This window comes from Bombina bombina, chromosome 3 (assembly GCF_027579735.1).
Source record: "Bombina bombina isolate aBomBom1 chromosome 3, aBomBom1.pri, whole genome shotgun sequence".
In the NCBI taxonomy this organism is placed as follows: Eukaryota; Metazoa; Chordata; class Amphibia; order Anura; family Bombinatoridae; genus Bombina; species Bombina bombina.
The window spans coordinates 355,922,917-356,067,095 of NC_069501.1; positions in this window are offsets into that span (position 1 = coordinate 355,922,917).

A 144,179-nucleotide genomic window follows, 5' to 3' on the forward strand; every position below is an offset into this window, starting at 1 on the left:
TCGATTTAACAAATACTATTCAGAAGTTCAATAGTTCATGTGGTAGGAAATTTAGTAAATTGATACATAATATATATAAATATATACATTTTAATGTTTCTATTTTGAATATTGCAGAATTTGAATATTACATTTAAAGAAAGCATTAGAAATATTATTACAAATATATACAGGTAGCCTTCAGTTTATGCCGGGGTTAGGTTCCAGAAGGAATGGTTGTAAATTGAAACCGTTGTAAATTGAAACCCAGTTTATAATGTAAGTCAATCGGAAGAGAGGAAGATAGGTTCCAGGCCCCTCTCAAAATTGTCATAAGTAACACCTAATACATTATTTTTAAAGCTTTGAAATGAAGACTTTAAATAGTAAACAGCATTATAAACCTAATAAAATAATCACACAACACAGAATATATAATTAAACTAAGTTAAATGAACAAAAACATTTGCTAAACAACATTATAAACCTAATAATATAATCACATAACACAAACTTCACTTGCATTTTTCTGCAAACAGTTCTTTCTATGCATTCCAATCTGGACTGATTTATAGACAGGAAGATCTTGATCCTTTGAAATCTGCTCGATAGCTCAGGTCTGGTTAAACTGATTAATTTCAGCTCCCCCTACTGGCTATTTTAATAAATGCACTGCTTCTCAATGATTTTCAATAGCAGTCACATGACTGGAAAAAAAGGTTGTAATTCTGAAACGGTGTAAATTGAACCGCTGTAAAACGGGGGCCACCTGTAAATTATTATTTTTTTAATTAGAATATTGCATAATTCAAATATTACATTTAAAGAAAGCATTAGAAATTCTATTATAAATTCAAATTTTTGGAATTCGATTATTGCATAATTTGAATACTTGAAACAAATGTTAGAATGTTCTGCAAACATTAGAAATTTGAAACGAACTAACAAATGTGTTAACATTTGTTTCATTTTTCGAATGTTGCGAAACATTTGCCCATTCCTGCTAGTAATTAAGTATTTGGTAGAAAACCCATTGGCGAACATCAGCTAGAACAGAAATTAGCTCAGCATTAACACATTATATTGTTCGTGCTTATTTAAAAGTAGTGACTGTTTCTTTAATTACTTATCTTTATATACTAAATATGAGCCTACATTTACTTGTAAAGATTCCATGCACACACCTATGCTTAGCTTTTGTTTTTATAAAAATGTTTCTCATAGAGACAAGCTCACCAAATGATGATTACTGATTGTGAACGGAACCATTTGCTAATATTACAGTTTAGTATAATTTCAATTTAATGGTAATTAGTTGGTAAATATACCCAGATGTGTGTTTGCTGTTGCATCGATACAGAAACAGATATAAATTATAATAATAATATTGATGGGGTTCTTGTTTAAAAATATTTTATCTTTATCTAACCCAGGTTCTCTCAGATTTTATTGCAACAGTCAGTGTGGCAAGTTTTGATGATTTGATTAGGAAGCAAGGGCATATCCTTTTGAAACATAAAATCTTTACCACTCTCTTGGAAATGCCTGACGTTATTCCCAAAAATAACACAGATCAAACAAAAAATACTTGTATATGAAATTGGGGATTACTCACTTCAAATTAAGGGGTATGAGCCCATCTAGGAAACAGATTATTGCCAAAGGAATAATAATTTGTAATAATTTGTTTACTAGATGGATTTAAAGGGACATGAAACCCAAAATTTGTCTTTCTTGATTCAGATAGAGAATACAATTTTAAATAACTTTCCAGTTTACTTCTATTATCTAGTTTGCTTCATTCTCGTGGTATCTTTTGCTGAATAAGCAGCAATGCACTACTTGGAGCTAGACAAATGCATTGGGTGAGCCAATAACATGAGGCATATATGTGCAGCCACCAATCATCAGCTCCTGATCCTACCTAGGTATCCTTTTTCAACAAAGGATGCCAAGAGAACAAATTCGATAATATAAGTGCATTCATAAATTGTTTAAAATCACATGCTCTATCTGAATATAAAAAATGGGTTTCATGTCCCTTTAAGGACACTCTAGGCTCTGAAGGGGACACTAGATGTAAAAGAAAGCCTCTTTTTCAAAAGTTGGAATCACATGATCAGGTGGCTGTCAGTTACCTACCATAACATCATTGATCATCTGAAAAACATTGAATTTTCACAACCACATGACCTGTGTTTTTAGTTGTTTCGACCACACTGTAATAATTGTGTTCTTTTATAACATGTTTGTTACACTGTGGCCACAATATTACGTTCAGAACAGTGATAACTTATATTGCCAATTAATAAATAAAACTAGAAAGTCACGGCTACAACACTTTCTTTCCTAAAAAAAATATTAAAAACATGCCAAAAGCAAAATACAGTAATTTTAAAATCACAGCAATAATACTTATTATAGCATTAAATACATATAAATACAACACTCTATATACATGTACAATATACCCACAAGCCCCTATAAGTGTAATTGTGATGTTCTAGTTTCACTATTGTATTGTAACAGAAGCCGTTGAGTTTCAGTTGCCACATGTAAATTATGTTGCTGTAGAATACTGTGTAAAGGGATGTATAGCAAAACCCCTCTTGGCTAGACTGCCTTCAAACACTGATTTTAGCCCTTTTTTATTTTGTTTTGTTTTACAAAGTTGTCAGAAAAGCTTCTTCATCTTCTTTTATTATGTCTTTATCATTTTGCTTTAGTTATGTATTCAAATCAAATTAAATAAAATGAAAAGAGCTAACAGAGCACTTATCTGCCCCCAGTTTGTGACAAGTGTCCCCTTATATGGAAGGGCAGACTCCATTATTTCAAATTAATGATCACTTATTCCTCTAACACAAACGGGGGGGGGGGGGTTATGGGGGTTCTGTTTGAGCCTCCCTCCACCATAGGCTACACAGCACATTTAAGTGTTCACTATAGCCACTTTAAAAAGGGTGATGATCTGCATCTCATTTGAAGGGGCAGATTGCCCTCTTTCAAGTGATGGGTCTCTTGAGCTTGAAAAATGCAGATGATTACCAAAATAAGTATCAATAACCTAAAAAAAAACAGGTACAGCACTTAAAAGAATAGTCTAGTCAAAATGAAACTTCATGATTCAGATAGAGCATGCAATTTTAAGCAACTTTCTAATTTACTCCTGTTATCAAATTTTCTTTGTTCTCTTGGTATCTTTATTTGAATGTAAGCTTAGGAACCGGCCCATTTTTGGTTCAGCATCTGGGTAGCGCTTGCTGATTGGTAGCTACATTTAGACACTAATCAGAAAGCGCTACCCAGGTTCTGAACCAAAAATAGGCCGACTCTTATGCTTACATTTCTGATTTTTCAAATAAAATATGATAGTAGGAGTAAATTATAACTTTGTTTAAAATTGCATGCTCTATCTGAATCACGAAAGTTTAATTTTGACTAGACTATTCCTTTAAAGCGCACTTTAATCTGAGGGAGGAAGGAGTCCATATCTGTTTGTGCTTGAGGGTCATCATGTGCATCCAATAGGTTAAGGAAGAAAACTAGGAGGTATGGGAGACCATTTACCCCTTATTTGAAACCAACATTTTCCCTCTTTCAGCTGTGTCCATCAAACTGCCAGATGATCATAAATTTTCAGTACTGAGTTTATTTTTTTGGGGGGAGTGTGGGGGATCTGGTGATTCTAAAGAATCCCACCTCTATTGGTGGACAATGACATACCGCCAAAATTCAAAGATGTGATGTTGCTGCTGCTTGTGGCCACAATGTATACACAATGGTCTTTACCTGATGTTTTTTTTTGTTACAGATGGAGAGTGAAGAAGTCAGAGACTCTGTGCAATGCACATGGAATATATGTGCAAGCCCTGCACACCAACCCTCCCAGGCCCAGGCTCAGAGCTAAATCCAGATTGGCAGTTCACTGCAGATCCTGAACTGAACACTACATTGACTTGTGGCTATGCACATATGCTGCCAATGATTTGCCCAGTGGCTGTGTTCATCTGGGGACTAATAATGCATTGCTGCACTAGAGAGAACTGTAACTATGTGTTTAACACCTGTATATAGTTAAGAATAATGCAATAAGAATTGACTAGATGGAAGTCAATTCTTTTTTTTTCTCTCTCCACATATTCACTCACATTGGCCACACCTCCATTAGTCAACTATATTGTTTGATTTACACTCATTAACTTAACATATTCTACTTCCAGTTCTTCTTTACTCTAACACTCACACATCTTTCCTTCATATTTTATCACTACTATTTTTCATTCATTCACATTTTTAGCCCTATTCTTTTTTCACATCACACTTCACAATCACATTACTTTCCCCAACATCCCATTTTCAATCTTTAATTTAAAGATTTATATCAGTGAATAATCTGAACATTCAAATGCTATAGAGTTTACATAAATTAAAACTATTATACTATACTTCAGCATACATTATTGAAATTTTTGAAGTATTTGAATGTCCAGGAATACATTAAATACAAGTTTTCTTAGGAAGCTATCTATGACAATAATGTCATGCTTTTATGAGTTTTTTGCAGTGATTATTTATAGCATTTTAATACAGTACAGCTTGTTACATTTTTGTATAATTCTAACCATTTTCGTTGCTATTTAGTAAGTATCCATAATGATGGACTTACTAATATCACATGTATCAATTTGATGAATCAGTTGTATTGTTTGAGCAATTCATTTGTATTGGTCTACATAGTAATGAAGTATTCTATTGGTGACTTTGCGCTATGTATTCTGCTATTCATCCTATTAGCACAATGAAAAAGAAGGCAAGAAAAAAAGGAATGCACACACCATGTCACAGTGAACTAGATAAAGTCTAAACATCCAGGTCCTTTTCCTTCAGGAACCCCACAACAGATCCAAGCAAAAACTGTTACCTTTCAGTCAGAGGATGAAGCTGCAAATGCCATCTTTTTTCGTTAGTTCTGAGGAGTCACAATGTAATGAGTAAGCCCGAGTGTAAAATCGAAAAACCTTTATTGTATCATATTAAAAACTATATAGACACATCGATCTTGTATCCATACATTCTGATGTGTTTCGTACGGAGCAGCCGGTGTTTTATCAAAGATGCTATAATGTACTCAACATAGCTCTATTTAAACACAATGGTTAGTGGGAGTGACTCAGCTCACAGATGTCAATGGTTAATCACATTGTGAAGCTTCCGGAGAATCGCTAACTACATTAGTTTTATAAACAAGTATATATGTGCATCAGATGTTAAAATATGTCATTATATTGTATACATGTATAATGTATGTATAATTGTCTTTTAGACAATACTAATATTGGCACCCAACGATGCTTTCCTTCTGATTTAAAATTTGGCCTGGAAATTACATGACAGCTATACTGACCAATACAGAATTTTTAGAGGACTGGTCTTGTCATCTGTTGCTAGGTAGGGTTTAGACATCTGCATGTCGCTATTACACAGATAGTATCCATGTTCAAAATCATATCTAAGTTTACATTACCTATTTCCATCTATGTTTATCAATAAACCGACCTCTCAAATAAATTTGCCTATAAGGACAGAACATAGAGCGTCAATTGGCATATTCCAAGACAAGTCAGAAGATGGTCCATTCAATGTTGTTGATAGAATAATCCCTATCATATATATCAGCTGTGACTTTTCTTATGTCAATCATAGATTTGTTTAGCCCCTGGTGTGGAAGGGTATTCACCCTCTATGTCCCTCAGATGTTCCCTAACCCTATCCCTTGCCATCCTATTGGTACACCTTGTGTTGTGTACTGCAAATTTAATGCCCGGCATGTAATGAGTTATATGATGTACTTGGAACAGCAATCTAGTCTGAATCTGATCTTGTATTATTTATTAGTGTTGGTTGAAATGAACTCTTCACCTACTTCCATGTATTTACTTTTTTTTTTATTTAGATTAGTGCTTTTTTATTTTAATGGGCAGCAAAAGAGTTGTTTGCCCTTTTAAGGACAATGCCCATACAAATGTCACTTTAGGGGCAATGGGTAGCTTAGGTTTTTTTAGTGTTAGGTTTTTTAATTTGGGGGGGTTTGGTGGGTGGGGTTGTTTTACTGTTAGGGGGACTAGTGGTTTTTATGTAAAAGAGCAGTTTAACTTAGGGCAATGCCCTACAAAAGGCCTGTTTAAGGGCTATTGGTAGTTTAGTTTTGATTAGGGGGTGTTTTTATTTTCATAGGGGTATTAGATTGTTTCAATTTTTTATTTTTGATAATTTTGTTTATTTTTTTCTGTAATTTTAGACTTTTTTTTTAATTTTAGGTTAATTTTTTGTAATTTAATCTTAGGTTTTATTTTTAAATTAATGTTAGGATTTTTTATTTTAATTGTAACTTAGTAAATTTTTTTATTTTATGTAATTGGGGTTAATTTAGGGGGTGTTAGGCTAGGGGGCTTTGTAATTAAATTAGTTATTTGCATTGTGGGGGGTTGGTGGTTTAGGAGTTAATAGGTTAATTAGGTTTATTGTGAGGTGTTGGCAGTTTAGGGGTTAATAGGTTAATTAGGTTTATTGTGATGAGGGTTGGTGGTTTAGGGGTTAATAGGTTAATTAGGTTTATTGCGATATGGGGGGTTGGCGGTTTAGGGGTTAATATTTTAATTATGTTATTTGTGTTGTTTAATTTGTGGATTAGGGGTTAATTACTTTATTATTTTGCGATGTGGGTATTGGCAGCTTAGGTGTTTGTTAATATTTCTTGCCAGCGCTTAGATGATATTTCTGTTAATACTTTGTGCGGACGGTTAGGTGTTTTTTGTTAATATTTTGTGCAGGTGGTTAGGGTTTTTTTGTTAATACTTTGTGCAGGCGGTTAGGTTTTTTTTTGTTAATACTTTGTGCAGAAGGTTAGGTTTTTTTTGTTAATACTTTGTGCAGGCGGTTAGGTTTTTTTTGTTAATACTTTGTGCAGGCGGTTAGGTTTTTTTTGTTAATACTTTGTGAGGACGGTTAGGTTTTTTTTGTTAATACTTTGTGCAGGCGGCTAGTTTTTTTTGTTAATACTTTGTGCAGGCGGTTAGGTTTTTTATGTTAATACTTTGTGCGGACGGTTAGGTTTTTTTTGTTAATACTTTGTGCGGACGGTTAGGTTTTTTTTGTTAATACTTTGTGCGGACGGTTAGGTTTTTTTTGTTAATACTTTGTGTGGACGGTTAGGTTTTTTTTTGTTAATACTTTGTGCGGACGGTTAGGTTTTTTTTGTTAATAATTTGTGCAGACGGTTAGGTTTTTTTTTTGTTAATACTTTGTGCGGACGGTTAGGTTTTTTTTTGTTAATACTTTGTTCGGGTGGTTAGGTTTTTTTTATTATTTCGTGTGGGCCGTTACGTGTTTTTATGTTATTTCGTGAGGGTGCTTAGGTGTTTTTTCTTAATGCTTTGTTTGGCTATGCTGCATCCAGGTGGATTCTTTTGACTGTGCGCACATTCTGTTTCACGCAAATGTTACTAAGCATTAATTTATCCTTAAAACATGTCACCTAATAGGCTTGTATCTGTTGAGGTGGTAAAGTTTGGAAACTGGTGGTAAAATATTTATCTCCATTAAAATCTATAGAGATTTTTTATGTTACCATTAGTTTTCACACTTAACCACCTCAATGGAAGCTAGCCCTAAATGTGTATGCCCAACTGAGGCCTTGTTTCCACTTAGGTGAAATTGTTTGGAAACTGGTAGTAACATAAATATTCTCCATAGACTTTAAGGGAAATTAATTGTTTTTACCAATAGTTTCTAAACTTTGCCACCTCAATGGAAACACAGACTGAATATAGACCAGTGTCCACATGGATATTAGGCTAGTAATTAGGGATGGGTAAATGTGTTTATATTTGAATTGGAATGTTAGAACAAATGTTATTGTAGAAATTCAATTTACATAATCGAATGTTGATAAGAATGAATATTCTCAAAAATTCTAAAATCAAATGCTATTTTCAGTTTTCGAATGTCACTTTTGAATTTGAATGTTCATAATTAGATTGAATGTCCACATTCGAAGTTTCGAATGTAACATTCGATTTAACAAATACTATTCAGAAGTTCAATAGTTCATGTGGTAGGAAATTTAGTAAATTGATACATAATATATATAAATATATACATTTTAATGTTTCTATTTTGAATATTGCAGAATTTGAATATTACATTTAAAGAAAGCATTAGAAATATTATTACAAATATATACAGGTAGCCTTCAGTTTATGCCGGGGTTAGGTTCCAGAAGGAATGGTTGTAAATTGAAACCGTTGTAAATTGAAACCCAGTTTATAATGTAAGTCAATCGGAAGAGAGGAAGATAGGTTCCAGGCCCCTCTCAAAATTGTCATAAGTAACACCTAATACATTATTTTTAAAGCTTTGAAATGAAGACTTTAAATAGTAAACAGCATTATAAACCTAATAAAATAATCACACAACACAGAATATATAATTAAACTAAGTTAAATGAACAAAAACATTTGCTAAACAACATTATAAACCTAATAATATAATCACATAACACAAACTTCACTTGCATTTTTCTGCAAACAGTTCTTTCTATGCATTCCAATCTGGACTGATTTATAGACAGGAAGATCTTGATCCTTTGAAATCTGCTCGATAGCTCAGGTCTGGTTAAACTGATTAATTTCAGCTCCCCCTACTGGCTATTTTAATAAATGCACTGCTTCTCAATGATTTTCAATAGCAGTCACATGACTGGAAAAAAAGGTTGTAATTCTGAAACGGTGTAAATTGAACCGCTGTAAAACGGGGGCCACCTGTAAATTATTATTTTTTTAATTAGAATATTGCATAATTCAAATATTACATTTAAAGAAAGCATTAGAAATTCTATTATAAATTCAAATTTTTGGAATTCGATTATTGCATAATTTGAATACTTGAAACAAATGTTAGAATGTTCTGCAAACATTAGAAATTTGAAACGAACTAACAAATGTGTTAACATTTGTTTCATTTTTCGAATGTTGCGAAACATTTGCCCATTCCTGCTAGTAATTAAGTATTTGGTAGAAAACCCATTGGCGAACATCAGCTAGAACAGAAATTAGCTCAGCATTAACACATTATATTGTTCGTGCTTATTTAAAAGTAGTGACTGTTTCTTTAATTACTTATCTTTATATACTAAATATGAGCCTACATTTACTTGTAAAGATTCCATGCACACACCTATGCTTAGCTTTTGTTTTTATAAAAATGTTTCTCATAGAGACAAGCTCACCAAATGATGATTACTGATTGTGAACGGAACCATTTGCTAATATTACAGTTTAGTATAATTTCAATTTAATGGTAATTAGTTGGTAAATATACCCAGATGTGTGTTTGCTGTTGCATCGATACAGAAACAGATATTTTTCATGCTTAAGAATCTGTTGTTTTAGTAGGAAGAACATTTAGAAGACAGCTTCTTATTGATGCTGACTGAATAACACATTTAAAATACTTTTTGTAAACTTTTTACAATTGCTCTCTTCTTTTTAATTATCCAAAGCAATATTGGAGTGTGGTGCAATAAATAGTTCATATAAAAATGAAAGTATATTATAAAAAATTGTGATATTTTTATTCCCAGTCAATGTTATTTTTACACATTATCCATAAATCTAATTGCTCAAAAAATTAACATTAAAGGGATACTAAACCCACATTTTTTTTTCTTTCATGATTCAGATAGAGCATGTCATTTTAAGCAACTTTCTATTTTACTCCTATTACCTTCGTTCTCTTGCTATCTTTATTTAAAAAGCAGGATATAAAGCTTAGGAGCCAGCCCATTTTAGGTTCAGCACCATGGATAGCACTTGCTTATTGGTGGCTGACATTTAGCCACCAATAAGCAAGCATAACCCAGGTTCTCAACCAAAAATGGCCGGCTCCAATGCTTTACATTCTTGCTTTTTAAATAAAGATAGAAAAAGAACGAAGAAAAATTGATAATAGAAGCAAATTAGGAAGTTGCTTAAAATTGAATGCACTATCTGAATCATAAAAGAAAAAATTTGGGTTTAGATGACATTAAATATAGTAGAATTGCATAATCAACAAGTACATAATAAAAAGACAATGCAATAGCAGTAGATCTTTTTCTGACAAATTAAATTATATTATAGTGTTTTCTTTCTAAGCAGAGATTCCAGTTCTTTTATTTAAATATATGTTAATGGTCTTTTAAGTGTGTCACTGTCAAATTGCTGTTTTATCTCTATCAGCCAGTAAGCAATCTAACCGGTGTGCACACATATCATCTTCCTGTTCATTTTAAAATCTAAATGCAGTAGTAGATTTTTTTGATTATTTTTTTTTTGTGTGAGAATTCCATGTTCCTGAACTGACATTGTACACATGGACAATATGAAGAAAAATGACTGCAGCACTGTGACCCATGCATTTTCACCTTAAACTTTAAAAAAAGAAAGTTTAGAATCTCTGTTTAAAGACAAAGAGAAACAGGATTTTTCCTGCTTTTTTGTGCATGGGGGAGACAAGTGAGACAAACATCTGGCAATAGCAGTTTAATAAACTAGCTTTTTCCAGATATGCAATAAATAACAGGTCCTATGCCACTATGCATCAAGAATTATATCTTGGGTTTAAAGGGACATGAAACACAAATATTTTCTTTCATGATTCAGAGCATGCGATTTGAAACAACTTTCCAAAGTATTTCTGTTATTTAATGCATTATGTTCTCTTGCTATCCTTTGTTGAAAGGGATACCAAGGTAGACTCAGAAACTGCTGATTGGTAGCTATACATATATGCCTTATGTTATTTGCTCACCCAATGTGTTCAGCTAACCCCCAGTAGTGTATTGCTGATTCTTAAACAAAGGATACCAAGAGAATGAAGCAAATCAGATAATAGAAGTAAATTGAAAAGTTGTTTAAAATTGCATTTTCTATCTGAATCATAAAGAAAAATGTTTGAGTTGTATGTCCTTTTAAGTTCCTTTTAAGGGAAGAGTTGCTTTGGGCATTTTCCAGCTATAAGATCTGTGTTGAACCAATTTAGGGCCAGATTACAAGTGGACCGGTATTTTGCGTTTCCCGCTAGAACGCTAATTGCGATTGAATTAAACTTTATGCACTTGTGGGATTGCGCTGGTATTATGAGTTATCCCTCTCCCGCTAACCCGACAAGCGCAAACAGATTAATTCTAGCGCCATTAGACTGCCGTGCAAACAATAACCTATTTCCCCATAGAAGTCAATGGAGAAAAAAAAGATGAAAAAAAAACTAGCACAGACTCACGTGCAAACACTATCACCTATTTTTATATGCCCATACTGATCATAAATTCTAATATATGCAAGCCCGACCGCATATTCTAATATGCGCAAGTCCAACATGAAAATATTTTATATGTTTTCATCTACCTAATGGCAAAGGTCTGAGGGCTCCAATTCACTTCTATATCTATATATGTGTATATATGTATTTATGTGTTTGTAAATACATATATACACATATAAATACATAAATACACATATAAATACTTAAATACATATATACACATATAAATACATAAATACACATATAAATACATAAATACATATATACACATATAAATACATAAATACATATATACACATATAAATACATATATACACATATAAATACATATATACACATATAGATACATATGTACACAAATATAGGGCTCCATTTATGAAGCAGCAAATACTGCTTCAGAGGCCCATCATTTCAGGCTCGCCTGAAACGGAAGTTAAGAGCACTGCTCCTTAACCTGTCTGACACCTTTCAAGTGGAGGTTTAAAATCATCCTGATAGGATACAATCGGGATGATTGACAGCCCCTGCTAGTGGCAAATTGTCTGCCAGTGAGCAGGGGGCGGCAGAAATGCTTGCACAATAATAAATGCTGACAGCACATGCCGAGCTATAGTGAATCATGTCCGCTCGACATATAGTAAATCTACCTCATAGACATATATACATTCATACATATACATCTTTAGACATGTATATGTATGTATCTCAATGTTAAAGTCCTTTGCCTTTCTTTTTTTTCTATCTTTGAGCCCTTATAACTTTTTTGTGCCATTTGTTTAATAAATCATTTTTATTAGATGGTGTAATTATTAGTGTAACTGTGCTTTGCAATGTATTTTTTATGTGTTTTGTGACACTTTTTGACTTGTGTAACAGTTAATCACAGCTCTGAAGTCACGGTAATCATACTAGCGTAAATCAAGATTGCGCTCAACTTGTAATATGAGCGTAATGTAACCTGCATGCAAACGATCATGAAAACCCTTGTGCAAATGTTTGTGCGCACTTGTAATCTAGCTCTTATTTGGGTCAACACTAAACACAGAACTAAAAGGACCCTGTTGTATAGACCCTAAGAAAAAGGTGGGTTGGGAGCCCCAAACATATTATATTATTATTACGCAACCCATTTATATTGTATTTTACAGTGGAATTTTTGCTCACGAGCAGGGGTCAAGCCCTAGAAAAAAAGTGTGGGAACAAAGATTTCCACCCCCCTCGTAATTAATATTGTTTTATACATATACACACACACACACAGTATTTATCTGTATATATCTATACACTTTGGTAAATGATAGAAAATTATAACCAACGAAGGGTTGAATGGTTGCCTTTGCACTTGAGACCTCTCCTCTGTCACAGAGTCTCACTCACCTAAGGTGCAATAGTCCTATTTCTGCTGAGGGGAGCAAAATAACCCCAGAGCAAGCCACACAGAAATGTAAACACCATGTGTTCCACACAGTGTGGGGTGATCACACAGCAGGACAGGCTTGCATTTAGTATATTGTAGTTTTACTGCCCATTACTAGAGGATCTCACTATCCCTCTAGCCAGTTGGTGTTCCAGCTAATCCCACCAGCAGCAGCAGTGTTTACTGAAGTATTAATGTTCTCTTTACAGGGGAAACTTAGTTCCACCTGCAAAAATAGTGCAGGAACTCCGATCCCATGCGTTCCCTCTTGACTTGACCTCTGCTCACGAGACAAGGTATGGGTTAGCCTGGATGAGGATTTATTGAAAGTATCAATCTATGGGACCAATGCTGGTTAACTAAAAGGATAGAACTAACAAAGTAACAATCCTCATATCTCTGAAACTTTATGGGTGTGGGATAATTTGCTTCTTAAATATCCCACTTTATCTTTTATCCCTTCTACTTTATGCACTTATTGGTCATCAAGAGCTCTATCTTTCCACATTTGGAGGCAGGGATTGGAATAGAGGATACTGTTAGTCATATCCCTATCCATAAAGTGTTCAATGGTGATACCCTGAAAACATACATTGAATTAAAGGAGGCATTTACACGCAATTTTCCTTTTGTTGTCGTTAATAAAAATTTCAATTAAAATGATTCCACTTAAAAAAAAACAGGCTATAAGGAATGTAAAAGTCCCTAAAGCAAGCATTTTAGTTCTGTTTTTCCCCTGGGTATATAAAAAAAAACTATTCCCTTCATTCTTTACCCTGATTTTTCCCATGAGGCCCCGGGCAGCAAGTTGGCCATCCCTACTGTAGAGGATGATGGGGCTTTATTACATTTTTTGTTAGTGAAATCTTTTTCTTTTATTGTTTTTAGGCTAAGCTTCATAGTACAATCTGTGTAATGTTTGAAAGCTTGCATTATTATTAGCAGAAACCTAAGTTCTTAAATTCATTCTAGGGTCTGTTCATCTAGCAAGTAATGTTTATAACAGCAACAATATCCCAGACTTTTTTTACAGATAATAAAATTCATTTGAGCCCGTATTTCAAGGGAATAAAAATGAAAGTATGTTTTATTAATTATAGCTGATCTTTACATGGCCTATTAATGTTATCTGTCAGAGTCCATTTAATTTACACCTACAATTACGCCTTGATTTGCAAATGAAACCCAACACTTTTTTTTTAGATGATGTTAAGTAATATTTATGAGACCGTATGGCTGAATATTTCCAATTACTGTGATGTATGCCGCTAGATTGGCTGCTTCTGTTTGAACAAATGGACGGGTATCAACGTGTTAATTTTTATGCTTTGATAGGAGCTGTGGCAACGGAGAGTGTGCTGAACGGTCTAGCTGTGTGGTCTTGCTTCAGCTGTTTCTCGGCACATGTTGGGAATAAAAACTGTGAGTCAAGATGAAAGACCCTTGTATGTTCACAGAATGGAATTTTGTCAAACACTTATCTTCAGCACATTTATTTTCTCTTTTTTTAGGCTAACACTTTCACTCCCAGAAGGAAGTGCAAGACATATGGGGCTTATTGCATAACAGGTTCTTTCTTCTACCACCAAAATAATAATGTCTTAAAAATAGTTTTTTTTTAGGGTGTTTGTTGTAGAATTACCTGACCCACTAAACTCTGTCATGTATGCCCAATTCATTACTTCGTTATATTAATCATAACCCCCACTTTTTATTGATTTATAATTCTTTTATTAATGATGTGTTAGTTAAAAAGGTGCGTCCAGAAGGAGGGGTAGCAGACATTTTACATATTGCAACAATTTTCCATTCACAGCATGAAAGTAGTGGCAGGTGTACAATGTTTATTTACCGGTACTTCTCATAGTCTCAATGCTGGTGTCAGTATTACTCTCTCCCCCTCCCTTCTTCTCTTAGGTAAGTTTATGGTAAGCATCAGGAAAGAGGATGAGAGCTGCAAGTGGTCTGTCTCCAAGCATATACAAGCGGCAGTTGCCCCCACTCTACTTCATGCATATGTCAGGAGCCAACCAAATGTGGTGATCATGCGATTGAAATTGTCAATGCACACATTTTTGTGTGTGCTCCTGAACCTACCTAGATATGCTTTTCAACAAAGGATAATTTAATAATACAAGTAAAATGAAAAGTCTCTTAAAATTGCAAGTACGGGCTGAACCCATTCTGCTCTAGATGAAGATATGGCCAGTGAATGGAGCATACCCATTTATGTCTGATTTTCATGTGCTCACCAGCTGTATCCTCAGCTGGGGTGGCACAGGAGCACATTTTTTTACTTTATTTCAATGGGTTAAACACCTTAGCCAAGTATTTTACACTAGAATGTTCCTTTAAATTAATAAATAAATATGTAAATAAAAAACAGGATTTAAACAGCTCTGATTTTAGAGATAGAGACATAAATATCAGGGTTTAAACTTGTAAAAAAAAAAATTCCAGAAAGCTTTGTATAAGCATGTTTACCATTTACATTCAGTCTATTGCTTCCTTTTTCAGAGAGAGATGGATTACAGTGCTTTGTCTCTGTCGACTTTAGTGAATTGTAGAAAACTGTCAGTACTAGTGAATTCCAAGAGAAGATACCCAATATGAATATTTAAAGAAACCTTGGAGACACCTTACAGGGAATGATCAATTATAATCAAATTCTCTTTACTAAACATAACCAAATCTCAACAGTTTCATAGTGATGCAAGCTATGTTTTTTAGATATTTGTTTTTGTCATCCTGTTTATTTTATATACAATGAAACCATATTATATATTATTATAAATTATTTAAAACTAAAACTGTACACTTAAATGTTCAATATGTAAACAACTGAAATAATTGTAAAAAAATAATTTGCATATTATTCTTAGGTTATTCATTGTTTAAATTCATCGTGTCTAGAATTTGTTTTGTATCTAATGTCTAAGTCAGAATCCTAGGTTTGCTTTGTATGCTATCTGTCACCAAAAAGGTGGCGTTAAATAATCCCGAAGATTGACAAGCTCTGCTCTTGCACAACTGTTTGTGGTGTGGCACAATTTTTTACTATTTCAATAACAAATATGTGCGGTGGGTTCCACCTCGCTAGTATGGATTGTCGCCACACAAGTACCCTGGCTGAAAACCTTGTGCTCTTGCATCTTAAAGGGATACTAAACCCAAAATTTTTCTTTCATGATTTAGATAGAGCATGCAATTTTAAGCAACTTTCTTATTTACTCCTATTATCAATTTTTCTTCGTTCCCTTGCTATCTTTATTTTAAACGAAGAAATATAAAGCTTAGGAGCCGACCCATTTTAGATTTAGCATCCTGGATAGTGCTTGCTTATTGGTGGCTACTTTTAGCCACCAATAATGAATCATTGAAGAAATAAATTGGGTTTAGTATCCCTTTAATAAATGGAGGTCAAGGTGTAGAAGTAAGAAATTATTTATGCGGGCCTGAAAAATGAGATATTATCTAGCTCTGCATGACAAGCATGAATATAATCTTTGGTTTTGCAAGGGTGAACAATTATTGAAATAAATCCTTACAAATGGCATCATTTTCTGGTACAATGATATGCAGGTCTGCTCAGCGCTTAGAACAAATCTGTTTGAGAAGCATCTGTTTCATACTCTGTACAAAAGGAAGCTTGTATAAATAAGAGTGCTTGAAATAATTACAGGGCAATTCACGGAACAGACACCCTGAGTTAATTTTAAGTCAGCAGATAAAGACAGGCTTGAGAAAAGCAGGACTTGTGTTTTGCTGAGAAGGTGTACGTTGTCAGGAGATGAATGCTATCATATGACAGACGGTGGAGCCCGTGACTTGGAGAATAAAGAAATAACATATGACAACACATACACTACAGCAGATAGTTGTGCGCTTCAAACTGGCAAGTGGTAATTCAAGCAGCATGCTATCAGCATGTGGCAGAGGCTTGTAGCTTGAAGTGCTAAGTGCAGTACATCGCAGAATCCTTGTCGGCTGGGGCTTCTGTATCTTTGGATCATATCCAAGGTATTTTCATGCATGTTTTAAAGCAACAGTATCATTTAAATAAATGTTGTTAGGGTGAAACCATCCATATCATAGTAATACAATTATGTCAAATATTGCACAATATTGTTAAGCAAATTATAAATCAAAGTTAAAATAATCACTTGTGCATTTGTAGACAATAGATAGATAGATAGATAGATAGATAGATAGATAGATAGATAGATTAGATTAGATTAGACAGACAGACAGACAGACAGACAGACAGACAGACAGACAGACAGATAGATAGATAGATAGATAGATAGATAGATAGATAGATAGATGATAGAGAGATAGATAGTTAGATGATAGATAGATGATAGATAGACAGATAGATAGATAGATAGATAGATAGATAGATAGATAGATAGATAGATAGATAGATGATAGATAGATAGATCTCAAGCCAGAATGGATATCCATGCCTCTGGCAAAACTCAAAGCTCTTGGATGCTTGGATGTCATCTGTCTCTCACAGACAGCTGGGTTTATATCCAGTGAATCAGGCAGTTAACCCCATACAAGCCTGGTTGGAAACATCATATATAAAGAACAAACACAACTTTCTACACAATGTGGTTCTATTGGATTCTCCAAGATATTAGGTAAATATTAATAATCTATGTCATAGTTTAACATATTATATTATATAACAAATATATTATATTTTGTAAATATGGGTCCAGCATTATTGAGAAAGATATATTATCAGTAATGGATGGTAAAATAAGGACTCAATTTATTTATATTAGATATGGAACAAACATGAGACTAGATAGATAGATAGATAGATAGATAGATAGATAGATAGATAGATAGATAGATAGATAGTAGATATACAGATAAATAGATAGATAGATAGTAGAAAGATAGATAGATAGATAGATAGACAGAAGAAAGAAAGATATATAGTAGAAAGAAAGATAAATACATATAGATATATACTGTATATAGATAAATGATAGATAGATAGATAGATGATAGATAGATAGATAGATAGATAGCTATACAGAGATAGATAGATAGATAGATAGATACTAGATAGATAGATAGATAGATAGATAGATAGATAGATAGATAGATACTAGATAGATATACAAAGATAGATAGATAGATAGATAGATAGATAGATAGATAGATAGATAGATAGATAGATAGATACTAGATAGATATACAAATATAGATAGATATATATATAGATATATAGATAGATACTAGATATACAGATAGATAGATAGATAGATAGATAGATAGATAGATAGATAGATAGATAGATAGATAGATACTAGATAGATATGCAGAGATAGATAGATAGACAGACAGACAGACAGACATACAGATAGATAGATAGATAGATAGATAGATAGATAGATAGATAGATAGATAGATAGATACCAGATAGATATAGATAGATAGATAGATAGATAGATAGATAGATAGATAGATAGACAAAGATAGATAGATACTAGATATACAGATAGATAGATAGATAGATAGATAGATAGATAGATAGATAGATAGATAGATAGATAGATAGATAGATAGATAGATAGATATGCAGAGATAGATAGATAGATAGATAGATAGATAGATAGATAGATAGATAGATAGATAGATAGATAGATAGATAGATAGATACTAGATAGATATACAGAGATAGATAGATAGATAGATAGATAGATAGATAGATAGATAGATAGATAGATAGATAGATAGATAGATACTAGAGAGTTATACAAAGATAGATAGATAGATAGATAGATAGATAGATAGATACTAGATATACAGATAGATAGATAGATAGATAGATAGATAGATAAATAGATAGATACTTACTAGATAGATATGCAGAGATAGATAGATAGATAGATAGATAGATAGATAGATAGATAGATAGATAGATAGATAGATAGATAGATAGATAGATAGAAGATAGATAGATAGATAGATAGATAGATAGATAGATACTAGAGAGATATACAAAGATAGATAGATAATAGATAGATAGATAGATAGATAGATAGATAGATAGATAGATAGATAGATAGACATATAGATAGATAGATAGATAGATAGATAGATAGTTGGAATAAAGATAGATAGTAGAAAGATAGATAGATAGATAGATAGATAGATAGATAGATAGATAGATAGATAGAGATAGATAGATAAACACAGATTCATATAAACAATCAGCTTAGCAGTGCACTCACCTTTTATAACAATAAATGGATAAAAGGAAAGTGCTGAGCAGATTGTTTATTTGAATGTATGCTATAATATTTATGCAACCTGTAGATGACCCTTGTGTAAATTTGCATATCTGGGTGTGCATTTAGATATATGTACTGTATTTGTTATGAAGGTTTACAGGCAGATGAATGCACTTGTGCAGAGAATAAGGAGAGTAGCAGTTGTGATGTGCACGTTAGCTCTGGAGAACTGTTAAATATATAGCTAAGAAAAGGATTCATGATTAAAGAGGATTGTGTGTCATCCTGATATTATTTAATAGGTCTAAGGGAAGAGATGTGAATTTGCACTAGTTAATATTGATCTAGATTGCTCACATCTTAAACATTGAAACTATTAAATGTGTGTATGTGTGTAAAAATGAAAAGGTGTATTTTACTGTAGATCTGTGTATTGGGCATTTAAAAATTGTGGTAGAAAAGGTTGCAAAAAAAGAGAGCAGTTTTGGTGGTGGAATTCTCTACTACTCATTTATGCTTTTCTTGTATAAATACCCCATTTCATTTTCTCTTTGTCCAAGTACAAACAGGATGTAGGTAAAAGAAAAGACCTTGCAATTATTGATGTTGACACCTTTAAGAATGGAAGGTTGTACAAAAATGACTGGAGTTGCCTAGCAACCTTCAGCATCTTCTAGAACCGGTTTGCATGGTGTGGATGCACTTTTGTACCTGTGTATGTAGATAGAGAGGTAGTTTCTGGTGTTTTTGCATATAGATATAATTTAAATGGTAGAAGTTGCAGAAAATGTTCACATGTTTGCGAGGATGAAAAGATTAAGGAAATTAGCATGATTACATAAGTGTAAATATAATGTGAGTGGGTAATGATTTCTGTATGTAGAGACAGGAGTAGACAAGTGTCTGTGTACAGACATAGGTGAGAACATACCTGTGTGTGAGTTTGAATGTAGAGAGGTGTATTTTGCAGATATGTGTAAATAAAACGTGGGGCGCGAACCGATATACGGCGCAGGTTTTGTCGCAAGCGTGGAGTTTCAGCTCGCAACTCGAGCTATCCCATATAAGGCGCCGTCAGAGGCTAAAGTCTGACAAACCAGCGATGTCCAGAAATCTGCGTAAGTACAAATTTCTGGAGTCGCCAGTGACTTACGGCACTTTAGAAACTGCCGCCGCATAAAAAACCTGACTAAGTTATTAAATCACCCGTACTGTCTAACACGCCTCCCACACATAGCCTGACACATCTAACCCTCTATCCGCTATCCCCCCTCACTCTCCTAATAATAATAAATGTATTAACCCCTAAACCGCCACTCCCGGACCCCGCCGCACCTAATAAAGTTATTAACCCCTAAACCGCCGCTCCCGGACCCCGTCACCACCTACATTATCTATATTACCCCCTAATGTGAGCTCCTACACCGCCGCTACCTACATTATCTATATTACCCCTAATGTGAGCTCCTACACAGCCGCTACCTATTTTATCTATATTACCCCCTAATGTGAGCCCCTTACACCGCTGCCATCTATATTACCTACCCCCTAATTTGAGCTCCTACCCCGCCGCCAGCTATATTAAAATTATTAACCCCTAATTTAATCCCCCTACACCGCCGCCAGCTATATTAAATACATTAACCCCTAATTTAATCCCCCTAAATAATCACTTCTATTACCAGCCCTTAAAAGGGCCTTTTGCGTGACATTGCCCCAAAGTAACAGCTCTATTGCCAGCCCTCAAAAGGGCTTTTTGCGGGGCATGCCCCAAAGAAATCAGCTCTCTTACCAGCCCTTAAAAGGGCTTTTTGCGAGGCATTGTCACAAAGAAATAAGATCTTTTGCATCTAATCTAAATCCCCCTACACCGCCGCCACCTATAATAAATGTATTACCCCCTAATCTAATCTCCCTACACCGCCGCCACCTATATTAAATACATTAACCCCTAATCTAATCCCCCTACACCGCCGCCACCTATATTAAATGTATTAACCCCTAATCTAATCCCCCTACAACGCCGCCACCTATATTAAATGTATTAACCCCTAATCTAATCCCCCTACACCGCCGCCACCTATATTAAATGTATTAACCCCTAATCTAATCCCCCTATACCGCCGCCACCTATATTAACTATATTAACCCTAATTATATTAGGGTTAATAGCGTTAATATAGTTATTATATTATATATATTAACTATATTAACCCTAATTATATTAGGGTTAATATAGTTAATATCGTTATTATATTATATATATATTAAGTATAATAACCATATCTAACTCTAACATCACTAACTAAATTCTTATTAAAATAAATCTAATTAATATTAATATTATTAATTAAAATATTCCTATTTAAATCTAAATACTTACCTATAAAATAAACCCTGAGATAGCTGCAATATAATTAATAATTACATTGTAGCTATTTTAGGGTTTATATTTATTTTACAGGTAACTTGGTATTTATTTTAACTAGGTACAATAGCTATTAAATAGTTAATAACTATTTAATAGCTACCTAGTTAAAATAATGACCAATTTACCTGTAAAATAAATCCTAACCTAAGTTACAAATACACCTACAATATCAATAAATAAATTAAATAAACTACAAATATCTAAACTAAACTACAATTAAATACACTAAACTAAATTACAAAAAAAAACCCCACTAAATTACAATAAATAAAAAAAGATTACAAGAATTTTAAGCTAATTACACCTATTCTAAGCCCCCTAATAAAATAACAAAGCCCCCCAAAATAAAAAAATGTCCCTACCCTAATCTAAATTACAAAAGTTAACAGCTCTATTACCAGCCCTTAAAAGGGCCTTTTGTGGGGCATGCCCCAAAGAATTCAGCTCTTTTGCCTGTAAAAAAAACAACACCCCCCCCAATACAACCCACCACCCACATACCCCTATTCTAACCCACCCAATCCCCCCTTAAAAAACCTAAGTCTAACCCCCAAGTGCTCCTTACCTGTCCTGAAGACCGGCGGAGAAGGTCCTGTTCCAGGCGGCGACCTCTTCTTGCAGGCGGCGACCTCTTCTTCTTCCAGGATCCAGCCGGCGCGGAGCGGAGGAGTTGAAGACCGATGACTGCGGAGCTGAAGACCGTCCATCTGGAACTGAAGATCGGCGACGCTGGAACCAAAGACCTCTGGAACTGAAGACCAGAGCCGGAACGTGGAGGATCCTCTTCATACGATCGCCGCCGTACACTGAATAGGAATTCAAGGTACACGTCCCTTGAATTCCTATTGGCTGATTTGAGCCTTCAAATTCAAATCAGCCAATCGGATGCGAGCTACTTTAATTCTATTGGCTGATTTGAATAGCCAATAGAATAAGAGCAACTGTAATTCTATTGGCTATTCTAATCAGCTAGATAGGGTTATTATACTTAATATATATATAATATAATAACGATATTAACTATATTAACCCTAATATAATTAGGGTTAATATAGTTAATATATATAATATAATAACTATATTAACTCTATTAACCCTAAAATAATTAGGGTTAATATAGTTAATATAGGTGGCGGCGGTGTAGGGGGATTAGATTAGGGGTTATTACATTTAATATAGGTGGCGGCGGTGTAGGGGGATTAGATTAGGGGTTAATACATTTAATATAGGTGGCGGCGGTGTAGGGGGATTAGATTAGGGGTTAATGTATATAATATAGGTGGCGGCGGTGTAGGGGGATTAGATTAGGGGGTAATACATTTATTATAGGTGGCGGCGGTGTAGGGGGATTTAGATTAGATGCAAAAGAGCTGATTTCTTTGTGACAATGCCCCGCAAAAAGCCCTTTTAAGGGCTGGTAAAAGAGCTGATTTCTTTGGGGCATGCCCCGCAAAAAGCCCTTTTAAGGGCTGGCAATAGAGCTGTTACTTTGGGGCAATGTCACGCAAAAGGCCCTTTTAAGGGATGGTAATAGAGGTGATTACTTTAGGGGGATTAGATTAGAGGTTAATGTATTTAATATAGCTGGCGGCGGTGTAGGGGGATTAGATAAGGGGTTAGTTCATTTAATATAGCTGGCGGCGGTGTAGGGGGATTGGATTAGGGGTTAATTAATTTAATATAGCTGGCGGCGGTGTAGGGGGAATAGATTAGGGGTTAATAAATTTAATATAGCTGGCGGCGGGGTAGGAGCTCACATTAGGGGGTAGTTTAATGTAGCTGGCGGCGGTGTAAGGGGCTCACATTAGGGGGTGGTTTAATATAGCTGGCGGCGGTGTAAGGGGCTCACATTAGGGGGTAGTTTAATGTAGCTGGCGGCAGTGTAAGGAGCTCACATTAGGGGGTAGTTTAATGTAGCTGGCGGCGGTGTAAGGGGCTCACATTAGGGGGTAGTTTAATATAGCTGGCGGCGGGATAGGAGCTCACATTAGGTGGTATGTAATGTAGCTGGCGGCGGGGTCCGGGAGCGGCGGTTTAGGATTTAAATACTTTATTAGGGATTGCGGCGGGGGATCGAGGTTGACAGGTAGATAGACATTGTGCATGCGTTAGGTGTTAGGTTTTATTTGGCAGGTAGTTTAGGAAGTTACGGGCTCCAATAGACAACGTAAGGCTTACTACGGCTGCATTTTGTGGCGAGGTGAAAATGGAGTAAGATTTCTCCATTTTCGCCACATAAGTCCTTACGCTGTATATTGGATACCAAACTGCGCGGGTTTGGTATACCTGCCTATGGCCCAAAAAACTACGGGCGAAGGCAGAAATATACAAGCGTAACTTCTAGGTTACGCCGTATATAGGATACCAAACCCGCGCAAATTTTGGCAGATGAAGTCTATTGCACAGAGTATTAATTACAACAAGATGAATAGTTTTCAAATATCTGAAAAGCATAATCTCAGAAATAATTAACAGTAACAGAGTAACAGGCTCCTAAATTAAAACTAATTATGAAAGTCAATAAATTTTCATTTTCATCTGTGCGTTATGACTCAAATTGTAGCGTTATGGCCCATAACGCATCAATTTCCATAACACAGCCATTATAAATTTGAAAAAACCTCCATAAAGCAACGAAAATCCCCATAATAACGATATTAACTATATTAACCCTAATATAATTAGGGTTAATATAGTTAATATATATAATATAATAACTATATTAACTCTATTGACCCTAAAATAATTAGGGTTAATATAGTTAATATAGGTGGCGGCGGTGTAGGGGGATTAGATTAGGGGTTATTACATTTAATATAGGTGGCGGCGGTGTAGGGGGATTAGATTAGGGGTTAATAAATTTAATATAGGTGGCGGCGATGTAGGGGGATTAGATTAAGGGTTAATGTATATAATATAGGTGGCGGCGGTGTAGGGGGATTAGATTAGGGGGTAATACATTTATTATAGGTGGCGGCGGTGTAGGGGGATTTAGATTAGATGCAAAAGAGCTGATTTCTTTGTGACAATGCCCCGCAAAAAGCCTTTTTAAGGGCTGGTAAAAGAGCTGATTTCTTTGGGGCATGCCCCGCAAAAAGCCCTTTTAAGGGCTGGTAATAGAGGTGATTACTTTAGGGGGATTAGATTAGGGGTTAATGTATTTAATATAGCTGGCGGCGGTGTAGGGGGATTAGATAAGGGGTTAATTCATTTAATATAGCTGGCGGCGGTGTAGGGGGATTGGATTAGGGGTTAATTAATTTAATATAGCTGGCGGCGGTGTAGGGGGAATAGATTAGGGGTTAATAAATTTAATATAGCTGGCGGCGGGGTAGGAGCTCACATTAGGGGGTAGTTTAATGTAGCTGGCGGCGGTGTAAGGGGCTCACATTAGGGGGTAGTTTAATATAGCTGGCGGCGGTGTAAGGGGCTCACATTAGGGGGTAGTTTAATGTAGCTGGCGGCGGTGTAAGGAGCTCACATTAGGGGGTAGTTTAATGTAGCTGGCGGCGGTGTAAGGGGCTCACATTAGGGGGTAGTTTAATATAGCTGGCGGCGGGATAGGAGCTCACATTAGGTGGTATGTAATGTAGCTGGCGGCGGAGTCCGGGAGCGGCGGTTTAGGGTTTAAATACTTTATTAGGGATTGCGGCGGGGGATCGAGGTTGACAGGTAGATAGACATTGTGCATGCGTTAGGTGTTAGGTTTTATTTGGCAGGTAGTTTAGGAAGTTACGGGCTCCAATAGACAACGTAAGGCTTACTACGGCTGCATTTTGTGGCGAGGTGAAAATGGAGTAAGATTTCTCCATTTTCGCCACATAAGTCCTTACGCTGTATATTGGATACCAAATTGCGCGGGTTTGGTATACCTGCCTATGGCCCAAAAAACTACGGGTGAAGGCAGAAATATACAAGCGTAACTTCTAGGTTACGCCGTATATAGGATACCAAACCCGCGCAAATTTTGGCAGATGAAGTCTATTGCACAGAGTATTAATTACAACAAGATGAATAGTTTTCAAATATCTGAAAAGCATAATCTCAGAAATAATTAACAGTAACAGAGTAATAGGCTCCTAAATTAAAAATAATCATGAAAGTCAATAAATTTTCATTTTCATCTGTGTGTTATGACTCAAATTGTAGCGTTATGGCCCATAACGCATCAATTTCCATAACACAGCCATTATAAGTTTGAAAAAACCTCCATAAAGCAACGAAAATCCCCATCTACGCACAAATCCATAATGCTATCCAAGACCAGTAGTTATTGATATATTGAAACCAAAAACCTTCACTAATCACTTCAAAAATATTATACAAAGTACACTAACACTCATACAAACACTGTACAATAAATTCCGATTATCCTAATATTTTGAAGGTATAATCTAGATTTTATTAAAGACACAGAGACGAGTATTTTTTGCATTACTCTTTCTTTACTACTCAATGCAGCTTTTTAAAGAACAATAACATTGATAAGTTAAATAACATAAACATAATAAGAAGCTAACAGAAGCTTATTATAGTGAGAAAAAAAAACAGACAATCAGCACAGAGAATAGCCTATAAACAGAGCACCCAGTTAACACTCATCCTCTTTCTAGTTGATGCTCAAAAGGAATAAGATATTAAACATCATGAAAAGTCCAAAAAGTCCGAAACAACAAAGGGTAGCAAACGCCAACTTCTTGTAGAATTGATGGATGGAACTCCATGAAATGTTGAACTTGATAGAAGGCAGACTAGATGTCCAGAATTCAGTAGATGGATGATGAGACCTCTGAGTTGAAGGAAAGAATCCAGAAGATGAGAATGGATTGGAGTTACATGGATACTGTTAAGAAACAAAAAATTTTAATAACATATAATAATAAATACCAGGGTGGGAAAAAACACAATTATCTATTTGAGGAGGGAAAATACTCGTCTCTGTGTCTTTAATAAAATCTAGAATATACCTTCAAAATATTTGGATAATCGGAATTTTATTACAAGACCAGAGACTCCTATTTTTTGCAAGTTTAAAGCAAATTAGGAGAATAAATTAAGCGAGGCATGTTGAATGGGTCTGAAGTAAAATTGCTTAAAAATGGAGTCAGAAGACCAATCAGCAGCATTTAAAATTTGTTGAAGAGGAGCCGCTTTCAGAAAGACTTTTGAGGCAGCAGAACCTCTAACAGAATGAGCTGAAAAAGAAATGTTGATACCAGCCTCTTTCATGACCCATTTAACCCACCTAGCAATAGAGGTAGAAGTGATAGGAGCATGAGGAGGGACAAAAGAAATAAGCAGTTGATTATAGTTAATTTTCCTAAAAATCAAGGTTCTAGATTCATATGACTTTAGGCATTCAACCACACACAGAGAAGGTTCAGAAGGAAGATAAGGGTAGAAAATGGAAGTAGATAAGGTTTTTGTTCTGCGAGAAAGAAAAAAGGTAACTCCTTCAGGAGAGAAACGTTTAGAGTTCCAGTCCAAGGCTTTCACATCAGATACTCTTCTGAAAGAAATAAGACAGAGAAGGGTAGCAAGTTTAGCGGAAAGTTGTTTTAGAGATAATAAGTTATTATCTGGCCAAGATTTAAAAAGAGAGAAAATTAAATCTACATCCCAGAAGAATTCATGTTTGGGAACAGGTGGACGCTTTAATCTAATGGCTTTAAGAACTCTACAAACTAAGGGGTGTTTGCCAACAGGTAAATTATTAATTAAATTATGTCTGGCTGAAATAGCTGATCTATGGACATTAACTGTTCTGTATGCTAGGCCTGAGTCAAAAAGATGGGACAGGTAGTTAATAATTTTGGTTAAATCCGAAGAAATGGGATCCAAATCCCTACGCAAGCACCAGCTAGACCATTTTGACCATGCGGCAAAATAACATCTGCGGGTACCTGGGGCCCAGGAATCTTGAATGAGGGATCTAGCTCCCTCCGAAAGACCTCGGAGAGACCAGGGTCCCCTGATATTGTCCATGCTATCAGAAGAAGAGAGCCTTGGAGAATTAGACTGTGAAATTCGCCCTCCGGGTTGACTAACAGGTGAGGAAGTGGAGGAAAAAGAATTGGAAGATTGATGGACATCTCCAGAAGGGAGGGATACCAAGATTGGGTTGGCCAAAAGGGAGTCACCATGGTTAGGCATAGGAGATCCCTGCGGACTGTTGAAATTGTCCTCGGGATCATTGAGAATGGAGGGAAAGCATAAGCTTTCTGGGGGGGCCATGGATGTAGAAAAGCATCTATGGCCGCAGCTTCTGGGTCTGGGCGCCAGCTGAAGTATGGGCAAAGTTGAAAATTGGTCCTGGACGCAAAAAGATCCAGACAAAACGGACCTCTGAGAGATTGAAGGAATAAAAACATTTTCCTGTCTAGTCTCCAATTGCTGGAATCTGTCAAATGACGAGATCCCCAATCTGCAGCTGCGTTCGATTGTCCTGGAATATATTCCGCTTTGATAGAAATATTCCTGTCTAAACAAAGATGAATAAATTCCTTGGTTATGTTGGACAAATTCCTTGATTTGGTGCCTCCCAAACGATTGAGATATTGCACTGCTGAAATATTGTCCATGCGAAGAAGAATAGAAACTGGAGAAGAAAATTTGGCAAAACCTTTGACTGCAAACGAGCCAGCCAATAATTCCAAACAATTGATATGGAAACGTTTCTCCTCCAATGTCCATTTGCCACCTGTGATGGAAGGACCACAACGCGCACCCCAGCCGGAAAGATTGGCGTCGGATTCTATAACAAAATCTGGAGTCCTGCCAAAAATGGCTCTCCCATTCCAGGCTTCTAAATGAGAAAGCCACCAAGATAGTTCTTCTTTGGCCTCTAGAGATAAAGGTATCAAATGAGAGTAGGAAAACCCTTTTCTTAAATGAAGAATTTTTAATCTCTGGAGTTCTCGGTAATGTAAGGGGGCCGGAAAGACAGCCTGAATAGAGGATGATAGTAACCCTACTATTCTGGCTATAGTTGGATAAGGTTTTGGCAATTTCCTTCTTGATATTCTTCACTTTGTCCGAAGGAAGACTCAGAGTGGAGAGTATCGAATTGATTTTAAAACCTAAGAAAATCAGCGATTTTGTAGGGAAAAGAACTGATTTCTGTTTGTTCACAAGAAAACCTAAGGATTCCAGAAGGGAAATTGTGGTAGATAGATGATTCTGAAGGGAATAAAAATCTTGGTCCATAATTATGATATTGTCTAGATAAATTATCAGACGAATCCCTCAGAGTCTCAACCAGGCCACTACTGGTTTCAGTAACTTGGTGAAAATCCAAGGGGCTGAGGACAGGCCAAAGGGAAGACAAGTGAAATTCCAAAACTGATCTTCCCAACGGAATGTCAAGAATTTCCAATGTTCTTGAGCGATTGGGACGGTTAGATAGGCGTCTGTAAGATCTAGCCGAACCAACCAATCGTTTTCTCTTATGCATTCTGTTAATAAATGAATTCCATCCAATTTGAAATGATGGTACACAATGAAGGCATTTAAAGATTTTAGATTTATGACTGGCCTGAATTGATTGTTTTTCTTTTTTTACTAAAAATAGATTGCTTAGGTAAAAATCTTGGGGTTGAATAACTGGAAGAATTGCTTTTTTGGAGAAGAGATTAGAAATTTCTCTCTTGACTAAAAGGGAGTCTTCCTGAGAAAAATGAATTGGATGAGGAAGACAAGTTTGTGTTGGGAGAGATATGAACTCTATGAGAATGCCTGACACAGCCTGTAAGACCTAGGGGTCTGAAGTAATTGAAGCCCAATTTTGAGCAAACAGGGCGAGTCTGCCACCAATTTTTTCTGGGAAAGAAGAGACATGGGGAGGAAGTAATGAACTTACCTGGAGCTTGTCTGGCTCTGGCTCTGGTCCTAAAACCTCTCTGAGTCCAGGGTCGACCTCTTGTCGGGAAGAAGGAAGAGGTAGATGGTTCTGAATAACCTCTTTGAAATTGTGTCTGAAACTGATGTTGGTATTGGGATTGCTGGGGATAGTAGTGAGACCTGGATAAAAAGGATTGGCGGCCGGGAAAGCGGCCTCTGCCTCTCCCGGCCCTGTCAGAAAAACCCTGGTTAGGGTAGAAAATTTTCTTAACAGATGTCTTTACTTTGTTTAAATTAGTGAAAGTATTGACATATTGGCTTAGATCTTTTAAGTATGAGTCTCCAAACAAAAGACCCTTGTTGTCTGAAGCGATATTGCTTGAGGAGAAATCGGAAATTTTAGGATCTATTTTCCTCAAGATGTTACGTCTTCTTTCTCCGGACATTGCACAATTAGTATTTCCAATAAAACAGAGAAGTCTTTGGACCCACTCTCTGACTACATAGGGGTCCAAAGAACAATTTTTAGCTACACCTTGCTCAGACAATTCGAAAAGTTTAGTGAGGGGCCCAACTGAATCTAAAAGTTTATCCTGGCAAAATTTCCAGGATCTATCCACTCCTTTTTTCAATTTATAACCTGGGGTGCCAATAAATTTTAGAATCTTAGGGTCAACCTCAGGAGTGACAGAAGCATTTTTAGGTAACAGGGGACGAGGACATTCAGCTTTCATTTTGTTACGGGTTTGTTTTTTCAGGGGTTTGCGTAACTGATGGTCAATAAATTTGGCTAAATCAATGGGGGGACACCACTCGGCGGACCGGGGATGGTGTAATTCGTCAGGTTTAAACCTAGGATTGCCCAAGCAATCTATAAAGTCTTCCTCGTCCTCACTGTAATCATAAGATTTTTTGGCTTTCTTTTTCAGTTTTTTGGCTACAGGGGAGCCATCAGAATTTTCTGATTCATTGAAATTGTCTGAATTAATTTCAGTATATTCGTCACCATCTGAATCCTCAGATTCTGAAGATGGATTATCAGTAATGTTTTGTGTTTTAAATTTCAGTTTTTTGGATACATAGGTATCCCCCGTTTGGTTACCCTCGGGGTGCAGGGTTCTACTGACAGCGGTTTTTCTTCCTTTGCTGTGAGGAATATTAGGCTCAGCTAAAAGCTGACGTGACTTTTCAATAAGTTTTTTGCTTGCTTTATAAGCATCAGATGGGTTCTTTCTTTTTAAAGATATTTTTCTTTGTTTCTCTCCCATCAAAGAGGTCATTTTGTTAAATAAATTATTCATAGAGGAGTCTATCATAGACTGCACTGTATGTAAAGTTAAGGGAGGTGAATTAGTTTGTGTTTCAGACATTGCTTATAAAATGTTTTGGCAGGTAGCAATGTACAAGAAAATATTAAAATGTTTTAATAAATTAAAATCTCCCTTAAGAAATAATTATATATATACTAATATTAACTTGATTAATAAAAGAATTTAACCAAAAATTTTTTTATATAACACATCTGAGGTAAAACTTGTAAACTAGGCTTGAAAAAGATTGCTAAATAATTATGCTAAACAATTCACTGTAATATAAAGGATGCCAGAAGATGGCAATAAAGGGCTGTAAAACTTTAAAAAAAAAAAAAACTTGAAATAGGATAACCGAGTGTAACCGCAACAAAGTTACCACCCGGTTTGAGAAGCTTCGGCTGACTGAGGGGAGAGAACTATCGCGTCAGCGATAATGGGCGGGAAGGGGACGGCCCACAAAATGGCGGCCGCACGGACAAAACCAAGCAGGAGAGGGGAAAGGATTGAATAGGTAAGATTAGCAGCAAACGTTTATAAATCAGGAAACGAGCATAGCGAAAGAACAAGGATGGAAAAAAGGGGTTTATAAGTCAGGAAATGAGCAAGAGATTAAAACGGAAAAGGAGGCCATACAATAAACAAAATAAGCAAGAAACCAAATAAAAGAAAAAACGGAGATTAATAAATGTAACATGAGCAAATTAATACTGTCAAAATAAGGCTAAAATAAGAAAAACATATATATAAAAACAATAACAATAATTAAAATTTTATTTTAAGACTGCACCACTTATCTGAATTTGAGCAGCAAAAGAAAAGAGGATGAGTGTTAGCTGGTTGCTCTGTTTATAGGCTATTCTCTGTGCTGATTGGCTGTTTTTTTTCTCACTATAATAAGCTTCTGTTAGCTTCTTATTATGTTTATGTTATTTAACTTATCAATGTTATTGTTCTTTAAAAGGCTGCATTGAGTAGTAAAGAAAGAGTAATGCAAAAAATAGGAGTCTCTGGTCTTGTAATAAAATTACTTTTTAATAAAGTATTTAAAACAAAAATTATAACGGATCAAAGATACGAGATCTCGTGGTGTTAGAAAAAAATGCACACAAAGTCATTTTACATTGACTCACATAGACCTACATGAACATACACTCATTTAGCTATAGATCTGTACAAATATCATCACATACATACATAATTAGCTACATACAAACAATATACAGCAGATTACATACACAAAACATTTTTTCCAATATGAAATAATCATGATTTCATGTACTATTTCACAGAATGACATGACGTCACTCACTTAGCGCTCAACAGGAGTGTTGGGATTTTTTTTTCTATTTCTCTCCTCCATTGACTTCTATGGGGAATACGTGCTCGTGCACGTGATCTGCCTCTTTTCGTATCACATGCAATAATTTTCTCTTTTTAAATTTGTAATACTGGCGGTCTATGGTTTGCGCTAATTCATTAATTCTTGCGTAGGTCCCGCAATGACAAATATATCACAAAATATACTATTTGGCACTGTAGTTATGTGTTTATATAAACAGATATGTAGCAGGTCATAGCTAAAATGTGCAGATATAGAATGTTGTTTAACCATTTACTTGACATTTTAGGAAATGTCTAGGTTTATATAAACAGATATGTAACAGGTCATAGCCTTGACAATACTTTTAAAGGGACGTGTAGCTCTTTAAACATAACTGACGTAGACGACAGTTTAGCAGTTTGCTGATTTTACAGAGTCTTTCAAATTCACTAGCAGAGCAATTAAAGTTTATTACATATAGACATTTTAGCTAGGTTATGTAAACGTTTAACCCTCATTTTAATTTTATGGAGTTTATGCAATTTTCGTATACACAAATACATTGTATCATTTTCTTTTTCTTTCTTTAAATGTATTTTTTTCATTTTATTATTTATCATATATTAATAATATTGACATTTCGTAATGTTAATTATTTATAGGTGATTCGGGTTACATGAGCCGGAATTGGCTCATTACGTCTCTACGTAACCCCACCGACAAGGCATAGGAGCACTACAATCGGGCTGTAGTTGAACAGATGTTTGGGCTCCTCAAAATGCGCTTTTGATGTCTGGATGGGTCTGGGGGAGCCCTCCAATACAGCCCTAGGAAGGTGGCAAAGATCATTATAGCCTGCAGTGTGCTTCATAACATAGCTCAACAGGCAGGGATGCTGCAGGACATCCAGGTGCCCCTATCCCTCCAAAGAGATGAGGAGGATGACAAAGTCATAGAGGGGCCATTCCGGGACAACCACTTCAGAAGGTAAATACTATAAGTTATATAGGAGCATTGTGAAAATGTGACACTTTTAGTAAAATGAAAGTAGAATCGTGCGAACATGTTAGGATTGTTCAAGAAATTACTATATCAAAATCTAATATATATTTTATAATCATAGGTAAATTATACATATATGTCTTTGGCATTGGCTTCTGTGATGACTTTGCTACCTGATATTTAAAGACAACATCAGATGGTAAGTATCCACAATGTATGGACCAAGACTGGGGGTGGGGGTTGGGCCACTGATCCATCATATGGCACACAATTAGATTACATGTATTATTCATTTTAGACATTATTAGATTTTAGTCTGAAAGGGATGAATGCCACAGATAGCAGATAAAGGGATACTCAGAAGCACATTGAATTGACAAATTCATACATCAGAGGTTGAGTATGCACAATGTATGTGACTCAGTTTAACACTTGATTTTTATAACATAACACAAAAGAGGCTACATACGCTTATTAGTCTATTGCTAAGAAACATTTAGGAAATAGTTAGTGTTAGGGGAAGGGATGCAGAACTATGTATCACTTTATTAGATATTTGATTTACACTTTATTTTCGATTAGGGACATTTACTTAATCTACAGACTGAAAGTGAAGAATACCTATGCGATCATGTCTGTGGCATTGTCTTTCGAGTGTACACAATGTCTGGAACAAGACTGGGAGAGGCAGGATACATCCTATGGGAAACACTTATGTATCCTCTCATTTATTTTAGATGGTATTTCACAATCCTCTATTTTAAAAGTGATGATTGTGACACATAATGCAGATAAACTAAAATTTGGACTACAATCGACTTTTAAAGATCATACATCAGGTTAGTTTGCACAATGCATGCTATTGAAAAGAATTATAGGAGGAAAATTGTGGAATTATTGATAAAAAAATGAATGTGTCTAACTTAGTTTTGACAATGTCCTATTTTATTAATATGTATTTCATATACATTCCCCCTACTTTATGCTATAGAGGACTCAAATTGTGACCGATCATACAGATAAAAGGATACATTTTATCTGAAAAATGTTCATAGGTGACATTTATGTATTTTAGTTTTTGAAGGGACATGAAATATTACATTTAAATATGTCCCTCATACAATTGAATAATTAATGAATATTTGCCTAAAAGAGGATATTAGATGGTCATTTATCTAATTTTAAATGTTAATATGTAAGTCAACTTTTGATTAGCCAATTTAAAGTAATTTCTTTCAAATTATGTATATATAGATATCCAGTCTGAACCTTGCTTTAATATCAGAACAAACACTAAAGTTTATAGAATAGACAGAAGATGACTTTAGAATTATTATACTTACAGATAAAAAATGTATTTACGTGTTATTAAATAACATACTTGCTTTCATAGTCTAATTATTTGCATTCTTTTTTTCTTACAGTTTTTCAAGTTTGCTGAATTCACAAAAGAATTTGTAGTTGTTGTTGTTAGTGTATTTTATTTTTAAAATGAATATCTTTACATATAATATATTTTTTTTTATTTATTTAAATACATATTTTAAAATCAGATTATGTATATATATATATATATGAAATCTATCCATCCAAGTAAGACACTAATAAACACATCCTTCTAATATTAGAAGGACATAAAAAGAAAAGAATAGTCCCATAACTGGTTGTTAAATGATTGATTTTACAAGCACATGCCTGCTATTATATATAATTTACATTTACTTTAAAATATCAACACAGCTCCAGAAGATGATGAGTGTTAAAGTCTTGTACTTTACCAAAGTGAAGGTAGAGTTAGATACAGCCATATAATGAATTTTGGTTGTGTGATTTAGAGATGTACAATTCAGAAAATGTTAATTAAAGGGACAGTCAAGTATAAATTAAACTTTCATTATTCAGATAGGACTTTTAATTTTAATCAACTTTCCAATTTACTTTATCATCAAATTTGCTTTTTTCTCTTGGTATTATTAGTTTAAACTAAACATAGGTAGGCTCATGTGCTAATTTCTAAGCCTTTGAGGGCTGCCTCTAATCACATGCTTTTAAATCTCTTTTCAACACAAAGAGACAGAAAGTACACGTGGGCCATATAAATAACACTGTGTTCAGGCACAGGGGGTTATTTAAGATCTAGAACAATACAATGCTAAATTTAAGACAATAGATAATAAAAAGTCACAGTCATGTGATCAGGGGGCTGGAAGAAAGTTCCTAGATACAAGGTAATCACAAAGGTAAAAAGTACATTAATATAACTGTGTTGGTTATGCAAAACTGGGGCATGAGTAATAAAGGGATTATCTATCTTTTAAAACAATAACAATTCTATGGTTGACTGTCCCTTTAAGGGTTAATGGCGAGGCTATGCAGTAAAATTTATAAGTTAAACTAATATCTGTACATATTATTATATGTTATCTACATAACAACTTTTGATATGTCACTTTTAAGAAATGTGTAGGGTGAACTTGCTAGATTAAAGTGACAGTCTAGCTTCATTTTCTATTCTCATTCTAATATCTATCATTTAGGTTTGTAGAAAATTGTAAGATATTTTTAAAATAAATATAGCTTAGTTATTTTGTTATTGTTAGTTGCAAGATAACATAGGTAGAATAAATGATCTTTAAAGAAAACATTATAGCTAAGTTTATTTTCCCATTTAGACAGATCTAGTTTGTGTATGCCATATTGATGAGAGTGTTCACTCTAGTGGAGTCATTTAAAGGGACATGTTGAATACTTACAAAAAGCCATAGATGATCAGAAGGCTGAAATCAAAAGGATTGAGGATGTCCTGAAAGTTGATCTCTTGACAACAGACATAGAGACAAAGATAGCCGAGATTGATAAACAAATCAATGAAATGAAAAAAGAACTACAGATAAAGAAGCAAGAGAAATTTTACCGGGATGAGCAGGATTACTTGCACGGAACAGTTTACCGGTGGACGAGGGACAATACCGGAAGGGACCGCTACCTCACTTCCGGTTGGGCCAGACGCGGTAATCGCTATCAGAGACGGGAAGCGAATACCATGGACTCACAGATGGACAGTTCTCCGGGGGAGTCCGATGCAGGAAGCGACGTGGCGGTAAAAGACACAACCGCAAAAGGCTTGCAAGGGAAAGTGCTGCAGAAGGAGCGGCAGTACCAGCAGCGCTCAACGAGGAGGAAGAACAAGATCTAGTGGTAAATATATCCGGAACCCCACTGACTGCCATTGAAGGAAAAGTTCTTAATAAGGGACTCTCCTTTTGTCCAAGCAGCAATTGTGATTTTTTTAATCTGCAGCAGGACTTGAATAGACTGTTTAGGAATATTAAGCTGAAATCTTTTTTTGCCAATAATGAATTTTGTGGAAATGCTAAGATGTATGCAGATTTAAATGTTCGTAAATTTGGTTTAAAAAATAAGAGCAGCTTTGTCCCTAACAGCTATAACCACTGTATTGATACATACATTGAATTGGTCAAAAGGATATCAATAGGCTTAAAGATGGTATGTTTGGTGGGAAAGGTACTGTTTGCAAGAATCACAATAGGATTGCCAATGTTGATAATCTTGGTAAAGCTGAAAGGGAGGCCCTGAAATTATTGAAAAATAATAAAAATGTTGTTTATAAACAGGCAGACAAGGGCGGTGCCTTGGTGGTACTGGATAAAGGATATTATGTAAATGAAATTAAAATGCAATTGAGTGACACAAGTGTGTATAAATTATTAAATTTCAATCCAACATTGATAATACAAAAAGAAATAGCATTCTGTTTAGACAAAGCTTTGCAAAATGGTATAATTGATGATGAGACTAGGAAATTCCTTTTTATTGAAAATGGGATAATACCTGTTTTCTATACCTTACCCAAGGTGCATAAGCAAATTGAAAGACCACCTGGGAGGCCAATTGTGGCTAGCACAGAATCTATCTTTTCAAACATTTCTATCTATTTAGACAAAATCTTAAGGGGTTATGTTGAACAGTCAACCTCATACATAAAAGATACTGGTGATTTTCTTGATAAAATTAAGACCATAGAAACACCAGAAAGATGCATTCTCTACAGCCTTGATGTGGTCAGTTTATACACCTCAATTGAGCACGAAAGTGGAATTGGTGCAATTAAGAATATATTAATTACAAGTGGTGTATACACTGACTCACAACAAGATTTTTTATTGAATTTATTGACCATAATCCTATATTGTAACTATTTTTTGTTTGAGGACAATTATTATATGCAGGTGAAGGGTACAGCGATGGGATCCAATGTCGCCTCTACCTATGCAAACTTATTTATGTCTGCATTTGAAGAAAAATTTGTTTATCAAAATGAGATGTTTCATCTGTATGGCGCCACTTGGTGGTGCTATATAGATGACATCTTTGGTGTTTGGTGGGGCGACATTGGATCCCTTCTTAAGTTTGTGGATGATTTAAATAGTGCCACTAGACATATTAAGTTTACCCTCACTTGGGATGAACAATCCTTACATTTTCTTGACACTTTGGTCTATAAAGAAGGTGGAATGTTAAAAACAGATATATATAATAAAAGTACAGATAAGAATAGTTTGTTGCACTTTACAAGTGCTCATCCACCAGCTTTGATTAGATCTCTACCTAGGAGTCAAATGACAAGAGTCAAGAGGATAGTGTCTGACAAAGAACTTGTTACTAAAAGGCTTAAAGAAATGGGTCATAAATTCAGTGCTAGGGGTTACCCAACTGACCTTTTGCATAGGGAAGTGAAAAGGGCTAGTGAGGATACATGTACCAATACCATTAAGGAACAAGATAAAAAGGATAGAATTATTTTTGTTTCTGAATATAATAATCAAAGTTCAAAGATAAAAAGGATTATTAACAAGTATTGGTTTATGTTGAGAGAATGCCATCCAGGTGTACAATCATTTTCTAATAGTCCAATGTCTGCTTACAGGAAAAGCTCTAGTATTAAGGATAGACTGGTGAGGGCTGATATAGGCAGCAAAAAATTGAAGCAGAGCTATAGCACCGAAAAAAATCTGGGTTGTTACCCCTGTTTAGGCTGTGCGAATTGTAACAACATGGTAAAAGGTTCTACCTTTGTACATCCACACACAGGCAAAGTGTATAAAATTAATGCTTTTCTTACATGCAATTCTTGCTATGTGATTTATCTTATCAAATGCCCATGTGGGTGGATCTACATTGGCGAGACTACCCAGAGAGTAAGGGATAGGATTATCCAACATAAATCAAATATAAGATGTAAAGATCTGAATGCCCCAGTCTCTAGTCATTTTCTATCAAAAGGCCACTCAATTGCTCAATTGAAGTTTCAAATAATTGATCATGTTCCTATCCCTCGTAGAGGTGGTAATAGAGAATTAATCTTAAAGAAAAGAGAATCTATGTGGATCTATAGGTTAGATTCTATGTTCCCAAATGGTATGAATCGTGAATTGGATCTTAACATTTTTCTCTAGATTTTTCTGTATATATATTTTTTTCTCTAAATTGCTTTTTGAAATTTTTTTAGATTCTACTTTTCCAAATATGATTACTGAGAAGAAGAAATCCTTTCCTCTGGATTTGTAATTACTCTATAAGAGGTTTTTCTGCAAAAATTGTTTATTCTGTAAAAAATTCTGTAAAAAAGTGTTCTTGTATACTTCATTGCATGTATGTAGCACTGTTAGACTTTTTTTTTAAGTATATTATATGTTATTCTTTATACTGACCACTAGGTGGCATTTACACTTAAGAGTTAAAATTCTCTGACATTGAATGTTATAATGAGCAACACCTGTGGTAGAGGGTATTTAAGAGAGGTGTTTAGTATGTTTAAGTTATATGATTAAGGGCGTTTGAGCCCGAAACGTCATGATTTTTTGTGCCTTGGTACAATAAAATTGAATATTTTGTACAAGTGGAGGTGCTGCTTGAACTTTTTGTATTTGATCTATTTGTTTGGAGCTTTGGCAGGAGCTCTTCAAGCTTGCACTCCAACCACCAGTGCTGGAAGATAACATTCTGTTTTATATCATTTAAAGGGACAGTTAGCTCATATTTTTCTCAAATTCAATTTGTTCACAATTATCCACTTTACCTGCTGGAGAGTATTACATTGTTTACAAGTAATTCCATTACCCTTATTTTTGCATTTAAAATAGTTGATTTAGCCTGTGGTATCTCCACGTATTCAGAAAATCGTTGGCCTTAAGGCCAAGCTGTGTAAACACAGGCATCATAAGATATTACACTCCCATTGGGGTATAGAAGAGATAAGGTAATAAAATGTTAATTTTCAAGTATTGGTGATTGGTGTACAGACAGATATAAGATAAAGAAGCATGTATATGTACACAATGTGATAAAGTAATGAGATCAGATTATATCTACAAGCTCAAAACATTTTATTTGGCTTCAAAACACAAAATCAGCTCATTCATATATACAAATAAACCTTAAAAAGCAAATCTCATACATTTTATACTCTGCTGCTGATAAAAAAGAGTAATTGGAAACACATTAAGGGACACAAATATTATAGTATACTGTCCCTTTAAGAGTCTGTACTGATTCATTAACAAGCTCTGTCAAAGGAGGGAGATAAGTGGCCAGTTTACATAGGCTTACATACAAGGTCCTCACACAGGTTAAATGTATATTCATATAACAGGTTCAAGTATGCCAAAATGTGGAATGGCTAAGCAAGTAAATATCTATTTGGTGGAGACTGACCCTTTAAATGTATATAACCTTTGTCAGTGTCTAGACTAATATATTTAAACATATTCTTATATTTAGACATGACTGCATCTAAATCTTATTTTCTTCAAACATTACCTGTGCATATTTACTAAAAGTAAATATGTTAACTATTTAGTTGTTGTTAATAGCTTGTGATGGCTATTTCATTTGTAGTGAAAGGGACATGCAACCCAAAGTTAATCTTCCATGATTCTGACAGAGTAAATTTTAAGAAATCAAACATTTACCTTTGATAATCACATTTGGTTCATTCTCTTGTTACCCTAAGCTGAAAAATCGATCTACATCGGCTCATGAGCAGCAAAGCATTACTGGGAGCTATCTGCTTATTTGTGGGTGGCCAACAATGCATAGTTGCAATGGTTAGCCAGATGTTATCAGATACTTTACAGTGTTGCATATCTGCTCCTTAAAAATAAATACACCATGAGAATTACATTTAAAAATTAAGTATATGTGAATATTTAATAGAAATACATGCTCCATTTGATGTTTGTAAATAATGACAAATGTCCCTTTAATATATCAAAGTAACTTCTATTTTAAATACAAATAACGCATTTCACCATTAGTGAAATATAGCATGGTAAACGTATCTTTCAACACAAGATTCGCTTTAATGAAAAGTCAAATATAATTTCACATACTGTCACTTAGCACACAATCGATGTGCATTGTTGGGATTGTAAATACATTTTAAAAAGCACTGTCAATACTTGACAATGAGTCACAATATTTATTTAAGAGCAAATGTTAATATACAATATTAACATTCTGGATTCTAAGAAATTATCAACAGGGTTAAAAATACATTGAACAATGTTATACATCTATTGATCAATATTAAACTTTGAAATGTTTCAATAAACGTTTACTAATGTGACTGGATAATATTTACTTTCTGAATATTAAATAAAATATATTTTAACTTTCAAATGTAAACAAAATAGCTTAATATTTAACAGATGCCGTATATTATATATGTGTCACATATGCATTCCATTCTCATAAATTCTAAAGAAAAGTCTACATGCCAAATGTAGTGATAGCACCCCTAGGAGATATGTGTATGTAAGTTACAAATATATGAATCCATGAAACATTAATTGACAGCCAGTCAGAGTTCATCACACAAACATGACTTGAGTCAGTATGGCCTCACAGACATGCTAACAAAAATACATTATTTTATCCAATCAGATGTACAGATACCATGTCCCATGGTGAATCTCATGTTTACTTCCCCATATAAAAGTCCATTACACGTAGCCATTTTTGTCAGTTCTCTAAAGCCTGTTTTGCAAGATGTCTACTCCCAGGTTCACCAGAGAGGAAAGTGCTGCACTGGTGTACGCGGTCGATGAGTTTTATCCACAGCTTTATGGGGCTTGGAGGAGGTCGACGACTGGGCCAGTAAAAAAAGCAATCTGGGCGTCTGTCTCCATCTCTGTTAATGGGGTGGCAGATATCCATAGGACAGCATTGCAAATGTGCAGGAGATTCAGGGATACAATCAGCCAATAGGATTGAACTTCAATCCTATTGGCTGATCCAATCAGCCAATAGGATTGAGCTGGCATTCTATTGGCTGTTCCAATCAGCCAATAGAATGCCAGCTTAATCCTATTGACTGATTGCATCAGCCAATAGGATTTTTTCTACCTTAATTCCGATTGGCTGATAGAATTCTATCAGTCAATCAGATTTGAAGGGACGCCATCTTGGATGACGTCACTTAAAGGTACCTTTATTTTTCAAATAAAAAGAGAGAGAGATGCACTGGTATTTCGGTGCTGGACTGTCATTGGGCAGGGTCAGACTGATATGCTACAGGATATTTTTTCTCTGTGAAGGGGCATAGTGTGCTAAAAGAGTATGCACCCTGAGTGGCACCCTATAATAAAATGAACAGGCACGGAGGTTTTCCAGCTTTTGTTCTGTCTCAGCTGAGTGCATCTCTCTCTCTTTTTATATTTTTTATTTTTACCTTTATTCTTCAGTCACCGTGGAAAGAAGAGGATGCTCTGCGTCATATGTCTTGAAGATGGACCCGCTCCGCACCGGATGGATGAAGATAGAAGAAGCCATCTGGATGAAGACTTCTGCCCATCTGGAGGACCATTTCTGCCCATCTGGAGGACCACTTCTGCTGGATTCGTTGAGTACTTCGGCCCGGTTGGGTGAAGACTTCTCCTGGTAAGGTGATCTTCAAGGGGTTAGTGTTAGGTTTTTTTAAGGGGGTATTGGGGGTTTTTAGAGTAGGGTTGGTTGTGTTGGTAGTGGGTTTTAATGTTGGGGGGGATTTGTAATTTTTTTTACAGGTAAAAGAACTGATTACTTTGGGGCAATGCCCCGCAAAAGGCCCTTTTAAGGACTATTTGTAATTTAGTGTAGGGTAGGGCTTTTTTTATTTTTGGGGGGCTTTTTTATTTTGTTAGGGGGATTAGATTCGGTTTAATTAATTTTAAAATCTTGTAATTTGTTTATTATTTTCTGTAATTTTGTGTTTGTTTTTTTTTGTACTTTAGCTAATTTTATTTAATTGTATTTAATTGTATTTAGTTTAGAGAATTAATTTAATTATAGTGTAGTGTTAGGTGTAATTGAAACATAGGTTAGGTTTTATTTTACAGGTCAATTTGTCTTTATTTTATCTAGGTAGTTATTAAATAGTTAATAACTATTTAGTAACTATTCTACCTAGTTAAAATAAATACAAACTTGCCTGTAAAATAAAAATAAATCCTAAGCTAGCTACAATGTAACTATTAGTTATATTGTAGCTAGCCTAGGGTTTATTTTACAGGTAAGTATTTAGTTTTAAATAGGAATAATTTAGTTAATTATAGTAATTTTATTTATATTTATTTAAATTATATTTAAGTTAGGGGTGTTAGGGTTAGATTTATGTTTAGGGGTTAATAAATTTAGAATAGTGGCGGCGACGTTGGGGGCGGCAGATTAGGGTTTAATAAATGTAGGTAGGTGGCGGCGACATTTAGGAAGGCAGATTAGGGATTAATAAATATAATGTAGGTGTGGGCGATGTTGGGGGCATCAGATTAGGGGTTCATAAGTATAATGAAGGAGGCGGCGGTGTCCGGAGCGGCAGATTAGGGATTAATAATACAATGTAGGTGTCGGCGATGTCGGGGCGGCAGATTAGGGGTTAATAAGTGTAAGATTAGTGGTGTTTAGACTCGGGGTTCATGTTAGGGTGTTAGGTGTAGACATAAATTTTATTTCCCTATAAGAATCAATAGGGCTGCATTAAGGAGCTTTACGCTGCTTTTTTGCAGGTGTTAGACTTTTTTCAGCCGGCTAATGGCTATACCCGTTGATTCCTATGGGGAAATTGTTCACAAGCACGTTACACCAGCTTACCGCTAACATAAGCAGCGTTGGTATTGTAGTGCGGTAATGAGCTAAATTTTGCTCAGCGCTCACTTCTTGTCTGGGTTGTAAAAACCCATAATACCAGCGCTGTCTGTAAGTGAGCGGTGAGCATAAACTGCTCGTTAGCACCGCATAGCCTCTAACGCAAAACTCGTAATCTAGGTGTATATTTTGAAATGTTTAATAGATTAATATGATAAGAATTTGATGTCTAATATTTGAACAAATAGTACATCTTTGAAAGACATCATTTTTTTTCACTCACTTTAATGTATTGAATTTTTTACAATAAGTTTTTATTCATGCAAAATATGTATTTTTAAAGCATATGTACAAATTGTGTTACATAATTTATATTTATATCATTAATAGTTGAAGTTACTTTGACAATCCCAGAGGGATCCGGCACCATTCCAGCCCTGCATGAGCAGGATGATAGTAAGTCCATTTACTCATTCATACATCATTAAATGTATATTACACAAAGATTTTATGATAATGATAGAGCATTCAATTTGAATAAACCTTATAATGTACTCCTCTAATTAAATATATTTATTTTGATAGTTTAATATTAAAATCTCGAAGCTTCTTAGTCTACACTTTTGTGCTTCAGAACATGGATAGCTCATGTTGATTTTTGTATAAATTTAGACAACAATCATCAAGCGATACACACATGATAAGCATTAAATGTTCTGTGTACTATGCTTTTGTTCCTGATTTACAAAATACAGATATGCACATTTAAATATTAAACCTAGAAAATTAAATATTTACTTAAAATTGCATGCTCCATCTAAATAATGAAAATCATTAATTTTGTTCAGTATCTCTTTAATGCAACATTGATGTGTGTACTTGATCACCAGTAACACGTTTGAAATATTAGATTTTAATGTGTACACAACATATTATGGTTTACAGCTATGGATGTTATATGTGTGACGGAGGAGAATGTGGTTCCCTTGGTGTCTAATGATACGTGTATTTTTAAGAAATTATATATTTGGATAAAAATAAAGTCTACACCTTGGTCCTGTTAAAAATTATTATCACTAAATTATTATCACTTTAAGTTTCAAATACACTATTGCCCCCTTTTCTATATCATGCAGCAGGAACATAGAAGTTAAGAATTAGTTTTTTAGTTAGGTATAAATTGACATGAATGACATCATGATGTCACATGCATATTATATCCAATCCCACAATAATCATCTTATAATTATACAGACTGTCATTGTTATTCATCTAAATGCTTAGATGCAGACCAGCTCGTTATGTTATCAGTGTTCTGAGCTTCTCAGCCATTTCTAAGGATATAAAAAACATAATCATGTTGAAATTCATTGATTTAATTTTATGATGCATGATCTGTAAAGGGTGCATGAGTATGTTTGCATATTCATCTAAGCTTTGATTTTAACATGATTTATGTGTAGATTGTCCATTTCACTAAGACAAACATTAATATTTCTCTAACCTAAAATGTTCAAGTCTGAGTGTGTATTAATATTGGGATGACATATATTTAATCCTAATGTAAAATATATATTCTTAAAACATACTATGAAAATGTAATGTCAGATAGCATTCTATTCTTAATAGTTAATAGGAAAGGTACTGTCTACTGTGTAAATGTTTAGAGTAGTAACTGATTGAGCCATCAAGGATAAAAAAATTAAATTTAACATTACCAAGGCAATCATCTTAATATATTTTGTCATCAGTGAGAACCTTGTTTCGAAGCCTATGGGGAGTGGCTATTTATATTTGCTCATATGAAACACATTCCATATTATTCAATTAGTGGACTCTCATAAGTCAATCCACGGGCATGTGTCTAAAGTACTCTATGCTGTTCACATTTAATAATGCACTCTACATGTGATCCAATGACAAATACATCACATAAGAGACGGACCTCTATGGCTTTTCAATATCAAAAGCATACATGTGTACTGATATATATTATGAAAAAGAGAAATGTAATATTGTAAAATCATAAAGATTAACACATAATGGGTACTTTGCAACATATGCTTTTTAATGTATGGATCAAACATTCAAGAATAAGTACCAGTGAGCAAACATTAGAGTTTCAAGGATCAATTTAAAAAAATTCTAAAATTAGACTTGCTTCAAATCAACTAAGACCTTTAAACATATTCATTATTGTGACTTTGCCTAATTTGTGAGCAAAATAAATAATTACATATTTCAAATGATGATGAATATTAATTTTAAATGTAATTAATATATTTTTATATAATATTTGTATTGAAACAATTGTATAATATATTTCAGATGGAGCATCCACTTCTGGGCATCACCCTGCCACACCTTCTGAACCCCCTCTGCCCCCCCTTGTCACTCTTCCCCCCCTGCCCTTTCCAAAACTCCCCCCTGCCCCCCCTCACCTCTCTCCCCATCTTTCCTGTCCTGCTCCTGCCCCACCTGCACAGGCACCAACTGCCCAGGCCCCACATTCCACACCTGTGTATGCCCCAACTGAGCAGGCTACACCTTCCCCACCTGCCCAGGCCCCACATTCCCCACCTGTGCGTGCCTCTTTTCTTTTTCTGAAATGAATGTAAATGTTTCATATTTAAAGTCTTTTAAATTATCATCCACATTTTTTGTATACAAATTATATTGCCTAGTTGTTATATATCTAATATGTAAATATGCATATTTATGTTTTATTTTTTCACAGCCCCTTTCCCTGTGTGTCAGAAACCAAAGAAATAATGATTTGTCTATAGGGTTTTTATTTTATCTTATATCTTAATGGTTTATCTAAGAAGAGCATATTTAATGTATAATTTTTCTTCTATATAGTATATTTTATTCTAATCAAGATTTGTATTTAAATTAGTACAATGTCCCTTTGCTATATTTTGATTCTGTTCTGTCATTTATATTCATTTTGAATTAATTCTTTTTTTTTAGATTGTTGGCTCTAGAGACTCTAGTTAGATTGGAGGGAACCATGCTGAGTTGCCATTAGCGGCTGGGAATGATGCAGGAGTCCATGGTTCTGCAGCTGTGGCTTAATCGCCTTATGCTTAAAGGACCAGTCAATACAGTAGATTTGCATAATCAACAAATGCATGATAAGAAGACAATGCAATAGTACTTAGTCTGAAGTTCAAACGAGTAGTAGATTTTTGTTAAATAAACTGCAAAGTTATGTCTATTTCCACTCCCCCTGTATCATGTGACAGCCAGCAGCCAACCACAAATGCATATACGTATATGCTTTGAATTCTTGCACATGCTCAGTAGGAGTTGATGACTCAAAATGTGTAAATATAAAAAGACTGTGCACATTTTGTTAATGGAAGTACATTGGAAAGTTTTTTAACATTGCATGCTGTATCTGAATCATGAAGTTTAATTTAGACTTGAGTGTCCCTTTAATTGCATGATCCGTATGGCGGTAAGGCTGCAGGAACGTGAGGAGGATGCCCCAGAGAGTGGAGAGTCTAAAGATGCTCCAAGGGAGCATGAGTAACTCTTCCGTCAATTTTTTTGGTGTTAATTTGTTGCATGTTGGCTATGTTCTCAAATTGTTATTGTTTTTAATGTTTCTGTCTGTTGCACTTTCTTTGCCCTTGTCAGATGGCTCCAAAGGGGCTATGTTGGCCTTTGTTTGCCCTTGTCAACTCCCTCCAAGGACTGTGCTGCACTATGTCACCTTGTCAGATGGCTCCAAAGGGGCTGTGTTGGCCTTTGTTTGCCCTTGTCAACTCCCTCCAAGGACTGTAATGCACTATGTCACCTTGTCAGATGGTTCCAAAGGGGCTGTGCTGGCCTTTGTTTGCCCTTGTCAACTACACCAAAGGACTGTGATGCACTATGTCACCTTGTCAGATGGCTCCAAAGGGGCTGTGTTGGCCTTTGTTTGCTCTTGTCAACTCCCTCCAAGGACTGTGATGCACTATGTCACCTTGTCAGATGACTCCAAAGTGACTGTGTTGGCCTTTGTTTGCCCTTGTCAACTCCCTGAAAGGACTGTGATGCACTATGGCACCTTGTCAGATGGCTCCAAATGGGCTGTGTTGGCTTGTGTTTGCTCTTGTCACCTCCCTGAAAGGACTGTGATGCACTATGTCCCCTTGTCAGATGTCTCCAAAGGGGCTGTGTTGGCCTTTGTTTGCCATTGTCAACTCCCTGAAAGGACTGTGATGCACTAGGTTACCTTGTCAGATGGCTCCAAAGGGACTGAGTTGGCCTTTGTTTGCCCTTGTCAACTCCCTCCAAGGACTGTGATGCACTATGTCACCTTGTCAGATGACTCCAAAGGAGCTGAGTTGGCCTTTGTTTGCCCTTGTCAACTCCCTCCAAGGACTGTGATGCACTATGTCACCTTATCAGATGGCTCCAAAGTGACTGTGTTGGCCTTTGTTTGCCCTTGTCAACTCCCTCCAAGGACTGTGATGCACTATGCCACCTTGTCAGATGGCTCCAAAGGGGCTGTGTTATCATTCTGACTTATTTGTCCTATTATATTATTTAATTATGCTTTATGACCTTCATAAATCATATTTATCATAATAAAAACAATATTTTAATTAAAATGTTATATTTATTATTTATTTATTAATGTCATGTCTAATAAAAGTGATTTTATGTTGATAATTCTTAAGTGATGCTGACAACAGTTATTTCTTTATCGATATGCATTTATAAGGTAATTTTTAATATGTAATCTTGTTTTACTCAACATACACATATAATATATTTAAAACAGACTATAATCTGTATGTTGACAGCACATATATTTCAATGCGATGATGTCATAATGATCGTTTGCATAACATTATCATAATTTAGTATTGCAAAATCAAAATTATAATTTTTTTGATTGTATCGTATTTTTTAACTGTTCTACATCTTTATTTTTACCCCCTTAACGACCGAGGACGTGCAGGGTACGTCCTCAGAAAAAAGGCAGTTAACGCCTGAGAACGTACCCTGCACGTCCTCGGTGTGGAAAGCAGCTGGAAGCGATCCTGCTCGCTTCCAGCTGCTTTCCGGTTATTGCAGTGATGCCTCGATATGGAGGCATCCTGCAATAACCTTTTACGGCCATCCGATGCAGAGAGAGACACTCTGTGGCCCTCTCTGCACCGGACATCGATGGCCGGTATCGTTGGTGGGTGGGTGGGAGCCGGTGTGGGAGGTGGGTGGCGGCCATCGATGGCCCTGGTCATGTGGAGCGGGGGCGGGATCGTGGGCGGGTAAGTCCGGGGGAGCGCGCAGGAGCGCGCACATGCACGAGGGGGCGGGCGCGTGCACGGGGAGGGAGCGGGTGGGAACGCTACACTACAGAAAAAATGTGGGACATTTAATGTTAAAAAAAAAACCTTAGGTGTGATTTAGGTGGTGGGCGGGGGATTGAGCTACACAACAGAACAGAACAGAAAACAGAAAAACACAACACAACAGAAAAAATTTTTAAAAATTCAAAAAAATAAACATTTGATTGTTCAAACTGGGTACTGGCAGACAGCTGCCAGTACCCAAGATGGCCCCCAATAAGGCTGAGAGGGAGGCTTAGAGAGCTGTTTTGGGGGGGATCAGGGAGGTTGGGGGTTAAGGGGGGATCCTAAACACAGCATATGTAAATATGCTTTTTTTTTTTTCTTAAAAAACAAACAAAAACTTTTATTTTAGTACTGGCAGACTTTCTGCCAGTACTTAAGATGGCGGGGACAATTGTGGGGTGGGGGAGAGAAGGGAGCTGTTTGGGAGGGATCAGGGGGTGGGATGTGTCAGGTGGGAGGCTGATCTCTACACTAAAGCTAAAATTAACCCTGCAAGCTCCCTACAAACTACCTAATTAACCCCTTCACTGCTAGCCATAATACACGTGTGATGCGCAGCAGCATTTAGCGACTTTCTAATTACCAAAAAGCAACGCCAAAGTCATATATGTCTGCTATTTCTGAACAAAGGGCATCCCAGAGAAGCATTTACAACCATTTGTGCCATAATTGCACAAGCTGTTTGTAAATAATTTCAGTGAGAAACCTAAAATTGTGAAAAAATTAACGTTTTTTTTACTTTGATCGCATTTGGCGGTGAAATGGTGGCATGAAATATACCAAAATGGGCCTAGATCAATACTTGGGGTTGTCTACTACACTACACTAAAGCTAAAATTAACCCTAGAAGCTCCCTACATGCTCCCTAATTAACCCCTTCACTGCTGGGCATAATACACGTATTGTGCGCAGTGGCATTTAGCAGCCTTCTAATTACCAAAAAGCAAAGCCAAAGCCATATATGTCTGCTATTTCTGAACAAAGGGGATCCCAGAGAAGCATTTACAACCATTTATGCTATAATTGCATAAGTTGTTTGTAAATAATTTCAGTGAGAAACCTAAAGTTTGTGAAAAAATTTGTGAAAAAGTGAACAATTTTTTTTATTTGATCGCATTTGGCGGTGAAATAGTGGCATGAAATATACCAAAATGGGCCTAGATCAATACTTTGGGATGTCTTTGAAAAAAAAATATATACATGTCAATGGATATTCAGGGATTCCTGAAAGATATTAGTGTCCCAATGTAACTAGCGCTAATTTTGAAAAAAAGTGGTTTGGAAATAGCAAAGTGCTACTTGCAAAAAAAGCAAAGAAGATGTAAACATTGGGTATTTCTAAACTCAGGACAAAATGTAGAAACTATTTAGCATGGGTGTTTTTTAGTGGTTGTAGATGTGTAACAGATTTTGGGGGTCAAAGTTAGAAAAAGTGTGTTTTTTTCCTCATATTTTATAATGTTTTTTTATAGTAAATTATAAGATATGATGAAAATAATGGTATCTTTTGAAAGTCCATTTAATGGCAAGAAAAACGGTATATAATATGTGTGGGTACAGTAAATGAGTAAGAGGAAAATTACAGCTAAACACAAACACTGCAAAAATGTAAACATAGCCTTGGTCCCAAACGGACAGAAAATGGAAAAGTGCTGCGGTCATTAAGGGGTTAAAACTCTTTCCTAATTGCTAATGCAAATGTTTTGTGTATAAGTGTGTAATATGTTTTTCTTGTTTTTTTGTTCCGTGATGGAGAGCCAAACGTATTTGTTGAATCCTCGTTTTGTGTAAATGTTATGTAGTATTTGTTGTAAATAATTGTGAATGTTGAATGTGAAGCTGCTATGTTGTGTAAGCGATTGTTGTTTGTAAATTTGACATAATTATTATTTGTGTCCATTAAGTTGTATGTGTAATGTGACAGAGCAATGTGTAGTTCTCGCGATATCGAGTGTAAGATGAAAAATCTGTTTATTTTTCTGTTTCCATTGATCTCTATGGGGGAAAACATTACGTGGCCGATATTACGCAAGTGAAATAAACTTTGTATTTGTGTTAACGCGATACATAACGACATTCTTTTCAGACTTGTAATACCTACGTTATGAAGAGTGCGCAATAAATATTACGCATGCGCTATTTGCCCACAGCCATAACGCAAAACTCGTAATCTAGCCGTATGTATTCCCTTTTTATTATTGATAATGCAGCAACCTTTGTGGCCTCACAGTAAACACAAGTTTTATTCAAAAGAACTGCTATGTACCCTTAAAGGGACAGTCTACTTCATAATTTTTATTGCTTAAAAAGATAGCTAATCCCTTTATTACCCATTCTCCAGTTTTGCATAAGCAACACAGTTATATTAATATACTTTTTACTAGGGTTTCACCGATACCGATACTAGTATCGGTATCGGTACAGATACCAAGTACTTGCATGAGTACTTGTACTCGTGAAAATGCACCGATACTTAAACCGATACCTCCACTTACTACCCATATGCTATCTTGTGGTGTTTTTTTCAAACTGCATGTTCCCATTTCATTTAAAGCTGGAGTGGAGACTAAACTAAAAATTGTTTACTACTGTTCTGCCAATACAAATTGCTATTATTTGTATTATTGTAGGAGAGATTACTTTACATCGTTTAGACAAACCCCTGAAGTACTGGGCAGTTAATAAACTGAGATTTCCAGCTCTGGCTAAAATGGCCCAAAAATATCTTTCTGCTCCATGCAGTAGTGTGGAAAGTTGAACCTCCTTACTGATAGCAAAAACAGACTTATAGCTGAACATGCAGAGATGCTTCTGTTCTGTTCCTTAAAAAGAACTTGCCACTAACTTTTGAAAAAAATATTCTAATTGCTAGATTGCCTTTTATACTGCTAGTTCTCATCTTGTACAATTATGTTCAAAACATAAGACACAACACCACTTGTTTGGGAGAAAGAACCGGTCACGGTTCACGTTTATTAAATAAATGCTTTAACTTGTGCCTAAGCGTCATTCAAATTACCCTTAGGCACTTGATCAACCTATCAATGAAACTTGGCAACAAGTTTGTGATCCTAAACGTTGGCGGCATGTCACCCTAACCTAGCCCCTACTAGCAGATGGTCAAGGCCCCTTTCGATACCTGCAGCGTGACACCCGGCTGTCACGCCCCATGGCACTCAGAGAGAGCTGTGATGTTCAGAGGTCTTTGGTCCCATTGCGAGGGAGAGGACCCCCAGGCTGGCGCATGGCAGGCATAACCCCTCCTTTTTCCAGGACCATCACTCTTCTCTCCTTGTGCCCGCTCCCAGGGCATTGACTAACCGCCAGCTGAGGCATGTCCAACCAGCCTGGTAAGGCACCCCCTGCCAGCCGAATCGTACAACTCAACCGCAGGGGTGGATGGCTACATTAAAGGCTCGGTCTTACTGCGGGCTAGCTCAATTAAACCCACCCCTGCCAAGCCAACTCACCCTACACAGCCGCATCGTAGCCGCCAATCTCTTCATCCAGGGACGGGTGGGCGGGGAAACCTTCTCCTTGAAGTCTGGAAACCGAAAGAGGCTGATCTCATTGTTGCAGGACCCTATAAAGGTAAGAAACAGACACCTCCTCTCCACATTGCAACATTGTAACAACACCATTTAGCATTACTCCAGACTTCAAGTTGGTAAGCCCTTAATTTTGTTCCAGGCCCACTAGAGGGCCCTCCACTACCATAAGGTTTAAACCATCTATTCTGTCCTTCTTACTGTCTAATACCTTATCTAGTAAATAAGACACAACACCACTTGTTTGGGAGAAAGAACCGGTCACGGTTCACGTTTATTAAATAAACGCTTTAACTTGTGCCTAAGCGTCATTCAAATTACCCTTAGGCACTTGATCAACCTATCAACGAAACTTGGCAACAAGTTCGTGATCCTAAACGTTGGCGGCATCTCACCCTAACCTAGCCCCTACTAGCAGATGGTCAAGGCCCCTTTCGATATCTGCAGCGTGACACCCGGCTGTCACGCCCCATGGCACTCAGAGAGAGCTGTGATGTTCAGAGGTCTTCGGTCCCATTGCGAGGGAGAGGACCCCCAGGCCGGCGCCTGGCAGGCATAACCCCTCCCTTTTCCAGGACCGTCACTCTTCTCTCCTTGTGCCCACTCCCAGGGCATTGACCAACCGCCACAAGAGCCAGGCGAACTCTTGCCGCCAAACCAAACCAACAGGAACCCAGTAATTAACCATAATTTAACTAACATAACAATAACAATATAACGATTTAACAGATTGCAACACCAACCATTTCAGCACTCATATTAACGAATAACCCCCAACAATGCTCCCCTGACGTCCCTTAGGAACATATCCAACCCTACGTCCGTAAGGTGTACTCCATCTGGCCTAAATAGGTCCCTTTTGTTGGCCGTTTTTCGTTTCGTGCCTAACCACAAAACCCCCAATGCCCGTGACTGCTCTTCCCATCTCCCTGTTCACCTTCTTGCGCACATTATATGCAGCCCTCTGTGTGACAATGTGCCGCCAGTGCAGTCGAGCAACTACATTTGACCACCCCAAAGTCACACCCTGCAACCAAGTGTGCATTCTCAACACCTGATGAAACAGAGTACACCACCATGAACAAAAAGCCCCTGCACAGCCTGGGTCCCCCAAGAAAAAACCCCCTTCCTTGGAATATTGACCCTCCACATGCCTGCGCTCTAGCATTTCCCTTTTGCCGGCCTAATATACGTTTTATACTGGGAGGATTTCCATCTACCCAAGCGCTTAATCTCCGCCACCGCAACTCCTTTTTGAGCTGTGTTGGTCGCTGCGCCTACTCTAAAAGAATGCGGGGCGATCCTGCTCGGATCCAGCCCTGCATGTTTAGCCGTTTTTGCCAGTACCTGGCGGAATTGAAAGACCGACAGGGCCAAACCGTCCTCATGTATCAGGAGCAGTTGCCCTCCCTCCGGCCTCACCTTAAGGTATTGCTCCACACAAAACACCGGGCAGCAATCCTCAAACTCCTGTCGTTCTAGGGGTAACCATGCCCCCACCCCCTCCTGGTCCGTCTTGGACCTGGGTACAAACAGCAGGAGCCCCCCGTCCGTCAAACGGACATGCCCTAACTGTATTCCACCGCAGCCCTTATCTTTGGCCGACGCCACAAGTTCCCCCACCATGAGCGCTCCTGCAAACGCCAATGCAAATGCCGTTTTAAAAAGAAGCTGCTCATAATCTGAGGTGCACACTTTTGTCACGCCCTTTGCCAATGCTCTCAGCCTCTCCTGGGTAATGGGTTCCCTCCGATCTTTTTGCCGGGGGGCCAACCTGCCCCACCCTTTCAACACCTTCCTTACTAGGAATGTTCCAGAGTGGTCCTCCAAGCCAAGCGCCTTGTTAAAGAAAGCCAACACCGATAGCCTACCGCTCGCGCCAGCCTTACTGACCCCTTCCGACCGCAATAAAACCAACCAATCTAACACCAGTACTCTAGAAGCCCTTTGTACCTGCACACCTCTGCGTTGACAGAACGCCTCCCAGCAGTCCCAGTGACTCTTATAAGCTGACCATGTCCTTGGCGCCAAAGATGCCTTAACCAAGGCCAGTATGCTCATCCAACCTTCACCAGCTGCCAAAGAGAAGAAGGGCATGTTAACCCCTCCTCTGCCGCCATGGGTGCCGCTGCTCTAAACTGCTCCCATTTAAATCGAGAGAGTGCATCCGCAATAATGTTCTGCACTCCCGGGACGTGTTTGGCGGTAAATTGTATATTGCACTGCAAGCATCGTAACACCAGATGCCGCAGGCAGCACACCACCGCTGGCGATGACGCAGACAGCCTGTTAATGGCGTACACCACACTCAGGTTGTCCGTCCAGAACACCCCCTCTCTATTAGCCAATCTATCCCCCCAAATTTCCACAGCCACCACTATCGGGAATAATTCCAAAAGCGTCAGGTATCCATTCCCTTGGCCATGGAGCAGCACTCCATTCACCATCCAGGTATGCTCCATACCCGAAACCCCCCGCTGCATCCGTGTACAAGTTTATTGCCTTGTTAGGTACTTTCCTACCCCTCCATAGGCACACCCCGTTAAAATTCACCAAGAATTTTTCCCATATCTCCAAGTCCTCCCTGACGTCTGCCGAAACGCTTGCCCATTTCGCCAGACCGGTAGGGCCTTTCAGAAGGCCCTCCAATCTGCGGTTAAAAGCTCTACCCATCGGGATCACCCTACCCGCAAAATTCAGGAGGCCCAGCAGTGACTGCACCTCTTTTATTGCCACCCTGCTTGCCCCTTTCAGCCTTCGGACCGCATCCAACATCCGAATAACCTTGTCCATGGGTAGCCTGCATTCCGCCTGCACTGTGTCTATTTCTATCCCCAGAAATGTGAGACAGGTGCAAGGCCCCTGCGTTTTGTCGTCCGCGAGCGGCACTCCAAAGCGTGACATCATGTCCTGCATGACCTCCATAAGCCCTTCACACTCCGTGGAACCGGCCCTCCCAACCAGCAAGAAATCATCCAAGTAGTGAGCCACTGCTCCCCCACTGGACGCCTTGTACACTACCCAATGCAGGAACGAGCTAAAACACTCGAAGAGGGAACAGGACAATGAGCAGCCCATCGGCAAACACCTGTCCACATAATAATCCCCTTCAAACTTCATGCCCATGAGTCTGAATGCCGAGGGATGCAGCGGCAGTAGGCGGAAGGCTGACTCAATGTCTAGCTTTGCCAACAACGCCCCCGGCCCGCACGCTCTGACCACGTTCAGTGCACAATCAAACGATTGATAGTGCACAGAACTCAATACTGGGTCAATTGCGTCGTTAACCGACTCCCCTTTTGGGAAAGAAAGGTGATGTATTAACCTGAACTTCTCTTCCTCTTTCTTGGGCACAACTCCCAATGGGGAGATCACCAGATCTTCCATCGGGCAGGTGGAGAATGGCCCTGACACCCTGCCCAGCGCCACCTCCTTTGCCAACTTTTCCCAGACTACGTGTGGGAATTCGTAGGCCGTTTTCAAATTTCTGTGCACTGGGGAACCCACCACCCGTCCCATGACCGGTATCCAAAAACCCCATTCCAACCCCGACCTCAGCAGCTCAGCTGCTTCTATGTCGGGGTAGTTCGCCAGCCATATCAACATGGCCTTCAACCTAAGCAGGGTTGGTGCCCTTGACTGTAACTCCTGACTTTGGGCTGTCCCTGGTCCTTTCGTTTCCTGCAATCAGCTCCTGGGTGAGGCCCTGCACAGAATTTGCAGATGTGACGACAGGAGCAACTGCTCCCCCTATCACACTGCCTATCCTGGAATTTCCAGCATTCCCTCCCCTTCCTGCCCAGCCGCAGCCCTTGGCATGGCGGAGCTTGACGTGACGCCACGGGGGAGGGGGAACCGCCATCCACTCCCAGTTTGGACCACAAGTGCATATCCTGCATCCCAAAATGCAGTAAGGGGTTCCCTACCATCTTTCTCCTGAAGGCCATGTCGTATTCATGCCATGCACCTTCCTTAAATCTCGTACGGATATCCTCTATGGTATCCTGGTACTTAAACAGGTTGTGCCCCTGCAATGGCCATCTGTCAACATAGCACGCAGCCAGCACGCGGAAGCATTTAAGCCATTCCTCGTACGTCTCCGGCCTACGCACTTTCTTTGGGCCTGAGCCGTCCGGCGCTCTTTCTTTGGCCCTAAACGCGTCTAGAGAGAGCTCAAATACATTAACGTATTTTCCCTCCTGAATCTTTTTAACGACCTTCGCTTTCAAATGGCCGTAAAGCGAGTGGACCAAGCAGGGGTACGTATCCCCTTGTGCCGCCACTTTACGTGGCACTGGTCCTACTTGCATTATAGTGCCCCCTAAAGATTGCGACCCCTGCAGCTCAAGTGTCTGATCCCTAGCGCCTGCCTTGTCTTTAGCTTGCGCCGACGCCATCTTCTTTATCCACCTAAACATCCTGCGCTGACCCTTCCCCACTAATGATGACCCCGTGTCAGTGTGCATGATGTCTGGTGCATTGCACTCACCCTCGCCTTGAGTCCCAGCTCCAGAATGGGTTGCCTGACTTGCAGCACTCTGTATTCCGCTGGGCCCTGCCACTGCTAGGGCGCTGCTTGGGCTTGATGCCATCTCTGCTGTGCTTGCATGGACCTGTTGAGACAAAACAACTTGGGGGGTACTCTGGTCTGCGAGAGGGACCACAGGTGAAACTCCCTCTCTCTCCTCCCCCGGCCTCCCCCCAACTGACATACCCAGCACATTAGCCACAGCATTCCTAATAATTGCCTCCTGCGCAGCCCCATCCCGGGCGAAACCACTAAACCCAGGCTGGGGCCTCACAGTATCCCTTGCATGTAGCGCTGCCTCAACAGCTCTCCTGATCATATCCTCATCCACCCCACTATGTGTCTGACCCCCTCTAGGGATCTGCCCCCTGTCATACTGCATTTCATTCAGCACATCACTCGGTCTCACAACTCCCCCAGCCCTTAACTGAGAAGTTCCCTCATATACATGCGTTATTCCCGCATGGCCATAACCCCAATGTGGTTCATAACTCATTCCAGTCTCCAATCGACCATATGCCCCCATAGGCCCATCGGCCTCAGGCACTGCATCTGCGCCTGCATACCTCAGGTTCATACCCCCCCTCATGCAAGCGTGTCCCGATGCGACCGCCCTCTAACAGCGCTCCGTAATGTGCCTCCACTCTCTCTCACAACAATCGCGGGCCTTTGGCCTTCATTGCCTCTATCTGTAACCACCACCTGTGCACTCATGCTAGGCCGCTCTGAAGGCCTTTCCCCTGAACACACTGATCTGCCTGACACACCTGATGGGCCCGCATGAGGACCGTGATCTACCGCCCTGTGCGCATGCGCACTATCAACATGCATAGCCACGTGGGAGCCAACTGCGCCACTCGTTCTCCTCCCGGCACCCGGACCATCAGCCATACTCCTACCCGGTAAGTGACCCCCACTGCTACCTGCCTGCCCCCCTGGTGACCCGCTCGCGACCCGGAGTCCCCCCAAGTTACCTTCGGGGCTCCGGTCACGCGAGCCGGACCATTCACCTCCATGTCCTCCCTCAGAATGGCGGCCGCGATCTCCCTCCTCCTCAGAACTCTCGGAGGAGGAGATCTCGCGGGAACCGCCATCCGAAGGGCCAGACTCCGCTGCGCACTCTGCAATGTGGCTGCGCTCTGGGCCTGGTTCCATACCACCGCCGGCCCCCGAGCCAGCCACGCCAAGGCCCCGATCCCCCACAGGAGAGCCCCCAGTGAAAGACTGGGCCAAGGCTAGGACCGCCACCAAGGCCGCCGGCGGCAAGGCCGCAATCTGCCCTGCTAGGCCACCGGATTTGACCCCCTCTCAGTTCCCACCATAGCACCCCTCACAGTAGAGATAACCCTGCCTGGCTGCGACCCAGGGCTGGATGCTACCTCCTTAACCCCACTAGTCTGGGCCTTCCCCTTAGGGCCTGTACCCCCTACGGTTCCCCCAACTTTCCCCTTTCCCTTATTAAAACTCCTAGCTGGTGGGGATTTTTGGGGAGTGGGAGGTACCACATCTTCTTTTGCAGGTCCTTTTTTCCTCGCAGCCATCTCCACAACCTCCCTGTAACGCTTGGGAGGAACAGATCTTCTCTTGGATCTCTCCATGCTTCACTTCAAGAACCTTCAGCCAACTTCAGAAGTCTGGAAACCGAAAGAGGCTGATCTCATTGTTGCAGGACCCTATAAAGGTAAGAAACAGACACCTCCTCTCCACATTGCAACATTGTAACAACACCATTTAGCATTACTCCAGACTTCAAGTTGGTAAACCCTTAATTTTGTTCCAGGCCCACTAGAGGGCCCTCCACTACCATACTGTACTCTGAGGAACATCTTAGCTTATATAATTGCAGGAAGAGTACTCATAGGAAAAATTAAGTTAATCCCAATGAACACTTATCCTGCAATTATAGGACTAGATTTAGATTGCATTTGTTTGGTAAGATTTAATAATGCTCTGTTCACATTTCCAACTCCATAGCCTTTAATGGAGTAGGATGTGTAATGAGAGCATTGATAAAGCTTACCAGTCAAATGTAATCTAGCCCATAGTGATGTTCGCAATGATTAAACAGTATTCTGTTCTATTTTTTACTGTATGGCACTTTTGGTTGGTTGCAATTTTATATTTGTTATTTATTGTTGTTGTTAATATATTTTATTGTAATATTTTTATTTATAAACATGTTCTGTGAACTTTGTGACAAATAAAACTGTTTTATTATTTCATAATGTCTTTTGAGCTACAGTCCTTCATAATTATAAAGAAGGAATCCTAAATAATTAGTCTGTATTGTGCTTGGTAAACTGTCAAGACATAAAAAAAAAGTATCGGTAATTGGTATCGGCGAGTATTTGAAAACAAGTATCGGTACTTGTACTCGGTCTTAAAAAAATTGTATCGGTGCAACCCTACTTTTTACCTCTGTGATCACCTTGTATCTAAGCCTCTGCAGACTGCCCATTATCTCAGTTCATTTTAGCCAATCAGTGCTCTTAAATAACTCCACTGTAGTGAGCACAATGTTATCTATATGATAAGAGGCAGCTCAGTGGCTTAGAAATTAGCATATGAGCCTATCTAGGTTTAGCATTCCACAAAGAATACCATGAGAACAAAACAAATTTGATGATAAAAGTAAATTGGAAAGTTGTTCAAAATTGATACTGGAATCATGAAAGTTTAATTTTGAAGAGACTGTCCCTTTAAAAGGTGTGAATGGCCTATCGTATCTGTCAGTTTCAAGTGACTTCCAGTTTCTATTTCGAAAACGAGTGCATAAACCATGAAAAGGCCTTTTTGTGAGGTTTTCTGTAGAAAAGGCATTCCCAGCTGCAGGCTTTTAACAAACAAATCCATTTTGCTTTGCAATCACTTGACAAACTAGATTACCTATTCTGGGTGGAAAGCAAAAATCCATTTCCGTTTCGGGAGCAATCACTGATAGACTGACCCCTCTATTGGAAAGGCCAACCAATGTTTCCATTCCTCTACTCTAATTAAATAGGAATTTGTATCCCCCTAAAACCAATGAATTAATCGAATAAGCCATATCGTTACCCACTAGCAATAACTTCTAGTTATGGGATTGAAAATTTCTGATTTAACTGTACGCCCCTATTAAAAAAAAAAAAAAAAAAAAAATTAAATTGTTTAACTTACTATCCTTTGTTGAAAAGTAATATGTATATATTGTTAATTTTTACCCACTGACAATAATTCTAGATATGGGAATGATGATTCTGATCTTATATTTTCGTTTTAGTTTAGGTAATTTTAAGTTCGCACGATCTAAATGTACTTTAGAATTGAGAAATATATAAGTTGAATTGTATGAATGCTAATAAAGCAGAAATGATAAGTTCTCTTCCTTGTGTATGAAATAACTAAATAACAACACAGAAACAATCATTACCGGGTTAATTCAGCCACTTATATAGAAAATACTCATATACATTAAACAAGCAATAAAATTTCAATTTATCTTGGGCAAAGATAGTACAAGCCCTAAAGAAATTCATTTTTTCAAGTAATTAAAAAGTAATTTTTATCCCCCTAAAACCAATGAATTAACCGAATAAGCCATATTTTTACCCACTAGCAATAACTTCTTGTTATGGGATTGAAAATTTCTGATTTAATTGTACGCCCATTTTTAAATTTATAAATTGTTGAACTTACTATCCATTGTTGAAAAGTAATATGTATATATCGTTAATTTTTTAGCCACTGACAATAATTCTAGATATGGGAATGATGATTCTGATCTTATATTTTCGTTTTAGTTTAGGTAATTTTAAGTTTGCACGATTCAAATGTATATTATTTAATAAAGGCACTTTAGAATTGAGTATATATATAAGTTGAATTGTATGAATGCTAAAAAAGCAGAAATGATAAGTTCTCTTCCTTGTGTATGAAGTAACTAAATAACAACACAGAAACAATCATTACCAACTTAAATAAAGTCCACCTTTACATTGGAAGCCACACATGTGTTGATAGAAATCAAAAGGAAATGAAGGAACCAATCAAAACACATTCATACCTTTAAAAAGCCAGAAGCTAGCAGGATAAACATTCTTGATAAAGCCCAGAAGGGTGAAACGCGTTGAATGGGACCTGCTACACTCTACTAAACTTCATCTACCACTGTCACAAAGCTGTGTGACCCTGCAACTTTAAACTTTTCTCCTGACCCTGTAAGTTAAAATCTACCTTTGGCAACTTCAGGCTACGGGGTGTTACTGCTAAACACTGACCAAAGATTTCTTCAAACCTCAAAAAGTCTGAGGGAACCCAGATGAAAGTAATATTTGGGCTATAAGAAGAAAGGAAAACAAAAAAGGATAACTACATTAACAGAATTGATTATCACCTCTAACCTCTGAATCAAAGAGAAGGTCAGGTGACTCATCAGAAGCACCAGGATCAAACAGTCTGTGAATCCCTCACAGTGAAGAATATCAGCGGTTGCAACCAGGACAGATTAAGGTACCTCTACACTAATTTGCACTGCAGTTTTTTAAATCACGCAAACTGAACTTTAAAGACATCAAGGTATTCATATGTTAAATTAACCATTTCCATTAACCATGATTGTTTTGGCTCTAAATTCAGAATAACGGCTGCTTTTTGCCTTTTAACTATCCAGCACACCTGAGCCAATTATATGTCTAAGGAGAGTAACTGTGTAACTTGATAACGATATTTGTTACTAAAGAACTGCAAAGCTGTTACGCTAAATTTCTAATCACAGTTGTACCGAAACCGTTACGCTAACCTTCCAATAACATTTTGAACATTAATGCTGTATCTATTTGCTTTTAATATATTAAGATTGATATATTTGTGCCTTTTACAAATTTAATTCACCAATTTGTTGCTTGCCATATGTTATCTATAGAATTAATTCTTTTATACCTGGAATTCTAGGGTTTATCAATATATGGTTCTAGTCTGTTTTTAAAAGTGTTGAATAAGGGAGACGTCCCTTTATTAATTAGGAATAGCATTTGCTGTTGTTTTTATGTGTTATAAGAATTTTTAAATAAACAAGATTGTATAATACATTAGTTAGATTGGTATAATCATTTCCAAGCTTCTATTAGCGCTGCTAAATAAACCCCATTTTTCTCTTTTATCCACCGTTTAGTTCTCTTTGAGGGAAGAACTTTTTTAGCAGCAGGAATCCACCTTTAGGCGCTCCTATCACACTACATATAAATTTCCATTCCTCTACCTCAAGTTCCAGAACTTCTCCAGGAGCCAGACAACAAGCTACATGAGCTGGTAATTCAAGGGAGACTTCATTTTTTAGCTTGGACACTCTGGTGACCCAGTCTATCCAAGGCCTTTTTTTTTGTGGGGGGGCTTTTTTTTGAAGATTATATATATATATTTTAATATTTTAATGTTTATAATTTTTATTGAGGTACAAATATAAATGGTTACAGGCATATTACAATTGAGACTTTTCTAGTATTCACATACATTAACACAAATATTAAGAAGCAATCATATATAGGTGCAACAGTCATATCACTAAAGTGGTGGTCAAATCTGATAAATCAAAGAGAGAAACTAGATGTAAAGCCTTCAAAGGGACATAGAAGTAATACCTCTGACTTTCTTTATTTAGTTGATATTAAGTGGTTCCCCAAACTGGAATAAATCAGCCACTCTTCGACCACTGAGAACAAAATAAAATTGGAGGGGGAATGTGATAAACGAAGAGTTAGAGGGCCACTTATGGACCCAATTTCTGATATTTGTATGCATAATATGTAGGGAACCATCGGTACAAGAATTGCAGGTTGACCAGGTAGGGTAAGAGTTAAAATGTAATGTCTCTATTATGTACAAAAGAGAGATGTGCATTTATAAGAGGGTATCTAGGACTATCTAGCAGACAGTTTTTAATGTGGATATAGATCCATTAGAGTGTATTCTTTTTTCTTTTTTTAAGCCCATAGTTCTACATTACAATTGGGGAAGGGAGAATTCCATATAACACATATTCTAACAGGTGGGTAATTACATACTAATCTAGATTGTAGTGGACAATAAGGGAAAACTAAGACATGCTGTCTCAACCGCTGACATGCCTATAAGAGAAAGTATGTTAGGACATTTACCCAATGCTAGGGGAGTTCCCATCTGTAAAACATGACTATCAGATATAATATATATTAGGGTATTGTACAAAAGTTTGATATACACAACAGGTGAGGTTGACCCCCCTTCAAATATAGGCTGCCACCATATGGGTATAAAAATTGAATATATTACTCAGTTAAGGTAAGGGTGTAGAGTTAATGTGGAAACGTTCAGCTTTCTAGCCCTAAGATCTGCTGTTTACAAAGGTCTACATTAAAGTAGCAGATGCTTGTACCTAGGTGAAATTAGAGACATGAACTATAATGTGTTAGTTATGTGTGGTCATTATGGGGTTAATTAATGTATTAATTTCACGTAGAGGATAGGCATATAATTATCAGCAATGCATATGATAATTCAATTATACCCAGAGGACCATAGAGGCTACTGTATATGAACATATTGCTATGGGTCAAAGTAATATAGAATAAATGCAGCTCAAGACATATTAGACTTATATTCAACAGGTAATATGAATAATAACCTTACAGTGAATAACTTAGCTAGGGCGTGCATGGGTATCAAAGGCCATCTATACAGCTTGAATCAAGAAACTTAGGGTATGCATCAGAGTAAAATGTAATGGAGGGTAAATAGCGTCAGACTATAACTATTAGCAGGGCTTCAGACAGAAAGTCCTTATGAGCATAGCATCTTGTTAATCTACTTCAAGACCATACTGATATTAGCAGGGATACCACTGAGCTGCAGTAGCTTATTATTTTTAGTCTTACAATCTTGGCGTTCTCAGCCTTACTTAATGAGCATAAGTCCTAGTTTACTCTTTTCTTTCATCCCCCTCCATGTCTCACGCCTAGAAGGGTACTGTCCAGGATATGGGACACCAAGTAAAACAAGTGCCATTTCCAGCAATTGAGCTCCAGTAGATTACTTGAATTCACAAAATTTTTGCGTGTAGAGGTGGAACATAGATCTCTAGTTATGGAGCCTCCAGTTCTAGGTGTAGTTGAGAGTGGGTAGTTAACATCAATCTCATCCTGCTTTAGAGCAGAATCTGAGGCTGTAATGCTGATAAATGTTCCCCTCTGCTTCTTCAGGTTATCCCGGTTTGCCTACTGTGTAGTGTAAAGGGAAACAATCTCCTCTTTCGGAACAGGGGAGGTTTCCTCCTCCACGGTGGATGCGGTCTTGTTTGCTCAGTAAGTAACTCCACAGCGCAGATTAGGGCTCTCGAAGACCACAAGGTCCTCCTGTTTCAGGGTGGGCAGCGGGTCTTTTTTGATGGCGCTGGTATAGCCTATTCGGCTGTAGGAGCAGAGGGTCTTGGCAATGGTCAAACTAGTTGTGAGCCCGCCCTCATAGTCCCTTGTTGGCGGGTCAGGAGTTTTAAATTGATCTCCTTCCATGTCCCTGGGATTATAAGGAGTTTACAGAGCTCTTTCTCTAGACTTTGGTAATAGTCTTGTATCGCCTGGGTCATCGTGCATTCCCATTTGTCTAGAGCCTCTGTTGCCCCGGCGTAATTATATTATGCTGCTTTAGAGACAAAGTCCCTGCATTTATTATTATTATTATCAGGTATTTGTAGAGCGCCAACAGATTCCGCAGCGCTGTAAACATGGTTGTATACAGGATAGCTTTTGTAGGGATCAAGTGGGTAGAGGGCCCTGCTAAGAGTATCACTGTTGTAGTGTCATATTCCTGTAGCTTTAAGAACTAAGACCAACCCACTCCTTCACCTCCCTTTAAAGGTGTGTTCAGTACACCTGTGCTTTGCTTGATAATTGAAGTTTGTAGTTCCCACTCTGCTTCAAGCTCTAAAGCTAAAATCTACAGATCCTGCTTTTGTACCTGTTAAAGGAAATCCTTGTTGTCATTTCTCCAGCTTCTAAACCTAAGAAGCATTTCCTGCTGCTTTACACTTCAAGGAACAGTCTTTGGCAGCAACTCTTGCAAGTCTGTGTTAACTCTGCAGTCTGATTTTCCAGCCAGCTCCATTACTGAGTGTTTACCTCTACCAGGAAATAAGAACATCTTCCCTGCTGTGATCCATTTTGACTCAGTGCCAACTTCGCTCTCTGCAGTTCTAAACTCACTCGCAAGTATCATTAATTTTATATACAATTGTCTCTAGCTGTATATATTCTTATCCAAAGTTCTGCTGACATACAAACTGTTAAAGTGCTCACAACTGGTTAAATCTGGCTCTCTCCTTCTCTCTGCATCACACACTCTGCCTGCTGTAACCTGATACCTCTTGATATATGGACACTGCAGACTGCAAATCAGTTTCTCATTTCTAAGCTTAACTATAAAGAGACTTTGCTATAAAATTCTGCTTTTCTCAGACAATACCAATAAGCTGCTTGTTTGCTGCCTTCTATCTTTAAAGAACACAACTCTTTACAACTGTGTAAAATATACAAAGGCTTCATTTCATCTGTTTTATTCACTTTATTTTGATTTTGTAAAGTGTTATAAAAAGAACTTGTACTAAGTAAACCAGCTATCTCCCTTGGTAATAACCTTTTGTATAAGCCTGTTTTACTTAAGGTTCTCTGGGAATAGCCACATTATACAAGCTTTTAACATGTAGTCGGCTCTTATGAAGGCGATCTGCAAACAGCTGGGCTCATAGGCTTACATTCTAAGGGGTTCAAGGGGAAAGCAATGGAGTTTGGAAAGGTTAGTGTTGGTTGTATGCATCCTTGAATAGTAGAGTTTTTAGGGAGCGCTTGAAGATCTTAAAACTAGGGGAGAGTCTTGTGGAGTGAGGCAGGGAGTTCCACAAGATGGGGGCCAGTCTGGAGAAGTCCTGTAAACGGGAATGTGAGGAAGTTTCAAGAGAGGAGGAGAGGAGGAGATCCTGAGCTGATCGATGGGGACGGGAGGGAGAGTATCTGGAGACAAGTTCTGAAATATAGGGTGGCAGTGCAGTTGAGGGCTTTGTATGTCAGTGTGAGGATTTTGTGTTTAGTCCTAGAGGCAAGAGGAAGCCAGTGAAGGTATTGGCAGAGAGGTGCAGCAGATGAAGAGCGACGAGTAAGGAAGATGAGCCTGGCAGAGGCATTCATAATGGATTGTAAATGAGCTATGCGGCAGCTAGGTAGACCAGAGAGGACGGAGTTGCAGTAGTTGAGGCGGGAAAGGATGAGAGAGTGGATTAAAATCTTAGTTGTATCTTGTGTAAGGAAATGTCTAATTTTAGAGATGTTTTTAAGGTGGAAGCGGCAGGTTTTAGCCAAGGACTGAATGTGAGGAGTGAAGGAAAGATCTGAGTCAAGTGTGACCCCAAGATATCGGGCATGCAGGGTAGGGGTAATGATGGAATTATCAACAGTTATAGAAAATTTGGGGGTGGAGACATTGGAGGAAGGGGGAAAGATAAGGAGTTCAGTTTTAGAGAGATTTAGCTTAAGGTAGTGAGAGGACATCCAAGATGAGATATGAGAAAGACAGTTAGTGACACAGGTTAGTAAGGAAGGAGGTAGGTCTGGTGCAGAGAGATAGATTTGGCTGTCATCGGCATACAAATGATATTGAAACCCATGGGACTTTATTAAGGAACCTAATGATAACGTGTAGAATGAAAAGAGAAGGGAACCGAGGACAGAGCCTTGAGGTACCCCAAAAGAAAGTGGTAACGCTGCAGAGGATGCTCCGGAGAAGGCTACACTAAATGTACGGTTAGTCAGATAGGAAGAGAACCATGAGAGAGCTGTGTCGCAGATGCCAAAGGATTAGAGGGTTTGGAGCAGAAGAGGGTGGTCAAAAGTGTCAAAGGCTGCAGACAGGTCAAGGAGGATAAGCAGGGAGAAGTGGCCTTTGGATTTTGCTGTAAGTAGGTCGTTGGTAACCTTGACAATTACTGTCTCTGTAGAGTAATGGGGACAAAATCCAGATTGCAGTGGGTCAAGAAGAGAGTTTAGTGTAAGGAAATGGGATAGACGTGCGTATACTAGCTTTTCGAGGAGCTTTGAGGCAAGAGGGAATAGGGAAACAGGGTGGTAGTTGGATGGGGAGGTTGGATCGAGGGAAGGTTTTTTGAGGATAGGTGTGACCAGTGCATGTTTTAGAGATGAGGGAAATATACCAGTGCTGAGGGAGAGGTTGAGAATGTGTGTGAGTATGGGGGTGAGGGTAGAAGAGAGGGAGGGGAGTAGCTGTGAAGGGATGGGGTCAAGGGGACAGGTAGTGAGGTGGGAGGACAGTATAAGGGCAGAAACTTCATCCTCGTTAACAGGGGCAAAAGAGCTGCATTTTTGGATATTTGGGTTTTGGATGACTGTGAGCTTTTGAGGGGGATGGGAGATTGGTAGTATGTTGAGAGCTGATTTCACTTCTGATGGAGTCAATTTTGCTATTGAAGTGGCTGGCAAAATCTTGAGCTGGGAGAGAAGTTGTATTAGGAGGTGGGGGTGGGCAGAGAAGAGTATTGAACATGGAGAACAGATGTTTTGGGTTAGAGGAAAGAGTAGAGATGAGATTAGAGAAGTATTGTTGCTTATAAAGATTAAGGGCAGAATAGTAGGATGTCAGGATGAACTTGTAGTGAAGATTAAGTCAGCTGAACTCCAAGATTTCCTCCAATGTTGCTCAGCAGTACGGGAACATTTGCATAGGTACCGTGTCAGAAAAGTATGCCAGGGCTGAGGATGAGAGTGTGGTTTCTGAGCTATGGTTGGAGGGGCCAAATTGTCAATGACCGATGTAAGGGTGGAGTTACACTGGCAGATAGATTGGTCAGGGCACGTAAAGGAGGTGATGGATGAGATGAGAGGTTTAAGAGAGCTAGCGAGCTGTTGCAGATCTAATGACTTAGTGCTTCTGTGAAGTTTGGTGTGAGGGGTAGAGGGAGGGGAGTTGTAGGTAGGGAAGTGATGTTGCAAGTTAGGAGATGATGGTCAGAGAAAGGAAAAGTGGAGTTTGTGAAATTTGAGATGCATAGATAGGTGAAAATTAGATCAAGGGAATGACCATCTTTGTGAGTGGGAGAGTCAGTCCATTGTGACAGGCCGAAAGAGGAAGTGAGTTGAAGAAGTTGTTTTGCAGAGGAGGCAGTGGGATTGTCAAGAGGGATGTTGAAGTCACCAAGAATGAGGGCAGGGGTGTCTGAGGAAAGGAAATAAGGAAGCCAGGCAGCAAAGTGATCTAAAAATTGAGTTGGGGAGCCAGGGGCGGTATATGACTGCAACACGTATAGAGAGGGGAGAGAATAAAGTGTGCTTCAAATTAAGAAAATGTGAGTGAAGAGAAGGGACTGTATTTGTTGAAAGGTGCAACGAGAGGAAAGTAAAATACCGACACCACCTCCTTGTCTATTGCTAGACCTAGGAGTGTGGCTGAAATGGAGACCCCCATGTGACAGGGCAGCAGTGGATGCTGTATCTGAAGCAGAGAGCCAGGTTTCTGTAAGAGCCAGAAGGTTAAGAGAGTGGGAGATAAAGAGATCATGGATAGAAGTGAGCTTGTTACAAACAGAGCAAGAGTTCCAAAGTGCACAAGTGAAGGGAGTGGTGGTGTTAGTAGTAAGAGGAATGCGATTAAGGTTACCAGAGTTTTGTTTATGAAGTCTATTGAAAGGCACACACGTATGTGAAAGGCTAGGAGGTTGTGGGGGACCAGGATTAGGGGAAATGTCGCCTGCAGTTAGTATGAGCAAGAGGGATAGTGACATGAGATGAGAAGCAGATTTGCAGTAATGAGACTGTTTTTGGGCTGAAGTACAGGGGGGAGAGAGAGTGTTTAGGAATAGGTAAAGTTCATGAGTACAAAAGTAAGGTGAGTATAAGAGAGATGGGCTAATGAACAGTGCAGGTGGAGAGGGAGAAGGAGTAATTGAGTAATGTAGTTTGTTATAGAGACAAGAGGTAGCAAAAAGGAGTATGAAGATATTGAGCATTATCATGAAAGTGGGAACCAAGTAAACACTTAAGACACAGTGTTACAGCAGCACTTGCAAAAGGATACAATGAGATACATAAAACACAGTATTACAAGACTACTTGCCTTGTGTCTTGCCCCTTGCCCAATCCTTGTTCAATTCTTGTATATTATAATAATATTCTTAAATTCTTAATGTAGCTGCTTTGCAAGAGTAGATGGTTCCTACGTTTGGATAAGAAAGGTTCTTACAGTGTCTTGCGGGGTATCACTGTAAAATAACGTCAAGGGAATGCTGGGGGGTTGAGTTATAGTCCACAACCTGTATAGTATTCTGGTAGACTAAATCGGGCTCCAGATCTATAAAATAATGGTATCCTTTGAAAGGGCTTCTCTGCTGTGTAATATGAAGGTGCAATTAATACTCGATGGAGCATGAAAAAAATGAGTTTTATATGCAGATTGATGTGATGAGATGGAGCAGCAAACAATCTAGCAACTTGTCATGGCCGCCACCCGGAAGTTCCCCCCCATCCAAGGCCTTTTGTCAGGAGCTCAATCCTTATTACAGGAATCTTTGAACAAGGAACCTACAGATCTTATTCTTCTGCATGATCAAAATGGAACTGTTGGTGCTTGGAGCTCAGCTTTTTGAGCTCCTCATTTATTAATCTATAACTTTGTAGTTGGACATCATCCTCAGATTTGTTAGGTCTTAAAAGCTATTGGATTAAAATGTCCGTAAAACAACTGTCAGTCAAACTTGCTACTCTCCTCTTCATCTCCTTTCTTTTTGTAGGTTCTCAGATGTTAAAGCCATATATTATAATACTAAGCATTTTCCTCCAAAAGGTTTAACCTTTTATTTAACTTGCAAAATTAAATCCTTTTCCACTACAATGTTCTATCCCTACTTTTCATACTGTCTAAAGTTTGGTGTGGAAGAATGTGTTAAAGAATATGAAAAGAGAACTAACCAATTTTCTGCTTCCTTTTCTAACCAACTTCTCTTGTCTTTTGTTCCTCCTACTACCTCTATCACTGGTTGGGTTAAGTGCATAATAATAGGAGGCTGGCATTGATGCTACTTTCACTACTCATTCAGTTATAGGTTCTACTGCCTCTAAAGCTTTTATTAAATCAGCTTCCCTTCAGGAAATACTTACCACAACCTTTAGACAATTCTACCACAGATTTTTTTTTTCTCTCTGTTCTGCTTCTTCTTTCATTCATTAGTTGCCTTTAAATTAACCAATTAGGAGTTTCTGTTCTTGTATTAAAATTCGGTTTATCCTAGCTTTAGTGTAGGTATAATCTAGGTTTTATTAAGGACACAGAGACAAGTATTTTTCCTCCGTAAATCTGTCTCCCTTTCCTGATGTATTAGTTTATGATTATTCCATTCTTTAAAGGGACATAAAACAAGTTGGGATAGAGACAAAATATAATAATATGTACTTTAATTACTTTACCTGCAAATGTATATGGCCGTGCCTCGCCATTAACCCTTTCTTTTAAGTTTCCGAATTGTATAGCTCTAACTTCCCCCAGAAAATTTCTTCTATGGCTGTATCTATATCTACATTTGCTTTTGGTAGAATTCAGAAGTAGACACTCATTATCTGCTGGAGCATGCCTATAAGCAAATAACCTGTTGTGAAATACAATGCCTGTGTTTCTGTAGCTAAACAAGGGGGTGGATCAGACTACTCCAGACAGCATGGCTATGTAACTAATTTTGCTTATTTATTTTTTTAAATTAAATACTTGCCAGCAGTTTTTAACCCCTTAGTGACCACAACACTTTTCAATTTTCTTACCTTTAAGGACCAGGGCTATTTTTACATTTCTGCAGTGTTTGTGTTTAGCTGTAATTTTCCTCTTACTAATTTACTGTACCCACACATATTATATACTGTTTTTCTTGCCATTAAATGGACTTTCTAAAGATGCCATTATTTTCATCACATCTTATAATTTACTATAAAAAATTATAAAATATGATGGAAAAATTAAAAAAAAAACACTCTTTTTCTAACTTTGACCCCCAAAATCTGTTACACATCTACAACCACCAAAACATACCAATGCTAATTAGTTTCTAAATTTTGTCCTGAGTTTAGAAATACCCAATGTTTACATGCTCTTTGCTTTTTTTGCAAGTTATAGGGCAATAAGTACAAGTAGCACTTAGCTATTTCCAAACCATTCTTTTTCAAAAATTAGCGATAGTTACATTGTAACACTGATATCTGTCAGGAATCCCTGAATATCCCTTAACATGTATATATTTTGGTATATTTCATGCCACCATTTCACCGCTAAATGCGATCAAATAAAAAAAAAAAAAATATTTTCACAAACTTTAGGTTTCTCACTGAAATTATTTACAAACAGCTTGTGCAATTATGGCACAAATGGTTGTAAATGCTTTTCTGGGATCCCCTTTGTTCAGAAATAGCAGACATATATGGCTTTGACATTACTTTTTGGTACTTAGAAGGCCGCTAAATGCCGCTGCGCAGCCTGCGCACCACACTTGTATTATGCCCAGCAGTAAAGGGGTTAATTAGGTAGATTGTAGGGAGCTTGTAGGGTTAATTTTAGCTTTAGTGTAGAGATCAGCCTCCCACCTGACACATCCCACCCCCTGATCCCTCCCTGACCTGTCTCAAACAGCTCCCTTCCCTACCCCACAATTGTCACCACCATCTTAAGTACTAAGTGGTCCTCTCTGCATCGGTTTGGTTAAAAAAAGGGTATTGCATGATGCCTAAATATTGAGGAATCGATGCAATACCCTGAAAGCTGCTGGAAGCAATTATGATCGCTTCCAGAGCTTGAAACCCCAGAGGACGTGCCAGGCAGTTCTTGGTCATTAATTGACAGACAATGTTTGTGTAAGACGTGCCTGGCATATCCTTGGTCGTTAAGGGGTTAAACAATTTTTTTTATGCAAACTATTTTTACTTAATTAGCTCTTTTAGGATATGCACAGATCCAACATGTTTTATGGCACTTTAAATACATTTTTTATGTATACACTATATTTTTCAGTGCCTACCGGTTAGGTTTTCACACCTGTTCAAGACTTCTACCTCCAAAAAGTTGTCTTTAGTTTACATTTGACAAAAAATGCAGCCTGATTCTTCTTTTCTTAGAAAACAACTTCAGCCTCAGATAATGATTCTTCACGTTTCCTCAAAATAACTTTCTTTTGGCTCAGTTTTTATTTTGGTTGGACTGCTCCTGTTGTTTTTTTTTTCCACCTCTGACTTCTCTTTTCTAAACTTTGGCAGCAAATCTGAAAGAGAACTAGTTAGGGGGTCACTTGTCACTGTATGGATCCTACAACAAAGCTGATAGGTTCAATGTTTCTGCCTTTGTCAAAAAAAATTCAATGGTTTCCTGTTACTGGTCATATTTTCATGCCTGTTTTAAAACTGTTCGCATTTACTATGCTATCTGTATAGTTGTGCTTTTAATCTCTACATTTGTGACAGTAAAGAAAAGATAAAGCAAAATACTTGTCTCTGTGTCCTTAATAAAATCTCGATTATATCTACACTAAAGCAAGGACAATCCAGATTGTGCTGCACTTCTAATTTAAGCCTCGGTTAGATGATTTTATTTGTGAAATCAGAGAATACTTGCTTTAGGTCGATTCCAAACCATTAGAATTTTTTTTTATATAATAATTTTCTATAGATAATCACCAAATAAAGTCTAAATGGATACATAATGTGAAAGGTTCTTTTAAAGGATTGTAACTGACCTTTTTATTTGGTGATTTGTTTATATAGAACCCATACTGTTATTGCTGTTGTCTTAAGACATTTAAGCATTACCATATGATTTGTTTTTACTGTATAGGGAGAATGATTAAGCCAAGATATGTACAGGGGCTCAAAGCTCCACTTCCATAACTTCTAATAATCTAATAATCACTAGGGACCTTGAAACATCCAAATAAAATCTCACATAGTAACAATAATAAGAATGACAAATTGCTCATATACAAATACGTGGTGTTTATTTTTTGTTGTCTAAAATGAGTTATTATTCAAAATAAAAAAAGATACTTATTGCATGCACCATAGCTATTACTAGAGAGTAGGGATTTTAAATAAGCTAAATTGGAATATTGCTTTCATATGCAGGGCTGGTCATCACACAATAAAACTACATGTACGTAGAATTATAAACATTTATAATGGATCCTCTCAAAAAAGTCAAGAATGAACATAAGCCAAGAATGAGCATTCTCCAGGAAGGACAAGCACAATCCTTCACCAGCTTTAGCACTTAGTAGAGTCCCATGGCTGAGTGCATGTGGCAAATAAGCAGAGGAATGGTATTGGATCATAACTGTTTAAATGATTATAATGATTAGGAGGTGAGACATTTTAGTTGATAACCAGACTGCAAAATAGTACTTATGTGTTGAATAACTATATAAGCAGCTTAGACTTTGGGACATAAAAGTCAAAATTAAACTGTTGTGGTTTAGATTGAGCATGCCATTTTAATAGGCTTTTCATATTGCTTCTAACAGAAGATTTTATTTGTTCTCTCTGTATCCTTTGTTGAAAAGTATACCTAGGTAGGCTTAGGAGCAGCAATGCTCTCCTGTCATTGCATCATCAGAAGTGTTGAACAAGGCTCCTGTAGTGCACTGATTCTCTGGAGCTGACTCTAACTATGTGTTCAACCTCTTTGCTGGGATTAAACACAGATGGTTTGATCACAATCTACTGGTGATTTGCTCTCAAAATGTTTTTTTTGCTTTCCAGCCAAATTGGTCGTTGTGGATTTGCGCATTATAAGCCAGTAGCTGTGAATGCCTTTTTAGCAGAGATGGTTCTAAAAAAGGCCATTTTGTGTGTTAAGTACCTGGGAGGTCACTGGAAACTGTAATATACAATAGCCCTTTCACACCTTAACCACTTTGTTCAATGTGTAAAGGAAATACTCATTTACATGTGTGAGGTTAACCTGTTATAATTCAAATCAATCCTCATCACTGCCAAACCATCAAAATGCCCTTTGCATCTTGGCATGATTGCCATATTGGGCATGATTGCTGAATGACTATATTGTCACTTTAAATATTATGACAGGTATTTGTTTTTTACAATATTTACATGTATTAATGTAAAAGCACAGCTTTCCGGTTTTGCAGAAATATGAAGACTATGGGTATTTATTAAAAGGATTTAATATCTTCAGATCAGATCAGTGGAGGAAGATCCATATTATATCCTTTGTATCCTTTGTTGAAAAGTATACCTAGGTAGGCTTAGGAGCAGCAATGCTCTCCTGTCATTGCATCATCAGAAGTGTTGAACAAGGCTCCTGTAGTGCACTGATTCTCTGGAGCTGACTCTAACTATGTGTTCAACCTCTTTGCTGGGATTAAACACAGATGGTTTGATCACAATCTACTGGTGATTTGCTCTCAAAATGTTTTTTTTGCTTTCCAGCCAAATTGGTCGTTGTGGATTTGCGCATTATAAGCCAGTAGCTGTGAATGCCTTTTTAGCAGAGATGGTTCTAAAAAAGGCCATTTTGTGTGTTAAGTACCTGGGAGGTCACTGGAAACTGTAATATACAATAGCCCTTTCACACCTTAACCACTTTGTTCAATGTGTAAAGGAAATACTCATTTACATGTGTGAGGTTAACCTGTTATAATTCAAATCAATCCTCATCACTGCCAAACCATCAAAATGCCCTTTGCATCTTGGCATGATTGCCATATTGGGCATGATTGCTGAATGACTATATTGTCACTTTAAATATTATGACAGGTATTTGTTTTTTACAATATTTACATGTATTAATGTAAAAGCACAGCTTTCCGGTTTTGCAGAAATATGAAGACTATGGGTATTTATTAAAAGGATTTAATATCTTCAGATCAGATCAGTGGAGGAAGATCCATATTACGTAAGCCCCATAGACGCAGATTCAGACATAACATAGCTGGCCACATGGAGGCTGTTCCCCATATAAGCCTTTAACTGAACATATGTAGGGGCCAGTGAGAGGGGACCCTGCTTATTACAAGAAGCTAAACTCCATTGTTGGCATGAGCAGCCCATTTACATAAATATTAGGGTCATGTTTTACATTTTAGCCCAACTAACCAGTTGGAGTCGATAAGGAAAATAAAATGTTGTTCCATCTTTAGAGAGGAGCTGGAAAGTAGCTACTAACACATTTTAGTCTCAGTGAAGCCCCAAAACAAAGTGAACTGCTGTCATTTGAGCACTATCTATAATACATTCTGGAGGCAGCTACATAGGGATACGGGTACTGATTGTATTACTACTTAGATACCCTACAATCTGCTGGGTCTTGGTGATTCTGAGACTGTATACCTTACCTGCAAAGAGGGTTGCACTAGAGATTTAAGCACGGATATAGGGCACTATTGCTGTGGGTTTTTGGTGGCACTCTCCCCCACCTTTCCTGCTAAGCGCAGTACCAGTGGGTTCTATCCCATCTCCATTTTCCGACCTGGTCCAGTGGTGACATCCTCCCTGGGGAGTAGTGCCACTATCTAATCTTCTACTGACCATTTAGACCCTTGCCCCAATTGTACCCAAAATCATAAGCTCTCCTCCAGGAATAGATTCTCTAACCTTTTGTGGCCCACCAGTGGGAATATTCCAGTACCCCCTTGCTCTTCTCAAGTCACTTAAGGGGCACCTAAGAGAGGTTGCTTCGACACATACCCTGCAACACACCCTAGGGCCCTCACGAGGGCCTGGGGTATCTCCCCCTCTTGACCCCTAAGCACCTCACACCCCAGATAAGCTAAACATCGATCTGTTTTACCTCAGAACACACCTCAAGACCCATAACTTTGGTCCTGGAAATATAACCACATTGGCGAACCCCATCTGAGAGCAGCTGATTCTGGTCACTCCTTCATAAAGGTCTGAGGAGATGATGGAGAGCTGAGGCCCAAAGGATAGAGGTGATGTATTGATCCCCCCTCCAGTACTCATATCTTACAAGGAAGTAGTCTATTCTGCCAGGCCTTGGAGGTCCAGAGAGCAATCCTCCTCATTATGGCACAATCTTAGAAGAGAAAACCTAGATATCAGGAAAACCCTAAAAGAACTCTGACTGACCATTTACATAGTAAGAACTTATCTGACCCAGGCCTTTTAGAAGAGGATTCCAGAGATTCCACTGCTTTCATCTCCAGGAACCCTAAAGCAGATAACCCACATAAAGACAGAGCTGCAATCTCACTATCCACCTTTCTAGAATCAAAATCCTATCTGATAAGGTGGACACCAACTACACATTTCTGCAGCAGGATCTCTGTCAATCCATCAGCGAACTCAAATGAGACATCTCCTCGCTGGGGGAACGGACTGAGACATTGGAGAGGAAACACGAAGACCTAGCGATTGATCATTCCAATCTGCTTGCCTATTCCCAGAATCTTGTGGAACAAATTTCAGACTAGGGCCTAGATTTAGAGTTCGGCGGTAGCCGTCAAAACCAGCGTTAGAGGCTCCTAACGCTGGTTTTGGCCGCCCGCTGGTATTTGGAGTCAGTGATTAAAGGGTCTAACGCTCACTTTTCAGCCGCGACTTTTCCATACCGCAGATCCCCCTACGCCATTTGCGTAGCCTATCTTTTCAATGGGATCTTCCTAACGCCGGTATTTAGAGTCGTTTCTGCAGTGAGCGTTAGAGCTCTAACGACAAGATTCCAGCCGCCTGAAAATAGCAGGAGTAAAGAGCTTTCTGGCTAACGCCGGTTTATAAAGCTCTTAACTACTGTACCCTAAAGTAAACTAACACCCATAAACTACCTATGTACCCCTAAACCGAGGTCCCCCCACATCGCCGCCACTCAATTAAAATTTTTAACCCCTAATCTGCCGACCGCCACCTACGTTATACTTATGTACCCCTAATCTGCTGCCCCTAACACCGCCGACCCCTGTATTATATCTATTAACCCCTAACTTGCCCCCCACAACGTCGCCGCAAGCTACTTAAAATAATTAACCCCTAATCTTCCGACCGCAAATCGCCGCCACCTACGTTATCCCTATGTACCCCTAATCTGCTACCCCTAACATCGCCGACCCCTATGTTATATTTATTAACCCCTAATCTGCCCCCCTCAACGTCGCCGACACCTACCTACACTTATTAACCCCTAATCTGCCGAGCGGACCTGAGCGCTACTATAATAAAGTTATTAACCCCTAATCCGCCTCACTAACCCTATCATAAATAGTATTAACCCCTAATCTGCCCTCCCTAACATCGCCGACACCTACCTTCAATTATTAACCCCTAATCTGCCGACCGGAGCTCACCGCTATTCTAATAAATGTATTAACCCCTAAAGCTAAGTCTAACCCTAACACTAACACCCCCCTAAGTTAAATATAATTTTTATCTAACGAAATAAATTAACTCTTATTAAATAAATAATTCCTATTTAAAGCTAAATACTTACCTGTAAAATACATCCTAATATAGCTACAATATAAATTATAATTATATTATAGCTATTTTAGGATTAATATTTATTTTACAGGCAACTTTGTAATTATTTTAACCAGGTACAATAGCTATTAAATAGTTAAGAACTATTTAATAGTTACCTAGTTAAAATAATAACAAATTTACCTGTAAAATAAATCCTAACCTAAGATATAATTAAACCTAACACTACCCTATCAATAAAATAATTAAATAAACTACCTACAATTACCTACAATTAACCTAACACTACACTATCAATAAATTAATTAAACACAATTGCTACAAATAAATACAATTAAATAAACTATCTAAAGTACAAAAAATAAAAAAGAACTAAGTTACAGAAAATAATAAAATATTTACAAACATAAGAAAAATATTACAACAATTTTAAACTAATTACACCTACTCTAAGCCCCCTAATAAAATAACAAAGCCCCCCAAAATAAAAAATTCCCTACCCTATTCTAAAATACAAATATTACAAGCTCTTTTACCTTACCAGCCCTGAACAGGGCCCTTTGCGGGGCATGCCCCAAGAATTTCAGCTCTTTTGCCTGTAAAAAAAAACATACAATACCCCCCCCCCAACATTACAACCCACCACCCACATACCCCTAATCTAACCCAAACCCCCCTTAAATAAACCTAACACTAATCCCCTGAAGATCTTCCTACCTTGTCTTCACCATACCAGGTTCACCGATCCGTCCTGGCTCCAAGATCTTCATCCAACCCAAGCGGGGGTTGGCGATCCATAATCCGGTGCTCCAAAGTCTTCCTCCTATCCGGCAAGAAGAGGACATCCGGACCGGCAAACATCTTCTCCAAGCGGCATCTTCTATCTTCTTCCATCCGATGACGACCGGCTCCATCTTGAAGACCTCCAGCGCGGATCCATCCTCTTCTTCCGACGACTAGACGACGAATGACGGTTCCTTTAAGGGACGTCATCCAAGATGGCGTCCCTCGAATTCCGATTGGCTGATAGGATTCTATCAGCCAATCGGAATTAAGGTAGGAATTTTCTGATTGGCTGATGGAATCAGCCAATCAGAATATAGTTCAATCCGATTGGCTGATCCAATCAGCCAATCAGATTGAGCTCGCATTCTATTGGCTGTTCCGATCAGCCAATAGAATGCGAGCTCAATCTGATTGGCTGATTGGATCAGCCAATCGGATTGAACTATATTCTGATTGGCTGATTCCATCAGCCAATCAGAAAATTCCGACCTTAATTCCGATTGGCTGATAGAATCCTATCAGCCAATCGGAATTCGAGGGACGCCATCTTGGATGACGTCCCTTAAAGGAACCGTCATTCGTCGTCTAGTCGTCGGAAGAAGAGGATGGATCCGCGCTGGAGGTCTTCAAGATGGAGCCGGTCGTCATCGGATGGAAGAAGATAGAAGATGCCGCTTGGAGAAGATGTTTGCCGGTCCGGATGTCCTCTTCTTGCCGGATAGGAGGAAGACTTTGGAGCACCGGATTATGGATCGCCAACCCCCGCTTGGGTTGGATGAAGATCTTGGAGCCAGGACGGATCGGTGAACCTGGTATGGTGAAGACAAGGTAGGAAGATCTTCAGGGGATTAGTGTTAGGTTTATTTAAGGGGGGTTTGGGTTAGATTAGGGGTATGTGGGTGGTGGGTTGTAATGTTGGGGGGGGGGTATTGTATGTTTTTTTTTACAGGCAAAAGAGCTGAAATTCTTGGGGCATGCCCCGCAAAGGGCCCTGTTCAGGGCTGGTAAGGTAAAAGAGCTTGTAATATTTGTATTTTAGAATAGGGTAGGGAATTTTTTATTTTGGGGGGCTTTGTTATTTTATTAGGGGGCTTAGAGTAGGTGTAATTAGTTTAAAATTGTTGTAATATTTTTCTTATGTTTGTAAATATTTTATTATTTTCTGTAACTTAGTTCTTTTTTATTTTTTGTACTTTAGATAGTTTATTTAATTGTATTTATTTGTAGCAATTGTGTTTAATTAATTTATTGATAGTGTAGTGTTAGGTTAATTGTAGGTAATTGTAGGTAGTTTATTTAATTATTTTATTGATAGGGTAGTGTTAGGTTTAATTATAACTTAGGTTAGGATTTATTTTACAGGTAAATTTGTTATTATTTTAACTAGGTAACTATTAAATAGTTCTTAACTATTTAATAGCTATTGTACCTGGTTAAAATAATTACAAAGTTGCCTGTAAAATAAATATTAATCCTAAAATAGCTATAATATAATTATAATTTATATTGTAGCTATATTAGGATTTATTTTACAGGTAAGTATTTAGCTTTAAATAGGAATCATTTATTTAATAAGAGTTAATTTATTTCGTTAGATAAAAATTATATTTAACTTAGGGGGGTGTTAGTGTTAGGGTTAGACTTAGCTTTAGGGGTTAATACATTTATTAGAATAGCGGTGAGCTCCGGTCGGCAGATTAGGGGTTAATAATTGAAGGTAGGTGTCGGCGATGTTAGGGAGGGCAGATTAGGGGTTAATACTATTTATGATAGGGTTAGTGAGGCGGATTAGGGGTTAATAACTTTATTATAGTAGCGCTCAGGTCCGCTCGGCAGATTAGGGGTTAATAAGTGTAGGCAGGTGTCGGCGACGTTGTGGGGGGCAGATTAGGGGTTAATAAATATAACATAGGGGTCGGCGATGTTAGGGCAGCAGATTAGGGGTACATAGGGATAACGTAGGTGGCGGCGGTTTACGGAGCGGCAGATTAGGGGTTAAAAGTGTAATGCAGGGGTCAGCGATAGCGGGGGCGGCAGATTAGGGGTTAATAAGTGTAAGGTTAGGGGTGTTTAGACTCCGGGTACATGTTAGAGTGTTAGGTGCAGACGTAGGAAGTGTTTCCCCATAGGAAACAATGGGGCTGCGTTAAGAGCTGAACGCTGCTTTTTTGCAGGTGTTAGGTTTTTTTTCAGCTCAAACTGCCCCATTGTTTCCTATGGGAGAATCGTGCACGAGCACGTTTTTGATGCCGGCCGCGTCCGTAAGCAACTCTGGTATCGAGAGTTGCATTTGCGGTAAATATGCTCTACGCTCCTTTTTTGGAGCCTAACGCAGCATTTGTTTGAACTCTCGATACCAGAGTTAAATTTATGGTGCGGCCAGAAAAAAACCCGCGGAGCGTTAACAGCCCTTTTACCGCCGAACTCCAAATCTAGGCCTTAGAGAGCAAACTGGCAGATCTAGAAGATAGATCCCAATGGAATAACCTTCGGATAAGAGGCATTTCTGAAGAGGTGTCTCCAACTGAACTCCATAATTATTTGACAATCCTCGTCAAGGATCTCTTAACCACAACTACGGAACAAGACCTTCTGATTCACAGAGCCCATAGGGCACTGCGGCCTCGTAACTCCAATGCTGACACACCGAGAGATGTCATTCTCCATCTTCATTACTACACAACTAAAGAGAGGATACTGAGAGCATCTTTAAATAACAAACCACTCAAAGAACCTTATCATAAATTGCAAATCTTATCCGATCTGTCCCCGCACACCTTAAACAAACGGAGAACATTCCAACAGTTCACACAAGTTTTGAGACATCACAAAGTAAAATACAGATGGGGGTTCCCGGTGAAGATTTTTCTACAACATCAAGACCATTCATATGTAGTAGTCTCATCCCTAGATCAAGGTTTGAAGCTGCTCCACACTATGGGACTAACTGTTCATCCTGATTCTACTAACAGGCGTCAAGAAAATCCCAAAGGGCTTAACACGGCAGCCCCAGATTGGCGACCACCGGATCCTGCATAATCTCACCCGGATGAAGATTAACGATGATCAGAGGCCAGAGGCTTCCAGAGACTTCTAGCACTGGGACTTCCCATTCCTTAGAACAAGACTTCTAAATAGTGACCAAGCTGAGCTTACTTACGGGTACATACCTTACTCTTACATTGATCCTTAGTTACTGGTCCTTATAACGAAGATTCCCTCGCTAGAAGATCACTAATCAGGTAAGCCTGGAGCTCACATACGGGTACATACCTTACTCTCCTTCAGCTCCAGGCTCTTTTTCCCTTTCTTTTTGTTTGCTTTTTTCACCTAGACATAGTGCTGTTGTTATCACCCCTCACACTTACCCAGAGAATCGCTCCCATCCCCCTGACAGGAAGAGATGGTTGAACACTGAATAAGACAGCTATTGGACTTTAATTAAGGCCCATATTGGTGATACCCCTCAGTACCTCTATTTAAGCAGGTCTACATCTATACGTTTCAAAGTGCTGTGTTGCATTTAGCTAACTCGTTATCTATTTATGCACTGTTCAATTTTTATATGGTTAACTTGGTTTCATGTTCATTTAATTTGCATTCTTGCTCAATGTGTTTACCAAGCAGCTCTCTGACCAACCAGTCCCCTGACTAGACTCTTCATAGACCCAACCTGATCCCCCTCTAAGCACACCTCCCCTTCCCCATAGGGGATTCACCCCCGTATTCAGGCCTCACTTAGTACTAGTCCCTTTCATTAAGAAAGGCCAAATGGTTTAATGTATAACGCCTAACCCCTTCCCATGTACCTGCATTTGAAGCAATACACTACCCTCTTCCTACCCTTCCCCCCCTCCTGACCCAGGATGAACAGAACACGACATAATCCCAAACTGTCATACACCCCCTGCAGACTCACCCAGAACCTCTACACTTCTAGTCTTTCTTACCTACTTGCTCCACCTTACATAATCTGGGGGATGCCTCATGTCCGAGCACCTCTCCCTCTCTCCTCTAGGCTTCTTATCTTCATTCCTTAGCCCATCTCCACACTTCTACATAACCTAACCCCCAAAATCAATCTCACCAGATACCCTCCTGCCAGATCGTTCAAACATATACTGAAACATTTGGCCTATTATATGCTAGACATATCTCCCTCTGCCCCCCCCCCCTTCCCTTTGTTTTATAACCAAAGCGGCTCCTGACCGCTGTACACCCACTCCCCCCTTAAAATAATTTCTAACTTAGTTATATCTAACTGACTCTGCAGATCCCGCTTCACATAACTTTTGGTGACCTCGTTCTCTTATAGTGTAGTGACCCAGGAAACCAGCCCTATACACCTTCTTCTCTTCTCGCTCCCTGGGCTCCACCTTCCTCTTAATTTCACAGGTCCATTAGTAGAACGATCCACATTGATACCTATAGCAGATATGACTACCCATTTGTTTTCCGTAATCTATACATCCCCTAAAAAAAAGACTCTTATGTATCACCTTTTAGCCCAATGACTAACCTAACTTATGCTGGTACGGTGCAGGTTCCTGCATCCGGACCATCCTTGAAATATACTTTACTTATTCTTTTCATAAATATATGCATACTGTTTGTATTTGCTAACTATTATACCATATGTTTATATTGGTGCTGTTTTTGTTATCCTTATATGTGTCTCAATAAAAAATGTTACTTAAAAATAAATAACAAGACACAAAAAAAAGTTAACGATTTTTTTATATGAAAGCATTTGGTGGTGAAATTGTGGCATATACTAAAATGGCCTTGATCAATACCTTGGGTTGTTTACATAAAAAAAAATATATGTGGGGGCGAAGCCAACTGCCGAATCGGCTGGATGTGTGTTGAGAGAGCTCTCGGCTTAAAGTCCTAATATCTGAAGAAAACAACTTAATACATGACTTGAATTTGTATAGAAGTACCTAAGAATCCCAACCCATCCCTAAAAATACCAAAAGGGACAAAGAAAACTCCATGGGATCGTGCAATCAGCCAAAACTCTTAGATCAAGCCATGTGGTGAATGTCGCCACTTACTGAACTTGAAATCTGCATGCAGCCCAAAGGCCTAAATTCTTATATAACATTTCGCTCTAGGTAACCGAGTCAAAAGTCAGGCCGACATACGATATATCTATAGCCGAGACCTTGATAATTTGTGAGTGCAAGAGCGGCAAGATGGACAACCTCCAAGCAGTAATACAGACCATGCTAATAGACTTTGAGAAGGATATACGCGACAATCTGAATAGCCTGCAGCAAAATGCTAAGTTTAGGGGTACACAAGAAAAAATGAGGTCTACTCATGAGCAAGAAACGGAAAGCCCAATGACAAGACAGAGGTTCCAACTATGCTACACTATATTACCAGATGAAACCTGCAACGACGACTTGGGACTTTCACTTGCATCAGGCGGTATGGGAGATCCTCCTTCCCTGCTACTAGTTAACGTTCCGGAGGTTGTGGCTGGCCATCTGGAGTGTGACATAGATGGCCAGATAAAGGGCCCCCTAAGCCTCAAGGATGATGCTCAATCAGGAGTATATGCAATCTGGACTCTACAACTACATAAGAAAAAGACGGCTCTCATTGACCCAGCCTTATTCCCATCTTTACAGCGTAACGCTTCCCTTAATGTGATCCAGAGGTTGAATATCGTGAGTCAGCACATTGAACTCAGAGATTCTCATGTACATATGAGGACTTGGAGTGGACCCTTCATGTTGAAAGTGGGAATTGGCTGATGTGGCAAGAAAGACCGGCATGGGGTAGGACTCTGAGTCCCACTAAATAGAGACTACATCACTCAGTTACAGTGGTTACTTTTCTACATTTTTAAGTTAAATTGCAGTTAATTAGCATTTTTTCACCTTTACTTACCTGTTGCATATACCATCTAATCTGTTTATTACACGGTTCTGTACCCATAGCTTAGCGTATCAGATACTTCTAAACCTATCCTAGAATACCTTTTTTATAGGATGATAGCACATGATATTTTTTTAGACATCCAAAGGTTATACTGGGAGTGTCTATATTGATTATAATATTTTGTTACTTTGTAAAGTCTTTTAGTTGGGAACGTTAAGACAGAAGCTGACCCCCACTCCCTAGAATAGGGGTACTACTGCTGTTCAAAGGTCTGTACTTCCCTCAATATGCCCCTGCTTGGTAACGGAGATCAACACTGAAATGGTAAGATGGTTTCCTAATGTTTGAGCCGCTGTGGGGTGACGATATAGAGACACTGTGAAGGTTATGGGACATTCAGGTTTTGGTTCTGGTATCCCTCCTGCTAACTGCTAAATGTGTCTGTGTGTTAGGTTATGCATTAAGTATTTCATCAGAATAAATATAATATGGTATTCTGGGTTAGATTGTATAGTTTTAATATTTAGCGGATATATCTTAGATGTTTGAGGGTTTTTGTTTGGTTTGAAGTCTTTTTCTATGATCCTGAAAACTATTGAAACATGGGTCTAAGACAACCACTACACTGGCATATTGATCTGCAGCTCTATTATTCTACCTAGCATTGATGTAACCCATTGCTGGTTAGAGGATGCATATAATATCTACTATATACAGTTTGGCATTAGTGGCAAGCTGACTTCTGGCTTCTAATTATATTCCCCACAACTAATAGCACTAAGATATGCAAGAGATCTAGTGATATAGGTAATGGGTTCTGAATCTACACCATGATAGTATAACCAGATGAAATCTAGTCTTACACCCAGGTGATAAAACCCAACCATATAGATTCTGAGTCATTATAGCCCTCTTATATGCCCTACATGTTTGACACAACTATGTTGCAGTACACATCATTATATGTTATTGTTATCTCTTGGATTAGAGATAAAGGATCCGCACTAGGTTGGATTGCTCTTACCCATTATTATACCTGATACTACTATATAGGGAGCAGGTGTATGTGTGTGTATATATATATATATATATATATATATATATATATATATATATATATATATATATACTTATTTTAATAGAAGTGTATATGAGTCACTGATTAGATGTTTGACTATTGATTCTACCAATATCTATGGATATGAGTAGTGATGCATCCTACTTGCTAGCTATCTAAAGTTTATTCAGGCACTACCTAATATATCAGCTGACAATATATTGCTAACCCTATTGCTCCATTATTCATCGTATGCTTTCCCGAGTCATTTATCCACTCTCAGAGGCCTATTATTATCCCCTAGACCACTCCAAGGTAGATAGTATTGCTTGGTTATTCTGTATAAGAGTAGGAATATTGCCAAAGCCGATTCTGCTAGTAACCCCAAAATTATAAATACATAATTGGTCTTATCTAACATACTATTTCTTTAGATACCATCAACTCTACTTTACTAACTTTGCACCCCCCCCACCATCTACAACACATAGTAATAAACCCACATAGGATGCATTCTGCCGCAGGGTATAGGGCCCATGCCCATGTGGCAGACTAATATGTTAAGGAGTAATACTTAGTGACTTAATCTCTCTGTCCTATATTTCTCAAGATAACATCTATCAGTAGCATATCTTCCTCACAACCCCTACTAGTACCAATAACAACAACTGTGTTACCTCACATTTAGCATGTAACTTACGATTGATGATATTGGTCTATTATTAACTAATGTTGCAGTCTCTCTTTCTACTCATACCCAAATAAGATCCCTAATTCCTAACTACTAGCTCCATCCTCCCCTACTTGGTTTACTCTGTAAACATAGGAAAATATATCCTACGACCTATTCTCCCCAACAATTATTAGTCACAAATACAATACCACAGAGGCAACTAACTATAAAATACCTCACAGGTGATTAGATTATTTTAAAAAATATCTAACCTACATATCACTTACGACTAGTTCTAGTATACTATAATTTGCCTCTGTTCTAAATATATCCCTTATCCCTGTAAATTCGATATTACTACTCCCACCTACTTATATCCTTAATGATCATGGCCCAAGAGTGGCCGTTAAATATATTGGGAAATAGACAGATTTCTAAATAAAAGAGGTTCAATACTGATTATATCTGTTACATATCTACAAATTGAAATATTTATATATTAGAGAGTTATATCTTATTTTTATGATATATTATATACAAAGAGTATTGTTGCATTGGTTGTTTCTATACTATGTAGGCTTAATTTTTTTTTACATTATATACCGAAACTCTTCTATACAGGATGGACTCTATTGCCTGCAACGCAAGAATGCTCTTATATGCTTAAGTTTAAATTTGTATTGTAACCCTGCATTCATTTGTATATTTTATAACCTCAATTAAAATACAATTAAAAAATATATAGATATGGTTTTTATAGGTAAATAAAACAAAAAAAACAAGGCTATATTTATGTTTAAATGGAGGGCAAGTTCTTCTCTGAAATTCCTGGTAGCGAAGGGGTTAAATATAAAATATATCTTTATTGAAATAAATTTATATAAAGTGTTTTTTACAGTGACATGGCTTATGATAAGGTGTTGGACTGGAGAGGGCTCAGGTTTATATTGACCTTGCAAAAGGCACGCAGGTAAAATACCTCTTGGGAGCAGCAAGTATTAAAATTTGTTAGCAGTAACATAACAGTGAGCCAATTAGAACTTTCATTCTAACAACCCACCAATCAGTTGGGGATTTCCTGCTCTAGTGCTGTAATGCTTTTGGCTTCTAAGAGGAATTGTACCTGTGTGTTAAACCCCTTTTTTTTTGAGTTAAATAGACAGTATGGTTAATAATGCAAAAATTATATGTTCTAACAAATTGGAGCATGTAACGTTTGCACTAGAATATCCATTTATTATATTACAGGTGATTTTTTTCTCCTTTGCAGGTTGCATTACAGTCTAGATGCTGTGACAGCACTGAGGAGTATTTGGTGGTTAATGCACAATGCATGTCACAACCAGACTAGAAGGTTCAGATACATGAGACGATACAGTGTTATTTTCTTTGTGATCCATGACATTAAGGTACAAAGGGCCCTGACTGCTTTATCTTACCAAGCCTTAAGGTGAAAAGATAGCACTAATCCCTACTGGCTCTATTCTCTGCTTGGAAGACGAGGTGGAAGGAAAAGACAACCTTGGAATACTTGATTAAGGAGCTGTCATACTTCATTATTAATACTCAGTGTTTAATATTTAATGCCATAGAACCGAAGCTCCTCACAGCAGCACAATAATGAGAAATGCTTGGGTCATATAAACCGGAAATCTCATAAATGAAAAATCAGCCTGGCACATCAGCGTGGTCTGACAAATCATACCGAGCTGTACACGTGTGACATGCACTTGTCTTAGTAAGACATTTATGTGTGGCCATAAAAATAGAAAGGCCATTTACATACAAAATTATAATTCCTTCCACTCTAAATTTCTTGTCAGACAAATTTATTTTCTAAATGCAAAATTACAGGATATTAAAGTATACACAAAGAAATAAAGATAATATTTCTTTAATTGTTTTCTTTATGCTCCTTGACTTTGATAAATATTTCTACAATAAAAAATATGTATGAGTTGCTGCAAGTCAAAGAGAAATAAATTCAGCTCTTATGATAAGCTATCTCATAATTTTCCACTTCTTATACAGTATATATTTTTAGTTATACTCATTGAATCACAATTCTAAAAGGTTTCAACACCCATATACTATATTTGCAAGGCAACTCTTTTTTTGCATGTCATTTGTACAATGAGAAGCAGAATTGGAATTTAATGATAACCAAGAATCAGTAGAAGTAGTGATAACCCTACTAGTACCAAACTCCAGCCTAGTAGCTTTATGATATAGGCTGTTCTATAGGCTTGCAAAAGCATCCAAAATGTTTTAGGTTGCAGGCACATTGTGCTTTCATGACTGAAGAAGGATAAAAAGTGTCATTCCCATTTACCCATGCACTCAGAACTACTAGTTACACCCCCGAAGTACCTAGTCATGCTCCAGCTCCCCCTACAACACACTCTCATCTCCAATTTAACACTGGCAACTACACCTATCCTAACTCCTCCCACAGAATATTCACAACCACCCTCCTTGTCCCATGAATGAAGGGTGTCTGTTATCCCAAAGTTTATACTCTAGAACTGGCCATGTTTTGTGTTAACCTTCATTAGTACCCTCTAATTCTCAGGTTAGAACTCCACTGTTTGCTCCAGGGAGAGTACTAAGGTAACTTTTAGTATTGAATAAAGCGAGGACACATGAAATGTGTTAAATTGATCACTTTTATTGACAACGAATGCTAAATAAAAATGTGTTAAGGGAAATTAGGAAAAAAGTAAGGGAATTTAAAGGGACATGTAGAAAGCAAGTAGAGGGAGGAGTAATATTCAAAAATAAAATGACTTTTATTACATTACTTTAAAAATGAATGACAATAAAACAGCATCCAGCAACAGCCCAAACTTGACAGGAAACAGCTTACACGTTTTGGCTACATGTCGTACTCATAACTGACTAATGGCTAGATTTAGAGTTGGGCGGTAGCTGTGAAAACCAGCGTTAGAGGCTCCTAACGCTGGTCAGTCAGGAAAGGGTCTAACGCTCACTTTGCAGCCGCGACTCTTCCATACCGCAGATCCCCTTACATCAATTGTGTATCCTATCTTTTCAATGGGATCTTCCTAACGCCGGTATTTAGAGTCTTGGCTGAAGTGAGTGTTAGAAATCTAACGACAAAACTCCAGCCGCAGAAAAAAAACAGGAGTTAAGAGCTTTCTGGGCTAACGCCGGTTTATAAAGCTCTTAACTACTGTGCTCTAAAGTACACTAACACCCATAAACTACTGATGTACCCCTAAACCGAGGTCCCCCCACATCGCCGCCACTCTATTAAATTTTTTAACCCCTAAACTGCCGCTCCGTACACCGCCGCCAGCTAAGTTATCCCTATGTACCCCTAATCTGCTGCCCCTAATACCGCCGACACCTATATTATATTTATTAACCCCTAATCTGCCCCCCCCAACGTCGCCACCACCTACCTACACTTATTAACCCCTAATCTGCCGAGCGGACCTCACCGCTCCTATAATAAAGTTATTAACCCCTAATCCGCCTCACTCCCGCCTCAATAACCCTATAATAAATAGTATTAACCCCTAATCTGCCCTCCCTAACATCGCCAACACCTAACTTCAAGCATTAACCCCTAATCTGCCGACCGGAGCTCACCGCTACTATAATACATTTTTTAACCCTAAAGCTAAGTCTAACCCTAACATTAACACCCCCCTAAGTTAAATATAATTTAAATCTAAAGAAATAAATTAACTCTTATTAAATAAATTATTCCTATTTAAAGCTAAATACTTACCTGTAAAATAAACCCTAATATAGCTACAATATAAATTATAATTATATTTTAGCTATTTAAGGATTAATATTTATTTTACAGGCAACTTTGTAATTATTTTAACCAGGTACAATAGCTATTAAATAGTTCATAACTATTTAATAGTTACCTAGTTAAAATAATTACAAAATTACCTGTAAAATAAATCCTAACCTAAGTTACAATTAAACCGAACAATACACTAGCAAAAAATTAATTAAATACAATACCTACAATTATCTACAATTAAACCTAACACTACACTATCAATAAATTAATTAAATAAACTACCTACAATTATCTACAATTAAACCTAACACTACACTAGCAATAAATAAATTAAATACAATTCCTACAAATAAATACAATTAAATAAACTAACTAAAGTACAAAAATTAAAAAAGAACTAAGTTACAAAAAATAAAAAAATATTTACAAACATTAGAAAAAAATTACAACAATTTTAAACTAATTACACCTACTCTAAGCCCTCTAATAAAATAACAAAGTCCCCCAAAATAAAAAAATGCCCTACCCTATTCTAAATTACAAAAGTTCAAAGCTCTTTTACCTTACCAGCCCTGAACAGGGCCCTTTGCCCCCAACATTACAACCCACCACCCACATACCCCTACTCTAACCCAAACCCCCCTTAAATAAACCTAACACTAAGCCCCTGAAGATCTTCCTACCTTGTCTTCACCTCGCCAAGTATCACACCGATCCGTCCTGGCTCCAAAATCTTCATCCAAGCCCAAGCGGGGACTAGACATCCATCATCCGGCAGCTGAAGAGGTCCAGAAGAGTCTCCAAAGTCTTCATCCTATCCGGGAAGAAGAGGCGATCCGGACCGGCAACCATCTTGATCCAAGCGGCATCTTCTATCTTCACCCGATGAGGACCGGCTCCATCTTGAAGACCTACACCGCGGACCCATCTTCTTCTTCCAACGACTTCCCGACGAATGACGGTTCCTTTAAGGGACGTCATCCAAGATGGCGTCCCTCGAATTCCTATTGGCTGATAGGATTCTGTCAGCCAATCGGAATTAAGGTAGGAAAATTCTGATTGGCTGATGGAATCAGCCAATCAGAATCAAGTTCAATCCGATTGGCTGATTCAATCAGCCAATCAGATTGAGCTTGCATTCTATTGGCTGTTCCGATCAGCCAATAGAATGCGAGCTCAATCTGATTGGCTGATCGGATCAGCCAATCGGATTGAACTTGAATCTGATTGGCTGATTCCATCAGCCAATCAGAATTTTCCTACCTTAATTCCGATTGGCTGATAGAATCCTATCAGCCAATCGGAATTCGAGGGACGCCATCTTGGATTACATCCCTTAAAGGAACCGTCATTCGTCGGGAAGTTGTCGGAAGAAGAAGATGGGTCCGCGGTGGAGGTCTTCAAGATGGAGCTGGTCCTCATCGGGTGAAGATAGAAGATACCACTTGGATCAAGATGGTTGCCGGTCTGGATCGCCTCTTCTTCCCGGATAGGATGAAGACTTTGGAGCCTCTTCTGGACCTCTTCAGCCACCGGATGATGGATGTCTAGCCCCCGCTTGGGCTTGGATGAAGATTTTGGAGCCAGGACGGATCGGTGTGATACCCTGCGAGGTGAAGACAAGGTAGGAAGATCTTCAGGGGCTTAGTGTTAGGTTTATTTAAGGGGGGTTTGGGTTAGATTAGGGGTATGTGGGTGGTGGGTTGTAATGTTGGGGGGGGTATTGTATGTTTTTTTTACAGGCAAAAGTGCTGAATTCTTTGGGGCATGCCCCGCAAAGGGCCCTGTTCAGGGCTGGTAAGGTAAAAGAGCTTTGAACTTTTGTAATTTAGAATAGGGTAGGGCATTTTTTTATTTTGGGGGGCTTTGTTATTTTATTAGGGGGCTTAGAGTAGGTGTAATTAGTTTAAAATTGTTGTAATTTTTTTCTAATGTTTGTAAATATTTTTTTATTTTTTGTAACTTAGTTCTTTTTTATTTTTTGTACTTTAGTTTATTTATTTGTATTTATTTGTAGGAATTGTATTTAATTTATTTATTGCTAGTGTAGTGTTAGATTTAATTGTAGATAATTGTAGGTAGTTTATTTAATTAATTTATTGATAGTGTAGTGTTAGGTTTAATTGTAACTTAGGTTAGGATTTATTTTACAGGTAATTTTGTAATTATTTTAACTAGGTAACTATTAAATAGTTCTTAACTATTTAATAGCTATTGTACCTGGTTAAAATAAATACAAAGTTACCTGTAAAATAAATATAAATCCTAAAATAGCTATAATATAATTATAATTTATATTGTAGCTATATTAGGGTTTATTTTACAGGTAAGTATTTAGCTTTAAATAGGAATAAGTTATTTAATAAGAGTTAATTTATTTAGTTAGATTTAAATTATATTTAACTTAGGGGGGTGTTAGGGTTAGACTTAGCTTTAGGGGTTAATACATTTATTAGAATAGCGGTGAGCTCCAGTCGGCAGATTAGGGGTTAATGTTTGAAGTTAGGTGTCGGCGATGTTAGGGAGGGCAGATTAGGGGTTAATACTATTTATTATAGGGTTATTGAGGCGGGAGTGAGGTGGATTAGGGGTTAATAACTTTATTATAATAGCGGTGTGGTCCGCTCGGCAGATTAGGGGTTAATAAGTGTAGGCAGGTGGAGGCGACGTTGTGGGGGGCAGATTAGGGGTTAATAAATATAATATAGGGGTCGGCGGTGTTAGGGGCAGCAGATTAGGGGTACATAGGGATAATGTAAGTAGCGGCGGTTTACGGAGCGGCAGATTAGGGGTTAATAATAATATGCAGGGGTCAGCGATAGCGGGGGCGGCAGATTAGGGGTTAATAAGTGTAAGGTTAGGGGTGTTTAGACTCGGGGTACATGTTAGATTGTTAGGTGCAGACATGGGAAGTGTTTCCCCATAGCAAACAATGGGGCTGCGTTAGGAGCTGAACGCGGCTTTTTTGCAGGTGTTAGGTTTTTTTTCAGCTCAAACAGCCCCATTGTTTTCTATGGGGGAATCGTGCACGAGCACGTTTTTGAAGCTGGCCGCGTCCGTAAGCACCGCTGGTATCGAGAGTTGAAGTTGCGTTAAATATGCTCTACGCTCCTTTTTTGGAGCCTAACGCAGCCATTCTGTGAACTCTCAATACCAGCAGTATTTAAAAGGTGCGGCCAGAAAAAAGCATGCGTAGCTAACGCACCCCTTTGGCCGCAGAACTCTAAATCTAGGCATAAGATAGCTACAATATAACTAATAGTTACATTGTAGCTATCTTAGGGTTTATTTTTATCTTACAGGCAACTTTGTATTTATTTTAACTAGGTAGAATAGTTATTAAATAGTTATTAACTATTTAATAACTTCCTAGTTAAAATAAATACAAATTTACCTGTAAAATAAAACCTAACCTAAGTTACAATTAAACCTAAAACTACACTATAATTAAATAAATTAAATACAATTAAATAAAATTATCTAAAGTACAAAAAACAAACATTAAATTACAGAAAATAATAAAATAATTACAAGATTTTTAAACTAATTACACCTAATCTAATCCCCCTAACAAAATAATAAAGCCCCCCCAAAATAAAAAAGCCCTACCCTACACTAAATTACAAATAGCCCTTAAAAGGGCCTTTTGCGGGGCATTGCCCCAAAGTAATCAGCTCTTTTACCTGTAAATAAAAAGTACAAATCCCCCCCCAACATTAAAACCCAGCACCCACACAACCAACCCTACTCTAAAACCCAACCAATACCCCCTTAAAAAAAAAACTAACACTAACTCCCTGAAGATCACCTTACCGGGAGACATCTTCACCCAACCGGGCCAAAGTCCTCAACGAAGCTGGGAGAAGTCTTCATCCAACCGGGCAGAAGTGGTCCTCCAGACAGGCAGAAGTCTTCATCCAGACAGCATCTTCTATCTTCATCCATCCGGCACAGAGCAGGTCCATCTTCAAGACATCCGACGTGGAGCATCCTCTTCAAACGATGGCCGATGACTGAATGAAGGTTCCTTTAAGTGACGTCATCCAAGATGGTGTCCCTTCAATTCCGATTGGCTGATAGAATTCTATCAGCCAATCGGAATTAAGGTAGAAAAAATCCTATTGGCTGATGCAATCAGCCAATAGGATTGAGCTGGCATTCTATTGGCTGTTCCAATAGGATTTTTTCTACCTTAATGCTGATTGGCTGATAGAATTCTATCAGCCAATCAGAATTGAAGGGACGCGATACTGGATGACGTTATTTAAAGGAACCTTCATTCAGTCGTCGGCCGTCGTTTGAAGAGGATGCTCCGCGTTGGATGTCTTGAAGATGGACCCGCTCCGCGCCGGATGGATGAAGATAGAAGATGCCGTCTGGATGAAGACTTCAGCCCGTTTGGAGGACCACTTCTGCCCAGTTGGATGAAGACTTCTGCCCGTCTGGAGGACCACTTCTGCCCGGTTGGGTGAAGACGTCTCCCTGTAAGGTGATCTTCAAGGGGTTAGTGTTAGGTTTTTTTAAGGGGGGATTGGGTGGGTTTTAGAGTAGGGTTGGTTTTGTGGGTGGTGGGTTTTAATGTTGGGGGGATTCGTACTTTTTTGTTACAGGTAAAAGAGCTGATTACTTTGGGGCAATGCCTGCAAAAGGCCCTTTTAAGGGCTATTTGTAATTTAGTGTAGGGTAGGGCTTTTTTTATTTTGGGGGGGCTTTTGTATTTTGTTAGGGGGATTAGATTAGGTGTAATAAGTTTAAAAATCTTGTAATTATTTTATTATTTTCTGTAATTTTGGGGGGGTTTTCATACTTTAGATAATTTTATTTAATTGTAATTAATTGTATTTAGTTTAGGGAATTAATTTAATTATAGTGTAGTGTTAGGTGTAATTGTAACTTAGGTTAGGTTTTATTTTACAGGTACATTTGTCTTTATTTTAACTAGGTAGTTATTAAATAGTTAATAACTATTTAATAACTATTCTACCTAGTTAAAATAAATACAAACTTGCCTGTAAAATAAAAATAAACCCTAAGCTAGCTACAATGTAACTATTAGTTATATTGTAGCTATCTTAGGCCTAGATTTGGAGTTTTGTCGGTAAGGACCCGCGTAGCTAACGCCGGCTTTTTTCTGGCCGCACCATAAAAATAACTCTGGTATTGAGAGTCCACATAAAGGCTGCGTTAGGCTCCAAAAAAGGAGCGTAGAGCATTTTTAACGCAGCTTCAACTCTCAATACCAGAGTTGCTTACGCAAGCGGCCAGCCTCAAAAACGTGCTCGTGCACGATTCCCCCATAGAAAACAATGGGGCTGTTTGAGCTGAAAAAAAACCTAACACCTGCAAAAAAGCCGCGTTCAGCTCTTAACGCAGCCCCATTGTTTGCTATGCGGAAACACCTCCTAAGTCTGCACCTTATCATGTACCCCGAGTCTAAACACCCCTAACCTTACACTTATTAACCCCTAATCTGCCGTCCCCGCTATCGCTGACACCTGCATTTTATTTTTAACCCCTAATCTGCCGCTCCGTAAACCGCCGCTACTTACATTATTCTTATGTACCCCTAATCTGCTGCCCCTAACACCGCCGACCCCTATATTATATTTATTAACCCCTAATCTGCCCCCCACAACGTCGCCTCCACCTGCCTACACTTATTAACCCCTAATCTGCCGACCGGACCGCACCGCTATTATTATAAAGTTATTAACCCCTAATCCGCCTCACTAACCCTATAATAAATAGTATTAACCCCTAATCTGCCCTCCCTAACATCGCCGACACCTAACTTCAAACATTAACCCCTAATCTGCCGACCGGAGCTCACCGCTATTCTAATAAATGTATTAACCCCTAAAGCTAAGTCTAACCCTAACACTAACACCCCCCTAAGTTAAATATAATTTTATTCTAACGAAATAAATGAACTCTTATTAAATAAATTATTCCTATTTAAAGCTAAATACTTACCTGTAAAATAAATCCTAATATAGCTACAATATAAATTATAATTACATTGTAGCTATTTTAGGATTAATATTTATTTTACAGGCAACTTTGTAATTATTTTAACCAGGTACAATAGCTATTAAATAGTTAAGAACTATTTAATAGTTACCTAGTTAAAATAATTACAAAATTACCTGTAAAATAAATCCTAACCTAAGTTACAATTAAACCTAACACTATACTATCATTAAATTAATTAAATAAAATACCTACAATTACCTACAATTAAACCTAACACTACACTATCAATACATTAATTAAATACAATACCTACAAATAAATACATTTAAATAAACTAACTAAAGTACAAAAAATAAAAAAGAACTAAGTTACAAAAAATAAAAAAATATTTACAAACATAAGAAAAATATTACAACAATTTTAAACTAATTACACCTACTCTAAGCCCCCTAATAAAATAAAAAAGCCCCCCAAAGTAAAAAAATGCCCTACCCTATTCTAAATTACTAAAGTTCAAAACTCTTTTACCTTACCAGCGCTGAACAGGGCCCTTTGCGGGGCATGCCCCAAGAAGTTCAGCTCTTTTGCCTGTAAAAAAAAACATACAATACCCCCCCCCAACATTACAACCCACCACCCACATACCCCTAATCTAACCCAAACCCCCCTTAAATAAACCTAACACTAAGCCCCTGAAGATCTTCCTACCTTGTCTTCACCCTGCCAGGTTCACCGATCGGTCCAGAAGAGCTCCTCCGATGTCCTGATCCAAGCCCAAGTGGGGGGCTGAAGAGGTCCATGATCCGGCTGAAGTCATCATCCAAGCGGGAGCTGAAGAGGTCCATGATCCGGCTAAAGTCTTCATCCAAGCGGGGCAGAAGAAGTCTTCCATCCGATTGAAGTCTTCATCCAAGCGGGATCTTCTATGGTCATCCATCCGGAGCGGCAGGATCCTGAAGACCTCCGACGCGGAACATCCATCCTGGCCGACGACTGAACGACGAATGACGGTTCCTTTAAATGACGTCATCCAAGATGGCGTCCCTCAAATTCCGATTGGCTGATAGGATTCTATCAGCCAATCGGAATTAAGGTAGGAATATTCTGATTGGCTGATGGAATCAGCCAATCAGAATCAAGTTCAATCCGATTGGCTGATTGGATCAGCCAATCGGATTGAACTTGATTCTGATTGGCTGATTGGATCAGCCAATCAGAATATTCCTACCTTAATTCCGATTGGCTGATAGAATCCTATCAGGTCTTCAGGATCCTGCCGCTCCGCTCCGGATGGATGACCATAGAAGATCCCGCTTGGATGAAGACTTCAATCAGATGGAAGACCTCTTCTGCCCCGCTTGGATGAAGACTTCAGCCGGATCATGGACCTCTGCAGCCCCCCGCTTGGGCTTGGATCAGGACATCGGAGGAGCTCTTCTGGACCGATCGGTGAACCTGGCAGGGTGAAGACAAGGTAGGAAGATCTTCAGGGGCTTAGTGTTAGGTTTATTTAAGGGGGGTTTGGGTTACATTAGGGGTATGTGGGTGGTGGGTTGTAATGTTGGGGGGGGGTATTGTATGTTTTTTTTACAGGCAAAAGAGCTGAACTTCTTGGGGCATGCCCCGCAAAGTGCCCTGTTCAGGGCTGGTAAGGTAAAAGAGCTTTGAACTTTAGTAATTTAGAATAGGGTAGGGCATTTTTTTATTTTGGGGGGCTTTGTTATTTTATTAGGGGGCTTAGAGTAGGTGTAATTAGTTTAAAATTGTTGTAATATTTTTCTTATGTTTGTAAATATTTTTTTATTTTTTGTAACTTAGTTCTTTTTTATTTTTTGTACTTTAGATAGTTTATTTCATTGTAGTTATTTGTAGGTATTGTATTTAATTTATTTATTGATAGTGTAGTGTTAAGTTTAATTGTAGATAATTATAGGTATTTTATTTAATTAATTTATTGATAGTGTAGTGGTAGGTTTAATTGTAACTTAGGTTAGGATTTATTTTACAAGTAAATTTGTAATTGTTTTAACTATTTTAGCTATTAAATAGTTCTTAACTATTAAATAGCTATTGTACCTGGTTAAAATAAATACAAAGTTACCTGTAAAATAAATATTAATCCTAAAATAGCTACAATGTAATTATAATTTATTTTACAGGTAAGGATTTATTTTACAGGTAAGTATTTAGCTTTAAATAGGAATAATTTATTTAATAAGAGTTAATTAATTTCGTTAGATTAAAATTATATTTAACTTAGGGGGGTGTTAGTGTTAGGGTTAGACTTAGCTTTAGGGGTTAATACATTTATTAGAATAGCGGTGAGCTCCGGTCGGCAGATTAGGGGTTAATAATTGAAGTTAGGTGTCAGCGGTGTTAGGGAGGGCAGATTAGGGGTTAATACTATTTATTATAGGGTTAGTGAGGCGGATTAGGGGTTAATAACTTTATTATAGTAGCGGTGCGGTCCGCTCGGCAGATTAGGGGTTAATAAGTGTAGGCAGGTGGAGGCGACGTTGAGGGGGGCAGATTAGGGGTTAATATATATAATATAGGGGTCGGCGGTGTTAGGGGCAGCAGATTAGGGGTACATAAGTATAACGTAGGTGGCGGCGCTTTGCGGTCAGCAGATTAGGGGTTAATTATTGTAGGTAGCTGGCTGCGACGTTGTGGGGGGCAGGTTAGGGGTTAATAAATATAATATAGGGGTCGGCGGTGTTAGGTTCAGCAGATTAGGGGTACATAAGTATAACGTAGGTGGCGGTCGGCAGATTAGGGGTTAAAAAAATTTAATCGAGTGGCGGCGATGTGGGGGGACCTCGGTTTAGGGGTACATAGGTAGTTTATGGGTGTTAGTGTACTTTAGAGTACAGTAGTTAAGAGCTTTATGAACCGGCGTTAGCCCAGAAAGCTCTTAACTACTGACTTTTTTCCTGCGGCTGGAGTTTTGTCGTTAGATGTCTAACGCTCACTTCAGACACGACTCTAAATACCGGAGTTATAAAAATCCCATTGAAAAGATAGGATACGCAATTGCCGTAAGGGGATCTGCGGTATGGAAAAGTCCCGGCTGAAAAGTGAGCGTTAGACCCTGTTTTGAGTGACTCCAAATACCGGAGGTAGCTTAAAACCAGCGTTAGGAGCCTCTAACGCTGGTTTTCACGGCTAACGCCAAACTCCAAATCTAGGCCTTAGGGTTTATTTTATAGGTAAGAATTTAGTTTTAAATAGGAATAATTTAGTTAATTGTAGTAATTTTATTTACTTTTATTAAAATTATATTTAAGTTAGGGGGGTTAGGGTTAGACTTAGGTGTAGGGGTTAATAACTTTATTATAGTGGTGGCGACGTTGTGGGTGGCAGATTAGGGGTTAATAAGTTTAGTTAGGTTGCGGCGACATTGGGGGCGGCAGATTAGGGGTTAATAAATATAATGTAGGGTTCGGCGATGTTGGGGGCAGCAGATTAGGGGTTCATAACTATAATGTAGATGGCGGCGGTGTCCAGAGCTGCAGATAAGGGGTTAATAATATAATGCAGGTGTCGGCGATGTCGGGGGCAGCAGATTAAGGGTTAATAAGTGTAAGATTAGGGGTGTTTAGACATAAATGTATTTTCCCCATAGGAATCAATGGGGCTGCGTTTGGAGCTAAACGCTGCTTTTTTGCAGGTGTTAGTTTTTTTTTCAGCCGGCTCTCCCCCATTGATTCCTATGGGGAAATCGTGCATGAGCACGTTTTACCAGCTCACAACTAACGTAAGCAGTGCTGGTATTGAGGTGAGATGTGGAGCAAAATTTTGCTCTTCGCTCACTTTTTTGCGGTTAACGCTAGGTTTATAAAAACCCGTAATACCAGCGCTGTCTGCAAGTGAGCGGTGAGCATAAACTGCTTGTTAGCACCGCACCCCTCCTAATGCAAAACTCGTAATCTAGGTGAAAGTTACCAACAAAAAAAATACTAAAAATAACAAACAAAATTATCAAAAATATTTTTTTTACACCTAATCTAATAGCCCTATCAAAATAAAAAAGCCCCACCCCCAAATAAAAAACCCCCTAGCCTACATTAAACTACCAATGGCCCTTAAAGAGGCCTTTTGTGGGGCATTACCCCAAAGATATCAGCTCTTTTACCTGTAAAAAAAAATACAAACAACCCCCCAACAGCCAATAGAATGAGAGCTCAAATCCTATTGGCTGAGCTGCTCAAATCCTATTGGCGGATTTGAACAGCCAATAGAATTTTAGCAGCTCTAATTCCTATTGACTGATTGAAAATTGTCAGCCAATAGGAATGCAAGGGACGCCATCTTTGATGGCGTCACTTGCATTGAGGATCCAGTGTACGGCGGCGACCGTATGAAGAGGATGCTCCACGCCGGATGTCTTCAGGATGGTCCCGCTCCGTGCCGGATGGATGAAGATATAAGATGCTGTCTGGATGAAGACTTCTTGCCGCCTGGATGAGGACTTTGCAGGCTGGATGAAGATCGAAGAGGCCGCCTGGATGAAGTCTTCTTGCCACATGGATGGATCCTTCAAGCTGGACTTAATAACTGTAAGTGGATCGTCGGGGGTTAGTGTTAGGTTTTTTTTAAGGTTTTTTGGGTGGGTTTTAGATAAGGGTCTGGGCAATGTAAAATAGCTAAATGCCCTTTTAAGGGCAATGCCCATACAAATGACCTTTTCAGAGCAATGGGTAGCTTAGGTTTTATTTTTAGAGTTAGGGTTTTTATTTGGGGGTTGGTTGGGTGGTGGGTTTTACTGTTGGGGTGGGTGTTTGTATTTTTTTTTACAGGTAAAAGAGCTGATATCTTTGGGGCAATGCCCCACAAAAGGCCATTTGAAGGGCCATTGGTAGTTTATTGTAGGCTAGGGTTTTTGTTATTATTTGGGGGGGGCTTTTTTATTTTGATAGGGCTATTAGATTAGGTGTAATTTGTTTTTATTTTTGATAATTTGGTTTGTTATTTTCCGTAATTTTGTGTTTGTTTGTTTTCGTAACTTAGTGTTTGTTTTTGTAATTTAGTACTTTTAACCTCTTAAGGACATATGACGGAATTTTTCCGTCATAAAACAATTGAGCAAACTGAAAGCTGTGTCCTTAAAGGGTTAATAAGGTTTAATTATATATTTAAATAATTTTAGTAGGGTTAGGTTTTTTTAATATGTAATTTATTTTATTTAATTGGTAGTTTAATTTAATTTAATTTTAGTATAATAGTTAGGGTAGGTTAATTAATAGTTTAAAATGAGTTTATTTTAATTCTACAGGTAAGTTTTAATTTATATTAAGATACTGATCTTGTAATTTTAATTTAAAGTTAATGGGTTGTTAGGTTCAGGGGTTAATAGCTTAATTTAGTTTTTGGCGATGTGGGGGGCTGATGGTTTAGGGGTTAATAGGTTTAGTAGTGGTGGTGATGTGGAAAGCCAGAGGTTTAGGGGTTAATAAGTTTATTTAGGTTGCGGCGGTGTCGGGGAGCGGCGGGATAGGGGTTAATAATGTTATTCAGGTTGTGGCGGTGTCGGGGAGCGGCGAGATATGGGTTAATAACTATTTAGGTTGCAGCTGTGGCGGGATAGGTGTTAAACATTTTAGTATAGTGGCAGCGTTTAGTGAATTGGTATAAATAAAGTTGGAAAAAACATGAATAGCAGCGTCATCGATGACTGTTAGTTAACAACAGTCCAATGCTCATTGCCCCGTACTTGGTGAGCGTGTTTTTGATGGCTTTATTTATAAATATGGAGGTCGTATTCAGATCTGCGGCCGCAATGTTTGGCAATGTTAGGCGAGCGTATTGACACCCGCGAATGCAATATATTTGATGCTTTGATATATATCCCTCTTAGTAACATCCTATTGGTTCATACACAAATTGCATCACGAATGGGCTTGCATATTCAATTTGCATTAAAGCTATATGTCATTGCTGATGCACCTTTGTATCTAAACAAACTGTTAAGTGTTTCAATTACATTGATGCTGAATAAAACATATAAAATCGCTTGAGAAAGGCTGCAGTGGCAGCTGAAATGCATAGCGTTCAATCTTTTCCAATCTACAAGATACAGCAGTCTGGGGATATCCGCCTTGAGGATACCGAGTCACTGTAAGAAAGATAGTGATGGAAGACTGCACGGGACGGACCGGCCTGGTTTTTGAAGCGCACTTCCGCTAGCGTGAGTAAAGACGCTGCCAAACAAGAGAGCGGCTAGTTTATAGCCTACAAGAACCTAGGATTACGTTTCTTGCTTCAAACTCTAAAGTAAGACTTTTTACAAACCTGAACTTTACCTTAATAAAGGATTACAACTTAAAATAGCTTATACCGGTATTTGCAGAACATATCTTCTGGGACTTATCCTATGAGATTTACCTATCTGGATACTTTATCACTATTGGAAAAGTAATCTTTGCCTTATCCTGTCATAAGTGGACAATGATTATATGAATACGGATACAAGGATATGAACATTTATAAACATTTGTAAACCCACAGTGAACATAGTCCATTTTATGCATTTACTATATCTGCTTAACGGGTGGTTTTAAATAAATTAAAGACAACATTTGAACAACTATCTATATATTTTAATATACACAATTTATATATACATATATCACATTATTTATATATTTTTATCATTCCACTAATTTATTACATATTATTGAATATATTATACAATATATATATTTTTTATTTATTGCATATATTGCTCGAATGGTTCCCTTAGGTTACTGATGCAATGTGTCCAATTTATTTAAAATATATCTTGTATTAAACTTTTTATTCAACTTTTTATTTTTACTTTATTCTATCCTGTTATTTCTATTTATTAGATTATATTTGTCGGATTGATTTTAGAATATATAATTTATTAAAGGATCATTTATTATCTCATTGAAATATTTTTAATAAACCATATTTATATGTACCAACTTCATCTCTCTTTAAAATTATTATTTTTTATTTATAGTTTAGTTTAGTATAGAGTTGTACTTTCCACTTTTAGACAATTTGTTTGACCGAGATATCTAGGTTAAAACAAATAGGCGCAACCTTGCTTTTTGTATTGTTTACTGTATTCATTTATTATCAATTTTTAAAGGTTTTATTGATATAGCTGGGTTGTTTAGTGGAACTACAGTAAATCACTAGTATTAATATCTTATACCTGTCTTTCGATAAAACATATAATACTTTTACTTTACAGTGCTCAATATGGACACTTCTTATTGAATAAAGAGAGTAAGATAGTTACTAGTAATGATATTTTGGAAAACAATTATATAAAGCTCCCTACATCAAATAGATATATATATATATATATATATTTTGTTAATAATTTATGTTCCAATTATTAATCCCTCATATTCCATTTCAATACATTAGTTCAATGATATAGAATCATATAATTCCCTTAGTAAAATAAATGTAACTTACTTAATGCATTATCTGAAACAAGGTGGAAGAATACTCACACCTGCATACATATATACATATTTTACATATTCTACATAAATAGAGACAGGAACAAATAGAAGAATGTCTGTTTGTAGCGGTATCTACACATGGAAAAAAAAATCCATAGAAAGTTTCAATCTAATAAATCATATACATTTTTGATCTGCCCTCTTACTTAAACCCTTCCTAGTCCTGAGAATGATTCAGTACCAAAAATGAATTAGGTCATATTCGGAATTTAACCCTTTTGGGTATCTTGTCTATAGCTGGGGAATCCAGAATACTTCTCTTTTAGCTAGTAAGAGATCTTTATTGCCCCCTCTTTTTCCAGCATTGACAGTTTCAATAATAGTCCAGCCAAAACTAGAGGCATCTTTGTTGTGGACTCTATTGAAATGTTTTACAAGAGGAGTAGATAGAGTGCCAGACTAAATATTAGATAGGTGGTCTCTGATGCACGAACGCACCTCCCTAGTAGTTAAACCTGCGTATTGAAGTTGGCAGACTTTGCCACGCCAAATACACAGCATATATAGATCTACATGAAACACTACATTAAAGGGAACTGCCTTTTTTATTAGTTATATATAAAAATATAAGGAAGTTTTAATCAGAGGTGCAGACCCTATAACAAATCATTTAAATGCAATACAGAAAGAGGATAAGGATCAGTAGTCCTTATATACAGATAGGGATTTCAGCACACTCAAAAATCAAGTACACTCCCAAAACCAATGGAAATTTTTATAATAATAATTATAAGGTTGCACATGTGTAACTCAGCAGAGACAGAGAATAATACTTATAGACCAGCATGTGTGTAAAGCACAAATAGTTTATTAATATACATATAAACAATAAAAATGAATAAGAACTTAACCAAAAGAAAATAATTTCACATATTCAATGAGAGACATCTCTTTGGGAAATAAACAAAATAAGGAGCTTGAAATGTATATAATAGTTTTGAAAAAGAGGTAACCTACAACACCTCTATCAGAGGACAACCCCACAGATATATATGAGGGATATGTTGTCATGAATACCAAATGAGGATCTGTGTAGTAACCTCAGAAACAAAGCATATATGGTTGGTTTAATCCAAACCTTTTAAAACAATAAAGAGCTTAATTTCTCAAGAGGAAATTTACAAAACCTCCATCAGAGGGCGACCCCACAAAGTATCTTTTAGGGATAAGTTGCCTTGATGTTTAATTGAGGATCTATGTAATTACCCCTTAAAAAATAACCGGAACCATGTGAAGTAAGTGCGAGCACATCAGCAACACAAGTAAATATAGCACGGATATATATGAAACACAAATTATCACAACACCTTATTCAGAGGACAACCCCAGTTAGAAAGGATGTAGTTGTAATGAAATAAATTAAGGATCTATGTGATAGTTATAAATAGCTAATATGTAGTATAGTATTGACTGTAATTTGGCGACAACACAGTGATTGTGTACAAAGATAATACTATCAACAGAGAGACATGCTATTGTAACATTTGTTGCAATCCTTTAAAAAGAAACAGTCTTTCCTTTGTATCATGCTCCAAATCAGTTGAGGAAAAGCCCTTGGTAATGTAGCCTTTAAAATACAAAGGAAGTTATCTTTTAAGTTGGTGTTTATACCCATGCACTCACAGTCTTTTGATGTGAAAAACGTATATATCCGTGAATCCAAACTTTTCCTCGCACATCAAAGTATAGAGTAGCCGTTCAGTGGCTTCAACGGAAAAAGGAGCAAACTAACAAACAAGCTCCGTGATGTTCCTTAAGATTAATAAACAAGTCCCAAAGATAGGCATCTCATCAAAGAAACCAACTGCCTACGCGCGTTTCATCCCCTTGACTGACAGGGACTTCCTCAGGACTGATGTCATGGAAGAATCCTAAGCCTTTTATAGGCTAAACAAAGCACGCCTCCAAGAAAGGAAATGAAAATATTTTGCCACAAAAAATTTTTTTACAAGTTAATATTTATATACAAATAGATACACAAGTTGCTAAATATGCAAAATTGTTTTAATAACCTAAATAGCGCAAAAAAAAACACATGCAAATAATTGATTAAATTTGTCAAGGAAATGCCCACAAAACAAAAGCGTCTCATCAAAATTCAGAAAAATGCAGACACAATGATTTGTGAATTTATATGTAGAGTTATGTGCTAAATGTCAACATTATAAGTAAAAATCAAGCTAATCAAAACTAAGTACAAAATTAATAAGTTTCAGTTTGAAACATGAGAAGCAGTACTTTAAAAAGGGCGGACTCAAACCAGAAATAACGAAGTTTACCTACATAAAAATATTAAATAAAACTAGGTCTTAGTCCGCTCACCTACTGGGCAAAACCACATATGGTGGAAAACAGACACCAGGAAACTATTTCCAATCAAATGGGGATCTAAGAAAAAACACAAATACCAATAATTAATGATAATATAGACTCATATATCTTTGGATCCTATATGGAACTAAGTGCTTAAATGTCAAGAATATGAGCTAAATTTTGACTTAGTTCTGAAATAATTTAATTTAACTATGTTTGAAGACAAGAAACATTATAAATATTTCAAGTTTCTAATGGCGGAATCAAACCTGTAAATATCAGGATATACTTAACTTAAATCATTGTATATACAGTAGGTAGTTATTAGTCCACTCACCCACTACGAAGAACCACATATAGTGACAGATTCACTAGAATAATAGCACATAGCTCAAGTATGTATAAAAAACTAATTTTGAAGTGAAAAAATTAAAAAATTACTAGCTCTTAAAGAAAGGAGCAAATTCTAATTTTTTATTAAGACCAACCAGAGCACATGTCCGTAGATGGTAAATCCAGCCTGTCTCTTTTTGAAGGAGACATTTTTCCTGATCACCCCCTCTTTTATGTATCAGGCCTACATCGATGCCAATATCTTTGAGTAAGTCAGGATTAGAGTCATGACAAGCCTTAAAATAACGTGCAACACTGCTAGTCATTTTTTCATTTTTAACATCATCTCTGTGTTCTCTTACTCTTACTCAAAGAGTTGTCTCTTAATTTTTCCCACGTAATACATCGGACATGGGCAAAAAAGAAGATAAACCACTTCAAACGTCTGACAATTTATCAAATGGTTAATACGGAAAATGTTGCCCCCAGTAGAAAATGTATTAGTTCTAACAATATAGCTACTTGACACACATTTTCCACAGGGGAAACTACCTTTTTGAGATTGGTGCATTGTGAGCCAATTTTATTTCGGAGTTTTAATAAAATGGCTTCTTACCAAACAATCTTTTAGACTCAAAGCTTTTCTAGCTGTCAAAAGAGGACGCTCCCCTACTTTTCCTGCAATTCTTTTATCAGCAAGTAAAAAATGCCAATTTGTGGTAAAGATATGGCGAATTTTTTCCCAATGGCAATTGTACTGTGTTATAAATCTTACATTGGATTTTTTTTCCTCTTCTTTTTCTATCTCACTCTTTGAAAAAAGAATATCCTCTTTTCATCCTTCTCACTCTATTGAGAGAGCTTTTAAAGGGATAGTCTAGGCCAAAATAAACTTTCATGATTCAGATAGAGCATGTAATTTTAAACAATTTTCCAATTTACTTTTATCACCAATTTTGCTTTGTTCTTTTGGTATTCTTAGTTAAAAGCTTAACCTAGGAGGATCATATGCTAATTTCTTGGACCTTGAAGGCCACCTCTTTTCAGAATGCATTTTAACAGTTTTTCACTACTAGAGGGTGTTAGTTCATGTGTTTCATATAGATAACACTGTACTTGTGCAGGTGAAGTTATCTGGGAGCAGGCACTGATTGGTTAAACTGCAAGTCTGTCAAAAGAACTGAAATAAAGGGGCAGTTTGCAGAGGCTTAGATACAAGATAATCATAGAGGTTAAAAGTGTATTAATATAACTGTGTTGGTTATGCAAAACCGGGGAATGGGTAATAAAGGGATTATCTATCTTTTAAAACGATAACAATTCTGGTGTAGACTGTCCCTTTAATCACTTTTTTAGAGTATCCTCTAGACAAAAACCTCTCTTTCATTTTATTTGTGTCAAAACTGGAATTTGTGGAACAGTTTCTACATAAACGCAAAAACTGTCCATAAGGGATACCTTTCTTCAAAGAGTGACGATGATTACTCTGTGCTTGTAGAAGGCTATTAGTCGCTGTGGATTTACAAAAATTCTCTGTTTGCAAATATCTCCCTTGTTTCTTAATCAAAATGTCAAGGAAGGGAAGCATAGAAGAATTGGCTTCATAAGTCAACAAAATGTTGTAATTATTGTTGTTCAAATTTTGAAAAAAGCCTCCAAACTCAACATATCACCCTTCCATAATCAAACCAAACCAAAATAACATCATCATCCACAATTAGATTATCAAGCTTCTGTAAAAGATCAGTAGTGTCTCTGACATAGGTGGGTAAAGTGGTGAGAAACAGTTTTAAAAAAAAGTTGACAAAATTCTCTACATTCTCAGTCACACCACCTATGCCCTACACAATGGGATGGCCTGGAGGTTTGATTTTATCCTTATGCAGTTTTGGCAAACAATAAAAGTTGGGCAAAACAGGTTTGTGCTGAAACAAATAATTAAACTCTTTTTTAGTAATTAAACCTTCATATATTGCATCATTTAGCAAAAAAAAGTAACTTTGTATGAGTTTCATCTAAAGGATTACATCTTAGACGTGCATACTGTTCTTTATTATTTAATTGTCTCATCACTTCTTTTAAATATGAATCTTCATCCAGCAACACTATGTTGCCTCCCTTGTCCACTGCTTTAATTACAACATTGAGAGCATTCTTTAATTCCCACAAAGCCTGTCTTTCCACCTTAGTCAAATTGTTACCTACAATACCAAAAAGACCAATCCGTTCTATATCTTTTTCTACAGCATTAACAAAGAACTGTACTGCAGGAACAAGAGAAAGTGCCTGCATAAATTTAGATTTTGACCTAAAGGTAGTTTTTGGTTTTTCCATCTCTGGGGTATCAGTCAAAGTAATATCAGGTACTTGCATATGGGTACCAGGCTGATTTTCCTCCAAAAGGGTTAACAGATTGGCTACTGCTAAATCATCTTTGATCTTATCATCCTGGATAAAGGTTTCTCTCCCTTATATAATAGAAGACAAGACTAGTTTTCTTCCAAACATATGTAAATCTTTTACCAATGTAAATGTATCTAAACCAGAACGACAATCCTTTTTTCAACAGACTAACATGAATTTAATTTGAAAGAAGATAAACTTACAATTTGCATTTGGTCTGAACTCACATATTTAGCTAGTAGTCCTTCTGAGTGCCTCGTCTAGTCCTCCACTTTCACTGAGGAGGAGGATCATTCTGTTGTCTTCTCCCTTGTCTCTGTGGTTTAGAGTAAAAGGTGTATCCTTGTTTTTTTAAGTTTGGATCTTTTCCTCCCCCCTCTACGTCTTTTTCTGAACTTACCCCGTTCCTTGAAAACCTATTGTCACTTTTACTGTCAAAAGCATCTGTACCAGAATCATGTGACCCATTATTTAAAAAGTAAGAATACACCTTATCTTTCTTGTAGTCCTCTTTGTCACATCTCAACTTTCTACATTTTCTAGTTTTAATCTCTGCTCTTAGTTTTGAAACATGTTCTTTCACTTCATCATTTAATTTACTAAATTTAGAATCTGATTCAAAAGAGTTCACTAACTTAACGGATTCTTCCACTTCAAGTTTATTTTTTTCAAATCACCTTTTATCCTCTTAAGAAATTAAGGCCTAGATTTGGAGTTTGGCGTTAGCCGTGAAAACCAGCGTTAGAGGCTCCTAACGCTGGTTTTAGGCTAACTCTGGTATTTGGAGTCACTCAAAAAAGGGTTTAACGCTCACTTTTCAGCCGCGACTTTTCCATACCGCAGATCCCCTTACGTAAATTGTTACTTAGTAATTAAGGTAGGAATATTCTGATTGGCTGATCGGAACAGCCAATAGAATGCGAGCTCAATCTGATTGGCTGATTGGATCAGCCAATCGGATTGAACTTGATTCTGATTGGCTGATTCCATCAGCCAATCAGAATATTCCTACCTTAATCCCGATTGGCTGATAGAATCCTATCAGCCAATCGGAATTCGAGGGACTCCATCTTGGATGATGTCATTTAAAGGAACCGTCATTCGTCGTTCAGTCGTCGGCCAGGATGGATGTTCCGCATCGGAGGTCTTCAGGATGCTGCGGCTCCGTTCCAGATGGATGTCTATAGAAGATGCCGCCTGGATGAAGACTTCAATCGGATGGAAGACCTCTTCCGCCCCGCTTGGATGAAGACTTCTACCGGATCATGGACATCTTCAGCCCCCCACTTGGGCTTAGATCAGGACATCGGAGGAGCTCTTCAGGACCGATCGGTGAACCTGGTATGGTGAAGACAAGGTAGGAAGATCTTCAGGGGCTTAGTGTTAGGTTTATTTAAGGGGGGTTTGGGTTAGATAAGGGGTATGTGGGTGGTGGGTTGTAATGTTGGGGGGGTATTGTATGTTTTTTTTACAGGCAAAAGAGCTGAACTTCTTGGGGCATGCCCCGCAAAGGGCCCTGTTCAGGGCTGGTAAGGTAAAAGAGCTTTTAACTTTAGTAATTTAGAATAGGGTAGGGCATTTTTTATTTTGGGGGGCTTTGTTGTTTTATTAGGGGGCTTAGAGTAGGTGTAATTAGTTTAAAATTGTTGTAATATTTTTCTTATGTTTGTAGATATTTTTTTATTTTTTGTAACTTAGTTCTTTTTTATTTTTTGTACTTTAGTTAGTTTATTTCATTGTAGTTATTTGTAGATATTGTATTTAATTAATGTATTGATAGTGTAGTTTTAGGTTTAATTGTAGGTAATTGTAGGTATTTTATTTAATTAATTTAATAATAGTATAGTGTTAGGTTTAATTGTAACTTAGGTTAGGATTTATTTGACAGGTAATTTTGTAATTATTTTAACTAGGTAACTATTAAATAGTTCTTAACTATTTAATAGCTATTGTACCTGGTTAAAATAATTACAAAGTTGCCTGTAAAATAAATATTAATCCTAAAATAGCTACAATGTAATTATAATTTATATTGTAGCTATATTAGGATTTATTTTAAGGTAAGTATTTAGCTTTAAATAGGAATAATTTATTTAATAAGAGTTAATTAATTTCGTTAGATGTAAATTATATTTAACTTAGGGGGGTGTTAGTGTTAGGGTTAGACTTAGCTTTAGGGGTTAATACATTTATTAGAATAGCGGTGAGCTCCGGTCGGCAGATTAGGGGTTAATAATTGAAGTTAGGTGTCGGCGATGTTAGGGAGGGCAGATTAGGGGTTAATACTATTTATTATAGGGTTAGTGAGGCGGATTAGGGGTTAATAACTTTATTATAGTAGCGCTCAGGTCCGCTCGGCAGATTAGGGGTTAATAAGTGTAGGCAGGTGGAGGCGACGTTGTGGGGGGCAGATTAGGGGTTAATAAATATAATATAGGGGTCGGCGATGTTAGGGCAGCAGATTAGGGGTACATAGGGATAATGTAAGTAGCGACTGTGTCCGGAGCAGTAGATTAGGGGTTAATAATATGCAGGGGTCAGCGATAGCGGGGGCGGCAGAATAGGGGTTAATAAGTGTAAGGTTAGGGGTACATGTTAGAGTGTTAGGTGCAGACGTAGGAAGTGTTTACGCATAGCAAACAATGGGGCTGCGTTAGGAGCTGAACGCGGCTTTTTTGCAAGTGTTAGTTTTTTTTTCAGCTCAAACAGCCCTATTGTTTCCTATGGGGGAATCGTGCACGAGCACGTTTTTGAGGCTGGCCGCTTGTGTAAGCAACTCTGGTATCGAGAGTTGAAGCTGCGTTAAATATGCTCTATGCTCCTTTTTTGGAGCCTAACGCAGCCTTTATGTGGACTCTCAATACCAGAGTTATTTTTATGGTGCGGCCAGAAAAAAGCCGGCGTTAGCTACGCGGGTCCTTACCGACAAAACTCTAAATCTAGCCGTCAGCTTTTTATTGTATTAAAAGGTTTAGTTTAAACCAACCATATATGCTTTGTTTTTGAGGTTACTACATAGATCCTCATTTGTTATTCATGACAACGTATCCCTCATATATATTTGTGGGGTTGTCCCCTGATAGAGGTGTTGTAGGTTTCCTCTTTTTCGAAACTATTATATACATTTCAAGCTCCTTATTTTGTTTATTTCCCAAAGAGATGTCTCTCATTGAATATGTGAAATTATTTTCTTTTGGTTAAGTTCTTATTAATTTTTATTGTTTATATGTATATTATAATAATAAACTTGTTGTGCTTTAAAACACATGCTGGTTTATAAGTATTATTCTCCAATAATTCTCTAATAAAAAAGGCAGTTCCCTTTAATGCAGTGTTTCATGTAGATCAATATATGCTGTGTATTTGGCGTGGCAAAGTTTGCCAACTTCAATACGCAGGTTTAACTACTAGGGAGGTGCGTTCGTGCATCAGAGAGCACCTATCTAATATTTAGTCTGGCACTCTATCTACTCCTCTTGTAAAGCATTTCAATAGAGTCCACAACAAAGATGCCTCTAGTTTTAACTGGACTATTATTGAAACTGTCAATGCTGGAAAAAGAGGGGACAATAAAGATCTCTTACTAGCTAAAAGAGTATTCTGGATTCCCCGCTATAGACAAGATACCCAAAAGGGTTAAATTCCGAATACGACCTAATTCATTTTTGGTACTGAATCATTTTCAGACGTGCAACCTTATAATTATTATTATAAAAATTTCCATTGGCTTTGGGAGTGTACTTGATTTTTGAGTGTGCTTAAATCCCTATCTTTATATAAGGACTATTGATCCTCTTTATGTATTGCATTTAAAATATATAGATCTACAGTTGATTCATGATTTATGGTTGTACATACAGTTGGTGACTGAACTTTTAAAACCATTCCCTGGTAGGAGATGATCACATGCCTTCATCCCTTCTCTGGGGTTTTAACTGTGTAGGTGCTAAGGTCTTGATTAGTGGCAAGCCTCTCCTGAATGAAGTGTGCCCTAGACATGACCACCACCGAACCCCCTTTATCCGCGGTTCTGATGACCAATTCAATATTATCTTGCAGAGTCTTTAGAACAGCTTTTTCTTCTTTATTAAGATTACCTTTCCCTAATGTGGTTGTCTTATGCAGAGTAGTTTTCTCCTGTTCAACCCTCCTCTCGAATGTTTCCAAAGTCGTACCTCTGCAGTGAATAGCATAAAACTTGGATTTGTTTTTAAACGTGGGGTATGAAGTATTTTGTATGTGTTCTGTGGTACAACCCTCCTGTAGCAACAATTCTAGGGATGCTAGGTCACAGCTCTCAGTGAAGGTTAAGGAAACCTTTGATTGTGGCCCCACAGGGGGCAGCTCACACAATCCAATATCAGAGTTCTGTGGTCTATCATCCCCTGAACGTTTTTTCCTTAATGTTAATTTTCTTATCAATTTGTTGACATCCAACAATGTCCGGAACAAATTGAAATTATTTGATGGTACAGAACTCAAACCAAGATTGAGTACTTTTATTTCTTTTTCTGTTAGTGGGTATTGTGAACGATTTATCACACTATTGATTACTCGTATTTGTTCTGGTATCTCCCCCTTCTCACTGGGTACCGATTCTGTTTGAATACAATTTAAAGAGTATCAATTTCTTAGATCTAACCTTAATGGGTATACCTAAGAAAGGAGTTGTTACAGAGGTGTTCAGAAAACCAATTTCAGACAACACCCTACTTCATGCTAGGAGTAGTCACCCTAAACAAGTATTTTGCTCAGTGCAAAGGGGCAATTCACCAGACTTAAAAGGATCTGCTCAGAGCAAAAGCAATATGAGGTACATGCTAACTTGCTGGAAAAACGTCTAAGGGACAGGGATTACAAATACGATGTGATAAGGGAAACAAAGAGTAGAAGCTATGAAGAGACAGGATCTGCTAATTAAGATCACCAAAAAAGATAAGAAGAGCTTTGATGATAAGAGAGGAGCATTGTTTGTTTCTGATTATAGCAATCAGTACCACAAAATATTTGGCATTGTGCAAAAACATTACAGACTACTAGCAGCTGATGACACTCTAGAGACAGTACCATACAACAAGGCTGCAAATGTTCATTCAGGAGAGGCGACACTACACTATACCTTAGCACCTACACAGTTAAAACCCCAGAGAAGGAATGAAGGGAGCTCATGGTTGAGGTTTAAAGGAGTGTATAAAAGCAGCAATCCAAATTGCAAGGCATGTGATCATCTCATACCAGGGAATGGTTTCAAAAGTTCAGTTACCAACTGTATGTACAACCATAAATCATGCATGAACTGTAGATCTATATATGCTGTGTATTTGGCGGGTTGCAAAGTTTGCCAACTTCAATAAGTAGTTTAAACTACTAGGGAGTTGCGTTCGAGCATCAGAGAGCACCTATCTAATAAGTCTGGCACTCTACTCCTCTTGTACAGCATTTTAATAGAGTCCACAACAAAGATGCCTCTAGTTTTGGCTGGACTATTATTGAAACTGTCAATGCTGGAAAAAGAGGGGGCGATAGAGATCTCTTACTAGCTTAAAGAGAAGTATTCTGGATTCCCCAGCTACCGACGAGATATCCAAAAGGGTTAAATTCCGAATACGGCCTAATTCATTTTTGGCACTGTATTATTTTCAGGACTAGGAAGCTTTAGAGTAAGAGGGCATATCAGAAATGTATATGATTTATTAGATTGGAACTTTTTTTTTTTTTTTTTTTTAAATAATTTTTATTGAAGACAAAGTATTAAACATACATTTCACAGCATATCAAAACAGAATGAAAAGGTAAATAGTTGTTACAATCGTAAAATGCAGTATAATAAAGATTGTATATTCAGTCCTCTTTTTCTTTTTATGCTTCGGTATAATCTAGAAAACAAATCTGAAACTCAGTAGTAATGTTCACAGGGTAGTTGTAGAAATAAATGTGATAACTAACTGATATTGTCAACATTAATCAATCTTGTTAAGAACAAATGCAAAAGCCATATCATACTTGTACAGTTAATATGCAACAATGATGTTCTAGTTGGCTTGAGAGTATGCCTGTATCTAACACTTGTGTCCTTCAAAATTAAGATTATATGAAGGTTTATTAAATGCTCAGGTGGTGCTGTGTTTTGGCAGACGATTTCTCATCTAGGTAAGGTTTCTGCTCTATTTAATTTGTTCCCTATACTGTGTCCATTCCAGCAACATGTATTCATGGATATCTATTGTCCCCTTCTGCATGTGGTGATACCTCTCTAGCTGTATCAGGGTGTCTACTTGTTTTTTCCACTCTGTTATGTTTGGAACAGTCTTTGTTTTCCATTTTTGTGGTATGAGTAGTTTTGCGCTGTTAAGCATGACCAACAGTAAGGCTCTTACCGCCTTGTTCTCGATTCTAGGGAGGGAGAGATAAAGGAGTATTTTAGGGTCATTTGGGATTGTTTTCCCCACCGCTCTGGAGATGTGTGTGAGGATCTCTATCCAATAGGAGTCCAGGTTAGGGCAACTCCACCAAATATGTGTCGGTGTGCCCTCCTCCCCGCAGCCTCTCCAGCACTTCCCGTTCGCTGTTTTATATAAATGTTGTAACCTGCTGGGTGTAAGATACCACCTCGAAAGAAACTTATAACTAGACTCCTGTATCCTAGCTGAAATTGAGGCCTTTTTCGTGGCTTCAAATGCCCTCCACCACTCTTGGGGTGTAATATCAATATTTAGCTCCCTTTCCCACGACTTAGTGTATGAGGGGAGCGTGTGTTTGTCTGGAGTGAGGAGTGTTCTATAGAGAAGGGATATAGCATGTCTAGTGGGGGTGTCCCGTGAGCACAATGTCTCAAATGTTGTCAGTTGTCTGGTGAATTGTTCCCTATGCTGGTGTGTGTTAAGAAAATGAGATAGTTGAGCATGTGAGTACCAATTCATACCTCTATCTTCAAGTGTTTCCCAAATTTCTGTCAGTGGTTTGATCTTTTTGCCCGAGAGGATGGTCAAAAGTGACCTTTCTTTTATTGGCGTCCCTTTCTCCCTACGTGGTTGTCTTAGGTTCCATGGTAGTTCCGGATTGCTACATATGGGGGTTAGGGGGGAATGTATAGAAGATATGTTCACTGAGGTGTTAATTAATTTATCCCACGTGTTGTAGAATGCAGACAATAGTGGGTATTCTGTCGCTGCTCTGTGTCTATAGTTCGCGTTCAGCCAAGCTGACATGCCTGCATTATCAGTTTCCATGATGTCACAGTCCAGTTGCACCCAACATTTCTGTGTGTCATTTTGGCACCATTCAAGGAGCCGTTGCAGGTTGATAGCCTGCTTGTATACAGTCAGATTGGGTACTCCAAGTCCTCCCCTATCCCTTGGGTAGTACATTGTGTGTTTTGCTATTCTGGGTCTGATCTCTCCCCAGATGTATCTTTCGATATGTGTCTGAAGTTTGTCTAGAAAGCCTAGGGGGAGTGGTATAGGGGTGGTCTGCAGAATGTATAGGATTCTTGGTAGGATGTTCATTTTTATGACATTAATCCGGCCTAGCCAGGATATTTTTTTATTTTTCCAGCTAGAGAGATCTGCCACTATGGCGCTCTCAAGTGATTTATAATTACTTTGAAATATTATCTGAGGGTCTGAGGATATGTAGATCCCTAGGTATTTCATTTTTTCCCGTTGTCTTCTAAGGGGGCAGTTACATAGCAGCTTATTTAGTATTTCTGGGTCGTAAGTAATGTTGAGTATTTCAGATTTGTTAATGTTCAAGTGGAAGTTAGATATCTTCCCGTATTCTTCAAATATATTTAGGGCTTCAGGCAATGCAGTGTCTATGTTGGTGAGGATGAGCATGATGTCATCAGCGTATAGGGCTACCTTATAGTCTGTGTCCCCCACTGTAAGACCTGTAACTTGCTTGCATTCCCGCAATTTTTGGGCGAGCACTTCTACTGAAAGAGCAAATAAGACTGGGGATAGGGGGCAACCCTGACGGGTTCCATTGCGAATTATGAATTTATCTGACATGAGATTGTTTACCCTGACCTGAGCTGTGGGCGCTTCATATAGCACAAAGATTTGGTGTATGAAGGTGTCGCTGAATCCCATGTGTCTAAGTGTTGCTCTGAGGAACTGCCAGTGGACCCTGTCAAAGGCTTTTTCAGCGTCTGTGGACACAAGGACCACTGGCAGCTTTTGTTGTTGGGCATGTGTGGTCAACTGCAGGATTTTTAGAGTATTGTCCTTAGCCTCTCTTCCCGGCACGAATCCCACCTGGTCAGGGTGTACTAGTTTAGGTAGGAATTTGTTAATTCTCGTGGCCAGGATCTTTGCATAGATTTTTATGTCCGAATTGAGAAGTGAAATAGGGCGGAAATTTTCGGGTCTGTCTGGTGTTTTGCCTGGCTTAGGGAGTACTGTGATGTGCGCCGTGAGCATATGTCCTGAGAAACCTCCTTCTGTTAATAATGAGTTAAAAAGTGTGGTGAGTGGGGAAAGAACATGATGTAAGTATGTTTTATAGTATTTTATCCCCAAGCCATCTGGACCTGGGCTTTTCCCATTTGGCATGCTTTTAATCGCTTGTTTTACCTCCTCCGTAGTGATTGGCAATTCTAGTGATTCAGATTCCTCTAGTTCAAGAGTGGGGAGATGTATTCCAGATAGAAACTTTTCTATGTCTGATTGTGTGCTTGGGTTTTCAATGTTATATAGATTCTCATAGTATCTCCTCAATGTCTCTGCAATGTGTTTGCTATCTTTGTGAACGTGTCCATTGGCGTCTCTGATGTGATATATGTGTGACCCTAGTTGTTTACGCCTGAGAGCTCTTGCCAAAGATGTTCCCACCTTATCATTTATATCAAAATATTTTTGTTTCAGAAATATAGATTGCTGTTGATACTTTTGAAGGAGGTGATTGTGTAAGTCATTTCTCGCCTGGGTGAGTGATTCCTGTGTCTTGCTTGAGGACGGCTCTCTTTTATGTTCTTTTTCCCAATACCTAATTTGGGCCAAGGTGGAGTTCAGAAATTGCCTGTCTGACTTTTTTTCCCTAGCTTTATATTTTATAAACTCCCCCCGAATAACACATTTATGTGCCTCCCAGGTTGTAGTGTTTGTTGTGTCTGTTGCATTGTTCTCCCTGAAGTAGTGTCCTAGTGTTTTGTCTATTTCCGTCTTGATTAATGGGTGTTCAAGCATCTGTTCGTCTAGTCTCCATGTGTACTGTAGGTCCAGTTTGTCAGGCCAGTCAAGTGTGCATTGTACCGGTGCGTGATCCGACCATGTTTGTGAGAGTATTTTAGAGTCAATGATCTTTGCCAGTCCAATTTGGTCAGTCATGAGGTAATCAATCCTAGTGTATATCTGGTGTGGGTGCGAATAAAATGTGTAATCCCTTGTGTCTGGGTTCGCTGTCCTCCAAATGTCATGTAACCTTAACAGTCTAAGCTGTGTGTTGGCAGCTTTAATAACTTTGGTTGAAGTGCTGGATTTGCCGCTGGAAGTGTCTCTAGAGGGATCTAGGGGTAGATTTAGGTCGCCCCCCATGAGCAATGTGCCTCTGGAAAGTTCTAGTAGTTTGTATACCAACTGTTTGAGCAGTAGGTGTTGCTCCTGGTTCGGGAGGTACACGCAAACCAGGGTGGCTGGCTGGCCATATAAGAGTCCCATTACTATGATGTATCTACCCCCCTTGTCTTTTTCTACGTGGGAAGGCTGAAATGTGACTGAATTTCTGATAAATATACCCACTCCGCCTTTCTTTGATTCTCCTGAGGCTAGAAAGAATGTTTTGTATCCGTTGTTAATTAGTTTAGGTTCTCGGCCCTTCTTAAAGTGTGTTTCCTGGACAAAAATAATGTCTCCTGCGTCTCTATGCAATTGGCTAAAAGCTATTGATCTTTTCATGGGACTATTTAAGCCTTTGGCATTTATGGTAATCAATGTGAGATGTCTAGCCTGCATTGTAATGTCTCCGCTCACTTCAAGTGATATATGAGAGTGTCAGTGTTTTCCCGAGTCTGTCAGAGGTGGCTGAGAGGGTGTGTGTGCTTTTATGTGCTTGGTGATGTCAGGCTATAGGGTCTGGAGTTATGTGGTTTGTTTCTCTAGGATTCCCAAGAGGTGTAGTATAGACGTTCAGAAACCTTGTGCAAAAAAAAACAGAGAAGTAAGCACCAACAGTACCTGTCTTATTACAGATAAACAGTTAAACCTAGTCAATATTTTTCACTTATCAATACAGTATATTGGTAACAGTGCAATATAACCAGTGTTCTCCTAAACAATGAGGTAAGTATCCCAACCATCAAGCCCAATACAAAAAAAAACATTCTGAAATATATACATTATACGACCTGTATCTTTGTCAGGTTATTAAAAGTCCCAGCTGCCGGGGGAGATCAGTCTTTTAAGTAGTGTCCCTTGTGTTTCTTCTGAGATCCAGATCCCCCCCTTTTGGATTTGCTTCGTTTTCTGGGGTGTTAGCTGATGTGGAAGCTCCTTCATCTGGGATTTCTGCCATGGATGCTTGGAGTGTTGTTCTTAAGCCGGGTGGTGTAATGGATATCTGGAGAGCCTTGCAAAATCGCTGTAGATCTTCTGGTGTCTTATATATTGCTGTGGTGTCTCCTCTTGAAGCTATGATACTCACTGGGAATCCCCAGCGGTATATAATATTTTGATCTCGGAGCACAGAGGTTATGAAATGGAGTTCCCTCCGTTTTTGCAAAGTCGCTGGGCTGAGATCTGCAAAAATTTGTATTTTAAAGCCTGCATGTGTTATGTTTTGTTTTTGTCTAGAGCATTTTAAGATTTCTTCTCTGTCCTTATGATGCAGCAGTTTAAGCACAATGTCTCTGGGTGGTGCCTTGGGGGGTGGTTTGGCCCTTAGTGCCCTGTGGGCTCTCTCTATTGGTACCTCTGGAGCGTTATTATCCCCCTTTACTGTTTTAAAAAGGTTCTGCAAACATCCTTCCAATGCCGCTGGTAATATGGTTTCCGGAATTCCCCGGATGCGAAGGTTATTCCTTCTCCCTCTATTATCCAAGTCCTCTACTTTTTCCAATAAGTGATCAATTGTGTCCCCCTGGTCGTATACCAGGCGAGAGAGGTGTTGGACATCATTATAAGTTGTATTGTGGCTCTCTTCTAGTACTGATACTCTTTTTGTCACTTTTAGTATATCTTTTTTCATGTCTCCATACCATCCTTTGACCTCTGTCATCATTTCTTTTATATCTTCTTTAGTGCAAAGTAATTTTAAGTCCCCTTTGGTGAGGTTTGTCGAGTCTGATAAAGTGCAGGGTGGTGAATGAGAAATCTCTCCTTCATTGGGGCTATTATTTAAGTCCAGTGTAGGGATTACTGGTGTTGCTTCTGCTGGCTTCAAATATTGTTGCATCGTTTTTATGCTTGTATGGCCCTCTGGCTTGCTAGGCCTGCGTCCTGGCATGATATGTTAGCCTAGGTATGTTTGCTCCGGTTTGTTTTTTGTTTATTTATTTGCTTGTTTTATTTCTCCCCTTTGCAGTTCGGGTTAGTTATATTTTAGCAATCCGTTTTAGGTAGCGTGTTTTAATTGTATAATGATAATATGGTCTGTCTCTTATCCCCTTTTTGCAACAGTTAATAGCTGGGTGTTCTGTCAGTAAGGGGTTACACGTCTGTGGAGCCTCCCGTTGTCAGTGCATACCTCTGGGCTGTAGCGGATTGTCAATTGCCTGTCCTGCAGGCTGGCTGGAGCTTGGAGATGCGTAGTTTAACTCGGTGCTAGGCACGGTTTATCTTTGCGCGCCGTGGCGCCTGCTTCGAATTATAGGCCAAGCTGAGGTCTGTTTAGATGGCGACTCCCAAAGTATGCGTAGGCGGTATTTTTTCCTCCCGATATCAGGTGTGCTCGTCGGGTTGTATATTGACCCCCGGCAGAAGGTCCTTAATCTTTGTTAATAGGTCGTAATGATCCGGGCTGATGCGTTGGGCCTAGGAGCTTGTTTAATGTGCGGCCATCTCTCTAAGCGGCCAAGCTCCGCCCCCTAGATTGGAACTTTTTATGGATTTTTTTCCATGTGTAGATACCACTACAAACAGACATGCTACTATTTGTTCCTGTCTCTATTTATGTAGAATATGTAAAATATGTATATATGTATGCAGGTGTGAGTATTCTTCCACCTTGTTTCAAATAATGCATTAAGTAAGTTACATTTATTTTACTAAGGGAATTATATGATTCTATATCATTGAACTAATGTAATGAAATCCAAAATATCATTACTAGTAACTATCTCTCTATATTCCATAAGAAGTGTCCATACAAAGATGTATCAGCAATGACATGTAGCTTAATGCAACTTGAATGTGCAAGCCCATTCGTGATGCAATTTGTGTATGAACCAATAGGATGTTACTAAGTCTTTTAAATAGCATGTGTTTTCTAATGAGAATTATGTCAGCTTTGAGTACAGCATGTAGCCGAAACGTCTAAGCTGTTTCTTGTCAAGTTTGGGCTATTGCTGGATGCTGTTTTATTGTCATTTGTTTTTAACGTAATGTAATAAAAGTCAAGTTTTATTTTTGGATAGTGCTCCTCTTGCCACTTGCTTTCTACATAACCTTTGGCCTTTTGGGAGTCAAGCAATCGGTAAAGCCATTTCTGATGTGAACCCAGATGTTCCCGTGGATCAGTGCAGCACAATTTGTTTGCTACTTTGCAATTGCCTGCATGCTACTCCCTGAAGACAGCCGTCGTGAATGACGTCATCACCTGGAGCGGAGGTTTGCCACACCTGAGTGAAACACACAGAGGTCCCATGTCGGCTGGTAAGTAGAGGTTTGTCGAGCAGGAGCGGCTCCAAGCACACACCAGCCAGGTGAGTCTCAGGTTTGGATATACCGTGGAAACCAGATTCCCCCTGGCAAGCACCAGACCTTGTGACTAATGGTTTGCAGTTATTGGGAGTAATCACATATGGCTATATTTCACACACTGATCACGGCTGATAGTGAATGGTCGGTATTGGGCCACATTAATGATTTATATATGTACATATCTTGGGTATAGGTGCACACAGGGTCTCCCCAAGGGGAACGTCTTGTATTGCAATTTAAAGGAACACTCAAGTCAAAATTAAACTTCCATGATTCAGCTAGAGCATTCAATTTTAAATCACTTTCCAATTTACTTCTATTAAAAATAAATGTGCAGTCTTTTTATATTTACACTTTTTGAGTTATCAGCTCCTACTGAGCATGTGCAAAACTTCACAAAATATACATATACGTATTTGTCATCGGCTGATGGTTGTCACATAATATAAGAGTGGAAATAGACATAACTTTAAAATTTGTTAGAAAAAAATATACTACTCAGTTGAAGATCAGGCTATTGCATTTTCTTTTTATCATACATTTGTTCATTATGCAAATCTACTGTATTTACTGGTCCTTTAAATTATTCAAAGAAAATAGTACAGACTCGACATAATAAATATATAAGGAATGTAACAAAGCATGCAAAAAAGCAATGAAATTAGCTAAAATTGAAAATAAAAGATTAATTATAAAGGATTCTATGTTAAATCTTAAAAGTTTTTTTGAGTACAAAAATCTAAGAAGGAAAAAATATGTTAACGCGCATTCAATATTCCAAGTTCGGTTTTTATGCGTGTCGAGTTTGTGAGTGAGTAAAAACGTATTACTTTCGACTTGTAATACGAGTGCTACCCAACTCACCCAGAAAACTAGCTTCTAGCGGGTTTAGCATGGGAGATTTACATAGTGCTCCACTTGTAATCTGGTCCTTACTGTTTAATTATTTGTGCATGGAATCATAAAAAGTTTCCAAACCCTTACACGCAATGATTACATAAATGGGATTGTTTTTTAAGTTTACTATCATATAAGACTTATTATTCTAGCTCAGTTCTGTTTAAAACTTTAATTTAGAGAGCAGATGTGTTAAAAAATATAATACAACTTTAACAACCCTGGGAAGCCTGTGAATATAACTTATTCTGAATGCAACTTCCCACGTCATCACTGTCACCTCTAGCACTGTCTCTGCAATACCCACATCCTGTCTGTTCCTTTGTTCCCTTATGTCATTCCCTCTAGTTTTAAACCTTTTAAAACATTCTCTCCACCTCCTCACTCCTTTTTAATCTAAAAAAAAAAATACCTTTATTCTAACACAGAATTTGAAAGCCAAAAATAATTATTTGAAATATAAATTAAACAAAAAGGTTACAATGACGGCCTGAAGGCTGAAATACAATCTTCCATGTGCCCCCCAGGCTAATAGTTATGTTGTTATGTAGCCCTGCTCTAGACTGAACTCTGAAGCTGGTGGGATATGTTTGCAGTGAGGTTTCATATTTCAGACTGTTCATTAGGCACATTAATGATATATCTAAAAACTGAGGCATAACATTACCTCCTCTTAAACACATACATTATATAAACTATGCATGTGCTAAACCTTATTCTTTGCCTCAGCCCAATGAGAACCCTTGCTGCAATATAACAAGGTGAAAATTGTAAAATCTAAACATTCCTAGAAGTCAAATTTAAAGGAACAGTGTACTGTAAAATTGTTTCACTCATTTGTTATATCAGATGCAGAATATAAAATGTATGAGGAATGGCTCCTTTAGGTTCTTGCTTATTGAAACCACAACCTATTGAAATAGGCTAACGTTCAGGAAGAGCAGACTTCCTTCCTTTATCTTTCTATTCACTAAGACACCTCAGCTTATCTCTGTATACCCAAAGGTCTCCTTATTTTATTTCCTCCTGTATAAAAACAAGGCATGTCATAGTGCCCGATAATGAAAAACTCAGCGGCATGGAGAGAAATCACACAGAAATTGTTGGGATTTTCTCTCCTTCACATCAAGCACTCAAAACGGCTGTCCAGAAGTGGTTTATCTTGCTGCATCCTACCCCATAAAGGGTATGGCTGTGTTTAAAACCGTACATGGAAGCAGAAACCATGAGATATTGAATACCTAATTTGCATATCTTACCCAGAATCCCCTGGTGCATTGGTAACAGTGTATAGAGATTCATTCTGGGGTAAGCAAGCGGGAATACTTGCCTAGATTTGCTAATTTTCTATTTAATAATTCTAAATCTTACTTTTATGTAATGGAGTATTTTAATCTAAAAACAACTACAGTTAAACTGTAACGTGAAGGGTGCGCCAATGAAGAAAAAATAAATAAATAAATATATATATAATACTATGTGAAAAAAATGTGTAGTTTAAAAAATCAATAGTTGAGAATGACTCGTGATTCAATATAAAATTAAAATAAATAATAATCTGTGACTCAATATAAAGTGACAATTGATGTTAAAACTAATATAGCAAAGATATTAGATAAAGTGACAGATTACGTTATAGCTAATATTGCACAAGTGTATATATTCCTAACATATATATATATATATATATATATATATATATATATATATATATATATATATATATATGTATATAGATTTTATTACAAGAACAGAGACTCCTATTTTGCATTAACCTTTCACTTTACTACTCAGGCAGCATTTAAAAGTAAAACATTTAAATATTAACAGAAAAAATATGGTAACAATGTGTATATAACAGAGACCAATGAGAATAGTCCTTTGGTAGTCAGAGATAATATGGACTAATCAGATGTCTCATAGTAACCATAGAGTCCAGAAAGTAGCAAAACTTCCTCTTTTCTCTTTGCTGCTCAGGAGTTAAGTACAAATTAATTATATAAAAATATTGTTACTCATTACCTTGATATCTGTTATGAAATATTGTTTTATTGTACTTTATTATATATTAAGTTTTATATTAAGTTTTATTTAAAATTATTATCTTGCGTTTTGTTATTATTTTTATTATTATTGTTTATTTCATTTTTTGTTTATTTTATTTTTATTTTTGTTTTATTTTGTCTGTTTATTTAAATTCCTTCTTTTCCTTTTACCTTATTCTAAGGTTTCTTTTGCCTCTTATTATATCCGTTTTCAATAAAATTGGTTATTTATTATTGTAGGCATATTCTTCTGTTTATTTTGTTTCTTTTTCCTTATATCTTATTGCTTACCCTTTTTAAGCATATTACTAAGTCTTCTTTTTCTTATTATCTGCTGGAACGTCTGAGCTCCGTGTACTTGCGTCCTCCATTTTGTTTTTGTCTCCTCCGACTGGCCACGCCTCCATTTTGACGCGGTCATTATGGAGGTGTATTTTCCCATCCTCTCACTCGATACTGCGTCAGTGTGAAAGAGAGACGTGTATTGTTCACACCTTCATTGGCAACAATTTATTTTGCAACACTTAAGTATTCATATACTTCACATAAGTTACATATTTATTTATCCTTGTTACTTCTACATTATTAGCTGTTTAAACTAACAAGATTTTTACTGTTTTTTCTTAGGCATACATTTCCAAAGTTTTATATTTTATTATAAATTGAATAAATTTGTTTTCTGTTTATTTCGTTTCTCTTTCCTTATATCTTATTGCTTACCCTTTTTAAGCATTTTACTAAGTCTTCTTTTTCTTATTATCTGTTGGAGCATCTGAGCTCCGTGTACATGTGTCCTCCATTTTGTTTTTGTCTCCTCCGACTGGCCATGCCTCCATTTTGACACGGTCATTATGGAGGTGCATTTTCCCGCCCTCTTACTCGATACTGCGTCACTGTGAAAGAGAGATGAGTATCGTTCACACCTTCATTGGCAACATAGTATTTTGCAACATTTAAGTATTCATATACTTCACATAAGTTACATATTTAGTTATCCTTGTTACTTCTACATTATTAGCTGTTTAAACTAACAGGATTTTTACTGTTTTTCCTTAGGCATACATTTGGAAAGTTTTATATTTTATTATAAATTGAATAAATTCGTTTTCTGTGGCATATATATTTAAATTACTTTAGATTAGTTTATTTTCTTAAAGTTTTATACTAAATATATTTACTTGTCTGAGGACCCTAAATCTCAGCTTTCTGAAAAATTTGTTCTAAATTTAATGAATAATTCTTTTGAACCCTTAAAACAACAAATGGATCAATTACAATCTGTTATCAGTAATTTTAATGAGATGCAAGGTCATGTTTATAAAAAAAAGCATCTAGCAAATCTAAACATTTTACTTCTGAGGGGAGATGTTTATCAGAGAGAAAATCTAATAAAGACCTGTCACGTCAGCTGTGTTCTGACATTTCCATCTCTGCTCATAAATGCAGAAGTGATCATTCATCTGAATCTGAAGCTGAGTCAGATATTATTATGACTAAAAACATTAAAGCTTCTCTTAAAAGAAAGTTTAGAATTGATTCTGATTCTTCAGAGAATAATGAATGTTTTAAAATGGATGTTGAAAATGTTGAGTCTGAAAATGATTCATTACAGTCTTACAAGTCTAATACTTCTTTGGTTAATATTTTTTCATCCTCCTCTGATGATTCTCCTAAGCCAAAGAAAAGAAAGAAGTCTTTAAAGATTAAAAAAAACAAATCTTATTGATAATTTAGTTCATCCTTATATGGATCCAAATGATCTTCACCATCCTAGGTCTTCACAATAGAGACCTTCTAAAAGAGCATCTAATTTTATAGCTTTTTATATTAGGAGACCCTTGTCAAAAAAAGACAAAAATACTCTTAAAGCTGAGTGTCCCAGACCCAAGTTACCTCACAATACTCATTTAACTCCCGAAATTGACAAGAATTTATTAAAATTTATTGGAAATAGGAATGCCAATCATAGAAAAGGTCCTGGCAGATTCTTAAAGTCTTTGTCCTGTGACAAAATTATTTGAATTGTCTGAAGAAACCATTTCTGAAAATTATCTACTTGACCCCTTTACTGTTAGAGAGTGGTTACAAAGAACAGTTTATTTGCTTGGAGATGCTAACACATCTTTAGCTTCTCAACGCAGAAGATTCATTTTACGCTGCATTGACCCAAAAATTACTGATTTTGCCTCCACGTAAATGGGTCCTGAGGCAGACGGTCTTTTATTTGGTGACTCTGGTCTTAAACAATTGAGTCATTATGTTAATACATTTAATTCTCTGAACAAGATTAAAAATAATACTCGCAAGATATTTTATCAAAATCAGCCACAAAGAGTTTTTTCAAGGGCTGGAAAAGGCAGAGACCGCTTTTCCAGCCGTTATTCAACAATCTCAAGGTCTCATTTCCACAAATTTGCTTCACCCTCAACCTCCCACCAAAATTTCTTTCCAACACGAACCAGACAGAGATTTTTCAGGGGTTTTAGATCCAGGATCAACAGAAGACCCTTCCAAGGTAAGTTTAATCATCTCTCCTCCCATTCCTTGGTTCCAGCAAAAAATTGGAGGCAGATTAGTTTTTTTCAGAATGGCAAACAATGTCTGGAGATCCATGGGTTTTACAAACTGTTTCAGGCCTTCATTTAGATTTGATAGAAACTCATTTTCAAATTTCATTACCCAATCCAATAAAATTCTGTCAAAAAGACCAATTCTTACTAGACAAAGAAATTTCAGAATTAATCTCAAAAAATGCAGTAGAACCTGCTCACAATTCAGAAAATTCTTTTGTAAGCAACATGTTTCTAGTTCAAAAGAAAGAAGGCAGTTATCGCCCTGTTATAAATTTAAGAGATCTAAATTATTTTCTATACACGAAAAAAAGAACAATTGCTGCGCTAGCTATCAGTGCTTATTTTGTTAGTTTGCACACAATCAGTGTTAATATCAAAAAATGAGTGCTAATTGTCTAATTAATCTATATACAGAAGAGGTGTCTAATAAACATGAAAGACACAAAAATTTAAAAAATTCCCACTGTCACTTTACAAAAACAAGACAGAAAAATGATGTTTCATATAAACTATGACTGTAAATTATATGTAAAATATAAAAATAAACAATTTTTTTGTAATACTCTCTGTCTTAAAAAGATATTATATAATATGTCAAGGGAACTTACTTCATGACACCAGGAGTATGATAGAAATGATTATCAATCCTATGATTTTCTTGATGGTAACTCCTGTAGTACTGAATCAGTGGTGCTGCTACTTCTTCCAATGCGCCCAGGAGTGCATTGACACGAAAATGAACTGAAACTTCATCCACTTCAAATGAAAATTTCATCCACGACTCAAGGTGAATCCAATACAATTTATTGCAAGCTTATAAAATACTGCACTTACAAAATGGATAAAATCTTAGAACCTTGATTAAAACAAGTCTGTGAGAGCAACTTCAGAGGGTGAGATCGTACAGGAAACAGCTGTATGTAATCAGTCTCTTCCACTTTTATACCTCCGGTTACGTCTCTTCCTCGTGTAGACCTGCACTGGTAAGCCTTATTTCATCGTTACCTTTATTTTTAGAACAATCTACACTATATTTATTTTATTTTTTCACAGGAGGACCACTGTATTGTTTCTTGTATTCTGGCATTTTTTGTTCATACCACCAGAAGGAGTATGGAGACACTGTTTTTCAATTTTTGAATTTTGCTGACACATAGATTTTTGTGCACCTTTTTTTCACACCACTACAGGCATTTTTTTTCATGCTACCACTGGTATTTTTTTATATATTATTATTATTATTATTTATTTTTTTTTGGTTATTAATTTTTGGATTAATTGGACACATCATTGGATTTTGGAACATGGAGATTGAATTTATCACTGGCACACCAGTACTATTTTTTACCCCCAGTTGTTCACATATTGACTGTTTGTTTTTGTGAATCCACTTGCATTTTTATTGATTATTACCATTGTTTTTATTGTGTATTTTTTTATTGAGCATCTTTTTTACATTTTTATCCCAAGTATTTTTAACTTCTATGGATCCATGAAGTTTGTTTTTGTGTGTCACTTAGTTGTTTTATGTATATGTATATTTGATTAAACCATCATCATTTTTAGATTATAGTATCTGTCTTTTGTACCTTAGCCTCCTTTAGGGTAGGCGCCTGGGTCTTCACACCATTTTCCCTTGTACATTCTGTGGTGATAGCAAGGACTCACCACTTCCCGGGCGATAGGGTACACATTTTGGCTACTGGATCTAACCCATGGCTTGAGAACTAATGCTGTTATCTTCGAACAAGAGTTGCATAATATAATATACACAACAATAAGGGTTCACACATAATTCCACCATAATGATGCTAAAGCAGCGTGACACTAAAAATACAATGACATACAAAACAATAAATTGCAGCACAACAAGTTGTTATGAGTCAGGAATCGAAACAAATATATGCTCTATATTTATACAAAAGTTCAATAGGGGTCGCTTGTCGACTAGCTACTAACTATCATAAAAATATAAACATGATATATGATGAATATAAACAAATAAAAAAATATAATAAAATCAATATCAACATTAGCTTATCTGGATATACATCGGATAGATATCTAACACCAAAAATATATATAACCCTATAGTTGTAGTAGAAGCAAGCAACCTATGGTCCAGTATTCACCGGGTCCCAATAGTAGACCTCATTGATAAAGGAAATTTTCCCAATAGGTATATCAACATGTATGTATGTATGTGTATATATATATATATATATATATATATATATATATATATATATATATATATATATATATATCTATCCAGTATGTTTCCCTCTGCTGAAGTCTCACAAATCTATTGTACATGTATGATTGAGGTATATGTTCAATTGGAATAATTTTATAACAGTCAGGGTTGCCATTGTGTTTATTATGACAATGTCTGATCACACTATGTGATTTTTTGTTATTGGTCACACTACACGAATGTTCAGACCATCGGTGACTGACCCGCCTAATGATACGACCAATATATTGAATACCACAAATGCAGGTTAATAAATAAATAACATAGTGAGATGCACTGCCAGGTAAGGTAATGTCCAGAAGAAGACCCAAATGCTAGGGCAAACTAAAATAATGCCCTAGCACTCTGAGTTGAATCCAGTACGTGACCCCACAACAACTTCTATAAAACAAGGTACTCACGATATGGAGCAGTGTTGATCTGAGTCCTCTGGATAGAATAATGGAAAACTTGATAGCAGAAGGATAAACCTCAGACTTGGAAATAATAATCAAGCAGTTCAGGAATAGACCACAACAGAACCCAAGGTGCAGAATAAGACAACTTGAAATCAGGCAGACAGCGTGTTAAACAATAATACAGTCAATAATGCAGAGATTGGCAACTTATAATTAGGCAGTTTGAGGGTTAAACACAGCGTGGTCAGTAATGCAGAGTTTGGCAACTTGTAATCAGGCAGTTTGAGGGTTAAGCACAGCGTGGTCAGTAATGCAGAGTTTGGCAACTTGTAATCAGGCAGTTTGAGGGTTAAGCACAGCGAGGTCAGTAATGCAGAGTTTGGCAACTTGTAATCAGGCAGGTTGAGGGTTAAACAACAGCGTAGTCAGTAATGCAGACATTGGCAACTTGTAATCAGGCAGTTTGAGGGTTAAGCACAGCGTGGTCAGTAATGCAGAGTTTGGCAACTTGTAATCAGGCAGTTTGAGGGTTAAACAACAGCGTGGTCAGTAATGAAGAGTTTGGCAACTTGAAATCAGGCAGTTTGAGGGTTAAACAACAGCGTGGTCAGTAATGCAGAGTTTGGCAACTTGTAATCAGGCAGTTGTTTAACCCTCAGCGTGGTCATTTAAGCAAAGGTTCAGGAACATAAGACAAATATCAAAAGTTTCAGAGTACTCACTACAGCCACAAAGGTTTAGCAAACAAACGGACACCAGAGGATCGAGTTACCGGAATAAGAAGCCAGCCTGACGTCAGCCGAGTGGGATGGCTCAGAATGAGCGAGACGTTGCTAGGCAACTAGGCACACAGGGAGAACCGCCGGGATATCCGGCAGCGGAGCGTGACATGAACATGCGAGTGTATCCTTAGTGGGATAACTTTTCCCAGTGGTATGAGACATAAAGTTGTTCTGCCTATGGCCAATGTGATGGCACATCTTGCAATTTTAATATTACATTTAAAGGCTCCCCTTCTTGCTTTGTCGGTCAGGTTATTTATAACTTTCCTGCCAGATGTAATGCTAGTGATACCTGTTATTAGAGAACAATTTTGTTTGTGAGTTTTGTCATTTAAGTTGTTCCTGTTATTATTATTCCTGATAGGATGTGTATTTTTAGCATTTTTAACAATTCTACTAGGTGCCAAAATATTTTTAAGGTTGGGTGCCCTTTTGTATACTACAGTCGCTTTCTCTCCAATTAATTCCTTCAAGATGGGGTCCCTTTTAACGATCCTATTTATCAAGAATTTGGTGAATTAGTGAGTGGTTCGAATTATATTGAGTGATAAATCTTAAAGTAGGATTACTGGAAGTAGTGTTTTTTTCTTTTTTCGATATTATTAAAGTATTAATCTCTAAATTCAGCCCTTGCTCGGAGGAAACCTCTCTCAATAATTTCAGACGGATAGTGTTTTTCTTCAAATCTTTGTTCTAAAATAAGGCTTTGTTCATCATATTGGTTTAAAGAACTACAATTTTGTCTTATTCTTTTAAACTGTTCGTATGGAACATTCCGCTTCTAGGGAAGGTAATGGTTACTTGAATACTCCAAGTAACTATTACAATCAACTGCCTTGAAATGAGTGGCACTATCAACCCCACCCTGATCATTAAAGCTTAGGTGTAAATCCAAAAACACTATTTCTTGTTGATAAATGGAGCTTGTAAAGGTTATTCCTTTATCATTCTTGTTTAGATGATCAACAAATTCACAAGCCAGTTCTTTGGGACCATCCCAAATATAAATAAGATAGTCAATGAACCTTCCATAGAATACTAGGTTTGCCCCAAACTTAGATTGATATATATATATATATTGTTGTTCAAAATACCCCATAAAGAGATTCACAAAGCTGGGGGTGTACCTGGTACCCATGGCGGTTCCCTTGACTTGTAAATAAAATTTATCCTGAAACAAAAAATAATTATGTTTTAAAATTAACAAAATTAATTGGAGAATTAACTGTTTTTGAAGGGGAGGAATATACCAGTCATCCTGCAGTTATCTGGAGACGACTTCTATCCCCAAATTATGGAGAAAATTAGAGTAAAGGGCCTGTACATCACAGGTAATCCATATTGGACTACCTGATATTTTAATATTATCCAACTTTTTTAAGAGGTCAGATGATAAAGGAATTAACTGTAGAAGCTCCATTCATCAGCAAGAAATAGGGGCCTATCTATCAAGCTCAGAATGGAGCTTGATGCCCCATGTTTCATAAAGACCGCTGCTCCATAACCTGTCCGACTGCTATGAGCAGGCAGACAGACAATGCCGGAAATCAACCCGATCAAGTACGATTGACACCCCGCGAGTCTGCAGGGGGCGGCGTTGCATCAGCAGCTCTTGTGAGCTGCTGGTGCAATGCTGAATATGGCGAGCGTATTGATCGCCGTATTCAGCGAGGTCTGGCGGACCTGATCCGCACTGTCGGATCAGGTCCGCCAGACTTTCTTAAATAGGGACCATAGTGTTTTTGGATTTACACCTAAGCTTTAATGGTCAGGGTGGGGTTGATAGTGCCACTCATTTCAAGGCAGTTGATTGTAATAGTTACTTGGAGTATTCAAGTAACCATTACCTTCCCTGGAAGCGGAATGTTCCATACGGACAATTTAAAGAATAAGACGAAATTGTAGTTCTTTAAACCAATATGATGAACAAAGCCTTATTTAAAAACAAAGATTTGAAGTAAAACACTATCAGTCTGAAATTATTGAGAGAGGTTTCCTCTGGGCAAGGGCTGCAAATAGAGATGAATACTTTAATAATATCCAAAAAGGAAAAACACTACTTCCACTAAACCTACTTTAAGATTTATCACTCAATATAATTCGAACCACTCACTAAGTCGCCAAATTCTTGATTAACACTAGAGGATCTTTAAAAGGGATGCCATCTTGAGCTAATTAATAGGAGAGAAAGCGACTGTAGTATACAAAATGGCACCCAACCTTAAAAATATTTTGGCACCTAGTAGAATTGTTAAAAATGCTAAAAATACACATCCTACCAGGAATAATAATAATTGGAACAACTTAAATGACAAAACTCAAAAATAAAATTGTTCTCTAATAACAGGTATCATTAGCAATACATCTGGCATGAAAGTTATAAATAACCTGACTGACAAACCGAGAAGGGGAGCCTTTAAATGTAATGTTAAAAATTGCAAGATGTGCCATCAAATTGGCTATAGGCAGAACAACTTTATGTCTCATACCACTGGGAAAAGTTATCCCATTAAGGATACACTCACATGTGCATCTCACTATGTTATTTATTTGTTAACCTGCATTTGTGGTATTCAATATATTGGTTGTATCATTAGGCGGGTCAGTCACCGATGGTCTGAACATTCTTGTAGTGTGACCAATAACAAAAAATCACACAGTGTGATCAGATATTGTCATAATAAACACAATGGCAATCCTGACTGTTATAAAATTATTCCAATTGAACATATACCTCAATCATACATGTACAATAGATTTGTGAGACTTCGGCAGAGGGAGACATACTGGATACACAAGCTGAAGACTCTTTACCCTTTGGGCCTCAAAATGAACATTGATTTGGCGACCTTTTAGATACTTCAGCTTGTGTGTCCCTCTGCCATCACTAATGGTTTATTTGAGTTATTTAGTGACCTATATATAATCTTGCTATTAGATCTGTTAGTAATTTTGTATAGTGATCTCCTTATAGATTGACAACATTATAGTTGATGGGTGTTTGGGATTACTCTAGCAAAAGTCAGAGATAGACTTGCCCTAATTGGATCTTGACGATACTGATCCACTATTATTCTTCACCTATGATTAGTATATATATATATACATACATGTTGATATACCCATTGGGCAAATTTCCTTTATCAATGAGGTCTACTATTGGGACCTGGTGAATACTGGACCATAGGTTGTTTGCTTCTACTACAACTATAGGGTTATATATATTTTTGGTGTTAGATTTCTATCTGATGTATATCCAGATAAGCTAATGCTGATATTGATTTTATTATATTATTCTATTTGTTTATATTCATTGCATATCATGTTTATATTTTTGATGATAGTCGACAAGCGACCCCTATTGAACTTTTGTATAAATATAGAGCATATATTTGTTTCGATTGCCAGACTCATAACAACTTGTTGTGCGGCATTTTTTTGTTTTGTATGTCATTGCATTTTTAGTGTCACGCTGCTTTAGCATCACTATGGTGGAATTATGTGTGAACCCTTATTGTTGTGTATATTATATTATGCACCACTTGTTCGAAGATAATGGCATTAATTCTCACGCCACGGATTAGATCCAGTAGCACCATGATCTAATCGGGCGCTGTAGTGGCATGGTATCCATTTATTTCAAATCGTAATGGTTCTCATAATATCCATATAGCCCCGATCTTAGTGATAACGATATATGGGTTTATTTTATTGTGCTCTATTAGTGATCACTAGTGAATGTATATATTTTGTCTAAAGTTGCTAATTTATAATTAGGTCACAATATGTGCCTTTATGTTCGAACATGATGGTATTTTACACACTTTTGTGTGATTGGTCTATCTATCAGCCTCCTGGTCCAATAAAATGTAGAGTATCGATGGGTGTATCTTATCGTGAACCCTGATTGGTTTCACTACATCACATATGTCATAATGACCGTGGATTTGGTTGCACACGGATACCGAATAGCAGGCCAATAAGGTGTGTCCGTTGTATGGGTGTGTTATTATACACACTTATGATTGGTTATCTAGAGGTATAACTAGAGCAAGTTTGGTAGGAACATTACAGCCTGATGAAACAGCACTTTTGCTAAGAAACGCGTTGCTGTGTTCCTTGCATTTTAATTGTTTTTAAACAAAGCAATATTTTTTATCCACACCTTGCTCCTGTTTTTTGGATATCGGATATTCAAAGACTTAAGGTCCATGAGCCTAAATGATAGGTAGATCTTACAAGTGTATTTGGGCTTTGTTTTGGAGCTGATAATATCTCTGGATGACATGTTCCGGTTCAGCTTTATACCTGTGGATTGAGCCAGCTGAGCGGCTCTGAAGTCTCGGCTTGCCAATTATTGCACTAGATGTACATCTGCCTTTGTGAGTATATTTGACTCCTATATTTGCTGTGCTAGTCTCTACAATATCCCACTAGGCGCCTCTATTTTTTCCTACTTTCAGGATTTGGCTAGTATTTTAATCTCATGGTTTTATTTCCACCATAACTTAAAAGAGTATTGCTTTTATATATATATATATATATATGTATATATATATATATATATATATATATATATATATATATATATATATATATATATATATATAAAATAACTCATTGTGTAATTCATTAAAAAATCTAGACAGGCCCAGAGGCTTGTTTTCCCACAGAAAACCTCTGAATTACATTGTTTCCAATGCAGCAAAGGATTCTGGGTAAGATATGCAAATTAAGTACACAATGACACACCTTTTTACTTCAGTCTGCTTTTCAGCAGGTTCCCTTTATGCCAAAGTATCGCTGTTCACACGGCTTATAATCTTAGCTAGAGTTAGTGCAGTGATTCATAACCATCCCAGGACAGACTGTTTCATGGTTATTGCCACTCATCAGCTGGGAGAAGGTTAGAATTACTGCTGGGTGAAGTTGATTCCAGGCAGAATACAACAACATTTTAAATTAGGGGGAGATAAAAGGCGAGTTTAAAATCCTCCACTTCGCACAAAATATAGAAAAAATAACTCATTGTGTAATTCATTAACAAATCTAGACAGGCCCAGAGGCTTGTTTTCCCACAGAAAACCTCTGAATTACATTGTTTCCAATGCAGCAAAGAATTCTGGGTAAGATATGCAAATTAAGTACACAATGACACACCTTTTTACTTCAGTCTGCTTTTCAGCAGATTCCCTTTTCGCCAAAGTATCGCTGTTCACACAGCTTATAAACTTAGCTAGAGTTAGTGCAGTGATTCATAACCCTCCCAGGACAGACTGTTTTGTGGTTATTGCCACTCATCAGCTGGGAGAAGGTTAGAATCACTGCTGGGTGAAGTTGATTCAAGGCAGAATACAGCAGTGATTCTAACCTTCTCCCAGCTGATGAGTGGCAATAACCACGAAACAGTTTGTCCTGGGATGGTTATGAATCACTGCACTAATCCTAGCTAAGTTTATAAACTGTGTGAACAGCGATACTTTGGCGTAAAGGGAACCTGCTGAAAAGCAGACTGAAGTAAAAAGGTGTGTCATTGTGTACTTAATTTGCATATCTTACTCAGAATCCTTTGCTGCATTGGAAACAATGTAATTCAGAGGTTTTCTGTGGGAAAACAAGCCTCTGGGCCTGTCTAGATTTGTTAATGAATTACACAATGAGTTATTTTTTCTATATTTTGTGCGTATTGGAGGATTTTAAACTAGCCTTTTATCTCCCCCTAATTTAAAATGTTGTTGTATTCTGCCTGAAATAAACTTCACCCAGCAGTGATTCTAACCTTCTCCCAGCTGATGAGTGGCAATAACTACAGTATAATACTAGTCTAATCCCCCCTAACACTTACCGAAATGCCGAATTTACGAACCGAACCGAACCAAATCGAACCCAGCCGAATTTCTTCGAATCCGAATAAATCCGAAACAAATCCGAAACAAATCGATTCAGAATTTTCCGAATTCGAATCGATCCGAACCGAACTTCGAAAAATTCCGAATCGATCCGAACCGAACCGAATTTTTTCGCCATGCACATGTCTACGTCATTTTACGTTATTACAGGCAAAACATGACACATATTAACAATAGAAAATAATTCTAGAGTAACATATAAAAGTTATATAATTTTAATATAATATGCTACACTACATAAATCAACAGGAATATTGTTAATAAGCTGTGAAGGGTTTGCCTATAAATCCATTCTATACAGATTAATTTATGTGAATAAATAAATGCTCACTATCTAGGGATTATGTGAGATTTTTCTCTACATATAATTTACTGTGATCCTGTTGCTTTAAAATTCCTAATTAGAATTTCTAGTTTTCTATAACACATTGGGAAAGGGTTAACGTGATCTGTAACACATTAATTAGCACATGCCACAAAGGTCCAAAGTTATTACATGGGGTAAATTATCTCACACTACAAAATCACATTAGAAAATAGAAGACCTTCTGCATGATGATGTGGTGGTGGTGTGGGGGGGGATTGGAAAATGAATTTGTGTAAACTAGTTGAACTACTGCTTATTGGCCAGTATAATCCCAATCTGTACAAATACATGCACATCCTGTTAGCTTCAAAATAGAAATACATATTTTTATTGTTTAATAATTCTCTTTCATGTGCATGATAGACTTTTTTTAGAGTTTAATTTATGAAACAAGAAATAATTTGCCAGCGGTCAAATGTCATATGTATGTTTTAGCACGTTTGTAGCAATTTCTTGGCACTTTGAACAAAAATCTGTCTTGTTCGTTGGTCCCAGGACTAGGGATAAGTAATGCTTCTTAGACTGAATAGGTTAAGAAATACTGCACGTTTTACCCAGTTACAACCAGGGGTCAAGTCCTACAAAAAAGTGTGGAAACTCACCAATACTTCTACCCCCCCCTCACAATTAATATTGTTTTATATATACACTCACACTGTATTTATATGTATATAAGCTATACACTTTGGTTAATGAAAGCAAATTAAATACAGTGAAGGGTTTAATGGTTGCCTTTGGGCCTGAGAATCCTCCTCTGTCACAGAGCCTCACCCAATTAAGGTGCAATAGTCCGATTTCTGCTGAGGGGAGCTAAATATCACCAGAGCAAGCCACAAAGAAATGTAAGCACCATGTCTTACACACAGTGCAGGGATGATCACACAGCAGGACTGCTGATAGGCTGCATTTTGTGTATTGTATGAATTGTTACTGCCCATTACAAGAGGATCTCACTAGCTCTCTAATCAGACTATGCTCCAGCTCCTCTTACCGGCAGCAGCAGTGATTATGTTCTCTGTCCAGGGGGAACTTAGTTCCTCCTGCAAAAATAGTGCAGGAACTCCGTTCCCATGCGTTCCCCCTTGACTTGATCCCAGGTTACAACAATTAATTTATTGGTGCATATTTGTCATATTGATACCACAAATAAAAACTATGGGCCCAGTTCTCAAAAATCTTCCAGCCTAGAGATAAATTATAGTGCAGACTTAACAGGGGTGAAATTCACTTAAAGACATATAAAACCCAATTTTTTTTTTCTTTTATGATTCAGATAAAGCAGAAAATCGTATGTCCAATTTACTTCATTTTCTTAGTGTCCTTTGTTGAAGAGCAAACCTAGGTAGGAGCTAGGGAGCAGTAATGCACTACTGTGAGTTAGCTCCTGATTGGTGTTTGCACATATGTCTCTTGTCATTGGCTCATAATAAGTGTTCAGCTAGGTCCCAATAGTGCATTGTTGTTTCTTCAACACAGGATGTCAAGAGAATAAGCAAATTTGATAATAGAAGTACATTGAAAAGATGTTTAAAATTATATGCTTTATCAGAATAATTAAAGAAACAATTTGGGTTTCATGAAGAAACAATTTGGTTTTCATGTCCCTTTAAATCTCTAAGAACAAGAGCAGAACCTAGAAGTCAGAGTAATGAGAACTGCCTCACATGGAATGCAATTAAGTCCTCTGGGATAGGTTTACAGGGGAGGACCTGTCACTGATATAAAATCTCAGTTTGCAGCAAATACAAATTAAACTGAAATGTTTTACTACAGTTTAACTTGTATTTGCTTCTAGTTTAGTATATAGTAGGTTTCTGTCAGATAAATAAGTGAATTATGAGCAAACTTCACATGCATACAGATGGCAAGATTAGTTACTGAGACCTCAAGGTGTGAAATGCTTAGAGAATATCCTGCAAGTGGACAAAGCTTCAGACATACACAGGGAACTCCCAAATCCTCCCCCCTTTCTGAAACTGACAGACTTATTTCATATAGAAAGAATCCAATTTTTTTTTTAAATGAAACTTTCAAAGCACAATCAGAATCTGTAAAATTGCCATCCTAAATACACTGCTGTGTACAGAATCTAAATTCATTAAACTCAAAATGAAAAGTGCAAAGCATAAATGTAATAAAACTTTGAGGGCAAAATATGAAGTCTAAAGAAATAAAAGATACAAAACATAAAGTGTAAATGCAAGAAAACTCTGTCATGTAGTGCTATAATATACTGTGCTTGTTTTTCCTTTACATACAGAAATGCAGGGAATTCCCTGTGGAGAGATACAGTGAAATTTGTCTTTCTAGAATCTTGTGACCAATTTTGAAGTGCTGGAGAATCATTTTTGATCATCTCATCTGAACAGACAGCTTTAGTGAATGATTCCCCTTGAATTTATTATGATATAGGGATACATTAATAGTGTGGCGCAAAGGATTTTGCGCTAGCTCAATCACGATTTTGTGATCTATTTTTCTCCAGCAAGGTCAGGGGCGATGGCGGCAGCGATGGCAGTAATTATCTTCAGACCTTCAACAAGGAGGTCCTCTTCATGCGGTCTCCAGTCGCACACTGAAGAGGGAATGCAAGGTACCTCTTTTATATAGGGGTAACCTTGCAATCCTATTGGCTGATTTGACTCTTCAAATTCAAATCAGCTAATACGATGAAAGCTTTTTCATGACCGCATGAAGAGGACCTCCGTGTTGAAGGTCTGAAGATGATGACCGATGTCGCCATCGCCGCTGACCTCGCCGCCACCACTGTGATGAAAATAGAAGATGGACCGCCGATGCCGGGCTGAAGATGGAACGCCGCCCATCATCAACGGTGAGTACCAAATTTGGGTTTTTTTTCAACTTTTTTCTCTCCATTGATTTCTATGGGGGAACACATGCACGTGCATGCAAAAATGCCGCTATCAATTTTTGCACTTCTCGGGCTACCGCTAGCGAAAAATCAAGTTTTTTTCAACTTTTAATACGAACATAACCAGCGAAACACAAAAAGCATAACGCTAGCGGTGTTTTTGCTAGCGCAACATTTTGGTTTACCACTGCACTTGTAATCTAGCCCATAGTTTTTTATCATATATTGAGTTACACACTGCATTGAGCCTACGACAGTATGCCCACATGGAAAGGAGATATGTTTAAGTAAAGGATAAAGAGGTTGATAATTAAAGTAAATTAAGAAAAAAAATTAATTGTATGTTCTAGCTGAATCATAAAATGTTAATTTTGACTTTTATAACAGTAAATCAATTAAAGTATTAAGGCAATGTTGCCAATGCTGATGTGGCACATATTGCCGTCTATGATTGTGATGTGACATTTAACCATGTAAGAATTAAATGTTTCTGTTAAATTAAATAAGTAAAGTGTACAACTCAAAGATACTTAGTTTTGTGAGAAAAAAATGTATTCCTAATTTTCCTTTCCCTGCTTAAACAACATTCTAAAATGCATTTCTTGGAGATATGTAAATTGGTATAATTGCATATAATTGGTATAATTGTAGTGATGGTGTAATGCCATATTCTGCAGTATCTGAGGTAACCCATTCAGTGCAAATTAGTTTTCAGTGTTCTGCTAACTCAGATGTACAAGACCTACAGCACAAAACTTCTACTCAGTTAGAAATTATTTAAATGTAGAGCCAGATAGGCTTGGAGTGTCTTAAAGGGCCAGTAAACCTAGAAAATAATGTTATATAATCCTGCACATAGTGTAGAATTAAATAACATTATATTAGTGCTAGCTTTATGTAACATAATATTGCCGCTGGAATTTTTAATAAAAAAGACGGCATTTCAGACACGCCCTCTGTGCTCTACTGAGCGTGTCTCACAGCCCGGCCCGATCGCGCCATTACACTCAATGTAGCTTGTTCCCGCTCTGTCTGACAGTGGGAGCGAGCTACATTGAGTGTAATGGCGCGATCAGGCCAGGCTGTGACTAGACAGCTGCCCAGATGTGCTCAGAGGGAAAACGAGACCCGCTCAGTAGAGCACAGAGGGCGGGTCTCAAAAACCCTCTTTTTTTAAAAAAAATTCCAGCGGCAATATTATGTTACATAAAGCTAGCACTAATATAATGTTATATAATTCTGCACCTAGGCTTTGTAAGCATGTGGTCTTTAAGGTTTGGCTCCCCCTTGATCTATGAACCAGGTTAAAAAAACTAGATGATGTCCTGGGCCCCCTAAGGGTTGAAGTACTTACTACACTCTAGCAGCAGGAGTTTGCAGCCTTTGTTGATGTGAGAGATGTTGATGGGAGTGATGGCCAGGCTCCTGGTAAGAGGCAGATACTGCAGATGGGGGCCTGGTGTGCCCTTCCCTTCTTTAGTGTAGGTCTTTCTGGAAACCTTATTGCCTCTGTTTGGGCGAAGCCTGCTCATAGCAGCCGCAAGTAGGGTCCGTTGAACTCTAGCTGTCGGGGGGCGGAGCCTACAGCTGTTACGGAAGGACGTGTATGAGAAGAGCTCCCTATTCCTACTTAGGTTTAACTAGATATTTTACCTTAAGAAAACACAATTATTGTGCTGGACATCTTTGCTAAAGGGCTTGGAGTTACCCTAGAGGAATTGGCAAGATAATCCTACATAGACGAATCTTCCTGTGTTCCTCAGCTAGACCGCATGGAGACTGAACGCATGGCAAACAGGCCTATTTGATGATCTTGTCTAACACATTTAACCCCCCCCCATAGTTGTTGCCCCTACCTTATCTAACACGAGATACTGCTACGCACATCCTGATAATGGAGGCGCTTGTCAAGTGGGAGTATACGGTAACCCACCTGCTGCTAAACCACTTTCAGAGTCTGGAGGAAGATCTCTGTAAGCTCCTCAGGCTGCATGAAGCCTTTGGGCCACCAACGGGGGCCCATACTTTTTCCCATCCAACTGATCTGATAGTGCCAGACCGAGCAACAGCCCCCCACCTTTTTAGCCCGGTGGACACGAAGCTCTGCACAGAAGGAGAATCTACACTTCCCCCAGCTTTAATCCAGGAGAATCCGGATTACAATACGGAGCCGTGTTGCTGGGAAAACTATAAATCTGAGTCTGCTGGGAGAGCGAATATTGGAGAAGAGGCGGGCTTCAAGGGAGTCACCCAAGCAATTCTGAGTAAGCTACCTTTAGTTCATGTACATCGATCCGGAGCTCTGAGAATAAGTCAAATACCCTTTTTGTGGCTGGACATGACTACTGCTGACCTGGTCAGTACAGTTTGTGATAGCTGCTGCAGCAGAGCAGAACTTTTCACAGTCTCACTCTGCAAATCCATTCTGACCGGACTAGAGATGAATATTGGATTTTCCATCCTGGGTTGACCTGCTGAGGTTCTCTTCCACCCTTTTGATCCAGGGGGCTGTTCATGTCTGCTGAGTGAGTCCCTATCTGCAGCTCGCGCACACATTGAAGTTAAAACGATACGGTCAGTAGTAGTACTAAGTCCTTAGAACCGGCAACGTTTACACTCAGGACATAGTTTCCCAATTAACACCGTCAGCTCCATATGCCAGGGAATGGGCTGAGAAAGAGGTATATACCAGGACTTCCTTACATTAGTGTATAAAAGGATATTGTCCCTGCCGTTAAGGTTATTATTATCAAAATCCTGGACTCTTATAATAAGCCCTCAAGCAGCATGAGTGAACTATTACACTTATTCAGTGCTATCCCAATTATACTACAAAGGTTATTCATATTCAGGAAGACATATAGCCTTAGACCTCACTAGTGATTTGAAAATGTCTGTATACCCCAACTGTTGAACTTCCATTTATGTCTAAAATGTGCTTTTTAAAGCAGCTTCACATACCATATGTTTTATACATTTCACAGTTCCTAATGCCTTTCAACATGATGTGAATATTACCTCAGGCTTAAGTTAATTTACTAGAGTTACAGTACATATGTGTCTACACTGCACTTCACAGAAGCTGTACCTATTTCTATCATGACAGGTTGATTTCTTATATTATATTGCATTTTATGCCACGACTCACCAGTATAGGCCAGTCAGATAGCTGTGCACTTAACAATAGCCTCTTATGTCATTTGCTATCTTCATGTATTGAATTAGGTACTATGTCTGGTTTCAGCAATTCAATGCAAATTAATTTTATGGGATTATCATATATCTAGCAAAGCTAGATGTGGAGACTCTTGTTACAGTTGTCTAGTACTGATTAGATATAGTCACCTTTACCTACTGTAGATCTGATAGGAGCCTATGATACCTCTCGCTATGTATATGCTTCTTTGCTTATGTAGTTATCCAAACTAAAGCGATTCCATATTTGATTTGGGGGCTTACCTCCTATCTATTTACTACCTCCATTCTATATGGTCTGTTGCAGTTTAGTCCTGTAGCTGTGCTATTAGCGGCCGTGGTGGTGCAGCCCGGGATAAGTCATTTCTTGGATCTTATATCTCAAATATAGCACGATGAGAGAACCTTAATAAAAAAAAGTTTTTATTTATTTTCCCATTAGCTAGATGTACCTACATAGATATAGTTGTATTGTTAATTAATAGATATGTGCTACATTTCTAACTGACCATACAGTTCTAGGCTTCTAATTGCTTCTCTTATATATGGTACAGCTGAAGAGTTGGTACAGAACTATATATGGTTTGCTTATTACTAGTGATGTCGCGAACATAAAAATTTGGGTTCGCGAACGCGAACTTCCACAAAAGTTTGCGAACCGGCGAACCGCCATAGACTTCAATAGGCAGGCGAATTTTAAAACCCAAAGGGACTCTTTCTGGCCACAATAGTGATGGAAAAGTTGTTTCAAGGGGACTAACACCTGGACTGTGGCATGCCGGAGGGGGATCCATGCCAAAACTCCCATGGAAAATTACATAGTTGATGCAGAGTCTAGTTTTAAGCCATAAAGGGCATAAATCAGCTAACATTCCTAAATTGTTTGGAATAATGTGCTTTAAAACATCAGGTATGATGTTGTATCGATCAGGTAGTGTAAGGGTTACTCCCGCTTCACAGTGACAGACCAAACTCCCTGTTTAAAGGGACAGTCTACACCAGAATTTGTATTGTTTTAAAAGATAGATAATCCCTTTATTACCCATTTCCCAGTTTTGCATAACTAACACATTTATAATAATATACTTTTAACCTCTGTGATTATCTTGTATCTAAGCCTCTGCAAACTGCCCTTTTTTCAGTTCTTTTGACAGACTTGCAGTCTAGCCAATCAGTGCCTGCTCCCAGATAACTTCTCGTGCACGAGCACAGTGTTATCTATAAGAAATACGTGAACTAACACCCTCTAGTGGTGAAAAACTGTTAAAATGCAATCTGAAAGAGGTGGGCTTCAAGGTCTAAGAAATTAGCATATGAACCTCCTAGGTTAAGCTTTCAACTAAGAATACCAAGAGAACAAAGCAAAATTGATGATAAAAGTAAATTGGAAAATTGTTTAAAATTACATGCTCTATCTGAATCATGAAAGTTTATTTTGGCCTAGACTGTCCCTTTAACGCACCGCAAACAACTGCAAACAGTCCATTTGCACAACCGCAAACTCCCCATTTGCACAAGGTTGGATACCAAGCTAGCCATGTCCCGTACCTTGTCCTCACTGATGTCATTGAAGATCTCTTCCTCCACCCAGCCACGTACAAAACCAAGGGTCTCTGAAAGGTAACAACAAGCCCCCTGGGACTCCTGCTGTGTTTGGTCTTCCACCTCCTCAAAGCCACCTTCCTCCTCTAACTCCTCTTCTTCAGACTCCTCTCTCTGCGTTGCCTCTCTCTGCATTATTATAAGGTGTGTTAAGTAGTACTATTCCTATCAGGGGACGTGTATATGGCATTGATTTTAGGAACCGGGAGATGGAAACAGATGCTTGGTCGGTCCTCCTACTTCAAATTTGGGCACTGCGCGTGCAATCTAATGTGCCACCAGATAGGAGTGGTGTGTTAAGTAGTACTATTCCTATCAGTTTAATCCCTGTTACGTCCCCTATCAGGGGACGTGTATTTGGCATCGATTTTAGGAACCGGGAGATGGAAAAAGATGCTTGGTCGGTCCTCCTACTTCAAATTTGGGCACTGCGCATGCAATCTAATGTGCCACCAGATAGGAGTGGTGTGTTAAGTAGTACTATTCTTATCAGTTTAATCCCTGTTACGTCCCCTATCAGGGGACGTGTATATGGCATCGATTTTAGGAACCGGGAGATGGAAAAAGTTGCTTGGTCCGTCCTCCTACTTAAAATTAGGGGCACTGCGCGTGCAATCTAATGTGCCACCAGATAGGAGTTGTGTGTTAAGTAGTACTATTCTTATCAGTTTAATCCCTGTTAGGGGACGTGTATATGGCATCGATTTTAGGAACCGGGAGATGGAAAAAGATCCTT